Genomic DNA, 144179 nt, shown 5'->3' on the forward strand with positions numbered 1-144179 from the left:
TTTCTCTGGTAGCTAACACAGAATTCTACAAACAATAAGCATGGAACAAATGTATGTTGAATTCAACAAAGATTTGATGACTATCTGCTTGGACTTAAGTTCTGTGGGGGAACATATATCAGTCAAGAAAACAGATCTTTTATCTTGTGTCCATCTTCTATATTAATCACTGTAAATACAAAATCAAAAGTTAAATAGTCCATGTTCTTAAACTTCATTCTAAAATGAAACACAATATTTATGGATAAATATATCTAGTATGTATACCTACATATATGGAGAATGCATATGTATGTAGAAGTCAGGTAGTAAAATTGATTGTCTTGATTTTATCTTCCCACTGGACTTTGATGACTTTGGAAGAGAGATTGAGGTTGATGACTTTGTACAACTCTACCTATATCCATTTCATGTATGAGTCAAGACACGCCATGGCCAGAGATGCAGTGGATGACCTGGCTCAATCTCTTAAGCACTCCACCAGCTCCTAGCTGTCTTTATGTCTATCCGAACAAATTGTTCTCATCCACCTATTCCACAGAGAGAAATCTTCACATGTTTGAAGTCAATAGCATCTGGTTTACTGATAGGTTTGAAGCCTGATGGTTACTCTAATCTAGTTTAGCCCTTGCACCAGAGGCACCAGTCCTCCTTGACTCCCTATACACTCCACTAAATACAATACTGTAAATGTGGTCTGACTTGCATGGAGTACCTACTTATTCCTGAAAGCTAGAAGGCCTCTCTTAATACAGTAAGCATGGGAAACAGAATACATTTATGGAGTCAGGAAAACACAGAGCAAAAGAACACAAAGTACTTTAAAATGGTAAAGGATATGTCAAACCCAGATTACAAATGCTAATAATACCTGATAAGTATCAGGAAAGCATTTCCTCTGAGTTATACTGTCAACAGGATTTGCTGTTCTGGAATTGTAGGCTAATTTTATCTCACCTTTTCCAGGGGTCTATGAAATATAATGTAGGATTCAAACAACTATTTTTTTCTGAAGAATGTTTTTGACTGACACTCAGAATGCCTACCATACAGCTAACTAGTTGAAATCATTCTAATAGGAAAAAAAGAGGGAGTAATTTTATTTGTTGTGAAATGTTCCTGTTTCAATCATTTCACCTCTTACAAAGTTTTCACATTAGATTTTTCAGTTACTATGTTAAAGTGCTAGCTAGCTAAGTTCACATTTCCTCCTATTTGAAAATATTTTGAGATACACACACACACACACACACACATATATATTTAGAGAGAGATAAATATTTTAAAATCAGATACTTTCATTTCTGTTCTTTGCATTTATTCTTTTCACTAACCTGTCCTTCTCTACTTATTTGCCCCAAATTCTCCTTCCTTCCCAAATACATTTTAAATTCTCACTCCCATTATTTACAACCTTCTGGTCTAATGGCAGGTTGAGTGAGTCTTCAGTCAGTGGAAAACCAGTCAACAGCTGCTGTATTAGTGTCTCTTCTCTAAACAGCTGTATAAACATATGAGTAGAATTACTGAATTGGGAAAAACATATCTAAAAACATCTGTGACAGTCTTGGTAGATAAACTTATTTAGAGAACACACATGTCTGCATATCAAAAATAGTGTGCAGAAAAGACAGAAGGAATGACAGGGAAGGATGGATGAGAGTGTATGGAAAAAAGAAGAAAAGAAAAACATATTGTAAAGTTATAGCATAGTGATGCATCTGGAGTTTTGATTAGAAAATAAGAATGATTTGAAACTTGGTGACTGAATCAATCCTATTTATACCTTTCCCTTGTCTGCCTGCAACAAGAAAATCAATTTTGACTGATTTTGACAAACCTCTTCTAAGTTCAACAGCTTGTGACTTCAAAATAAAAAAAAGTTAAAACCTCTCTCCAAGTAACTAATCATTTTTCTGACATATAAATCATAACCTATTGACGTAGAGATTCCCTGAACTAGCAAATGAATATATCTTAATGAACTATTTTATTTTGGATTATTATCACTTAAAATGAAACAGAAAATCTTTGTTTTTCATTTAAGGACTTACAAATGAGCATTTCTTTTTTGAATCACAAGACAGGGACCAATGACAAAAGAGAATTATTGAGTGTTTGAAAAACAATTAGTAAAATGAACTGTCAAATATCAATAGGGTCTAATTTCATTTTGAATGACATTATTTTTTAAGAAGGGGAGCAGAGTTGGAAGTTTGATCAGAGCAATTGTAGAGCTGCCCTTTCTGCTTTCAGGTAAGCCTTGTGAACCTTATTCAGTGTTAAGGGACCTTGACTCTTTGATGTCCTTATTGAGTGGGAAGAGTCAATGATTCAGTGGCTTTAGCAAAAGGAAATGATTGTCTCTAAGTTCCTTTTCTTTCAACCTTCCAAATATCATCTTTTCTTATGAATTAAGGTGGGGAAAGATTCTTGTTCTCTATCTGCTTATTCTTACATCCTGGCCACCCTTGGACTATGGATACTTTGTAGCAAAAGTCCTTGTCTTGTCTAGGTAATTAAGATTTTAGAATACCTCTTCTGTGTTTTTTCCTTCCTAATAAGATGAATATGCCCAGACTTGGAGGCCATCATTTAAGATCATAAGGGCATCAAGAGAGCAAGGAGAGTTCCTAGCAATTATTTCAAGGCTCTTGGAGCAGATAACTAACAAAGAGATGAAGAGCCCAAACCCTGGCCTGGTTTGCCAGAGGACATCTACTTTCTGGATAGTGCTAAACCCAGCTGAAATATAAAGTGCCTATTAGATAAGGTTTAAATATTAACCTCTTGAGAGAGTTGTTCATCCTTCCTTTTCAAACAAAACCAATAACATCATATTGTGATGTCTTAACTTATAAGTGAATTTGATTCAAATAAAGTAGAGTTGCACAAACGTCATGCTCTCTCTTCCTGGGTCATTGAAGTCCAGTGGCAAGATAAAAGTTAAGGTGACTGGAATGATCTGGGGCAAAATAGATGATCTTGGACATTAAAGGTCTATAAACAGAAAAGGACTCAGCAAACCCTCACACCAGTGATACTAGTCCTCTCTGAATAACCATACATAGCCCTCCCAGGAAAGTATAATTACAGTTACAAGTTAAGTTACTTAATCTTGGTTTGTGCATTTATAAATGTTTTGTGTTCAACTTTAATTTTTCTTGAAGGAAATAAATACCTTGTTTTTATTGTGTTTTGAGAATAGTCCTATTCTTCTCTAGATCATACCAAAATCTAATCCATCTGCCTAGGCATTACGGTACAGGAATTAATGAACCGAACAGTTTAAGAAAATAAATCTAAACCCCCTTTTAGGGAAATCAAACTCCTCTAGCACTGAACCAAATCAAGATCACAGTTATAGATCATAGCAGAAGTGCCCCTTAGTAGAGAAGGGATAGAGGTGAGTGTTTAGTCTCCTGGGTAGAGGAACAATTATTGTTTATAACTCCATTTATTGTACCTTTATAGAAGAATATTCCATAGGAGAGTGATATTAATGGCACAAAGAGATCAAAAAGGATGAGGACTGAAGAAAAAGTCATTGGATTTGGTGATTTGGAGATAACAGGTGACCTCTGAGAAAGTAGCTTCATTAGCATTGTGGGTGTGGGCTAGATCACAAAGTCTTAAGAGAGAGACAGAGACAGAGACAAAGAAGAGAGACAAGAAAAAGATAGAAAAATAGGAAAAGGAGGGAAGAAGACTGGGGTGGGGAGAGAGAGACAGACAGAGAGAGAAAGAGACAGAGACAGAGGGACAGAGAGAGACAGAAACAGAGAGACACAAAGAAAGGTAGAGAAAGAGAGAGACAGAGAGACAGAGGGACAGAAAGAAACAGAGACAGGAGACAGAGGTAGAGAGAGAAAGAGAGAGGAGGGGGAAGACAATGTGTATAGACAAATTTTTGAAGAAGCTTAGCTATGGAGGAAGACATGAGTGATGCAGTTTCACAGAGAACTTTTGAATGACTTACAAAATGATTTACAAATTGCTTAGACTTACATGGGACATGTACAAAAAGCTGGAAATAGAGATATATAATCACAGATGGATATAGGATAGTTCAAACTTGTATAAATAGAAACAGAAAGACTAAAGTTCAGATTAAGATGAGACTTGTAAGAATACTAGGGTAAGCAAAACTATTTGAGGACAGAAAAAGAGTAAAGAAGACACTTAAAGGTGATGGGGAAAAAAAACCTAATTATAAAAGTCTTCCCTTCCTTTTTTACACCTGCCTTTTCTAGTAAGGAAAGTGAACTTCAGATAGGAAAATATAGGATAAATGTGATTGAAATCAAAGCTAATAATTGGTGAAATGATAGCAAGAAGTCATCTAACTTATGTGCAAAGAATTCCTGAATTGTAAGAATGAAAAGATATCTAATTTGATTGTTGCACTACTGACTATACTTTTTATATATTATAGCGAACAGGAGAAATTCTAGATAGATAAATATCTTTTCTTTTACAATAAGTCTCAACCATATTCTTTTAATTCTGATGACTTCCTCTATTAATTATTTTCTTTTTATCTTTTGGATAACTTGTCTGCATATTTGTTTGACTGTTGTCTCCTCCATTAGATGGTGATCTCCTTTGGGTCAGGAACTATCTTTTCCCATTTTTTGTATTCTCAGTGGTTATCAGTGTATGGTTATTTTAAAATAATTTTAGTTGATTTTTTATAATTTTTTAAAATAATGATTATTGTTTGACTTTTTTGGGAAATTTTTGGGAAATTGTCTCTGCAAGCTATCCATTGGTGAAATTGATGTCAAGTCTTGACAAAGCTCTAGCATAAATTGTTAAATGGATAGGTCCTGAATACTTATAAAAGGAAGCAATAATGATTTAATTAACTAAAGAATTTAAGAGCTCAAGAATATAATGGAGGACATGGCTAGATAGTAGTATATGTGAAAGACTTTGGGGTTTCATTCAACTGCAAGCACAAGCTACAGATGTATCTGCTTGTCTTTTTTTGTAGCATGAACATAATCATGGCTTTTTAAAGGTTATGCTAGAAGAGCAAGCTCTGTCAAATGGAAAGGACTGAGTAGCGGCTCATGAATAGTGAGGTGATACAGTGAAAACAGTGCTGGAGTTAAAGTCAGGAAAGCCTGAGTTCAAATTCAGATACTTACTAGATATAGCCTGATCCTGGGCAAGTTCCTCAATCACTGTCTGCCTCAGTTTTCTCATTTGTAAAATGGGGAAGAGAATGGTACCTATATCCCTAGAGTTTTTGTAAAGATAAAATGTGTTTTTTACAAATTACCTTGCAAAACTTAAACCATTATATAAACAGTGTCAATTTTTATTAGTCATTATTAATATTTATGATGATAATTATGATGATGATGATAATGATGATAGCAGCTAGGTGGTAAAAATGGATAGAGCTTGCACAAATCTGGCCTCAAACACTTACTAGCTGTGTGATCCTGGGCAAGTTACTTAACCTTGTTTGCTTCAGTTCTTCATCTGTTAAATGAGCAGGAGAAAGAAATGGCAAACCACTTCAATATCTTTGCCAAGAAAACCTCAAGATGGGGTCATGAGGAATCATACATGACTGAAACAATTCAAGACAACAGCAGCAGTAGCAGAGGTAACAACAGTAGCAACAAATAAGGAGTTTTCATTCTATTGGGAGAGAAACAACATGTAAAAAGAATGTTAAAATACTTTCCAAAGTAATTTCCAGGATGCACATAGCAACAAAATAAGCTAAGAGAGGTGAGGTAAGAATCAAGATAGACTTTTTGGCAGGAGTGAAAGCTGGTGTAGGTCTCAAATGAGGTAATCTCTGAGCTTTGAAAATTGTATTTTGATAATTGTATTCCAATGTAATTGGTTTAATTTGTAATCCTGTGTATTTTCTACATTTAAAAACATTATCCTGAGAACAGTCCATAGGCTTTGTCAGTTTGTCAGAGGAGCCCAGGGCATAGAAAAAGGTTAAGAGAAAGATTGCGAGGACACTAGAAGACTTGAAGGGGAACATGACAAATCTTTTCAGATATTTAAAGGGCTTTCCATTTGCAAGAAGCATTAACCTTTAAGAATTGGAAATAGAAAGGATGTCCATCAATTGGAAAAATGGTAAACATTTGTGATGTATGATTGTGATGGAATATTTCTGTGATATAAGAAATGACAAGCAGGATGATTTCAGAAAAACATGGAAAGACTTACATGAACTAATGGTGAGTGAAGTGAACGAAAGCTAAGATAACATTGTACCTCATAATAGGGATACCATACCAGGAAGAACTGTGGATGTCTTAAGTATTCTTAGCAATCTCAAATGACTAATGATAAAGGCATACTATCTGCCTCTAGAGAAAGAACTGACATTGTCTGAATAGACTGAAACTTGATATTTTTACCTTTCTTTCATTCTTTTTTTATAATATAGAAATGCTTTACATGATTGCACATATATAACCAATATCTCATTACTTACCATCTTGGGGGGGGGCATGGACTAGAATTTGGAAGTCAAAACTTTAAAAAAGTGTTAAAATTGTTTTAAATCTAATTTGGGTGAAAATAAAAAAAAATACACATATAAGAAGCATTATTCTTATTCTTCATAGATTCAAAGATAAATCTAAAATAGGACCAAGAGGTATAAATTAGAGGGAGAAAGATTCTATGTCACCTTAAATAAGAACTTGCTAACCATTAGAACTGTCTAATAGTAAAAAAAAAAAAAACAAGTTGTCCTAAGAGTATTAAGTTCCATATCACAAAAAGTCCTCAAGCAGTGAGGGTTGTTTGTTAGGATGATTCATGCAATGGTCTGGGGATTAGACTGAAAGACCTCTAAGGTCCTTTACAATGCCAAGATTCTTTCCCCTTATATTCAAAAAACTTCCTTTGGACATTCCAGTCATTGTATTTGTAACTTGGAATTCTGCTACTAAACTTAGTGAGCTATCCGATGAAGGCATTCTCTCAAGATCAGGGGTGGGGGCTTAAATCAAAAGACGTGTGACACCCTTAAAATACCTTTGTTCTTTTGTGACCCAGAAAGCTTTGGCACAATACTTTCTCCCCACGCCCCACACACACATGCACACAGAGCCCAGCTTGGTATTTTTTGACAATCCCTAGCAAGGAGTAGAGATCTCTAAGAAATGAAATACAGGGATGGGATAGGAAAGGATGGTCTTAGGAAAGTATTGGGTTCATTGTGTGATTCAGAATAATTTTCTTTGATGTGTTGTATAATCACAAAACATAAACCACTTTTAATTCCAAATATATTTCAGTCTCCTTGCCTCTGAGTCCCCTTTGACCATCAGGCCTCAAATGGTCCCTCTTTTCATCTTAATCTCTTGAAATCATTTGCTTCTTTCAAGACTCAGCACAGTGGCTGCTTCTAAAAGGAAATCTTTGTGATCAATCCAATTGTTGAATGTTTCTGCTCACATTTTGGGGTGTATATATTATATATATATATATATATATATATATATATATATATATATATATATATATATATACATATATATCTGGGTAAATGTATACTCCAGGAAAATGTAAACCCTTTTTAAAAAAATTTATTTATTTTTCCAATTTTATGCAAAGATAGTTTCCAATAATCATTTTTGTAAGATTTTGAGTTTCACATTTTTCTCCCTTTTTCCTCTTCCCTCCCCCTTTCCCCTGACTGAAAACAATTTAATACAGGTAATACATGTATAACAATGTTAAATGTGTATCCATACTAATCATGTTGTGAAAGAATCAAATAAAAAAGGGGAAAAACCATGAGAGGGTAAAAGAACCATAAAACATAAAACAAATTTGAAATATTGAAAATAGTAAGGTTTGGTTTGCAATCAGACTCCCTAGTTCCTTCTCTGGATGTGGATGTTATTTTCCATCACAAATCCTTTAGAATTGTGTTTGATTATTATACTGCTGAGTTGAGCAAGTCCATCATAGCTGATCTTCACATGAAGTTGCTGTGTGTGTGTGTGTGTGTGTGTGTGTGTGTGTGTGTGTGTGTGTGTACAATGTTCTTCTGGTTTTATTCATTTCACTCCATATCAATTCATGCAAGTCTTTCCAGGCTTTCCAAAAATCCCATCCTTCACGCTTTCTTAGAAAACAACAGTAGTCCATCACATTCATATATCACAATGTGTTTAACCATTCCCCAATTGATGGAAATCCCTTCAGTTTCCAATTCTTTGCCACTAAGAAAAGAGTTATGAACATTTTTGTGAATTTGGGGTTTTTTTTTTTACCCTTTTTTGTGATCTCTCTGGGATATAGACCTAATAGAGGTATTCTAGATCAAAGAGCATGTGCAGTTTTTTTTTTGTCCTTTGGGTAGAGTTCCAAATTACAGGAAAATGTAAACTTCTTGAGTGAAAGGACTTTTTAACTAATAATAATAATAGCTAGAATTTTGAAGTACAGATTTAGAAAGTACACAAGTATTATCTCATTTGACATTCACAATAAGGTTGTGATGTAGATGCCATTATTATTCATATTTTATAAACGAAGACACAGACTAAAAAAAGGTAAGTGACTTGTCCAGAATTACACAGCTAGGAAGTATCTGAAACAAGATGTGGACTCAAATCTTCCTGAGTTTTATACTTTGTTTTTCCAATTAAATTTGAAAAAACATTTATTAAGTGCTTATCTTCTTTATTCTGGTTTCTGATGATGCAAACACAACATTTAAACTGTCTTGTCCTTAAGGATCTCATATTACTCAGGTGAGGAAATAAAAGTTATTTTGAGACACAATGAGCATTGACAAGAATGTATATCAGGGAAGGGATCCTAAAACCTTTGAAGAAAGTTTGTCATTCTTGGAGCTGGCAGAGGTGAAGAGAAATAGCATTTTAGACCCTTGTATATGGAGATGAAATGTTATCTATGGAGAACAACTAGCAGGTCACTTGAGTGGAACAGAAATTGCACAAAAGGGAGTAATGTGAAATATGCAAAGGTTTGGGACCCATTTCTGGACAGTTTTATGTGCTCAGTCAAGGATTCTTTTACATTTTGTCATAGAAATACACTGAATTTTTTTTAAATAGGAAAGGGCTATGATCAGATCTGTGTTTTATAAATTTCAACTTGACTTCTTTTTAGAAGATAGATTTGGGAAAGGGGAGGATTTTAAAAAGAGATTGTTATAATAATGCAATAATAATCCAAATGAGGGACTCTGAGCTCCTTAAGTATGGTTCTATGAATGGAAAGAATGGCACAAATGTGAGAGGTAGAACGGAGTAAATTTGTGAAGGTAGAATTGAACAGACTTGGTATGGAGGATAAGGGATAAGGGAGAGTGAAGAATTGGGGTTGGTCCTGAGGTTCTGATAACTGGATAAATGATAGTATTTTTGACAGAAAAGAGGAAGAATAGTGGAAGGATGAGGTTTTTTTGGGGGGGGAATATAATGTTTTATTTTATATATGTTGTGTTTGAAACACTAATGGGATATTTAGATGGGGTTATACAGCAGGTAACTGGAAATATAGAAAATATATTGAGCCAAACATGTAGACTTGGGAGGCATCTACACAGGAAGTTAATAAAACTCATAGATGCTTTGCAAAAACTGAAAATCCAGCAAAAGAGACTGAGAAGGACTGGTTAGACAGGTAAGAGATCTAGAAGAGAATTATTGTCTTGAAAATCTAAAGAAGAGAGATTATGCAGGAAGAATAGATAATCAAGAGTGGCAAATAGTTCAGAGAGGTCTAGAAGGATGTAGTGATAAAAAAAGTCATTGAATTTATTAGGTAAAGTTATGAACACTAGGAAAAAACATTCTTTTATTTTAGAGAGATTGAACAGAAAGCCAGATTACAAAAAATACAGAAGAGATTAAGAGGTGAAGGCACGGAATTTAGATTACTGTTGTTAGAAGTTTTGCCGGAAAGGTGAAAAGCTATCTAGATAGTTGCATGTTTTACTCCCTAGTACAGTGTGGCAGATGCTAAAAAAAGATTATTAAGTTAAATTGACTGAAATGAATTATGAAAACATATTATAAAGTAAAATATAAATCATTCTGGGTTTATCTGTGACAGTATTCCTCTTTGTGGATATAGATGAATAAGAATGAACTGAACCTATTTTAAGATACTACTATGTTTCATAATAGGGACTATATAGCCCATTAAGAACATGAAATCCTAGGATCATAGTGATGAATGGGGAAGCTGCAAATTAGTAGTAAAAAAGTATTTAAACTTGAGATTCCAATAATATTTGCTTACACAAATCAGACAGACACATTCGTGTAATGAAAGATGCGCAAAGTTGCTGCTGACAGTAGCTTCATAGCTAAAATAGATCTCCACTAATTGTTAATAATACTACTTTCAATATGATTAATATATAGCATTTAAGAATTAATTGATTAATTGAAGATTAATTATTGAAAGATTTTAATTTCTTTCCCTATGATTTAATATGTGTACTGTTAATAGAAGGTCAGTTTAGTGGCAAACATGGTAAGTTTAAGGGCACATTTATGAGGGACATTTTCTGACATTATTTTAATATAACTTACATATCTTTAATACTAGAGAATTCTTCATGATGTATTAGGTATTTTCTTAGTTCCAAGTTGCAAGTATAGCATTGTAGTCTTAAAGCCTCTATTACATTATTATATATAACTTCATGAGGATTTGATGGAGAAACAAGCTAAAATTAATCAGTCAGCAAAAACCCTTAGCATGGATGGGCAGAGTCAAGATGGTGGAGGGAAGACAGCATTTCCCAGTAACTCCTCCCCAAAACTCCAAAAGCCAACAAATTTTGACTCTAGCCAAAATTTAGATGGGGCAGAACCTACAGAAAGACTGAGTGATACATTTTCCCAGTCCAAGATAGCATAGAAGTTCCTTGGCAAAGGTGTGTTTCATCAGGACCGGGGGGTTGGGAAAAAACTGTAGCTGCAGTGCAGCCCAGATCAACCCAACCCAGCCCAGAGATCACCAGCAATAGCTTCAAGGGGCGGTGAGAGAACTCTGCTACACCAGAATAAGTGTGGAATGAGGAGCACAGGCCACAGAATCTGCAATGAGAATCTGAAGAAAGCAGCCTGCATCCCCAGAGATGGTAAGGGGTCAGGGAAGACTGCAGAAATTTCGCTGCACTTCCTCAGGGTAGGACTCTGCTGTTAACCTACACTCAGATCCAGGCTGCATTTTGGGCATCCATACTAAGTAGCCAAGCTGGATCCTTCCTTATAGCTCCAGGGCAGAGGGAAGTGAGGTAATCATCTATATATCAAAGCACAGACAAGAGAGCATAAAACTGGGGGGCAGCTAGGTGTCGTAGTGGATAAAGCACCGGCCCTGGAGTCAGGAGTACCTGGGTTCAAATCCGGTCTCAGACACTTAATAATTACCTAGCTGTGTGGCCTTGGGCAAGCCACTTTACCCCCATTTGCCTTGCAAAATCCTAAAAAAAAAGAGAGCATAAAACTTTGGAGGAATAAAAATCCCAATGGGGTGCCCCCCCAACCCCAAAAGCCTTGAAAGTGCTGTCTTGGTCTGAGGAAATGAGTAAACAACAGAAAAAGAAGAATCTGATCACAGAGAATTACTTTTAGTCCTATGGAAGATCAAAACACATACTAAGATGACCACAAAATCAAAACTTCCATATCTAAAACCTCCAAGAGAAATAGAAAATGGGCTCAGACTATGGATGAGCTCAAAAAAGTCTTTGAAAAGCAATTAAGGGGGATGGCTTGGTGCCTCAGTGGATAGAGCACCAGCCGTGGAGTCAGGAGTACTTGAGTTCAAATCCAGCTTCAGACACTTAGTAATTGCCTAGCTGTGTGGCCTTGGGAAAGCCACTTAACCCCATCTGCCTTGCAAAGGAAAAGGGGGAGGACTTAGGAAAGCAATTAAGGGAGATGGAGGAAAAATTGGGAGGAAAAATGAGAGTGATGCAGAAAAATCATGAAAAAACAAATCAAAAGCTTGCTGAAAGATATACAAAACATACTGAAGAAAATAATATATTAAAAACCACTTTAGGCCTAATGGAATAAAGCAAAACAAAAAGGCAAATAAGGAGAAGAATGCCTTAAAAAGCAGTATTGGCCAGCTATAAAAGGAGATAAAAAAGCTCTCTGAATAAAATAACTCTTACAAATGCAGAATGGAACTAAAGGAAGCTTTTGACTTTGCAAGAAATCAGCAAGAAATAAAAGCCAAAATTAGAAGAAAATGTGAAATATCTCGTTGGAAAAACAACTGTCCCCAAAAAACAGATCCAGAAAAAAATAATTTAAAAATTATTGGGCTATCTGAAAGCAATGATCAGGAGAAGAGCCTAGGCTTCATTTTTCAAGAAATAATACAGCAAAGTTGCCCTGAAATCCTAGAAGCAGAGCGTAAAATAAAAATTGATGGAATTCACCAATCACCACCTGAAAGAGATCCCAAAAGAAAAACTTCCATGAATATTATAACAAAATTCCAAAACTCCCAAATCAAAGAGAAAATTCTAAAAAGCTGTCAGAAACAAACAATTCAACTACCAAGGCTCCATAGTTAGGATTACACAGGATCTGGCAGTATCTACATTAAGGGCTCGTAGGGATTAGAATATGATATTCTGGAAGGCAAAAGATCTTGGTTTACAACCGAGAATCAACTACCCAGCAAAACTGAACATCCTTTTCCAGGGGAAAAGTTGGACTTTTAATGAAACAGGGGACTTTCAAACTTTCCTATTGAAACAACCAGAGCTGAACAGAAAGTTTGATCTCCAAGTACAAGACTGGTGAACCATAGAGGAGGTTGGAAGAGAAGGACTAACTATGAGGAACTTAATGTTATTGAACTGTTTGTATTCCTGCATGGGAAGAAGGTATTGTTAACTCATATGAACTTTCTCATTTATAAGAGCTGTAAGAAGAAGCATATATAAACAGGACATAGGAAGGAGTTGAATATTATGGTATAATATAGTAAAAAAGATGGAGTCAATAGGTGATAAAGGAAAGTACTGGCAGTAAGGAAAAAGAGATGAAGAAGAAGCTAAGAAATTTCACTTAAGAGTCAAGTAAAAGCTTTTTCAATGGAGTGGAAAGGGAGAAAGCAAGGGGGAATGAGTGAGCCTTCATTCTCATCAGAAATGGCTCAGAGAGGAAATAACATACACACTTAATAGGGTGAGGAAATCTATATTACCCTAGAGAAAAATGAGAAGAAAGGGATGGGATAAGAGGGAATGGGGGGAATAGGTGATAGAAGAGCGGGAAGATCAAGGGAGAGGTAGTCAGATTCAACACACTTTTGGACAGGACCAGGATGAAAGGAGAGAGAGAATAGAATAAATGACAGTGAGGGAGAAATAGAGTGGAGGTACAGCTAGGAATAGCATCTGTGGGAAAAATATTGAAGCAATTTCTCTTTTGGACTTATGATAAAGCAACTCACCCCAAAGACAGAGCCATTGGAAGCAGAACACAGACTGAAATACATTTTTTTCTCTCTCTCTATTCTTGATGTTTCTCATCTTCTTGGAGGGGGAGGGGGGTTTATGTTTACTCTTAAAACACTTTCAATTTACATCAATGTATAGCATGGAAACAATGTAAAGACTATCAGCTTTCTGTGGGGGGAGGAAAGGGAGGGTGGGGGAAAATTGTAAAATTCAAAACCTTACAAAAATGATAGGTACATATTACTATTGTAATATAATTGGAAGACAAATATAATGTAAAAATATAGCTAAATAGTTATATAGGAGGAATAAAATAAGTATCAGAAAAATAAAAAAAAAACCTTAGTGTGTACCAAACACATTGCTTTCTGCTGATGACACAAAAAAGGATTTTAAAAAAGCAGTCCTTGACTTCCCAGAGCAATTATTCTCCTGGAGAATTTATTGAGAATTCTAAACTATTTAATGTTACTCATTAAAAATGAGGAAATGTAGCTGATTTGCAGATTACAAGCCTACCCATTGCAATTGCATTGAAAACGATTAGGATAGAATAAACAAGGGAAGTTTGGAGGAAAAAAAGTGATCAGAATGGGAAGAGAGACCCAAGGATAGGAGAGATATGTGAGTGCCCTAGGCAAGCTTTGAAAACTGTGTCCTTTTTTTCCTCACTACAGAGCAAAGGTGCAAGAAAACAGAATTATACAACTAAGGGGAGTATAGTGAGTAAAGAAGGTGTAATCACTGAATATAATATTGTTAAATGTGCTGATTTTTATGATGTAATCTGTTTTTAATCATTAAGAGAAGATAGTAATATATGGAAGCAGCTGCGATCTTCTTGCTTTGTGACTATCTTTCTTTACTTGGAAATAAATTACATTTCTTCCCATTTTCGTTACTTCCATATACCTCCTTTTCTTGCTCTCTTATAATCATTTTCTCCTTTTCCTGAGTTCTAGGTACTAGTATATTCAGTTCATACAATCCCCACATGTAACATGTGCAGACAGTCTGTAACTGGTTTTCCTGAGTTACCTGAAAGGCAAAGAGGAGATTGAGATATAGTAATGCTTAAGTGAGAGGTACATTAATGTAAAGAGGTATAGGGCAAATGAATGTGAGCTAGCATATATCTATCTATCTATCTATCTATCTATCTATCTATCTATCTATCTATAGATAGATATTTGCCTCTTTGTATTTCTTCTTTCCAGCTTTAGATAAAGGAGTTTTGGAGACAGCTATTGTCTTGTGTGCTATGATAAGTCAGAATGATGAGCTACCAGAAATGGGGGTTCAGGAGTTCATACAGTCCATCCCAGATTTTGTGGTCATCCATCCTTAGTCCTGTAAGGACAACCTTCAGAACTTTGTTAGAAAGTAGAACTTTGAGGAGAGATGGTGTCTATGTTGCATGTGGAGTAAACTTGATGGGAGTGATGTTTAAAACCAGTTTGAGCCCACTCTCCCTGGGGATTGAAGAGGCTTAGAGGAGACTGTGCCCTGACATGTTGGAGAAAATGTTTTTAATTTTTGTCCTTCCCATATCTCTGAAATAAATAGCCTGTTATAATGGATGTTAATCAGTTAAATGGAACTGGAGTGCTAATCACTAGTAAGTGACAGTGGGGAAAACATATAACAATGGAGGCAAGATACCCAAGACCTTGAGGTGGTTCTAAATCTCTCATTCTTGCTAGATGGTGCAATGAATAGAGCACAGGCCTTGGAACCAGGAGGGCAGGAGTTTGAATCCAGTCTCTGACACTTATTAGCTGTGCGGTCTTGGCCAAGTTACTTAATTCTGATTACCTAGCATCCAGGGTCATCTCCAGTCATCTTCATTCATATCTGGTCACTGAACCTAGATGACTAGGAGAAAATGACTCAAATCCAGTTCATGTACTTGTCATGGCATTACTTCTGTGATGTCATGGTCTTCTTCAAAAATGAAGGAACAACCTTATTATTATTATTATTATTATTATTATTATTATTATTATTATTATTATTATTATAGCACCAACTGAAAGGTTCAGCTATCCTAGCTTTGGGAAACTCACATGTTAAATGTTCATATGGCATGGAAAAGCAAGTCTAGAGTTTGGACATTTTCTTTGTTTTTTTTAGGTTTTTGCTAGGCAATGGGGTTAAGTGGCTTGCCCAAGACCACACAGCTAGGCAATTATTAAGTGTCTGAGACTGGATTTGAACCCAGGTACTCCTGACTCCAGGGCTGGTGCTTTATCCACTACACTACCTAGCCGCCCTGAGTTTGGACATTTTCAAGATGTGTGAGTGGCTAAAAGGTCATACTAGTTGATCCCTGACATTTCTTCTAATTTTAAACAGTTATTCTAACTTTCTTTTGTCTTCTTTTCTCATTAGAAGACAAGCTCTGTGAGGGCAGGACAGGGACACTCTTACTTGCTTGTATTTTTAAGCCCATAACTTAGCATAGTGCTGATCCTAAAGCAAACAGTTTCCAATTGCTCTATATCTCAAAGTGGTTTACCATTTTGGTGTGACTTTTACAAATCTTTTCAAAAAAGGAAATTTAATAATTGGGCTCAATGATAACAACAATAAAAAATTATAATATATTTTTGTGGAACCTTATGAAATTGTTCATGCATCTAATATTTTCATTTAAGCAACTTTCATGACATTTTATTTTAGGAAATTTTTAAAAACCTGATTACAATTCCATGTCTAATATTGGAATGCAAACTATGGAAGATAATATTCTTTTTTGAGATCCCAGATTCAGAATTTTTTTTAAAAAAGTCTGTATAATAGATTTGTAGATAGAAAAGTCATAACCTTATTTTTATTTATCATGGAATCTGGGCCAGAATTCAAACAATAAACCCCAAGGAGAGATCATCACTGTTTCAGACTATTTCATTTCTTTTAAGAGAGTATGTGATGTTATTTCTATAAGATTCTCTCACAGTCTGCCCTGTTCTCAGTTGGATCCTAATGACATATGCTAGTAATGGCTTTAAAAAATCCCTTAAACACAATCATACGTATCTACTGCCCAATCAGTCTCATTAATTTTTATAGGACCACAAGAGCAGAGAAATCCCCAGTGTACATAGTAAAAGTGTTTCTGAGAGATAGGCAGGAAGGAAAATCTTTTATTTTTCAAAATAGCATGAAAAATAAGATTTGATTTATATAACTGCAATGGAAAGAATGCTCTCTGAATTCATAGGATGTTGGTTTAAATTCTGCCTCTCATGATTACTACCTTCATGACCTTGGGGGAGTCACTTAATCTTAGTGGATCCCAGATTCCTAGATGCCTTCTGAGGTCTATCAGCTTTAAACCATGATTCTGTCAACATGAAAATCTTCATCAATGCGTTCCCATTTCAATACCTTTTCATATGTACAGAAGACCCAGTCTGTGAGGGTAATGTCAGAGGTCTGAAAGATCCAACGAACTTGTAAAAGTTTGAGTCTGGGTTATGAGTTGGATCCAAAACTATAATTAGTCATCTCTGTATTTCAGACAAACATCACAGACTGTGCCTGAACCCTCATTTCATAAATGAGGGGAGAGAGAATGGGAGGATTGGACATTGCTATGTGAGAAGAGCCAGAGTCCCCAGAACACCATGAAGCAACCTCTGGGGAAGCTCTCTCCACTCCACATCAAGTGGGCCATGTGGTAGAGTCCCATTTTAATTGATTTTTCTTGATAGCTTTGTGTTAAGACCAAATGGAAAGAAACTACTTATATCAAAACCTGATTGGGGATAAAAGCTTTGTCTTCACTATAACTTTCCGTTTTCCCCAACCCCTCACCCTTGAAGTGACTGTACTTTTCTCTCATACTTTTCTTGAGTTCTTGATGAATCAAGTCAATTTTACAGTATCCTTTATCCTCATAATTCTTGCCTCTTTGTCTTTTCACTGATCACACTGCCAAATCCTGTCCCCAAATTATGACTACTCATATATAACATTTGCTCTTATTCATATAAGAATAAATTATATTCATATAAGAAAAAATCATGAAAATGAAATTCTGGAGTCCACTAGGAATATGTTTTATCTAGTCTCAATTGATCTTTCCCTGTAGAAAGGCAAGCATTCTATTCTTTCCTAACCAATTCACAGTTGTATTATACAGTATTTTATCTCTCTTCAAACTTCCCATGTTACCTTCTCCTTTAACTTTTTATGGTAAGTCTCACACTTCATAATAAACTATAATAAACTGCTATTATTTATTGTGATCATTTTCCTTTCTGCTCCTCATTTCATGTCACTCAGACATCTTCCCTATATTAGTGGGCATATACTGTAACCTGCTCCACCTCTGCCATCTCTACTTGGGCTACAACTTCCCCATTAGTGATTTGGTCTCTGCCCCCTGGGCATTTTGTTTCTGATAGAAGAGTTTTGGTCTTAACTTGCCAGGACCAGGTTGCCCTGACAGCTCCAACTGATGGCAACAAGTGCATATATCCAATCGCCAATCCCCACTCCCTTCTAACTTTCCTTTATGTCTTCTTTTCTCATTAGAAGACAAGCTCTTTGAGGGCAGAACAGGGACACTCTTACTTGCTTGTAGTTTTAAGCCCATAACTTAGCACAGTGCTGATCCTAAAGAAAACATTTTCCAATTGTTCTATCTCTCATGAATTACTTTTTTTTTACACAAAGTAATAAGCTATCATAGTATAACCACACAATTTTAGAGCTAAGAGAATTAAAAGATACTTAAACATATGAGTTATTTTTCTTAATTAATTGGGAAAGTTTTAGGGAGAAGGAGAAAATAATGCAGAGTATTGCCCTGGAATCACTGTTAAACATTTTTATTGTGCAGAATTGTAGCCTTTTACAGTACATGCAGGATAAAAAAGTGTAAAATATATATCAGTAAGCATATAGTATTGTAAATGTCTTGGATCAGCAGTCCATTTTTAATAGGTACTATAGATCTATGTGAAACAGATATTTCTTAGGATAAACAGTTTATACATTGAATCAATAAGGCTATTTCCAAAGTGATTTGCATCATATGAAGATAAAATATTTTATGTTAACATTCTTGACATGATGTGTTTTTATACTGCAAAATATCTAAAATAGTACACTTTCAATTATGTACATAGTAAAAAAAGTAAAACTCTATCCATGCCAGTGTCTGTTTTAAATGTTAAAAAAGTTAATAGGTTGGTAATTTATGTGCCAGAAAAAAAATGGAAGCTGCATTTGGTCAAGCAGGTTTCCAATATATATGGGGGGAGGGAACTCAACCACTGTAAGCACAAATAACTCAAAAGGCAAAAGCATTCTATTAGCACTAGGAACAAAGCTTTCCATGGTACCAGGCAGCTTTCTGTATAATTCAGGTTAATGGAGAGATTCCTCAGTTTGAGTTCAGAAGGAGCTGAACTTATTCCAGCAAAATTACCTTGATGCCTCCCCCCCCCCTTTCCCCCTCCTCACCCTCTGCCAAAAGCTTTTTGCCAACCCTTAAGAGACTTGTCTCTAAACACAGTAATGTTTGGATATAGGCAAAAGCTCCTGGGGCAGGGGTGAGTAGGGGTATCACAGCATAACAACGTGTTGCACATGCTTTATTTTGAAGGGGTCACATTTTGCAACACTTAACAGTCTCACATAATAGTTTCCATTAAGACATCACTTCCTGATGCCTATGGATTAGCTAAAAGAGCAGAGGACAATGTCGACCTGCTAAATCACCCTTGTGATGAATTAGTTTGGACTCAGCAAAGCGTGAATATTCCTGAAAATAAACTGTGAGCTAAACAGCATGCTGACCTTGCTTGGCTGGTAAGAGACTCTAAAAGCTGGTTTTAGCCACTGACAGCTCAGAGTGGACCTGGTCCCAGTCATCCACCTTGATTTTCTTCCTAGGACTGACCCTGACTTAACTTAATAGGAACAATTGCAGAGAGACTGCAGGAGAATAGCGCCGACATTACCTTAGGCACATGCTGTAGCTCAGAGTTAGAAACAGTCTAGGAGAACAAGGTAATGTGATTTTTCTCACTTTGATCTTCACTGAAGCTGCTGACCTTCTAATAAAAGCTGACAAATGGGCAGCATTCAAGAGGGAGATTATGAAGGAAAAAAACAGGAAGGCACTTCATATGTCTTTTTTATGAGGATAATAAACATTAAGGCACAGGAAATACATAGGTCAAAATTTCAAAATCAGTATGGCATTAGTTGGGTAGCATGAACGTAGGAGATTAGTCAATTCTTGTCACCTCCATCTCTGTCTGTTGGTAGACAAAATCAGACCATTTAAGTGAACAGCTGCAGTCCACTGACAGACAGTGGACAATGGAAATAAAAGAACATTTATTAAAGACCTGCTAACATACCCTGTATATTCTGCAGTAGTAATTTAAAACTCTGCCCACAATACAATGATCAACATTCTAGCGTGGGAAAGTATTTTATTTTATTTTTTTTATTTTGTATTTCTTCATTATATTAATGTCAATTTTTCTTACAAGATTGAACACTCCTATCAGTTCGTTTCTTAGTGGAATGATAATGCATGCATATAGAATGGGAAAAGTTTAGGAGATTAGAACTGGTTTAATTAATGCAGAGTGCGCAAGAAGTATAAAAAAATCTCCAAGATGGTATTAAGAATAAAAACTGAGCAAGTAATTCTTTGTTTTGGGTCAAGATACTAACAACTTGCTGTTGTACAAGCAACTTGAAACTTGAAATTGGCACCATGAAAATGAAAACCAGAAAGAATCAGGTGGAATTTTTTGCTTGAAATGTCATTTATATTTCCTTTTGTACAGAGATCCGGATCTTGCTGAAGATTTTGCCGATAGCCTCAAAGAGTGGGTCACAGAAGGTGTGGATGCAGATTGAATAGATCCGGCCAATACACTGGATCTCAATCAGGTAGCTCTTGATGCATGGCACAACTGCCCAAATGTGCAGGAAGGAAAGAATGGCAAAGTAAATGCCCCAGATGAGTGCCATTGGTATGCCGAAGAGTGTAGTGAGCAAGCGATAAAACCAGTATTTTGTCACAGTGAAGGTGGTAAAACTTGTCTTCCAGATCCCATCAAAGCTGTGTGTTCCTTCTGGTTCTGCTATCACATCTTCAAAATCAATCTAAAATGAAGGGAGAAAATAGTAAGTTAAATGAAATGCCAGAAAGAAAAGACCCATAGCATTTATAATCAATCTTCAGTGTTTATTCTGCATAGCATCTTTACCCAGTTCCTTAAAGTCCTTTTCCCCAACAATTATCTCCCTTCCCTTCTTTGAATTTAAATTTCTCCTCCTTCTAAGAAGAGCTCCAAGGTCTCCACTGAATTCCCAGAGGTCTATGATACAGAAATATTTAGGAACACTTGACTGCATATGTTGCTGCTTCCTCAGTATTCTTTTAAACTTGAAAAAAATGTCACTTCTCAAATTTCTGAGTTATGTTTTCATTGAATGATATTATTTGCTCTTTCCTGAATGGTGAAAATTTAATTTATAAAATAAAAATGTTTTTATGTAAAATGACTGAAATAGATTAATTGTAATTTGATTTTAAAGGAGGCATTTATGTAGACCCAGATTTAGTAATATTTATTAACAAATATATTTTATAATTTCATTATTGGATTGGGCATTGGATTTGGCATCAGAGCTTCAAATCAATAAAGACTTATTACGTTTTCTATGTGTCATAATGAATAAGTACAATAATCCTTCTGGACTTAGTTTTCTGAACTACAAGTTGGATTCTATGATTCCTAAGTCTGTTTTTAGATCTAAATTCCCATGAACTTGTGAATGGATTAAATTAAATTTGATTTAAAAATTGTTAAATATTTATTATGTATAAGTTACCATATAAGATGGTGAGAATATAAAGACAAAATATAATAAACGTGTTCCTCAAGGAATTTACAATCTACTGAAAGCGGTTAAGAAGTAGACTCATTTAACAATAATCTAAGGCAGAATATGACAATTGCAAAAGGAAGACTGCCTTGCACTTGAAGATTACTTCCATTTGGGAATAAGAGGGAAGCTTTCATAAGAAAGGAACCACTTAAACTGGGTTCTTTATTGACTGTTACTGATGTGGAATGGAATTCACTCTAGGAAATATCAATAAGGTAAACGAATCAATCAATCATTTGATAAAACAATTGATTTAAACCATATACTATGCTCAGCATAGCGGATACAAAAAGAGACAAAAGATAATCTCAGCCCTCAAAATATTTACAATCTAATGGAGAAGAGTGAACAGGAAAATATTGTAGTGGGGAGGCAGGCACCTTGGGGACGTTGGAAACCAATGAGTGATTTAATCTGGCTATAAATATATTATGTAAAAAATAAATCATTAGTGAGTTAGAACTAGAAAGGATAGATAATGGAGGGCCCTGAGTGTCAGAATAAAAAATTTGCACTTTATTTGGTAAACCATGGGGAGTCAAGAAGATTTTATTTTATTTTATTTTTTAACAAAAAAGCAGTGTGATAAGGGCAACAGATTAGAACATTGAGTGAGTAGCAGAGGAAGTCTTCAAGCAGTCTCTAAGGAGAAATTTATGTTTCAGACAAGGGTTAGAGTAGATGACTTCTGATATTCCTTCCAACTCACAGATGTTACTATTTTAGACATCGGAAAATATGAATAAAGAATGGTCCCCCTCACTTAAGTTTTTTTTTAAAAAAGCTTTTTTTTCTTTTATAGAATAACAGAAAGAATGCTGTGGTTTCAGTCAGTAGATAAGGGTATGGATTCTACTCTGCCACCTATTACCCATGTGATCAGACTTCATGAAGTCCCTGTTCCCTTATTTCACCTTTTGGGAGTTACTTTTCTCTTCTGTAATGTGGGTGAGTTGAAGTTGATCTTTGAATTCCCTGTCAGTTCTATTAACCCATGAACTGTTTTGGGTTCTGATAGCCAAAGAATGCATCATCTTTTAGACAAATTTTAGTACTTTGTACTTAACTAGGTTGATTATTGGATGGGAGACATTGAAACCATATTCAAAGCCCTTCCAAGTGTGTCAACCTACTAGAACTGTCATGACATCAGGGTAGGACTTTTCTGGAGCTACAATCTGAATAAGTAACTTAAGGTCTTCCATATGCTTCAAATATTCAAAAAGAAAATATAAGCATTCTTCATAATCAGCAAGCATTTAGTAAACTCTTACTAGATTCCAGAGATTCAGAAAAAGGTAAAAATACAATCCTTGACTTGAAGATAAGATACTTCTCTTAGAGAAGATTATATTAAAAACTATGTTTATCATGCCATGAGTAAACTTATGCAATAAAATTAATGCTATTCTTCCATCAAAGGAGCCTATATATTTCTTCCAATAGTTCCATTGGTTTAAAGATTTGCTGAATTCCCCCTTTAGAAACTGTCCAACAAATCAATCAGACCAAGTCAATCTGAATTCTTTGTTAAATTTCACATTTGCTCAAAAAAGAGTATGACCTTGTTTAGTCACCCACTGGTATATTGGATCTAAATAATGACTGAATTTTCCACAAAAATCTACTTCACCAACAAAAGATGAATAGGTATCACTTTTGAGAATATTACTAATTATGAGCTGTAGGATCTGAAAGAAATAGCTCCATCTTCCCTCAAAAAAAAAGAGAACAAATATGTCTTGCGAATGGGAGCATCTTTGGGAATAATTGCTTAAACTCCCAAGGGGCCTATGAAGTATAACATTCATGCAGATGCTTAAATTCTTCTTTAAAGTCAACTAAAACGAGCTCTTTGAACTCTTCCTCTGAACTTTAAATATACTTTATGTTTTCCTTTCTTTAATATCTTTATCTCAGAGGAAATTATAATCTTCCTCCTACTAATTCTGTCACCTCTGTCTTTCTTTCCCTAAAAGGGAGAAAAAGCTACAACCCTGCCCCCAAACTTTGTTCTACTCAGCTTATATCTTTCTTAATGCAAGATTCTTTGAGACTTCAGAGATATTTCAGTGTGAAACTATTAAAAATGACCTTTTCATCTTATGAACATGATACTTATGTACAGTTAGGATTTTTTTTAGGTTTTTGCAAGGCAAACGGGGTTAAGTGGCTTGCCCAAGGCCACACAGCTAGGTAATTATTAAGTGTCTGAGACCGGATTTGAACCCAGGTACTCCTGACTCCAGGGCTGGTGCTTTATCCACTACGCCACCTAGCCACCCCCTTACAATCAGGATTATGAAAAAACATGAGTTTTAGAAATGGTTTCCCCAAAGTACACAGGTATTTGAAAGGTATTCAGGGAATCTGTGCCTTATCTTGTACTCTTCCATTAGCAGCAATTCTCATTTAGGACATCTCTCTAATTTAGCACAGGCACAGACACAGGATTCATGCTTCAGCACTGTGGTTAAAGAACTGGGAGCCTGTCATAAATCTCTGTGCATTATTCCTCACCTGGACATAGGGCTAAACTGATGTAAAATTATGAAAGCTTTGGTTCCCTTCACTCCCTTAAAAACCCCAATATTGCATCGATGGTATATTTTTATATTATTCATTGACCTTCAAGGTTCCATTTCCTATAGCATCTTCTTCAGGTATGGTCTTGTTATCTAGAACCATTTAGACTTATTTTATCCCCTTCACTTTCAAACAGACAATTTTCCCTATGTCCCTTGCACAACTCCACTCATTATTTTTTTAGCAAAGCAATGGGGTTAATTGACTTGTCCAAGAGCTCACACAACTAGGTAATTATTTAGTGTCTGAGGTCAAATGTGAACTCAGGTCCTCCTGATGACTCCAGGACCAGTGTTCTATCCACCACACCACCTGGCTGCCCCTGACTGCACTCCTTATTATAAGATGTCTAGCTAATTTAATTAACTGAATTCCGATGGTGTACTGGGAGATGGGAAAAATTATAAACCCACCCAAGCACATGTTTATGGGTATAACTAATGGTCAAATGGTGCCTATGCCTGTAATTTCTTGAGTATAAGGAACTCCCACTGATGGAAACAGGCAAATTATTTGTATCTTATAGTCTCAGACCATTTGTGTCTGTCTATGGTCACAGAGCTAGTAGAGATGAGAACTGAATCCAGGTGTACCTCAAAACCTTGACCTCTATCCACAATCCTAAAATGTCCTCTGTCTCTTTAAGATATCATTCTTATTTTTCAGGGAACTTCCCAATAAAATACTCTAACTCGAAAAGTGATATCAAAATGGTGGGAATTTCAGTTAGACTATGGAGGAGATATTTGGGGCAACGGAAGATTTTCTAGTATCCCTTTTTGGTACAGATGGCCTTACTGGAATGTTTCTCTGCTCATCTGTATCATAAATGGGGCATCTCATTTTCATTTGCTAAGAGACTGACCATCACACATGCCACTTAGTAACTTGGCATAGGAACAGCTACGTAGGAGGTTATGCTGCCCTTTAGTGGAATGCCTTCATTTTCAGTACTATAATTTACAGAACACAATGCCTCACTGCAAGAATCAATCTACAGTTCTATGAGATCAAAGGAATGAATGTACTCTGATGACATTTCTTTGTCTTTAGAAATGCTTTATATGGAATAAACAGTTTATATTTCTGGTCTTTATAAATGCTGTTGAATATCTTTTGTGTAACATACTGGCTCATGATACTACAATTCAGATGCACATGTTACCAAAATCTAGCAGTGGACGTCAAAGAAAGTAATCTATCTTAGTATGTTTTGATAATATTTGGTCAATGTAGCCAATCTCAGAAGTTTGCATCCAGTTAAATAAATACAACTGAAGGTAATAGTTTTAAAATGGTTTACATAAGAACAGGCATGAAAAAAAAACAATATTAGCCCATTTTTCATTGTCTCAGTATCCGGATACTTAATTTCGGAATAAGGAATGTTCAGGAAGGAAACTATAAGTACAGTTGGGGATTTCATTGGGGACTTAGATCTCCACATTTCATCTCTATGGGAAAGATTCTTTTCCAAATGTAGGTGGTAAAATGTGAAGAGTTACAGGACATGGTCCAATAATTTCTATTTCTACTTCTGTATAAAGAGAACATCTCTGACAGTTTCTATAATAGATGTGCCTCTCACCATCTGGGAATTTCATGTGAATTAACTCTGTTAAATTTTAAAACTCAGGGAGTTTCTTCCTCCTACATAGAATGCTTCTGGACCACCTCCCAACACTTCCACCCTAACCACTGTTTATATTTCAAATTAATGTGAATATTACAGTTAACATTACATATTAGGAAGCTACACCTGCAGCAAAATAAATCATTTACTCTGCTATGGACCTAAATAGAAATTATTTTATTGTCCATTATTTTGGACTATCTATGCTATTGCTTTTCAAATGAGTTAGTTTTTATATCCATGGAAAATAATATAAACATGCAAATGACTAGTATGTAATTCAATGATAATATGCTGGCATTTGTGATTCTACAGTAACTCATTTTCTAATCATGTCTTTTAGTATCTTTTCCCTGTTGTATCAGAGCTAGTATGATTTCATATGATGATGATGATGATGATGATGATGAAAGAAACACTCCAAAGGCAGTGTTTCATAGTCGATAGAATATGGGGAGGCTAGGTTGCTCAGTGGATAGAGCACCAACCCTGGAGTCAGGAGTACCTGAATTCAAATTTAGCCCCAGACACTTAATAATTACCTAGCTGTGTGGCCTTAACCCCGTTTGCCTTGCAAAAACCTAAAATCAAAGCCAAAAAACCCCATAGTAGATAGAATACTGTACTTGGAATCAGGAAGATCTGAATTCAGATCCTAACTTTGATACTTTATAATTCTGGGTAATTCATTTAACTTGTATATGTCTCTGCCAGTTTTGAATAGTTTATCTACTAAGTAAAAAACAGATTGCAATTTGTGTCGATATTAGGAATTCTGTGGGAGCTCTCACCTTAGGTAATAACAGATATTTTGTAAAAAATATCAAACAGCAATAGATATGCTGACTTATTTTTAACTATTCTAATCACAGAATAGCCAAGTCTGGCACAAGAGAACTCTAATCTGTAATGTAAAAAAGGTCTAAAAGTTTACACATATGCTAGTCTTATTAGGGTATTTTGAGTCCATTCATAAGAGTACTTGAGCCAATTATAATCTTCCTTCCAAATTTCATTGAAACTATCTTCTATATATGGAATTCTCTTTGAATTCACTGTAAGGCATGTTTATTGTATGTGTGAGAAGTGAAGAAAGATAGTGAGGAGGGCATGGGAGAAATAAATAAATAAATGGAAGAATGAATACATACATACATAAATAAGGGAAGGGGAGAGGGAGAAGGAGAGGAGAGAGATAGGAAGAGAGAAAAAGAGAGGAGAGGAAGAGGAAAGGATGCATAGAGGAGGGAAAAATTAAATGTTATCAGAACCCAATAACACTGCTCTAATTCTCACTTGACTGGACTGACAGTATCAGAAGCACAGGTAATTTTTCATCACTGAGAATGAATAAAGAAGAAAAAAAACCTCTGTAACCATTTTGTTTGCTGTGAATGTCTGCATATAACTGCAATAACTCATGGGCAGATTTTAGTGGGAAAAAAGGACATGATATAAAATGCTTATAAAGGATGAGATCTAGGATGAGTGTTGGCAATTGGTACCACTATTCTCTAGTCTAAGCTGAAAACTGCATAGTTTTCCTGGTTGATCCATTTGCTGTTTCAGTTGTTCAGAGACCCTACTGAGCTTTTCTTGGCAAAGAAACTGAAGTTGTTTGTTTCAGTGGGTAAAGGCGAATGGAAGTTATGTGACTTGCCCAGGGTCACACAGCTAGTGAAGTCTGAGGCCAGATGTGAACTCAGGTCTTCCTGAGTGCAGACCCAGCATTGTATTCACTGAGCCATCTAGTTGCCTCTAATACATAGCTTAGACGGATCCAATTAGAGAAGTGCATATGCAAGAAGGTTGGAGTAGTTTCCCAAACCTCAGTTCATTAACTACTGCTGACAAAATGCTGAGTAGTGTTGGACACATTTATTAATAAATGTTTATTGATTGATTTGTACTCTCACTGAGAGTACTACTAATAGGGCCAATCCACATCACAATTAATAAGTGATATAAGCCTTTATAGAATACAACTGCTCTCTGTATGATGTCTTTCTTTGCTGCCCTCATCCTTACCATGCTTTAGACCAGGGGCAGGAATATCTGACCAATGGATCATTTGATCTGGTGTTATCATGGAATCTGTAGGTGGGACTCAAAATTCAATAAATCTAGGAACTTTTTAGGTATGAATTAATTAAATTTTTTTGATCAAATATAGTGGGTGAATGATATTATAAATATTCAAATAAATATCCATATAGAAATGCCAGTTTTGGTAGGAAAAAAAGATTCCTCACCCCTACCTTAGATATTAACATTGGTTGCCCAGGCCTTTTCACTACACATATCCACTCAGGTCTCTTCTTCCTAGAATGTCTCATGTATTGGATCTCTATTTTCTCATTCCTCATGATCAAACTTTACCTTTCCTATACTGTATCCCCTAAAATCTGTATGGTGAGTTCTAGATATTAACTAATTTGATGAACTAATGGAAACTAATGTGATACATTAATCTAAAATAATTTGAGCCTTATTATTTTACCCTCAACTTCCAATTTACATTTCACAAGATTTCTAAGAGAAAGATTAGAAGGTAGGCTGGTCTAATGCTTGGTTGGAGTCAAAGAATCCCAGCTTCAAAAACCTTTCCTTCACTCTTACTACCTGAATAACTATCAGCAGGTATTTGAATCTTTCTATAAACTCTAAATAAGGAGGTTCACCTGATCACCTCTAAGGTCCCTTTCAACTCTAAAACTGTGGATGAAAAATCTTTATAAATCTTTAAGACCTATAAGAATTATTTTTATTGCTATCAATGTGATGCTCTTCTAAAAAATTACAATCTCTCCTCACTCTATACATATATACATAGATCATATATGTCTTTAATACACAAAAACATGAGAGTATATACAAGCATGTAAGTATAGTTATAAATGAATATCCTCACATTTTATTTTATTCTTTGAATGTCATATTTTTGTAATTATATGCAAAGTTAATTTTCAACATTCATATTTTTTTTTAAATTTTTGAATTTTTTTTTCTACTTTCCTCCCTTCTCTTCTCATGACAGCAGGTAATCTGATAGAGGTTATGCATATACATTCTTGTTTAACATAGTTCTATATTAATCATGTTGTAAAAGAAGACTAAAGGGACTAAAATAAACTGAGAAAAAGTAAAAGAAATGTTTAAAAGTGAAAAATAGTGTGCTTTGGCCACTATTTCAGACTCCATGGATGTGGATGGCATTTTCCATCTGAAGACTTTTAGAATTTTCCTTAATTACTGTACTACTGAGAGGAGTAAAGTCCATCAGAGTTGATCATCTTCCAATGTTGCTGTTAATGTGTACAATATTCTCCTGGATTTGCTCATTTCATTCAGCATCAGTTCATGGGAGTCTTTCCACATCCTCCTATTTTAAAAGGAATTTTTTTTTTGTGCCTATGTTTTAACTCACAGGAATGAGCAATAGGAATTTCTGGCTCTTTGGCAGGGACCTTTTGATACCCTTCAAACTACATCTTGTGTATGACTGCCTACTCTGTTTACTAAGGAGGCTGAGTGTGGACTCTGGCAAGTAGAATTAGCTCATTGCTGGTGAGTAGAACAGCAATAGACCCCATCACCTGTGGGCACACAATGGTCAAAAATACAAAAGCTACTGAAGCCCCAATGGCCTGTATGTCTTAATTGGATATTGCCTCATGATAGTGTGACACCAACTGAAAGTGAATGCTGATTGTTTTCTAGGTTTTAGTTCTCAGGCTTTGACTTTTCTTGCTACAAAAGGAGTGGAAAAATGGATTACTCTTGTACGCTAATACCTTTAAGATTGAAATCATTTTTATCTTCTTATTAGAGGCATGGTCTTCATTCTCAGGTTTCAGGCCTTTTTCAAGTTTTCAAAAATATTCTCAATGGTATAGCTATTTTGACTATTTTTATTTCTCAGAGCCAAGACAGATAGAACTGGGTTTTTGTTGTTGTTGTTTTAAAAAAGGTGATCTAGGACCATAAACTTCAAGCCTAGTTAGTTCCAGATGACAAGATAGCAAGCCTTTTTTTAACCCAAAAGAGAGTAGCTTATTTTATCCCACTGTGATTATCATAAAAAATCATTTATTGAATAGTCCAATGGGCTTGTCTATATACAAAGTCTATTCCTTTAGCTACTGCCCTCCCTCCTTTCTCCTAGGCATCTGGTGTCAATTTGGTGACACTTAATGCTGATGAGTGTCATCAAATTGATAAGATGATACAAAGAGTGGTCACCAGGATAAAAATAGGATAGATAGGGGTCAGATTTTCTATAATGGACTAATGGAGAGAAAATAATAGCTGAGAGAAAAGAAACCAGCCTGGAAGCTATGTTGGGGAGGCAGGGCACAACTTTGTCTAACTGTCAGGTCCATAAATTCGTGTGTGTGCCCATGCACATATACAATAACCATCTTATGCATAAGTATAGAATGTCTCTAGACCTTCATCAAATAGAAAAATACTCAGGGATGAGTTTCATTTGCATCATTTTTTTATTTGTCTAAAACTTTTTCTTTTTCTTTCTACAAAGCATCAGCAAGCCTGTAAGGTCTGGCTGAAGCCAGAGATCTCTTTCACTATAGTCTGTGTTTACACCAGGGAATTTGTTATTCTGAAACCTGCTGGGTGTGTCACGAAACAGATAGGAAGAATTATAGTACTAATGCAAATAAAAGCTCTTTCATTTCTAACAAGGATGGAAGAAAAGGAAATGTCTTCAATGTTTCAGGGTAGAGGTTGGTCAGCATATTCATTTGTTTGGTCCAAAGCTTTTAAACACTCCCAACTTCTGTTTGCTGTCTACAATGCACTTCCTGACTGCAAAAGGTCTTTATTTCCTACCATTCACTTCAGTAAAGATAGAGTTGCTAAGAGTTTTAGCCTTACTTCATTGCTTGAATATGTTCCTCTCCCTTGCTTTGGGACTGTTTATTAAACAAATAATAAATGAATGAAATAAATCTCTACAGGTTTGAACATAGCTTGGCATGTGAGGGAAATGATAGCACTTACATTCTTGTGAGGTCTGTAGAAAGATAACTGCTACTTCTGAAACCAAACTAAGGAAGAAAGAGTACAATATTGCTTGATACTTCTTAAAAATTACCAGAGACTTGAGCAGGATTTTTTTAAGGGGGGGAAAAACACTGTAATGTGTGTTTTGCCCTAAAAGCCTCTGTGTGTGTGTGTGTGTGTGTGTGTGTGTGTGTGTGTGTGTGTGTGTGTGTGTGTGTGTGTAAGACCTCCTTCTGCTAGGCACACACAGGAGACAGTCCCTAGACCACTGTTGTGGAGGAGCAAGGGAAGAAATAACCCAAGAGAAGTGAAAATTTTCTAAGTATCATTAGCATTCTATAAATTCAGTGTTCTGGGTCTTAGTCTCAGTTGACTCATCCTGGTTATAGTTGTAATAATTACTCAAAAGACATAGTCTATATGCTCTATTTTGTTAGATTAGAGCATAGAAAAGTATATCCAACTCAAAAGTAACAGATATAGATATTTTTCAAATTATAAAATTATGAATTTTATATTTATAAAACTATAAATTATCAAATAAAAATTATAAATTATAAAGCTAGAGGTTCAGACATGTTTGCAAGCTAGAATGAAGTTTTACTAATTATTTATCTGGGCAGCACCTTTATTTTGCATTCAAATAGCATTAAGAGAAGATGCAAAAGAGGAAATGAGGAAATACAAAAGAGGGCTAGAGGATTGTTATTGAGAATGGATAAGGTTTATAGAAGAAAAGATGAAGCAAATCAGTGTCAACTGTCCTTTTGAATCAAAATTAGAAAAGGATAAATACTTCCTTAACATTCCTGCTTAAAGGAGGAAGGAAGGAAGGAAATAATTTGAGTGACTTATTGCATTTTGTTGAATTTGGATGTTTTTCCTCTACATATAATTGTTTAATTAAGCCCATCATTCTAAACAACTTCTTACTGGGGAATCCCCTTATTTTGTTATTAGTTGAATTGTGCTTTTCCACAATCTGACATTTTTAGTCACTTTTAACAAAAACTCATCTTTTGGTCTATATACTTCAGCTGTGGGTTATTTGACTGTTAAGACACTCTTCTCAAATGCAAGTTCAAAACATGCGAATGTCACACTTCTGTGTTTATAATTTCTGTTCTCTTACCCCAAGTATATTCACTGTGGGACAGAGCTGGTTGGGAGAACTCATGGTAAACATAAGAATTCATAGAATCACAGATAAAATATTATTTCATGGAATCCACCTCATAAGTTTCATATTCATTTCTTTCCAGGTCCTTGACCAATCAAGGGAAGCAGCCAATTGTGTTTTTTACTTTATTTCAAAAACATAGTCAATATCCTTCCTAAAATGATGATGTTCAGATTACTAGGTGGTGTAGTGGATGGAACACAGGAGTTAGGAGATCTGAGTTCAAATCTGGTATCACACACTTAATAATTACTTACAAGTCACCAAACCCTACTACCTTGCAAAAACAAAACCACAAAACCAAAACAAAACTAAAATGATGAGGTTCCTTACTTCTGGAATCTGGAACACAGAGAGAGAGAGTCCTGAATGGCAGACTTGGCAAAAAAAAACCCCAGAAAGAAACAGACTCTTGAGGACAGGAAAAGGGGAAAATCTGACTCAAAGTAACCCTGATGAAAAAGTAGGGGGTGCATCAGTATTGCTGCTTACTAACTGCAACTCTGAGTCATCTGATCCTATTGCTTACAGATGGGTTATAAAATGAAGAAAGGTCATACTGGTTGGATCTCTTTGACAACTGTCAGTATTCAGAGGAGTCTGAGCATGTGTTGTTCAACTGGACTTTTAAAGAAGATCATTGTTTTAAGTGAAGCCTTAAGAGATTGCCCTCTTCAGTTTTGAAGGAATAAGATCTTTCATTTGGTTATAAAGGAATGGAATAGAAATGTTGGAACCAAATTTGGAACAGAAACTCTGCTCCATCTTAAAAAGCAAACAGTCAGTTTGGAGGCAAGAGCAGTAAAAAAGAAAACCACATAACTTTGAACTCAGATTTGGGCAAAAGATCAAGAGGGGAAATGAGCTTCAATTATTTACTCTTGTACAGTACCAAGTGTTTATTCACAGTATATTTGCAGTTTTAAAGTCACCATATAATCTATTAATGACTGAGTGTGTTGACTGATAATTTTATGAAATCTTATGGTTTGAACATGAAAAGTCTATCTCTGAAGGCATTATGATTTATTGCTGGGAGTGGGCAAGGGATATAGAAGAAAAGATAAAGCAAATCAATGCCAACTTGCTTTCAAATGAAAATTAAGGGAGAACTAAGCCTGTATAATGATCATTATATCAACACCAATGAAAATTATTAAATTCAATTCTCCAAACATCTCCCCCCCTGAAGATTATACAGTTAATATAGCCTTGAGTATTTCCTAGAGACCAATATAAATAGGATGACAGAATCTTAAAACTGGAAGGAACTGTAGTGATCATCTATTCTAATCTCCTAGTTTTACAACTAAGGAAATTGAGACCCATAGAGGTTAAATGATTTGCCCAAGGCCACTGAGCTATTAAGAGGCAGATCCTGAACTAAAACCCAAGAGACCACCCAGTCCAATAATCTTTCCATTGTGATACATTACCTCTTGGTACATGATTCGCCTCACTGCTAACTCAAATTAAATGTGACTAAAACAAAGCAGCTCATCCTTCCCTTTGATTCCTTCCCTATATCCAATTGTTCTGGAGAGGGAAACATAATCATATCACAGACTTCCCAAACAAGAAATCTGGAAATCATTTTCAATTTTTCCCAGTCCTCTATTCCAAATAGACAATATATTACCAAATCAACTAATCCATCAGTTAATCAAAAAGAAGGCCTCCAATGTGACAGGCATTTTTATAGCATCTTTGTTTTTGCCACCTTCTAAATGTGCCTTCATCATTACTACAATGATTTTAATCTAACTCTTATTGACTTCTCACCCAGATAATTACAGTCAATTGGTCAATAGATTTTCTGTTTATAGGAGTCACTTCCTGCTACTCTGAAGTTACTATCAACAAATCTTTGAGAGCCTCTCTTTTTTTGTCTCTTCTTTCTGTCTTCTCCATTTCTTCCAAGTAAACTCATTTTGACAACATCTTTATGCAATTATCTCTTATTCTTACTCCATTGTCTGAAGTTGTACCTTAAACCTGGAACATCACTCTGGAATTCATGGCCCTTACAGCTCACGGTGATTCAGGATATTTGTTCCATTAGTGACTGTTGCACAACTAAGAGGCTACTCAGTTATGCATATTGCCCATTCCATCCTGGTTAGGCTTCCTATTAAGGGCTTTAAATACTGGCACAGTGTATAGTAAAAAAGATTCTCATTTGCAAAAACACACACACAAAAAACCCAAAACAAAACCTTGCAGAGAATATTTCTTCTTGGGGTTCTAATAGTTTGCCCATCTCCCTCTTAAGAAGACAAGAGAAAAGAAGATGTACAAAAGGGAAAGGTAGCAGAATAAGACTGAATAGATATTATAGGATATGTATATTATTTTTTAAAATGCCTTGACTTCAAAGTTAAAAACTTTTATTGTCATCACAGCAAAGGAATATTTTTGTCATATTTAGAATACAAATTACAAATGTCATTCTCCAGAAAATGGTCTTCCCAATAGTCTTAGCAAAGAAATATTGAACCAGATCATACACTTTTTCCCAACCAAATCACAGATATGTAGGTTAAATTTTACTTGAGGATCTAAAATCACAAAATAAAATCACTATTCCTAACTTGTGTGATACTACAATGGGGGTTTATGAAAGCTGCAAGACTGGATGAATTTTCTATGTGTAGGAGGTTGTAGATGGGAAAGCTTGCCATAAAAACATTTTATGCTGACCTTTTGAGTACTTACAATATGTGCATTTTGCACAGAATTCAACTTCTTCATGTTTGTGACTTATACTCTCAGTCCCTGTTCAACAGAGATTTTTTTTTACAAATTATATTCTATCTCAAGAAAGAACTAATTTCAGAACCTCACAAAAAGTATTGAATGAATTCTATTTTAATAAACCTCTTTTTAAAAGTGAAATGATACTTGCTTTGAGGTGGTCATTAGGACTCATTCAATATTTTGTTGTGAGGTTCTGAAGAAGTTTTATAGAGATAGAGGCTTGCCTAAAGAGATTTCAACTGACAGATAATCGAGGTCTTTTCTTGGCAAATTGTATCTGAGTTTAAAGATACTTATAGCTGGAAAGTTCTAAATTAAGCCTTATCCTTATAGAAAAGGCCTTGGCTCTTCAGTGCAAAAGACGGGTTAAAATCTAATCTCAGACACATAATTGCTATGTAACTCCAAGTGAGTCTCTTAACATACATGTGCCTCAATTTCCTCAACAATGATGGAGTTAGACTAGATAGCTTCTAATGTCCAATGCCATTCTAAATTATAATACAATTATCCGTTTATTTTATATGGAGATGAATTACACTTAGGCAGTTCCATCTTCTTAATTTGTGTAATAACCCTTTAGTAATAACTGGTTTCAAAATGATGGCATTATAATTTTAGAACTGGGTGGGACCTTAGAAGTCATATTATGCAGATTGCTCATTTTATAGATGAGGACACTGAGAGCCTGAGGGGTCAAGTGAGAGGCTCCAAAGTCACACAAGTAACAAGTAGCAGTCTAGGCTCAACAAAATGCTTCCATGGCTCCAATCTTTATTTTAAATCCCTTGGTATTTTCCATGGCTTGTCACATGAACTGTCAGGCATAAACAGTGGACACTTTAAAAATAAATATCAGTTTGTGAACATTATTATTAACATGTGCAACATATCAATAAGTCCTGCATATTTCTAGGTACACACACAAATAAATAGTTATTATTTCATATAATCCAAAACCAAATTAATTCATTATACTAAATATTCTCTATTTATTTACCATTTTTTTCCTGTCTTTGGAGAGGCAACGTGAAAGCAGAAAGAGAATTGGTCAGAAAGTCAGAGTCAGAAAATGGCTTGGGTTCAAATGACACATAGTGTCTGTGTACCTCTGGGCAAGTCACTTAAGCTTTCAGAGTGCTTAGAAACCTTCCATGACAGAAAAGGTACAGATCAGCATTGACAGAGGAACTTCCTTTAACAGAATTTTAGTTCCTCTAATTTGGAATGTTCATAATGTATTGACATTCATCATAAAATGTAAAAACCAGAATAGCACCAGTGCTCTAGTGAGATTGGTCAATACCAAGTAAACAAATCTCGAACAGACCTCCTTTGAAACATTTGAGTCATATTTTGGTTTTTAAAGAAGCAACATTGGTTTTTGAATGAACAATTACTAAGCTACTATTAGTGATATTTAAAAGATCATAGAAAATAGTAAAGAAATTGAAGGACTGGAGAAGAGTTAATGACCCCAAAGAGAAGAGAACAAGCATATAATAGATCAGTGATCTTTACTTCAAATCCTGGGAAATTTTTAGAACAGATCATTAAAAATAACTAACATTTAATACAGTATGTTCTGTATGTCAGACACTGTGATAATCACTTTGCAATTATCTCATTTGATCCTCATAACTCTGGGGAGTAGGTGCTATTAGTATCAACTTCATTTTACAGATGAGGAAACTGAGTCATTTAGGAGTTAAATGATTTGCCTAAGGCAACTTGACTGATAAGTCTTTGAAGCTGGATTTGAACTCAGGTCTTCCTGGCTCCAGGCCAGAGTCTCTATATACTGTATCCACCTAGCTGCACCACTAAAGAAACTGTCAGTGAATAACTAGAAAAAGGAAGTTTGAATTACTTGGCTAACTTTGTTTCATTTTTTGATAGGATTAATGAACTGATAGATAAGGATAATGTTGTGGTTATAGTTTACCTGGGTGTTAGTAAAATATCTGATAAAATGAACAGAATTATTCTTGTGGAAACAATTGTTGTTATTCTTGTTTGTTCAGTCATGTCTGATTCATCATGATCCCAGGGACCATAGCACAAGAAGTCCTTCTATCTTCCATTATCTCTTAGAGTTACGTTCATGTTCATTGCTCCCATGACTATCTATCCATCTTATTTACTCTTTCCCTCTTCTTTTGCTTTCAATCTTCCCCAGACATCAGGGTCTTTTCCATTGATTCCCATCTTCTTATTGTGTAGCCAAAGTATTTAAGCTTCGGTTTCACTGTTTGACCTTCCAGTGAATAATCTGAGTTAATTTCTTTAAATATTGACTGATTTAATCTCCTTGATGTCCAAGGGACTCTCAAAAGTCCTCTCTAACACCACAATTTGAAATCATTGATTTCTGTGCTTAGCTTTTCTCACAACACAATTCTCACAGCCATATACTGCAACTGGAAAAACCATTGTTGAAACTAATAATAGTCTATATGAATTTTCAATTGGTTGAATAACTAGACTCAGAGTAGTTGTTATAATGTTTTAGTGTCAACTAAAGCCTAGTTAGACTTTAGTAGTTATATAGTGATCACATTTCAAAATGAAAGGAGTACAATTGACTCTGTGCTATCAAATAGGCCTGGATGAGGCAGAAGTGAGAATGGAGAGTCCTAAGGAGACCTATCATTCAGGGTAGGTGCAACCAAGGGGAGATCTTAGTGATCTGTGCTTGGTGTAGTGCTATTTATTCTTTTTTATCAATGATAATAAAAGCATAGATGTCATGATCATAAAATTATGCAGAAGACACAAAGGTTGGAGAGAATCTTAACACATTATTGTTGAGTCAGGACCTAAAAATGTCTCAATGGAATTAAAATTGTACAGAACCTGATGGGATGAAATCCAACAGGAATTAAATAAAAGTCTTAAATTTGGACTCAAGAAATCAATTTCATACATGGAGGATTTGAAGGTGATGGTGGTAGAAAATTATTATACAGTAGTTAGTTCAAAGAGGATTCAGGTATTTTAAGGAGTTACAAGCTCAGTATGAATCAACTATATGATACAGCAGTCAAAAAAAAGCTAATGTAATCTTGAGTTGCATTAGAGGCATAGTTCCTATGAATAAAGACAGTCCTTGTGTATTCTGCCCTGGTCAGCCAATATACTTTAGTATATGGAAGTTGATAATCTGGAGAACATGCAGAAGTAACGAGAATGAAAAATGGCCTTGAATTCATGTTATATAAAAGAATGTTTAGCCTGGAGAAGAAAACAATACAAGAGAACATGAGGTAAACCGGGTTAAGTGACTTGCCCAGAGTCACATAGCTAGTAAATGACTGAGACCAGATCTGAACTCAAAAGGATGTCTTACATACTTCAAGTTGGGCACTCTGGCTTGATGTTTGATAGGTTGCAGTGAGGAATCATAAGGATCATTGAAGCATAAATTAAAATGACATGGGGGCATATTGAACTCAACCTCATCAATTTATGTATGAGAGAAACCAAGGCACACAGATAGAAATAGAAATTCAGATCTTTCTGACTCCAAGGTCAATTCTTTCTCTCCTCACTATTATATTTGTTCAATCAGCAATGATGGAAAGAGGTAAATTTTAGCTTGATTTCAGGAAAAAAACAGTAATAATAACACTGTTCAAATGTGGAATGGGTGCATCAAATTTGTGAGTGTCCCCTGCAGTTTCAAATGTGGACTGGGTGCATCAAATCTGTGAGTTTCCCTGCAGGTATGGATTAGATAATTGCTGGAGTCCTTTGGAATTTTCAGTTCTCTGTGTTTCTCTGAACTGTGGATTGTTTATTATCAACCACTAATAAATAAAATATTAGTTTTATTTTAATTATCTAGAGATATTAAAAACTGATGAAGGGAAAAGTAGATATTATGATGGAACAAAATGTTCATATAAACTTTCAGGGTGAAACTGTGATATCTCATGATATCAAAGATTTTAGTAACAATATATCGAGCACATTTCCAAATGGAAGGAATACAACTGATTCTAAACTACTCAGTAAAATAGATTTAGAGAATTAAAACCTAGATATGGCCAAAATAAGCATGAAAGCTTCGGTTGAGACCTATATCATTCAGGGGCTGGATCAGGGCCTTTGGGTCTGTAATCCAAACCTCTTTTAGTTCCTAATATATATATATATAAATTAACTTTTCTCATTTTAAACATTTAAACAGTTTAAACATTTTAAATAAGGAATTAAATTAATTCCTATAATTTTGATTTGAATATAAGAAGGAGGAATATCAACTAGGAAAAATATGAAGAGTGAAAATGAGAACAGACATATCTTGAATAATAACATGATTTGAGGGCAAAGAATTAAGGACTAGAATACACTGAGATGAATACCATTATTACTAATTAATAATAATAAATATCCAAGGTAATTCAACTAAACTGTATAGGAACTAGGCCATTATCACAGACTGATTTGATGACGATAATCATCAATAGATTACACTGACACAGAAAAATTTGACAGAAACATTTAGATAGATGTTGTAAGACCCAGTGTTTATAATCTACAAGTTACATAAAATTAAAAAAAATTTTGAATATATAAAGATGTAGCAGAGGAGATCAAAATCATGTGGGAATAGAATGAGGTGCCTATCATCCTTATGTTCCTGTCTGTCATTGGTATTGGGTTTCACTGAGCCTACAAGAGATGAAGTTATATTCTCGTACTTTTTTCCCCAACTACCAAAAATTGTTTTTTATGTTAGTCTATAGAACATTAAATATAAAAGGAGATTCATCTCAGGATTACTTTGCTCTGAATCCGATTGATAAAGACAAGATAGCAATGACTTCCATTTACATGGTAATTTAAGAATTTCAAACTTCTGTTTATATACTGTCTCACTAAATCCTCACAAATATGATTAGTGTTATTATTATCTATATTTTCTAGATAAAGAAAGAGACTTGGGGATTTAAGTGACTATGCCAAGTCACATTCTCTCTTCAAGATAAAGCTAAGAATAATCTGTTATCACCTAAAGAATGTGTGAACTTTGCAGTGACCTTAAGAATAAGACCATGTTTTAATGCCACCCTAAAGAACTATCTTTGATTATGAATCACAAAAAAACACTGGAAAAAGGCACAATATTTTTTTTTGGTTTTTGATTTTTTTGTAAGGCAATGGGGTTATGCAACTTGCCCAAGGTCACACTTATTAAGTGTCTGACTCTGGATTTGAACTCAGTCCTCCTGATTCCAGGGCTGGTGCTCTATCCACTGCCCCTGGAACAATACTTATTAACTTGAATATATGGAGAAGGGAAGAGAAGTTTTGTTCATACAACTCTTGGCTAGTCCTGCTTGCTTATTAAATTGTTTCAGTTTCAGTTTGTCTGATGCTTTGCAGCAACCCATTTGGGGTTTTCTTGGCAAAGATATTAGAGTGGTTTTCCATTTTCTTCTCCAGCTTATCTTACTGATGAGGAACTGAGGCATATAGGGTTAAGTGACTTGTTTAGGGTCAAACAGCTACCAGATTTGAACTCAAGAAAATAAGTCTTCCTTTCTTCAAGTTGGACATTCTTTCCACTGCTCCATCTATTGATCCTTTGTCTACTCACATGTTCAGTAAAGAACATTCTATAACTTCAATACACTTAAGGCAACAAGCAGAGAGCAGTACTCCTCTAACCCCTAGAAGTGGTTTGACAATATTGACATCATCAAAATTTCCCCTCTTTCTTTGGTGGTCAAACCCTGCTGGTCATATTTTCTGGAAAAGCTAAAATTATATTACTTACTATATTGTAAATGCCTTGACTAGACCTTTGTGGTCTATCTTCGCCATCTTGAGTTTCAAAAAATAGATTCATTAGGACTAAAATTCATTTCCTCTAAATAAATATGATTTGTTTTATCTTTGTTTAGATGAGTGAACTTTTTTCTCTCTTATTTCTGCAATTAAAAAATGTTGTCATTATGAAGAAACCCAACAATACCACCTTAGTTAGATCATCAAAAAGTAAACCTCTTCTCAAAAAAATTTAACTATTAAAAATTATTTCATTGTCAAACAAGGATTGGGGGTGGCTAGGTGGAGCAGTGGATAGAGCACCAGCCCTGGAGTCAGGAGTACCTGAGTTCAAATCTGACCTCAAACACTTAATAATTACCTAACTGTTTGGTCTTGGGCAAGCCACTTATCCCCCATTGCCTTGCAAAAATAAAAAATCCTAAAAAAAGCCCAAACAAGGATTAAAATATATATGATTTTTCCTTTTTCATTTTAGTACCTGAGAAACAAATACAAGTAAAGTAAGTCATTAGGTATCTTAGTTTTTTTAGCTAAATACATTTATTCCTTATTTATAAACTGGTTTCTAATAGATAGCAATGTAGAAGACATCCAATACCCCAAGACATGAGTGAAATTCACCAAAAGCAATTCATTCCCATGACATTCATTTCCTCCTTCACATTATTACTAATAATATGGAAAAAGAAAACAATGACCTATGATTTATAGAACACTAAAGTTGTTCTTTTGAAAGATTAATGATGCCTTTCAAATTGTGCTAGTGGGTTTGTCCATTACTGCTGGCATTCAAGCTTGAGAACATGCACAATTTCTGGGTGTCAAATGCCAGAAAAACCAATCTATGTATTAAAGCAAGGCTTTTTTTGGTCACTTTCCTTTGCAGGGAAAGAATATAATGAGTGGAGTTGGCCAGTTGTCTCAAAATAGGAAATGTTACAACTCCTATTCAAGATCCCCCAAAATGTGAGTGATGCAAAATGCATAGTGAGTATGCTAGGTTGGCAAAATATAGGTGGAAAGAGACCAAGAACTCTCCTGAGGAGAGTATTGGATCAGTGGTGCTACAGAATGAGACAGCCCTGGGATCTAAGCATTATAATCCTTGTATGTTGCAAAAAAAAAGAAAAGAAAAGAAAAGAAAAATAGCTGATCTTTGCTATCTTAAAGGAAGAGACAAGGAAGAATAAAGGCAAAATGCTGATCTAAATGACATCAAACCTGACACTCATTTTTTTCCATTTTTGTAAGTTTTACTTAAAAAGAAAATTTGGGATGTGAAAGATAACATTTTTGTCAGTATTTATCTTACATGAGAAAAATTGGCTAATTTTCCCTTTTCCAGTTATGTCAAACACCTGTGAATACTCACTTTCCCAGATTTACTGCTGGTCTGCAACTGCTTTGAAACATTTCCCCCCACTCTAGATTTCTAGATTTTTTTAACATGAACTTTCACTGAGATAATTTAGATTTCACCACATTTACTCAGGTTTTTAAAAGTAAAAGAAATAGGGGGCAGCTAGGTGGCACAGTGGATAGAACACTGGCCCTGGAGTCAGGAGTACCTGAATTCACTTAATAATTGCCTAGCTGTGTGACCTTAAGTAAGTCATTTAACCCCATTGCCTGAAATTAAAAAAAGTAAAAGAAATAAAATTGCTTCATGTGCACTGACACATTTCTGACACAATTATCACAGTAAAAGACATTTTAGTTTCTTCCAATTTGATAAATGTCCTTATTTTAGATAGCATACAACTAGAGGGATGAGAGAAGCCAAGGCTGTCCCTTTAGGGACATATATTTCCTTTCTTGTTAAGCAATTAGCAATGAGGGACATTTTTTTCTGGGTACAATAGTGGCATGTCCAAAACATTGATATAGTTCCTGTGGGAGACAGGAAATATGTGTTCTGTGCAGGTGCAAATTTGTTCTACCAGTTAATTCCCTAAGTATTTTCATAGAACACGAATCATGCAGATTTCCTTTAAGACAAAATGAAAAACATTTCCCCCACCCTAAACAATGGTTTGTGTAAAACCACGCCACTTTATGTTTCCTGAGCTAGCTGAATAATAGTTAAAATTGTTTATATACCTTTTAGTCTTTTACTAACTGAAAGACAAAAATCTTAAAGAAATGCCAACTTGATTTGAATATATACTGCTCATTGAAATAATTTTTTAGAGGAAAATACACTAAAATCAATAATATTTTTAAATGACCATATAATGGAAATTCGTTTAACATAATTGTTCATGTATAATTTATATCAGATTACTCACTGCCAAGGGGAAGTGGAGAGAAGAGAGGAAAGGAGAAATATGCAGATCTCAAAATCTAACAAAGATGAATAATAAAAACTGTCTTTCTCATATGATTAGAAAAAAATTTAAAAAAAAGAAAGTTTTAAAAGTACTTGAATTTTAAAAAATGAGCATATAAGCAAATTTACTGAATCTTTTTGACATTTATTTCAATTCAAATACAAATTTTATTCATTTTTTTGCAAGGCAATGGGGTTAAGTGGCTTGCCCAAGGCCACACAGCTAGGTAATTATTAAGTGTCTGAGGCTGGATTTGAACTCAGGTAGTCCTGATTCCAGGGCCAGTGCTGTATCCACTGCGCCACCTAGCTGCCCCCAAATTTTATTCATTTTTACCATTACTGCTTTCTTCCTCTTTAACACTTTTTTTTTGTTATTCCCTTACAAAGAGTATAATGAAAGGCTCACCCTGGTTGAGGTTTTAGGGAAAAACCTATATTCCAACCAGAATGATATACGTCTATATTATTAACCCCATTTAACAAAAAAGATTTGGAACCAGGTGAAAATTAAAACATGGGAATTCCCCACATCTAGTTCTATGTGTCTTCATAATCTCTAAAGATAGACTAAAAAAGTCTGAGATAAAACAAGGGGACAACAATGGTCATGGGTGCTAAACAATTCATTTATCCTGAGCAGAACCAATCAGAGAAGATCTGACTGTTGGCAGCTTTCCAAACTCAGGCCTAAGAAAAATCTGAGGTATATCTTAACTTAATGTAAACCCTCTTCTTTGTAATATATTTATGATATATTCCTGCTACTTGGTTCTGAGCAAGTTAAAAATAAACTATTTTTACTAATTTCCAAGTTCGTTTCCATGGCCAAAAATGAGTGAACTTCCTCTCTATAAAATACTATAATCCACTTAGTATAATATTATAAATGCTACTAGGTATCATCTTTTTCCATATCACATAATGATGTGGCTGGTGGATCAAAAGCTGACTGTAGAAAGCCAGGAAGTCCTGAGTTCAAGAGTCACTTCAGACTCATAATGATATTGGCTATGTGACCCCGGGCAAATAAATAGGTTGTCCTCTTGGCACTACTCTTGCAGCTCCCTAAGACTATAAATTACCAGGATGATGCCAATGTGCTTTTGCAGATTTGCCTATATCAAAGTTGCCATAGTTTATTCCCTCTCCCTTTATCCTTTTCATCTGTGATATCCTAGAGAAGCAAATATTTTACCTAGAAATAAGACCTATCATTTTTACTTTTTCTTAATGGAAAGAGCTCTGCAAATAAAGTCAAAAGATCCACATTCACATATAGGATTCTGACACTTTAATAACTGTGTGATCTTTGGCAAATCTTCCCCATTTCTGAACCTGATTTTTCTGTAACTATGAAATATGGTAAAAATGGTTACTCTGTATTTTTCATAAGATAATGGTGAAAAATGGACTTTGTCAAAAGTATAAATATGTTATACTATTAGAAAGGAAAGCACTACTCTCCCTAGATAGTGCAATCCATCTCCTGCTCTTTGCCTGTTATGCAGACCCTTCTGGAATCTCTAGTTTCCTTTAGAGGTGTTAAGGGAAGACTAGCCATTTTCAGGGCTGCTGTATGGTCCTCTTTGATGTCCTCCTGATTCATCTGTGTCTCACCTTTGATTCCAAGAATTGTAGCATACACAACAGTCATATTCCAGTACACCATCTGATCAGATAAGTTAAAACAGGCTAAGGGTGACCAACAATCCTCAAACCTATAGGCAAGTTAGGGGAATGAAAACCCCAAGCATGTGAAGAATGGAATGAATGAATGAGATCAATTTGTTCCAATGTTCATGAAGATATCTGAAGTAGGTGCTGTGGAGCTTACAGCTTAATCAGATATTAAAGATGCTAAGGCATCTTGGGCTATTGGTAGTCATCTTGAATTTTTGACATGCCATTGGATTTTGATGACCCAGGAAGAAAGAGTGAGGCTGATGACTTTGCATAACCCTGCCTCTTGTAAATCCACTTCATACACAAGTCAAGATATAACCCATGTTGTCATTGGTCCTTTGCAAAAATGAAGGATGAGCAACAAAAACAACAATAGCTGCCTTCAAGGCTCAGCTCAAGTACTAATTTCTATATAAGACTTATTTGAACAGTTGCTAGTGCTTTCCTTTCCCATTGAAATTACTTTGTGCTAACCTTGTATCCACTTTATATCCACTTTCATTCATTGGATCATAGATTTAGAGCTCAAAGAGACTTGAGAGATCATCTTTCAACCTCCAAAGTTCAACTAACTCCTTTTACAGATACCAAGGATTAGAGACTGAAAGTCACCAAGATGAGTTACAGGCTTGGATTTGAACAGTGGGCTTCTGGTTCCATATCTAGCTCTCATTTCACTGACTCTCATTTCTCTCTCTCTCTCTCTCTCTCTCTCTCTCCCTCTCTCTCTCTCCCCCCCCTCTCTCTCTCTCTCTCTCTCTCTCTCTCTATATATATATATATATATATATATATATATATATATATATATATGTATGTTTTTTTCCTTCAAATAGTATGCAATCTCCTTGAGATTGTTTTTTTTTGGTATTCCTAGTACAATGCCTGACTCATGGTATACTTAAAATATTTATTGAATGAATTAAAGATTTTCAATGGGGAAAAATCTCTAAAATAGGGGCATAAGGACTTTATTACTTTGCAACCAATCAATCATTTAACATTTTGCACTTATTATGTTCCAGGAACTATGTAATTTGTCTGTTGAATAAGTCAACTTATTTGAAAGTTCTGTCTTAAATTTGTTATCTATGAAAGATTTTCCTCAAAACTAAATATGAGGAAGTCATCTACAAAAGAAAAAATTAAACAAATTGAGGTTTCATCAGTTTTTAGATAAGTTGGGAACAGAACATGGAGTTCTTCCTCCTTAATAAACTAATCACCAAGGAACATTTTCTTATCTTTCAGAAGTCATGCTGCAAAAGAAAATAATTAATAAAAATACAGCTAAGTTAGATTACTCAGAAAGATTTGGTAGATTACTAGAATCATAAAACAGCAGGGTTTAAATTATAGAAATTAAGAGTCAACACAAATTTTTAAATTATTTTAGCATTTTTGATAAGTTTGTTCAGGGTAAAGGGCCATCTGCATCTTTTATAATAAAAGCAATAGTTAGAACACTTTACAAAAATGATCTTATTTTATCCACACAACAACCCCAGGAGATAGGTGTTACTATCTCAATTTTTACAGATTAACAAACAGGGGCAGAGAGAGGTGAAATGATTTGTCCAGGATCACCTAGCTAGCAAGTGTCTGAGGCTCTGTGTCAACTGCTCTTCCTAACTCCTGGTTCATCACTCTATCCGCTGTGCTATATAGATATGTTATTTTTTTTTCTTTTTACCCACTCCCCCCCCCCAAAAAAAAAACCCATCAAAAGTTTCACCCTTAAGAGATTCATGGAAAATACATTTGAATTAACTTTTGATCTCCCAATGTGGATATTCCCTTCAATAATGACTTGCCCAGGGTCACACAGCTAGTTAGTATCTGAGCTCACAGTCTTTCAATGTCTAGGACTATGGATGGTATCCATGGACAGAATCGATTAATACTGTTGTTCCATCATCCATAACTCTGGATGCCATACTCAAGTTCTTTTGATGCACAAAATGGTCAATTAACCTGCACTCTCACTTCATCATCAGACTATCTTGATGTAAGAAACCCATAGTGTTCCATTCCCTAAATGGTTTAAAGATACAATACACAGTACAGTCATATTTCTGTCTTTATATAAAGGAATAAATTATTATGAATACCTCTCAAATGATAGAAATTAGAAACTAAAAAATTTCTCATTTATAAAATCAGGGAGTCTAAGGATGTGAGTTCTTTCAGCTCCACGCTTTCTATGATATGTTACATCCGTTGCTATCACTACATTGTAGAATTCTACTTTGATTTAAGTTTATGGTACCATGAAATCTTGGTCTTAATGGATTCCCTGGGACTAGACTGTCTTTATCAACCAAAAAAAACACAATGCAAGTTATTTGTATTTTATGTGCAGGTATAGGTTACATCATTAGTGAAAAAGTGAGAACTATTCTAGGAAGTTTAAGTCAATTTGAACTGACTTTGGAAAGCTGATTGTTAAATTTTTAGCGTGGTTGTTTTCACTTCAGAAATCTGTAAATCTACAAATTGGGGCTTGATTTATTGTTTTGTAGATTATCTAGATATAAGAGAGCATTAGAAGAAATATCGATAATGCACATTAAACTTAAAAATGTGTCAGACCTAATTTTTTTTGCAAGGCAATCAGGGTTACATGATCAATATCAAGTGTCTGAGGTCAAATTGGAACTCAGGTCCATTTTACTCCAGCTCTGGTGCCCTATCCACCACACCACCTAGCTTCCCCCAGACATAATTTTTTTTTTCAGAGAGCCAGTTGTTAAACAGTTATTATCACACCACTGTACTGTGCATACTAGGTAGGGATCAAAATTTTTCTAATATGGGTTGATTTGTTTGATTTCCCTGCTTTCAAGTTAATCACTTTCTGCAAGAAGCATTCCCTATTCCTCTTAATACTAGTGCCTTTTCTCTGATTATTATTTTATATATTTTTTCTGCACAAATTGTCTATTTGTCTCTTCCATTAAACTGTGAGCTCTTTGAGATATTTATATTTCAATATATAACACATAGTAGTCATTATTCAGTCATTTCAATTGTATCCAATGCTTCATGACCCTATTTGAGATTTTCCTTGGCAAAGATACTGGAATAGTTTGTTATTTGCTTCTGTCATTTTACAGATGAGGGAACTGAGGCAAACAGTTAAGTGACTTGCCCAGGGTCACACAACTAATTAGTATCTGAGGCTGGTTTTGAACTCAGAAAGATGAGTCTTTTTTGACTCCAGGTCCTGTACTCTATCCATTGCACCACCTAGCTACCCTTCTAGTACACAATAGGTTATTAATAAATGCTTGTAGGCTTGTTAACTATATGTGTGTGTGTATATTGTTAGATAGATATTTTGAGATTGAATTCCTTCTCTTTTTTGATTACATGTTAAACCATCAGTAAATTTACACTGTCAAAAAGAACACTAATATTCTGATGTTATATCCTCATTATAAACAGGCAAGAGTGTGTGTGTAGAGATAAAAAGCTGACCTTGACATCAGAAAGACTAGTTTTTTAATCCCATCTGTGATTTCTCTTTTCTCAGTGATTCTAGGCAAGTTCTCTAAGACTGAAACTTGATAACTGATCCATATTGCTACAGGGAGTTAGGAAATCCCTATAGGAGGAAGGGGAAAGGAAGAAGAATAAGCATTTGTGAGGTGCCTACTATGTGCACACTCTGTACTTGGAGTTTTTACAAATATGATCTCATTTCATCCTCAGAACAAATAGAGGAAATAGAAAAACAGAGGCTAAGTAACTTGGGAGGTAGGGGTCATTTCCCCCCCCTCTATTGTATAGATGAGAAAACTGAAGCAAACTGAGATTAAGTGACTTGTTCAGGGTTACACAGCTAATAAGAGTCTGATCTTCAATCTGAACTAAAGATTCAGTGACCTATCCACCAAACCATCTAGTTAGCTACATCAAAGATCAGAGGTTTGGATGAAGAAAGAAAACATCCAGAATTGTCAGAATTAGGAATGATTTATTTGTTTTGAATAAGCTGAAGATATATTTAAATGTTGCTTTTTGCTTTTTTTTTTTCAAGGAAAACGGGGTTAAGTGGCCTGCCCAAGGCCACACAGCTAGGTAATTATTAAGTGTCTGAGACCGGATTTGAACCCAGGTACTCCTGACTCCAGGGCCAGTGCTTTATCTACTATGCCACCTAGCCACCCCTTTTTTGCTTTTCTCTTAAATAAAATTTAGCTTATATCTATGTGATAGAAATTTTAGTGCAAAATGTGTTTTTCACACAATTAAGAGTTTTTGTTGTTTTTCAGTTATGCTCAAATCTTTGTGACCTCATTTGGAGTTTTTTGGGCAGATAATGAAGTAATTTGCCATTTCCTTCACTAACTCATTTTACAGATGAGAAAATTGAGAGAAATAGGGTTAAGTTTCTTATCTGGAGTCATAGAGCAAGTGTCTGAGCTCAGATTTGAATCTTCCTGACTTCAAGTTGGGCACTCTAGCCATTGTCCCACTTAGCTGCCCCCTTCCTCAGTTAAGAGTGTTATAAAGTAAAACTAATATTGTAGGTGTCCTTATTTAGAAAGCATTTTCATGTCTAGGATCACCTCAATTGTATCCCTATCACAGCTTAATTTAGGTGCAACAGAACATGCTAGTTCTAGTCCCTTCAGGGAGGCTTCACATAATGAAGTGCTAAGTCACCTTGGGATCATATCCAAAACTGTAAGAAACTTAGATAAACTGTCTGCAAGTATAAAACTACACAGGAGGTCTGTGTAAAGTCAGTTTCAAAAAAGAGTAACCTCAGATGGTGGATAATGCCTATCAACCAGGCAGAACAATGACTAGATATTTCAGGCAAGATTTGGATTTTACTCCCATCCTTCACCTCACCCTGCTATTCTCCTTTCCCTCTTCCACCTCCCAAACCCTCACCCCCTGCCCAGTGCTGAAGGTTCTGAATCTTTGCTATTATATATATATATATATATATATATATATATATATATATATGTATAATTTGACATATCACAAAAGAAATAGCTATGTACCATGGAGAATGGATTTTTTTGGTTTTAAAAAATTTCATTTATTAAAAGCAATATTTATTATAATCTCTTTTACCTAGAAGTAAAATAACACCCTAAGTGACTGCCCTCAAATCCTCAAATCTAAGGAGGACCCTGTAGACTATCCAAACATTTTGCAGCATTTAATTGGGGAAAAGTATAAAAAAGACTAAAAAATATGTACAATGTTAGGGTTTAGGAGGAAGAAGTAGACAGTACCTTTCAAGATTATCCAGTCATTCATTTATTTTACAAGTTAAAATACTCAGAGATTGAATAACTTATCTAGGATCATGAAGATAAGCAGCAAAGAAATAAGATTTAAAGTTCCTATTCTCTTATTCCAGACCCAATTATATCTTTCTACCACCTATTACTGTTACATTAGTTTAAAAAGATGATTTTTTTTAGCCTCATTCTTTTCTTAGAAGATTGTCTAGAAAAGAAGACCTCTCTAGTAGAAACCTGGGAGATAATGAATAAGAGCAACAAATTTCTTCAATTTAGTATGGCAGTTTGAGAAATGGTTTATAGAAAAATGATAGATCTTGATCATAGTTCTTTGTTAAAATCTAACATCCCATTATTGATTGTTGATGATTATGTGATATGTGACATGATTATTTTATGGTAATGATCTTTCTTCTCAAACTTTTTCTTTTAAAAATGGGTATTTATGCTATTTCCCTTTATCAGTCAATAAGTAAATGTTTATTGAATTTTAGAGTTGGCAGAGTTAAGAAAAGCAGCTGGTCTAGTTCTCAACCTTCAGGTAGATAAGGTTATATGATGTTCTCACTTTTTGCCACAAAACATTTCTGGAAACAACATCATAAAGTGGATTATGAAGTAGATTGTCTCTTCTTAGGGTTGATATAATTAAGAGTGATTCCTGACCAAGCATCTTGAAACAAGTAAATATTAGATATAATCAAAGATAGATGATAGTTAAGATTTATAAAGTACTTTAAGGTTTGGAAAATTCTTTATAATTATTATCTAATTTCATCCTAATAACAAAACTTGAAAACAAAAGTTAAAATCACCCCCCTTTTACAGAGGAAGAAACTGACACTGACAGGTTTAATGACTCAATATAGCAAATAAGTTTCTGAGACTGTATTTGAACTCAGCTCTTCCTGACACCAGGTTCAGTGCTTTATTCACAATTCTATTTGGTTGTCTATATTAGCAAATTATGTATACACATATACCGTGCACAACTAAAATAGGACATTTGTATCTTAATTCCTATTAATTCCCAGTACACTTTCACTAAATAGAAGCAGTCACAATGTAGTATCACCTACTTTTTTTTGAATTGAACCTCTGATTTTTTGGCCTAGACCTGATCAATGTAGAAAGCTCCTGGAGGACCTCCCTGTGCCAATGTATACTAGTACCTTCTTTGCAATTTATACTGAATTAGAGAGTTGTCTACGGTCATGGAGAAGTTAAATTACATGATTATAGTCACAGAGCTAGCATATAGCTAAGGGAGGATTTGAACTTAGGTCTTTCTGACCTGAAATTCATACCAAGCAACCTGATGTTGAGAAATAAAGTTTTAGTTAAAAAAAAAAACAGACATTCAATATTAGGGTACCCTTATCCCACCCTCTTGGGGAACATATATCCTTTGACATTTTCTCATGAAGGACTAGACTAAAATAGTGTGTTTTTATTGAATGAGTTAGGGGTATAAAAGCAGGTAGTTTGTGATCCAACAGTTGAGATTTCTATGGCTGCTGGGAAATACTACAGCTGTTCATACTCCAAATTCCCACTTTCAAATGTTAACTCCCCCACTCTTGTCTTTCTAATCCTATGTGTTTAAAAGAACAAACTTATGACTTTAGAATAATGCTTGTTATAGTAAAGAAAAAGCATCATTCTTTAGCAGAGGGTCCATTATCATGGCATTGGTAGTCATGGTATGCTAGTCATTCATCAAGAATTTATCAAGCACCTATTATGGGGTGTTTGATACAAAATAATTCCTGTATTCCAGAAATTCACAGTTTCTATTGCAAACAGTTTCTAGTATTGGAAAACTTTGCAAGTAGATATTTCTGAAAATTTACAAAGTTCAGGAAAAATGAAAAAAAATTAGCAGGTATATATGATGCAAAGAGACTCAAGGCACATGGCTACCTTAAAGAATAAGACAAGGACAAAAATATGATGAGAAAAGTACAAAAGATATTTCGTGAAAGAATGACCACTTCAAAGCTTGACAAAATCACTGCCTAGAGCTAAAATGGGAAGGTTATAATTAAGAATGGGAAGATTAATTAAATATTTTAAAATTCAATAAGATGATTTTGGAATGAGTGGTTTTAAATTTTAATGAAGAATAAATGAAACTTTTGCTCAACCAGAACAAGTCTGATCAGTCATGTTAATTCAGGTCTAATTCCATATTAATTGTTCAATAATTTCAGACTACATCAATGAGTTGGAAGCAAAGCATTGGGTTTTTAATAGTTAGCCTCTATATAGTGATTTAACATTCAGCATGGTTGAGATTTTTAGTGGAAAAAAAGTATTTTCTATTTATCTAAGATACTTTAACCAGTATATCTAATCATCCTATCAGTGAGGTGTGAATAGCATGGTCTAATCATTAATCTGCAACTATTATTACATAATTGATTGCTAGCAAGGTTTCATAACCAAAAGACTTGATTCCATGAATAATTATAATTCAAACTGTTATAATAAATCATATTATTAAGTTCATTCTACCCACACAGTTCTGATCATGTAGATTTTTGATCATGTAACCTAATTGTGAAAAATTTATATGCCCCTATACCAAATGATTTTTTTCCCCTACAAGTTTTAAATTCCATGATTCTCTGATTCCGTTCCCATTGCAAGTTTTAATTGGGTACTATCATTTCATACCTCAATTATACTAGAATTTTCTAATTCATCTATCTAGGCCTCAATGACCTCCAATCCATTTTTTGTAGTCTTAGCAAATTAATCTGAAAATACCATTTTCATTTTGTCCCTTCTATACTAAAAAATCTTCCATAGCTAACCAAATCTTAAATATGTTTCCAACATGCAAGAGGACTAGAATCTATCTTATATGAGGATCAGTTTAAGGAACTGTGAATGTTTAATTGGAGAAGGTTGGACTCAAAGAGTGTAATAATTTGCTTCAACTATTCAAAGGGCTGTTAGATAGAAGGCTTAGCTTTGTGCAGCTCTATTCTAGGATGTAGGACTGTAAGCAATGACTGGATATTGCAGAGAGATAGAAACCATAGAATAGAAAATGTTCCTAACAATTGATGCTCCCAAGGTAGAATGAACTTCTTCCAGATAGCGTGACCTATAGTATGCTGATAAATGCTTAGCAACTGATTCTTAGGGATAGGAGAGATGTGGGAATGGTGCACTTTTAAGGTTAATCTGTATAATTTATATTTCCTCTATTACTTTCTTAAGTTTATCTAATGAACATAAGAATAATTATGATTGTTGCATTTGCCAATTTCTGAGATGGAAAATGTTCGCACTGAAAATTTAACAAGAGGCTCTAAGGAGCTGCGTGAGCTGGTCAGAACTGATCTACCATACCCCTGGTTCCCCCCTCACCAGAAATCTTCAAAGAAAGACTTTAAAAAAGATTATTTATTATTGATATTGCACTAGGGATTCTTATTTGGGTATGGTATGAGTTAGAAATACTTGGGCATGGTGGCACACTCCTGCAATTTCAGTTATTGGAGAGGCTGATGTTCTTGGATCTCTTAAATTCAACAATTCTGTGCAGCCATGGGCTATAATAATCCAATGTTTATTAGTAGGTTTAGAATCACTATTAAGGAACCAAGTGCCAGGTTACCTAAGGAGGGAGGAAAATGCCTTGGGTCAGAAATATGGATAGTGGGATTAGACCCATGAATAGTTTCTGTATTTCTAAACTGGGTAAAATGAGGAGACACAATCTTTTTCTTTCTTTCTTTTTTTTTAAAGGTTTTTGCAAGGCAATGGGATTAAGTGGTTTGCCTAAGGCCACACAGCTAGGTAATGATTAAGTGTCTGAGCCGGATTTGAACTCAGGTACTCTTGACTCCAGGGTCAGTACTTATCCACTGTGCCACCTAGCCACCCCAATAGGCACAATCTTTAAAGAAAAACAAAGATAGAAAAGAAAAAAAGAAAATCTCTAATAAATTTCAAACACTGAAATTCTGTGCCATATTTACAAGCTTACCTTTCATTATCCCCCCTATAAGAACTCTCTTTTGAAATAGCAAGTAGCTATGACATAAAGGAAAGAAAACTAGATTTGTTAGAAAAAGGGTCTCCCAAGTTCATTTCAACAATAACAAAACATGAACTAAATTTGAATCCTTCTTCACCTGTGTCCAATATTGACAATATAATACTGTATTAAAAAAGCTATTATATGAATATATATGAAAGTATGTGCCTATTACATATAATCTACATAAAGCATTTCATAGACTTTAAAAGGATGTATCAAATATTCCATCTAAACTCTTTGCTGGCCCATTATTAAGTTTAAAAAATTGCATATACTAAAAATATAGGGAATGATATTTTTATGATGCATCTTCTCATATGGACAACTGAACGTTTGAATAAAAAATAAATAGTAGTCTTAGCTACCTATCTATTAAACAAATATTAGAATACTTTCCAGACTTGAATACGAATTCGTATAAGAAGAGGTAATGCATGGGCAGCTAGGTGGTGCAGTCGATAGAGCACCGGCCTTGGAGTCAGGAGTACCTGGGTTCAAATTAGAGCTTAGACACTTAATAATTACCTAGCCGTGTGGCCTTGGGTAAGCCACTTAACCCCGCTGCCTTGAAAAATCTTAAAAAAAAAAAAGAGGTAATGCATATATTTTTAAAGGATTTTGCAAGGCAAATGGGGTTAAGTGGCTTGCCCAAGGCCACACGGCTAGGTAATTATTAAGTGTCTGAGTCCGGATTTGAACCCAGGTACTCCTGACTCCAGGGCCAGTGCTTTATCTGCTGTGCCACCTAGACACCTCAAACTATTTTTACAATGCTAAGATTTTTTTTTTTTTAGGTTTTTTCAAGGTAGTGGGGTTAAGTGGCTTGCCCAAGGCCACATGGCTAGGTAATTATTAAGTGTCTGAGCCCGGATTTGAACCCAGGTACTCCTGACTCCAGGGCCAGTGCTTTATCCACTGCGCTATCTAGCTGTCCCAATGCATATTTTTTCAAGAATTGACATTGTGTTTTCAGAAAAACAGCAGTTACCGTTGCAGATTCTCTTTAGGCAATGGATTGAATTCAATAATTTTTGGACTAGGAGACATAAAAACATACAAAAACTTATTCCAACAATATCATTGTAACTGAATACTGTCACAAAATTTAAATTAATTAGACACTGCCACTGTTTATCTTATTTGCTCCCCTAGAGTCACTACTAACTTATGAATAACACAAATAAGATACAAAGTTGGAGTGTCCTGGCAAATATTTGACACTCTGGGGGGTGGGGAGTACACATAGTACATTTTATATGTAATCTACATTAATAATTTTCCCATCATTTTAAGTAGAGAAATCAATAATACATGTCTTAATTTGTAGCATTTACCCAGTTGACAAGCTGTAAATGCTCCCTTTGAAAATTTAACTGTCAGCTCTTGTAAGTTGGTACCCCTTGGCTCTAGAAAATTCCTGCTGAATCTGAAAAGGACCCAGCTTTTCAAATAAGTTTCTCCTAAAGTCATTTAGTGAATTGACTACTGATATCTGAGGAACAACCATATTGTGTGATTCAGATATGTTCACAATAAAGTTATCAATTCTTCTATAGCCTAACCATAACAAATTACCTGATGAGAGTGGTAGCCATCCTTGATCAGCACCACATGTTTAGGAATTAATTACTTTTGAACATTTTATACCTGGGTAAATTTCTCTTTGGAGTCATCACACCCTACCAAATTAATAGAAACTTGGAAATAGACACATCTTCAAAAGAATTCACTGAAACAAAAGCTAATATGTGAATGAATTCTGGCTTATGCTTTTCTATGTTTCAAGTTAGGAGATAAGCATTTCCACACACTCCATTATTATTCCAAGTAGCAAATTTGAAACATACTTTACCACATATGCAAGTCAAAAATGTAGATCAAAGTTTTTTTTAAAAATCTGTGGAAAAACCTACAGACTAAAGAATCTTTCTAAATCTTGATCTTCAGTGATGGGTTGGCTTCTAACATTTCTGTGGTACATCTATGGAATAATCACACTTTTCACTTACTGGAATGAGAATGGGCTACTTTTCTGCCTACTGAATGATGAATGAATTACACAGAGGTAGCATGAGCTATATAGTGAGGGGCTCACTTCACAGGCATTCCAGGATAGATAATTCATGGACATTCCTTGAGCTAAGGAGTGAAGGGAGGGAAAGATAAAATGGTTTCTTGGTCAATAACTCCAATTTCCATCTTTTAAAATCAAGGGGTTTCTCATACAGTTCTATCATAATTGGCCCAGGTTTAATTTCATTCATTTTCATCAAAGCAAAACCCATGGTGTTGGTTATATTTTTCTTTGGTTTACAACATTTGAATCCATAGAAAACAGCTACATTAGTGATTACAATCTTATCAGTGTTGAGAACACACATGCTTTGGCACTTGGGGGCAATTGGAATGCTTTGCTTTTGGTTAATTTTTCAATATATTTCTGAAGTTCAATGTTCACATTAAAGAGAAAATTATCTATATATCTATATCTATATCTATATCTATATCTATATCTATATCTATATCTATATCTATGTCTATCTATATCTATCATCATCTATATCATCTATATCTATATCTATATCTAATCTGTATCTGTGTCTGTGTCTGTGTCTGTATCTGTATCTATATCATTTATATATCTCTCTATCTCTATCTATCTATATCTATCTATCTATCTATCTCTCTATATATCTATATCTATATCTATATCTATATCTATATCTATATCTATATCTATATCTATATCTATATCTATCTATCTATATATATATATCTATATATATATATATATATATATATATATCCTGTCTTTGCATGTTGGCTCCCACATTACACAATAAGTATTTTGAGATGAGGGTTTTTGTTTATATCTTCAGTGTTCAGCCTAGAGCCTGGCATATTGCAAGCATTTAATAAATACTTATTGGCTATCTCTGGAGATAGTCCATTTTATTGGATTATGAGAACAACTAGTTCTTAAATTCTAGGCCAGCTTGGATAAATTGATGGTTTAAAAGACTATTCTTGGTGCAGTGCAGAGAGAGCTGTATTTGGAGGCAGGAAGACCTGGGGTTAAACTCTTATTAACTGTATGTTTCTGGGTATATTGATTAATCACCATGTGCTTCAAGCAACTCCCTAGGATTTACTGCAGAATTCCAGATAAGGGCTGTTGCTTAGAAGATAAAGAAGATAAAGACTCCCCACTACCATGAAATCACATATCCATTTCATTTTCTAGTACATATAAAAAAATCTGAGGTCAGTTTGGGTGGTCAAATAGAAGGAGGTCTCTGGTGTCCACAATATCACAGATATTTTCCATATTTGAGAGCATATAAAATATTTGAACTAGTCATGTGAAGGCTAGAAAAGTGTCACCTGCCAAAATTTCATGTTGTTTTTACATTCCTTTAATTAGCAGAAACTTGACATAGCAATTTGATTTTCCTTTACTTTTTTGGATAATCTCATCTGAAATTTCATGATTATAATATCTGATGAACAAACATAATTTCTCAGTTATTAAAAGAAGCCAAGAACTCAGGTTGTATGATATTGAGTGTTTATTATGTGTATATATATATATATATACATATATATATATATATATATATATATATATGTAACTGGGACCTTGGACTGCGAACTTAGAAACAGATTAGAAAATTAATTTCTTTTAAAAAATATTTGACACAAGGGCTTCTGATTTTTCTTGTGTTTTCTATATATCTTAGCTTTGACTGTGAAGGAATACTTGGTACAAATTTAGTAACTGTGTAACTTTTCTCATTTAAATCAAAACTGTTTCCTCTGTTTCTCATCAGCCAGAGTTATCTTTTAAATGTGATATGAGAATCTTCTGGATGTAGGACTGCTTCTCTCTTCTCTGTTAAGTCATTTACCTTTCACAATAGACTTATTAGACCTGTTTCAATCTATTTTCATTATTTGATATGTTTCCATTCCACCTATTTCCGTTTTTAAAATGAGGTTGAACGATTACATGGATTTCTCAGTTGTTATAAGGCTAAGAGATGAGATGCAAGAGAAACTCAATTTCTAGTGTTAAGGTAACAGTAAAGAGATAATTCTAGCCTTCCATGATCAAGTTTAAATTCTTGTCCCCCCCCCCAATTTTTTTTTAGGTTGTTTTTTTTTTTTTGCGAGGCAAGTGGGGTTAAGTGGCTTGCCCAAGGCCACACAGCTAGGTAATTATTAAGTGTCTGAGACTGGATTTGAACCCAGGTACTCCTGACTCCAAGGCGGGTGCTTTATCCACTACACCACCTAGCCACCTAGCCACTCCCCCCCCCAATTTTTAAAAGAATCACTCTTTCTTAGCTCTAAGACCCTATCATTGGGAGGCTTGACTACTTGTCAGAGGTACCGAAGAAGGAATTTGTGCTGTAAGCAATTAAGTGATCTTAAAATTTCGTCTATCTTTGACACTTAAAAAAAAGGCAGATTCTGGACCAACTATGAGGAGTTGCTTTGGAAGTATTTAAATTTCTATATGCACACACTTTAGTTTCTATTTACCTCCCTGAAGTCGTAGGAGGATCTGACAAAGGAATATGATAGTAGATTATTTGTTTACTTTGTTTTGCTCAGTTATACCAGCAAGAAGGTAGGACTTAGGACTTGAGGCTGGTAGGGCCACACATTTAACACTTGTTTTTAATTTATTTGGTCTGAGGATCCATAATAATTGCCCTTTGGAGTTCTGTTTTGTAAACTTCAATTTCCTCCAAAGACCGTTATGTTTTTTTTCCATCTATGTTAAGTCTCTTTTCCCAGTGGGATCTTTCTTTCTCTATTTAGTCATGCTGTGTGTGGAGACCCAAATTCCATACAGCCTGGGAGCTCTGACTCATCCTCAGAAAGTTTGGTTGCTCCAGGGACTTCTACTAACAGTGCAAATGAACAGAAAAAATAACCAGTGAAGTACCTCCTTTCTGAATTATTTTCTGCCAGTACTCTACCTAGCAACTAACTTTCTTATCAAAAGCCAAATAAGGGAGGAACGCACTTTATCCTCCTCTTCAGAATGATTTGTGATAAATGGGTTTACCTTCTCTTAATATATTCAGAATTTAGAAGTTCTAATTTTCAGATTATTGTGATTTGCTTTTAAAAAAAATATTCCATATTCTGGCCTCCCAGGAAAATCTTTAAAAGCTTCCAATGACTATTTCCCTATTGCAGACATGCCAAGGGAGTTAAGTCCCAATATGCTCATTTTCCTCACATGTACAGAATAAAATGTTCCACTTTTAAAATATGCTATTCATAAATATGAAGAGTTACTGAAATCTCACACCTTTCATCTCCTGTCTTTGTGTAACAAGCCCTGGATTGCTTGAAATGGTTTCATTTTAATCAGGTTTACAGTCATAGGACAGTATCCTTAGATTCTAATATCTCGAGCCAAGAGTCCTCCTTGGTCTTCTGAGTCCCAGAAAAGTAAGCCCTTTGCTAAAGATGGGTAATAGCCATGATTTCTCAGTCCATATGGGTCCCAGTAATACATTCTTCTGACCAGATTTGCTAAAGTTGTTAGTTTGCAAAAATAGTAATAAAAATGCTCACCATCAAAAAAAGTTTTGACAGCTCATTGGCTTTAAACTAATATTCTACAAGCCACATGCAGGATTCATTTTGACCCATGTGATCCTGGGGCAGATTGACCTAAGAAATCATAAATGAAAGTTGTGATAAGCAGCAAACTAGCTGGCAATTGACTAAGACTCAAGGCTGTTTAGATTTTTTTGCACACAAGGTTTTTGCACATTCTGTTTAATTAGAAACTCATTCAGAACTTGGCATTTCACTTGAATACTCCCTCTTGTTGGTCCAAAGCACTTTCATTGACTCTGATATTTTCAAGAGAAACATTTTAAGATATATTTAAATTCAAGATCCTGTCAATAGGTAAATAAATGTCTTACAAAAGTGCTCTAAGAGAACCCCATGCTCAAGTTCAGATCATTCAGCAGAGCTTTTAAAGGCATCAGAGTAGGTCCACGCAGCAAGACTTGCCTTAGCTAAAAGCAGGCTGCCTATCAGATTCTGGGTAGTTAGTAACTCTGGGAAAAAGGAGACTTAAATGGAAGTAACAGGAGTTAGGGTTAGGCTGAAATCACCTGGCAGAGAAACGTCATTTCCCTAGTAGAGGGGGGTAAAGATCATTTTTTTTTGCTTTTTCCTTGAGCATATTTCTCCTATCGTAGCCTAAACCGAGTGAGGAGGTGGGAATATGATGCCTTGGCTAGTGCCCTCATCTGTCAGTGCGATGCTGAGAGAGAGCTGCCAGCAAGCCCAGAGCCAGGTCCTCTCCTCTTCAGGTCACCTTTCCTCCCTCCCTCCCTCCCCTTTTATGCCAAAGAGTTGATCCTTGTCTTCCCCCCGGTCCAGCCCAGTCCTTACCTTGACCACGTCGTCATTGAGATGCTTGGGGTCTCGGTTGACCAGGTCGATCTCCTTGGTGTGCGCATCGTACATTTGCTTCTCGTTCATTTCGTCGGCCATGGTTTTATTGTTGGGTTTGTAGATGTTGCCCTGTTCCCGAACCGGCGCCGAGTAGAGAAGCCCCTGGGGAGGGGTTGATGGTAGGGACAGGGAGGGGGGTGGGAAGGAAATAAAAAAAACAACAGGAGGACAAAAGTCAACTTGAAATTGGGAAAGACCTCAGACCTAAAGAAGAGAGGATTGTTGCCGTTATTATTGTTATTTTTATTTTCCCAGGCGGCAGCAGCAGCTGCAGCAAGGGCTGCGACTTGCTCAGAGCAAAGTAAACTTCACAGGGAGACTGGCTTTTTAAAAGGATAGAAAAGAGGACACCACACCCCTCGGTACCAGGCAGAGAAGTCCGACTCCTACTCCCGCCGCCAGGGGTCATCTGCAAACACAGCCCAGCAGCCAGTTCCCTAATCTCTCCAAGGGATCCCCCCAACACCCCCATTTTCCTCCCCCGCCTTCACAGAATTCAGCGCCCTGGGTCTGGTTCCAAGAACTTCGGCAACCTTGGAACCTTGGGTTCAGCTCTCTCTCTCTCTCTCTCTCTCTCTCTCTCTCTCTCTCTCTCTCTCTCTCTCTCTCTCTCTCTCTCCCCCCATGTGAGGGTTCCTCACCTTTCCTGAATTCCCTTACCTGCTTCTGTCGCCTCCCCCTCCTTCCCAGTCTATCACACCTGTAGATTCCCACCCTGAACTTGGCTTTCCCCGGGAGAGTCGAGTTACTTAGGACTCTTCTTTCCAGATCCCCAGCAAACACAGCCGATGCGTGCCCGCCTCTGGGATGCCACCTCGGCTCTGTCCTTCCTGGGGTAGTCCTAAACGTTCCTCTCACCCTGGCCTTTTGGGAGTCCCCGAATCTCGAGAACGGGGTCCGCCTCAGGCTCTTCCTCCCCACCCCTCACCCGTCTCCCCTAAATTTCAATCGCCTCTCCCCCATTTAACCACAGCGTCTCGCCTGTCCCCTTCTGCTTGCTCTTAGAGGCGCTGCAGCCACTGACTTTGAGGATAATTTTGTGGTCGTGCTTGTTCTGCATAAAGACAGGTGGGGGGTCCGGCGTGATTAGCTGGGGAGGGTGACCTGGGGAGCGTCTCCCCCTTGGAAACTCCATTCCTAAGGAGTTTTTGAGAGGGATCAAGGACTTGGGGAAGAGCAAGCATAGCGTGCGCCGACGCCCCACTTAAGCTTTTCCAGACGCCCAGACTTGGGTCGCAGCTCGCTTGCCCAGGGCTGTGGGCTAAGGGAGTTCCAGCCACCGCTGCCCCTCCCTGCCCACCACGTTCCCAGCATCTCCAGCCACTCAAGCCTCCCGCCCAGAGCCATCAGCGGGGCAGCTGGTTCGCTGGTTGCAGAATAAAGGGGGGGGAGGGAGGGGGTAAGAAGGGGGGGAAGCCTCCAAGGAGGTGGATCTCTGTTCCCGCAGACTCAAAGTTGGGGAACCCCCAAAGCTACCCACTTCATGTCTCTCCCCTCCCCCAAGTCACTTAGGATCTCCCTAAGAAAACGACCCTCTCCCCGCAAACAACGAGCCTAGCAAACATTCAGTTTTGGCTATTACTCCATTCCTCCCCAACAGGCGCCTGCTCCTTAGCAGTGGCTAAGTGACAAGAGCCCTCAGAGGTCAAGAGGGGGAAAGGGTAAAAGAAAAGAGGCTGGAGAGCTCCTGGGAGCTGGTGGAGAGAGCCCAAAGGGGCGCTCCGAGGGAGGGAGATAGGGCAGGAGAGCACCTTCTGCCCGGGGTGGGGCTAGAAGAAACTCCCCGGAGGTGAAGCAAATCCTACCTCGGAGTCTATGTATTTGCCACTAGACATTCTGCCTTGGATTTGACGAAGGTTCTGGTGGAGCTTTCCCTGGGTTATAATTTAAGGGAGCTGAGGAAGGAAGATCCTGTATTGTGGGAAGGGAAAAAAAAGAAAAAAAAATCTCGGTGGGGGTGGGGGGGTGGGGTAGACTTGGGAGGGGAGGTAGCTGTGAGTGAGAGAGCTGGCTGCAGGCCAGGGGTTTGTTCTGCTTGCTTTTGGCCAGGATGACAGCAGTGCTGGGTCTAGGCACATCCCCAAAGCCTGGGAGCAGCGGGGAGGGCCCGAGGAGGGGAGGGGGGAGAGAAGGAGCCAGCGAGCTGCCTTACCCACGTTCTACCGAGGCAGATACTTTAAACCCGGGGCAACATTTTCCCAGCCGTGCAGCCACCGGCGCAATCCAAGAGAGCCTGCTTGAAAAACAAGAATATTTTCCTGGTGCATCACACCAGCAGGAGGGTGTGAAGTGGAACAATTGAGTGTAGGGATTCCCAAGCGTGAAGGCCTGCGGCCGGGCAGAAGGCTCTAAGTGTGACCTTGACTATTTCCCGGGGTCAAGATGTAAGCTCCCCCCCGACCTTCAGCCCCCAACCCCGTATCTCTCCTCCCCCAGGAAAAGGCGTTGTTTAATAGCTTCGCTGGGGAGAGGTGGTGAAGAATGGGTGGAAAATTTTAGTTGCATCTCCTAAACTAAAGCAAAGGATCGGGGTGTTAGAGAGTGTGTGTAAGCTTTGGGTGACACTCGTTTACATAGATTTAGCCGAGGCTGGAAACTTGGGAACTCTGTGCTTTACAGCAGGACCCTATCACCATGGCTCATTTCAACGTAATGCAAATGTTTAGCTGTTCTTTACTTTTTCATTGCCGATTTTCTCTAAAAGAAGGGAGAAACATGGCAACCAGTTATGCCATGTTTCTCAAGATATTACAGTCTTCGTCAACACTCAAATAGCATTAAAATAAAATCTGTGATTTGGGAAGGATTTGGGAAGAGGAATGGTTAAGACTTAGGGCCTGGATCCTGCTTTACTGCTTTAGGGAATTTTCTATTGAGGAAAAAAACTCCAACACCATCACTGCCAGTTTATAATCTAAGACAGTGATCTAGAAAAACAGGGAGAGCATAAGTGACTTGACCAGGATCCTGCAGCCAGAAAGAGGCGGAGGCTCTCGGCTACTTATTAAATAAAATATATTCCCTATGCATGTGTCTGTCTATTTTCATAATTTACTTATCTATTTTTTTTTTTTTTCAAAGCAATGGGGTTAGGTAACTTGCCCAAAGGCACATAGCTAGGTAATTATTATGTGTCTCAGATCAGATTTGAATTCAGGTTCTCCTGACTCCAGGGCAGGTGCTCTATCTACTGTGCCATCTAGTTGCTCCATATTTCCCTAATTTATTAAGTGATGGAAAATTATTTTGGTATTTTATAAGAAATGAAATATTGGTGTCCCCCCAAATTCAGGCTATTTTTTTTTCTTAAGACCCTTAAGCAGCAAACAACTGAGGGTTATATAACCAATCAAGAACTAAACTACATGAGCTAGAAATAAATGCAAGGGAAACTAAGAGTGATATATTTAACTGAAAGAAAAAAATTCAGTGGATACTACCTAGAAAAAGGCATATGCAATTCAGTTCAGTTTAATATTATAAAATAAAAAGGAAGAATCTAGAATGACCATACATGCATAGAATACTGGATTTGGAGTCAAATGACTTGAATTTGAATTATGCTCACGATACTGTTTGACAAAGCAAGTTACTTAACTTTTCATTGACCAAGGCAATTGTTTAGGACTTTAGTAAGTTTTAGATGGGCTGTCCGCAGGGACTGCTTTACTGATGAAGTCCCTTAGAATGTGTGCTGAACACTTTAACTAGATACTGTGAGAATTTAGATAGATATAATATATATATATATATACACTGCCCAAAGGTAATTTATAATCTATTTGGAAAGATAAGGATACTACTATACATGAAATAAGGAGTGGATAATAGAAGATGATATGGAATGGGAATAGTATATTTTATGACAAAGTAATGTGAGAAACAAAGGAACTAGCCAAAGGGAATCCTTCCATCACTATCTCAGGAAAACAAGAAGTCAATTGGGTATATGATATTGGGAAAAATTTCATGGAAAATGCTATTAGAAGGAGGTGTTACTTGAGCTAGGCTGCATAATCTCTTATATGACCCTAATTTCTCTAAATTCTGTGCTATATTAATTTTACCCTTGTACCTTGTATTTTTTCTGTATGGACAAATTGTGTGTTTTTCATAAACATGTATAAGTTTCTGAAAAGAAATCATGTCTAGTTCATCGAAATGTTTAACATTCATTATAAACAATATAAATGTATAGTTATCTAGTTTTTATAGTATTTCCTAAATTATTGTCAGTACCAAGAGTACCATTCCTTCAAACATACTTTCTAAAAAATAGTGCTATGTTCAATGGAAAAATGTTGAAACCATTTTCCATCTATTGTTCCCCAAACTTCAGCTGTGATGAGTAATCTTGGTTATAAAAAGTCAACAGGAACATGAAATGAGCCTGTTCCTGCATTCCAACAAAGGAACTCTGCTTTCTGGGAGGGCCTCTTAGTGAATGCTTAACTAGTTCAAAATTGAAGAATAATAATCTGGCTGGGGAAGCCCAAGCAAAAGTCTCACAAATAGCCAAGTCATAAAATCATAATAATGATAAGTGAAATGCTGTCTATGCCAAATGAATTATAAATGAGCAGAAAAAAATATTGAACCCTTATTAGCATGCCTCAACAAGTTGAAAGTGATTATAAATTTTAGAAGACAATCCTTATAATCAAAAATTTTGCTACATAATTCTGATCTTTTAGGGGAAAAGAGGCTATGACAAAGAATGTTTGTGACTGTTAGTATGACCATGTTTGATGAATTATTAAAGTTACAGAGTCATGATAATTCTTCTTTCTTGAAAATCTACAAGGATAACTTTTGATTACTGAATAACAAAAGATGGCAACCAATTTGTAAAGGAAATCCAACTGCCTTTTTAATAAGCCATATTGCTATAGATCAGGGATCAGAGATCACAGGATTTTAGAACGGAAAAGTGTTTTACAAATTATCTAATCTTGATGATTAGAGGACCTGAAGTAAATATTCCCTCTTCTAAAAATGCAAATGGGCATTTTCTTGACTACTTATAATGTTAGTGAATTGTCCCAGCTTCCAAGAAGTTAAGGAACACAAGGTCACAACCACTAAGTGTCAGAGATAGAATTTCTTTCTGATCTTTGAAGCAAACCCAATAGTCCTCTTTTAAAAAAAAAAACATTTGTATCTATAAATGACTATAAAAGGGATGAGCAATTTTGAGTATATATATATATATATATATATATATATATATATATGCTAAATTTGGTTATGGAGTTTGCTTTTAAGTATTGGAACCTGGCTGATTTAGGTGAAGTTGTTTGGTACCTCTATCTTTGGTAGCCATTCAGTTTTCCCCAGCAACATTTTTAACCCTAGATCTTTCTTATCTCCCTCCAATCTTACCCTACTTATATAGTATTCCTCTCTGACTTAGTTGGGATCAATTAAAGCTTGCCAAAATGTTAACCTAAAATGAAAGTGTTAGCTGAGAGTTTAAATCATGCCTACACCCAGAAATATTTGCATTTTAAAGGAGATAATTGAGGAAAGATTTCAGGGAAGTGTGATTTGGACCTACTACTTCAATGACAAGAAGTCAGAGCCATGGAAAGTATTTCCCTGACCAATCCCCTTCTGTGGTTTTAGCAGGGCTACTTAATTCTATTGTGTCTCTGTGAGGTGGGGTTGGCTCCCACTATCCACATCTTCTAATCACAAAGGAGAAGTGCTAATCCTATCTCCCTCTCCCCATCTTGCCACACACATTCTCAATCAACCCTTTCAGGGAGTGGTTGCAAATTTGTACATTAAAGTCTTGGCATACACCTATAAAAGTTTGTTGGATTACAAAATAATAACATATTTGTATAATGATTTAAGGTCTTCAAAACACTTTTTTCATGATATACTGATAGTATTATTAAACTCATTTCATAGCTGAAGAAACTGTGGCTCTGAGAAGTTAGAAGCTATGAGAAAGGGAAACTGGAGTATTGGCTTGGGAGTCATAAAGACATGGGTTCATATCTTACCTCTGACACAAGTTTTATGAGTATGGTCAAACCATTTAAACTCTTTGAGTCTCAGTTTCATCACCAATAAGATAAGGGCCTTGGAATAGATGGCCTCTTAAAGATTTCCTGGCCCTAAGTCTATGATCTTGTCTATGATTCTCTGAATTAATTACTCATAGTCAACACCTAGTGGATTAACATCTGAAATGGCATCCAAACCCAAGATACTGAGATCTTAGCATTCTTTCCACTCTGCTGTACTGATTCTTTGAAGACAAATAAAATCTATTTCTGAGATAAATTCCAGAACTACATTAGGATTGAACTGTCCTCTGAACTTCTAAAAATGAAGATCATTCAAAATTACTATATATGAAAAGGAACAGGCCAAAAAACATAGGCTGGATAAGGGTAGATGTGCACAACAATCGAGATCCGGAATTCTTAAAGTGAATAGACTAGTTGGAGTTGTCAGACTGGTTCCTCATGTCTCTTCTACCTTTAAGAAATCAACTTTAGCTAATGTATTCACACTGTTAAAAACTCAGCTTTCTGATGTTTCTCATTGATTTCTGTTGTTTTCAGTTTTCTTAACCAGTTCTTTTCACTCTTCCCACTCTGGTTTCCATTTCCAACACTTCACCAAAACTCTTACTAATCTCTGTCTTTTAGCCTTTTCTTCAGCGATTCTTGTGACATATTCCAGGGTCCTACTGAATTCTTTATCCTTGTCCATCAATCATTCTTTCCTCTTACTTTACCTGTCACATGTATGAAAATGAATATATCAACCACCTTCCAAGCATCCTTCCAAATTGTTCTACTAGAATATCTGCTTGATTATTTTACTTTCACCTCAATCTCAGGACAACGAAGCCTAAATTGTTCATATGGCACTTGAAATCCTTCTGTTACACATGCCTATATTCTAGGATAAGTAACCATAATCCTCCCAGCATGCAATTTCTGAGTCATCTCTTACAATCAATTCATTAAACTACCTTTCCCATTTTCAAATTGGAGTCATATCCTTCCAAGTCTTCTCCCACAGCACCATTACATCTCTCCCCCCTTCTTTTCAGTTATTACAACTGTCTTGCTTTCAAAACTGAACTTCTATTACCATTTTCTCTTTCTCAGGAGTCTTCTGATCATTCCAAAATGCTATAGTGAAATGATCTTTCTGATTTGTTGACATCAGGAAGGTGATGCCATCACTTGCAAGTAAATTGGATAAAAGTACAAAGTCATCATCTTCATTTTCTCCTTCGGAGTCATCTGGGTCCATCCAGGATCAAGATATAGATCAGGACGTCTGGAAGCTTTCTAACTTGAATATTGATAAGTACTAGTTTCTTTAAAAATTCCCAGTGACCCTTTACTTCTTAATGATCAAAACATTGTTTATTAGCTGAATAGTATAGGAGAAAGGGAAAATAAATAATAATTTTTCTGGTCCTCAGTTTCTTTATTTGCAAATTATAAGTCAGTAAGAGGACAGGACTGAATTGTTGGTTCTCAGGAAAGATGCATTTTTGAAAGAATTTTTGAAGCAAGTCATAACAGCTATCCAAAAACCAAAAACCAAAACAAAATCAATAAAACAATAGACTGAGTAACAACATAGGACCAACAACATACTTGACTGATTTTCTTTTCTTTATTGAATTTACATAATTTAAAACAAAAATTTGATGGCCTATTTTAGTTCTGTATAGAAAAAAGGACAGACTGTATATAAGAGCACTTAGCATGGCACATAAGAGGCACTTTATAGAAATTTATTGATTGTTCAACTGATCAGATGGAAAACATTATTGGATATTAATGACTCCAGGACATTAGAGCTTTTCAATTTTCCAAATTTTAAGTAGTTTCTAACACACATCCTTTTAATTCCATTTTTATTCCATCTATAGTAATCTTCTCTTGGTGGACTTTTTCCTCAACCCATTAAATTGTCAACTCATAAATTCTCATAAATAGGTGTTTAGCAAAAAAAAAAAACTAAGCAAAGCTTTAAATAAATTGAAAAACATCTGTATGAAAGACCATTATATGAGACCTTAAAGGTTATGGTCTTAGAATTCAAAGATAATTGAAAGGTCATTCCTTTGTATTAATGCACATCTACCTTAAATTATTTAAGACAAATAACTTAATGTGTTTCTAAAAGCCTTTAAGAGAGAAGGCACCATCTTCTCTTAGAAACCTGGTACAATCTTAACCAACCAGAAGTAAATTTTCCATATTGGTAAGGGTTAATTCTTTAAATGTTGTAATTTCAAATTTTAAATGACTTCTGAGAGAATTCTCATTAAAACCTGCCTGAATATGATGAATATGACTGAATATATTTTCTTAACTACCTTCTTAATACATACTTTCTTAACTAAATTATATCAAACATGATTAAACTTTCTCTTAATCTTCAGTCATCATTATGTACATCAAATTATTGTATACATTTAACTTTATATAGACTGTGTTACTTAACTGTCCTTTATATAATATAGTATATATCTATATAATGCTAGTTCTAAAGTCAGGAACACTCCTATTCCTGGGTTCAAATCTGGCCTCATATATTTGCTAGCTAACCTCTCTTCCTCAGTTTCCTTAATTATAAATAATCTGGAAAAGGAAATGGCAAAGCACTCCAATATTTTTTGCTAAGAAAATCACTAAAGGTGTCATGAAGCATCAGACATGACTATTGAACAACACATATAGCTAATGATGCTGTATAGTATTATGATATATTACTTAGCAGTTGTTGCAGATGTTATCAGACAGCATTCAATGAATAAGGAATTAAGTAGTTACTCTGACAATTGAACCTTGCTTGATTGAAAAACTTACACATGTCAACTGACTTTTTGAATTATTTGTTTCTTTTTCACAAAAGTGAAGTAAAGCAATTGTAAGACCTTCTGAATTTGGAACATGACTTCTTTTTAGCAAAGTAAGTTAGTGAATTAAGGGTGAAGAAATCTTTTTCCAAACAAATTTGTCATGCTCTTGAAAACATCTTCACCAATGTCATAAATGTCACTATTTGTGAATTCTGCCTCACCAACACAATAGAGTTAAGGCATCTCAATAATCCACCAGTACTGTGGTTCCCTATCTTCTGGTTCACTGGTACTAAATTGTTGATAGGGTGCAGAGTAGTATCTTTCACCTTTTCAAAAATTTGTACTAAGGTGTTTAAAGCATGGATCATCAATTCTACATCTTAAAGTGGAAGAAAAAGATAGAACTTTTTTAGACATAAAACTAGACCACATATTTCTCAAAGTTCTCTTCAGTATCTGACCTTGAAAAAGGTACAGAAACATACACAATAAAATTTTTATCATTATGAGTCAAAATTTTGTGATTGATATATCTTTCTCTTGATTTCCAGGAGCCAGTTTAAAAAATATACATTACAGCTTACTTCCATCTCTACTCATTTATAGTAATTTACTTTCAGTGTGTTTATTCTCAACTCATTTTTTTTTTAGTTTTTGCAAGGAAATGGGTTTAAGTGATTTGTTCAAGGTCACACAGTTAGGTAAATATTAAGTGCCTGAGGATGGATTTGAACTTAGTTCTCCTGACTCCAGGACTGGTACTCTATCCACTGCACCATCTAGCTTCCCCTCAACTCATTAAAAAAATCCTTCTAAAAATAGGTGAGTTGGTAAAAGAAAGCAATAAAAACTAAAATGAAACTCAAAGCTCAGTAATTTTAAAATTTATTGAAAGCTTTCTGTATATGATTCTCTTATTAGACTTTGAGACCAATGAGACTAAAATTTTATATCCTTAAAATTACCTTGATTCATAAGTTGAATCAGTGACATAAACAACATTGTGATATAGGAAAATGAGAAAAGTATTTTGAATGTGAAACTAAAATATTCTGTTTCTGAATATTATATTTATTACCTAGCTACTTAGCCCTGTGTAGTCTCAATTTCCTTGAATGTGGAAGTGACAGTTTACCAAATGTATTCAAAGATAATAGAATTAGTCCAGATGTGAGTAAGATATCCAATTTATTTGTACCTGCATAAATTAGATTTTTCTACTGAAAGTTCTAAGTACACATGTGATAATGAAAGTGTGATATATTACAACTATGAAATTTGATTTTTGGAAACCTTCCACAGAAGGCTTCAGTCAACCACTCAACCAGTATTTATTAAGTGCCAAATGTCAACCCATCTTAACTCTGTTCAATATTTGATTCACTGGTATCTCTAGACCCAGGGGTATCCCTAGTTCTTCCATGTCTTTAGTTTCATCACTGTGGTAAAACTGTTCATGGCTGAAAAAGACAAAAGAAGCAATTATCTGACATCATCAGTTGCATACTCTTTATGTCTAGTCTTCTAGTTCTGTGTCTCTGAAATTCCAAAGTCCCTCTTCTGAAAATGCACAATTCAGCTGACTGTATTGTTTATAAAAAACTTCATCTCTCATCTCTGAGAACTACTCATATGCAACCAAGACAAAGAACTCTAATTTCAACAGTTGCTTTGTGTGTTGATTCTTTTGTAGTCAGAGATATCAGACTCTACAAAGAGTCTGTCTAGCCTTTGCTATGTCTGCTTCATATTGCCCAGCTAGGAATTACTAAAAGCATCTAATGCCACCACTCAATACCTTTCCCCTTCTTCTCTCCACTCTTTGTTTTACATACCTTTTCTCTACATTTATATTTATCTTACTTTTCTATGCTTCTGTAGTCCTTCATAGATATCCAGGCCAATCAAAACCTTTCTTTACTTTCACATGGTGAATCAGCTAATCATAGCGCAACAGAGATTTGTTCTTTGCTTCCAGTCTGTAATTATCTTTCTGCTATCACTATTTCTGGAGGCCTTAAGGTTCCAGAAAATGGAAATCTAAAAAAGTTCTATCATGTTGAATAAAGAATTTATTAACATGATTCTCACAGTAAAAAAAAAAAAAAATTCCCTGCTATTCATACAAGATAGATTTTTATAAGAGTAATTTTGAAATTTTTGAAATTTGTTTAATTTCATTATTTTTTTCACATAATCATAATGTTCTTAGAATGATATAATTTAATTTGCTTCTTTTTTTTAAATTAAATTAATTTATTTAGCATTTTATTTTTGCCCAGTTAGAGGTAAAAACAATTTTTATCATTTGTTTTTTAAAACTTTGAGTTTCAAATTCTCTCCCTTACTCCCACCTCCCCTGCCCCTTTGAGAAAGCAAAAAATTTGATATAGATCATAAATGTGTAGTCATGCAAAATATTTACATAATAGTCATGTTGCAAAAGAAAACACAGACTTATCCCTCCCCCCACCAAAGAAACCTCAGGAAATAAAGTAAAAATAGTATGCTTCAATCTGTATTTAGACACCATCAGGTCTTTCCCTGTGGATGGAGAGTGTTCTTCATCATATGTCCCTCAGAGCTGTCTTAGGTTGCCATATTGCTGAGAAGAACTAAGTCATTTACATCTGATCATCCTCCAATATTACTGTTACTTTTTACCTAGTCCATTTAATTTTGCATCAGCTCATGTAAGTCTTTCTAGGTTATTCTGAGTGCATTTGCTCTTTATTTCTGATAGCTGAATACTATTTCATCATAAACACATACCACAATTTGTTCAGTCATTCCCCAATTGATGACCATCTCCTTCATTTCCAATTCCTTATCACCAGAAAAGAGCTGGTATTAATATTCTTTTACATACAGTTCCTTTCCATCTTTCTTTTTTATCTCTTTTGGACTATAGATCTAGTAGTGGTATTGCTAGGTTACATGAATGGATTTATAGTCCTTTGGGTAGAGTTCCAAATTACTCTACAGAATGGCTGAATCATTTCACAACTCCTCCAAGAATACATTAATTTCTCATTTTCCTTACATTCCCTCCAACATTGCTCATTTCCCTTTTCTATTCTATTAGACAATATAATAGGTATAATTCAATACCTCAGAATAGTTTCAATTTGTATTTCTCCGATCAATAGTGAGTTAGGGGAGCAGCTAGGTGGTTCAGTGAATAGAGCACTGGCCCTGGAGTCAGGAGTACATGAGTTCAAATCCAGCCTCAGACACTTCATAATTACCTATCTGTGTGGCCTTGGGCAAGCCACTTAACCCCATTGCCTTGCAAAAAAAAAATAGTGAGTTAGAATATTTTTTTTAAATATGGCTATAGATAGCATTGATAACTTCAACCGGAAAACTATTCATATCTTTTGATCATTTATCAATTGAGAAATCTCTCTCATTTATATAAATTTGACTCAGTACACTAAGAAATAAGTCTTTATCAGAGAAACTTGCTTCATTTTTTTTTATTGTTAGCTATATTTCCCTTCATTCCATTCCCCTCCCCCTGTTTATTCTTTTCTCTCTCCTTTTACCCTGTTCCTCTCAAAATTGCTTCTGATTGGGCCCTCCACCAATCTGCCCTCCCTTCCAATCCCTCCTGTTTTCTCCCATCCTCTTGCCCTCATACTTTTCTGTAGGGTAAGATAGATTTCTAAAACCAATTTAGTGGGTATGTGGGCCAATTCTGATGAGAGTAAGGTTCACTTACTCCCCATCACTTCACCCTTCTTCCATTCTACTGCAAACACTTTATCTTGTGTCTATTATGTAAGATAATTTATTCCATTCAACCTCTCCCTTATTCTTTTTTCCAAGACATTTCTCTCTTACCCCTTAATTTTATTTCTTTAAAGATATCATCCCATCATATTCAAATCTCACCTGTAGGAATATAAACAATTTAGCATCATTAAATCCCTTAGGATTTTTCTTTCCTGTTTATTTTTCTAAGCTTCCCTTGAGTCCTAAATTTTCTGTTCAGCTCTGGTCTTTTCATCATGAAAGTTTGAAAGTTTCCTATTTCATTGAATATCCATCTTTCCCCTTAAAAGGATATGCTCAGTTTTGCTGGAATAGTTTCTTGGTTGTTATCCAAGCTCTTTTGCTTTCTGGAACATCATAGTTCAAGACTTAAGATCTGTCAATGAATAAACTGATAAATCTCGTGTTATCCTGACTGTTGCTCCATGACACTTGAATTGTTTCTTTTGGACTGCTTGCAATACTTTCTCCTTGACCTGAGAGCTCTGGAATTTGGCTATATTGTTCCTTGGAGTTTATATTTGGGGATAGTTTTAGGGGGTGATTGGTGGATTCTTTCAATTTATATTTTACCCTTTGTTTCTAGAATGTTGAGGCAGTTTTCCTTTGATAATTTCATGAAGATGGTATCTAGGCTCTTTTTCATCATGGCTTTCAGGTAATCCAATAAATTTTAAATTCTCTCTCTTGGATCTGTTTTCCAGGACAGTTGACTTTCCAATGTGGTATTTCACAATGTCTTCTAACTTGTCATTATTTTGGTTTTGTTTCTTGCTTTCTTATAAAGTAATTAACTTCCATTTGCTCAATTCTAATTTTTAAGGAATGATTTTTTTGGTGAATTACTGACCTCCTTTTCTATCTGGTCAATTTTACTTTTAAAGAAGTTTTTTCCTTCAATGAATCTTTGTGCCTCTTTTCCTACTTTGTCAATTTTGCTTTTTAAGGAAGTCATCTCCACATTAACTTTTTGGACCTCTTTTTCCATTTGGCCTAATTTGGTTTTTATAGTGTCACTTTCTTCAGTATTTTTTGTGTCTCCTTCACCAAGCTACTGACTTGGTTTTCATGTTTTTCCTGCATCTCTCTCATTTATCTTCCCAATATTTCCTCTATCTCTCTTACTTGATTTTCAAAATCCTTTTCAGCTCTTCCATGGTCTAAGATCAGTTCATATTTTTCTTGGAGGCTTTTTATGGAAGGGTTTTGACTTTATTATCTTCTTGTGTATGTGTGTTTTGATCTTCTTCACCTTAGTAGCTTTCTATAGTCAGATTTTTTGTTGTTGTTGCTGTTTGCTCATTTGCTCAATCTATGACTTGATTTTAACTCTTGGCTAAAGAACAGAACTGCTTCCAGTCCACTCTCCCAAGCTTCTAGGGTTTTGTGTAGCTATTTTCAGGAACCTGTAAGTTTTTATTTCTTTCAAGGTGATATGATCTAATATCTAAGATCTATTCTCCTGCTTGGGTTCTGGTTTATGAGTTACCACAAACAACTCTTTTCTGCCTTGGAACTGTGAGGAAGATTCCAGTTCCCCTGTGGCTCCAAGCCCTGGTGTGCTATGGCTCCTCCTTTCTCTAAACCTGTGGCCCAGGATTTCGACTCAGATTATAATATGGACAAAGTAAGAGTCCTGCCTCAAATGACAACAAAGAAACCTCTGTAATATACTTCTAACCAATTATTTGATACCATTGCCTTCTGTGGCCCGAGAATTCTGGAAGCAGCTTCTGTTGTTATTAAAGGTGTCTCCCAAGACCTACACTGGACTGTGCCCTACTCTACCCAGATGTGACAGCTCTTGTAAGTTGTCTTTGGTGTCTGTGGGCTGAGAGGACTGGAAATCCCCTCTGCTACCACTTATTCAATCACCCCACTGCCTGTTCCTGGTTTGCTAGGGGCAATTTAGATCAAAAAGTAGAGCAGGATATTGCATCGCTTCAAGCTACAAGATGGAAAATATTTTGATAGACTGAAGATGACTACATTTCCTGGTTAGGCCAAATCAGAAGTACAATAATTATTGAAAAATGTGCTCCAGGCCTTTCACAACTGTAAATCTTACAAGCAAGAGTAAACCCCACAAAGCTTTTACTGAGACATCAAAATCAATGCCATGCTTATCTTGTTTGTATATTTGATGTAGGGTCAGGCTGGTATACTGGAGCATTGTATTGGGCTTTGAGTAAGAAAGATGGGTTCCGAACTCCATCACAAACTCTTACTGGCTTTGTGATTTAACCTCAGTGGATCTCAGAGAACTTCCCAGGACTAATATATTTAGGTTTTAGACTGGTTTCAATTTGCAGCAATAGAGGGGAAGGCCTCCCTATTGATAAAAATAATAACTTTATTATATGTAATGTCTATTATGTGAGATCATGTATATATATATATATATATAAATAACATATTCAAAGGGATATTAAATATATTTTTTCTTTGTTGGAGATATAATTTTATCTTTACTCCTTCAGATAACAGAGAACAAAACCCTTCTATGTTTTATCAAGCTGTACTATTCTGTCCTTGTATTCCAGAAATCTTTCTTAATGTATGCAAATACATTTTCAATAATCCTATGAGAGCTATAGTATAGGAATTGCTGGTCCCTACTTTAGAACTGGGGACACCGAGACTGAGCATTGAGGTGAATTGCTCAAACAGATAATAAGTGGAAGAGCCTCAGACATGACTTCCAAACCCACTTCTATTTTCACTACAACATGTTGAATAAGCTAGGCAAACGTATTTTATTTTAAAGTATTTTTAAAAAACATTAAAGAATGAGTGAAAGTCAACATCTCATTTGCAGAAAAGAGCTAAACCAAAATCATTAGGAACATATTCAATCTCAGCCTTTCCTCATATTAATGCAGATGTTTGGGAGGAGTACTCCAGGAAAGGTGACCTTGTATTATAAACAACCCATCTTCCTTTAAGTCAGAGCTCAAATATTTAACAAAGAGAACTCTCTTTCCTCTGGCTCTGTTCCCTAAATGATAAACTGATTACCAGCTGACTTTAGCTGAAGGGAAATGAATTTCCACACAGTTCCCTTTAAGGCAATGAAACTCACTTATTTTACATAACACATATTTTATATTTTACATTTTTCTCCCAATTTACAGATCAAATTCATTTTAATTGTTTTCTGTAAAGAATTTTGGCTTCTTGTTACTGCCATTTCCTTTGTCAAATTTTTTAATGTTAGAATAGTCCATTACTTTAATAATAATAATGTTTGTCCTTCATTTTCAAAGACCACATCATCAGGGCGGTGATGCCATGACAAACATGTGAATTGGATTTGAGATGGGGGTGGGGCAGATGCTGTGTTAAATCACCAGCCTCACTTTCTCCTTCAGAATCACCTGGGTCCAGTGGTCATATATGAATCAGGACAACTGGATATGGCCCTGGATGTGGGGCAATCAGAGTTAAGTGACTTGTCCAAGAACACACAGCTAGTAAGTAGCAAGTGTCTGAGGTCAGATTTACACTCCCATCCTCCTGAATCCAAGACCAGTACTTTATCCACTGTATCACTTAGCTGCCCTATATGGTGCACTGGATAGAGTACCAGCCCTGGAGTAAGGAGGACATGAGTTCAAATCCATTAGTTACTATGAAAAGTAATAACACACTTTCTCCAGTGTTATAGCTAGAAATTTTTGTACCTGGAACAAAACAAACCATACTTGAGATATGAATATACCTTTTAATTTTTTAAAATTTATTATTTATTCATTTTCATATTCTTTTTAAATTTTGACTTCCAGATTCTTTCCCTCCCTTCCACCCCTCTCCACCTCCCGAGAAAGCAAGTAATATTATATTAAGTATAAATGTAAAATCTTGAAAAATGTATTTCCATATTATCCATATCACAATAAAACAAAAAATAAATGAAGAAAGCAAGAAAATTATACTTCAATTTGTATATCAATTTATCAATTTTTATTTCAATTCTTTCTCTGGAGGCAGATGGTATTTTTTTTTATCCCTAGTCCTTTGGAATTGTCTTAGTTCATTACATCTATCATACTTGTCACGTGTTTCACAGTTAATCATTATTGCAACATTGCTATTACATATGCATAATGATTTCCTGATTCTTCTCACTTAACTTTAAGTCAGTTCATATGTCTTGACATGTTTCTCTAAAACTGATCCCCTTGTCATTTCTTATGGCACAATAGTGCTTCATCACAATTATATGCTGAAACCTGTTCAACCATTGTCTAGTTGATGAGCATCCCCTCAATTTCCAATTCTTGGCCACCATGAAAAGAACAGTTATAGATAGTTTAGCACTTATATGTATTTTATCTTTTATTAGTAGTGGTATTATTGGATAAAAGCATATTCACAGTTTTATAACCATTTGGGCATAGTTCCAGATTGTTGCCTGAATGGTTGGAACAGTTTATTACTCCACCAGTAGTTTATTAATGTGCTCATTTTCCCCATCCTCTCTACTATTTGTCATTTTTGATGGGGAAATGCCATTTCATAAGGGTTTTGATTTGCTTTTCTTCATTCATTGATGATTTAAATCAATGTTTCCTGTTTTCTTCTTCTCAAAACAACTTGATAGACAACTTGATTTCTTCTTTTGAAAATTCCTGTTCATATGTTTTAACTATTTATCAATTGGGAAATGGTTCTTATTTTTATAAATTTGACCAAGTTCCATATATATAATGTGTGTGTGTATTTGAGAAATGAAGTCTTTATCAGAGAAACTTATAATATTTTTTGATATTACTTTATTGTCTATAGTCCTTTTTAGAAAAATGTAATTTTTCTTAGTATCTTTATTAATTCTGTTTTTGTTTTTGCTTTGTTTGAGATCACAATTGCCATCTTGTTTTCTTCACTTCAGCTAAAGCACAATCAAGTATTCCAGCCCCTCATTTTAACTGCATCTGTCTATATTTTTCAAGACTGTCTCTTGTACATAACATATTTTTGAATCCTAGTTTTTAATCTATTTTGCTATCTGCTTCTATTTTGTAGGTGAGCTCATGCCATTCACATTCATAAGTATTATTATTAACCATTATATGTGTTTCCCTCCATCCTTTTTTTCTTCTATTTATCATTCTCTCTCTCTCTCTCTCTCTCTCTCTCTCTCTCTCTTATCTGGTCCCTCCTAAGAGTTGTTTTTTGCTTCTGTCCAACATCTCCTTTAATCTACCCTCCTTTTATCATTCCTTTCCTTTATATACCATTCCTTTGACCCTCCTATTTCACTATTTGGTATGAAAGATATCTATGCCCAAATGAATGTGTATAAATATTTTTTCCTCTTTGAATAAATTCTGATGAGAGTCAAGCATTTCCTTTTGCACCATTTCCTCCCTCCACTATAAAAGTTCTTCCTTATGCACCTCTTTTCTGTGAGAAAATGTTCCCTTTTCTACTTTTCTGTCCCCCATTCTTTCTATGTATCTCTCTTTTTTTCCCTTTTACTTTTTTTTAGGGATTATCCCAACATAACTGATACCCAAGCAATCTTTCTATGATAATTTCTTCTAACTTTCCTAATAAAACTTTTAGGAGTTACAAGTACCATCTTCCTATATAGGAATGTAAACAATTTTACCTTATTCAGTCCTTTATTATTACTCTTTCATGTTTGCCTTTTTATGCTTCTCTTGAGTCTTGTGTTTGAATGTCAAGTTTTTCCATTCAACTTTGCTCTTTATATCAGGAATGCTTAGATGTCTTCTATTTCATTAAATATCATTTTTCTCTTGAAAGATTTTACTTAGTTTTGCTGGGTAGGCTATTCTTGGTTATAATCCCACCTCCTTTTCTTGCCAGAAAATCATATATCAAGTCTTCCAATCTTTTAACATGGAATTTGTTAAATTTTGTATAGTCATGACTGTAGTTTTGTGATATTATTCAAATAATTTCTTTTTGACAACCTGAAGCATTTTCACTCTTACTGGAGAGCTCTGATATTTGGCTATAATATTCCTGGGAGTTTTCATTTTGGGATCTCAAGATTTTCAGAAGATCATCAGTGGATTTTTTCAATTTCTATTTTACCTTCTGGATCTAGGATATCAAGATAACTTGATAATTTCTTGAAATATGATTCATAGACTTTTTCTTTGATCTTGGCTTTTAAACAATCTAATTTCCAGGGCACTTTTTTCTGATGAGATATTTCATATTTTCTTCTATTTTTCATTCTTTTGGTTTTACTTTTAGTATTTCTTGATGTCTCATGGATTCATTAACTTCCTTTTGCTCAATTCTAATTTTTAAGGAAAGATTTTCCTCAGTGAGCATTTGTATTTTTTCCACTTGGGTAATTCTTTTTTTAAAGAGTTCTTTTCTTTAGTGAAATTGTATCTCCTTTTTCCATTTGGTCTATTCTTTTTTTTGAAGAGTTCTTCAGTGATTTTTATTCCTTTTATCATTGGCAAATTCTGTTTTTTTAAAGTCATTTTAAGGTATTATTTTCCTCAGCATTTCTTGTATTTTTTTCCCACAATTTTTTCGCAATACTCCAATTTCTTTCCCTAAATTTTCCTCTATCACTCTTATCCTTTTCTTTAATTCTTTTGGGAATTCTTGCTGGTCTTAGGATCAATCAACATTTTTCTTTGAGTCTTTGCTTGTATTTTCCACATTATTGCTTTCTAAGTGTATGTCTTGGTTTTCCCTGGCATCTTAGTAACTTTTTATTGTTGAGTCCTTTTTTGTTGCTTTCTCATTTTCCCCATCTATTTCTTCACTTTGAATTTTATGTTAAAGTTGGACTATGCTCACTTGGGGATGGGGAGGTACCAACTTTACCAAATTTAAGGCTTTTTTGTGCTGTTGAGTTAGATCTGGAGGTCTACAAGATTTTGGTGTTTCCTGGGAGGCATATATTCACTAATCTCCTGATCTGTGCTCTGGTCTTTACCTAGCAAAGGTCCTGCTCTCCTTCAAGGACTAGTGCTACTCTATTAAGCTCTTTCTGATTAATCTTCTGTTCCCTTACTGTTTCAGGCCTGGATCACTTGCTCCTGCTGCTGCTGCCACCACTGTCACAACTGCTTCCAAGGTCTACCACTGGTTTTCCTGTCAAGTTCCTGTCCTGCCACCTACTCTGGTATAACAGATTTCTCTGTGGACCTCCAATACTGTCTTAAGATGGAAAAAATCTCCCTCTATCTCTCTGACCTTCTTTTGGTTCTGTTGTTATAAAAACTGATTTGAGGAATTATCTTAAAGTTTTTTGGAGGGGGAATTTTGGGAGAATTCAACTAGGTCCCAAACAGCATGCTACCATCTTCATGATTGAACTTTCTTCAGTTATACTTAACGATAGTGGTACCAACCTGTGATGGGTATATTTTCTTTTCTTTTATATCCCCTTATCCTGCACCAATCTCAACATCTTGTGAAGGTAAAACCATTCATGTATAAGGTAATTCCTCCTACTTTCTGAAAGTAAGGAGGATGGGCATATTTCAACTGGAACATTTATCATCAGTATCAGATTATCCTGGGTTAGTTGCACTGTCATAAATCACCTAATTGAAGCACCTTTAAACTTCAGCAGAAGGGTCCCATCCTTTACTATCATTTACCATAAATAATCAACCATCAATGCAAAGAGAAATAGATAAATGAATTACAAAAAGCATTTTAAATTCTTTATTACATACTTAGCAAAGCACTGCTACGCATTAACAATACAAATTGAAAAGTAACATATTACTTGCTTACCAGGAGCTCACATTCTAACTGGGGAATATGATATATATATATATATGATTTAAAATTTAAGACACATGGAAAGATACTATGACATTGTAGGGTACAATGGAAAAGAAAATGTTAATGCTTTTTCTTTAACAACATTGCCCTTGATAAAATCCATTAGTTTCTGATGTGGAAACATTTAACAGTGCCAAGTATATTTTTTTAGGTTTTTGCAAGGCAAATGGGGTTAAGTGACTTGCCCAAGGCCACACAGCTAGGTAATTATTAAGTGTCTGAGGTCAGATTTGAACTTATGTACTCCTGAATCCAGGGTGGTTCTCTATCCATTGTACCACCTAACTACCCCATGTGCCAAGTATTTTTGTGGTGAGTATTTTGCTTTCTGAATTTGCATTATCTATAGCTTTAGCAGCTGTAGTAGAAGTTGCTGGTCTGCATATCCACAGGAATTGCTTCCTAGGATAAAGGCTGTGAGTACAGTGCTGAAAATATTGCCTTTAATACTCTTGGGTTGTCCTGGGTTGAATCCACTGAGGTCTGAGTGGTTAAAGGATAATGGTCTTAGATGTGTTCCCAGTATTATAAATATTCAACCTTGGTGAAATGAAGGAGAATGATGAAGGTAAGGAAGAAAATTTAACTTTCTCCCTAAACCCACCATACTTTGACTCCTCAGAGCTCTGTGATTCCAAACACCATGGCCTCATTAAGTCAAGTGCTTAGCTTACAGCCTAGTCCATAGTAAATCCTTAATAAATTTCTATTTGTTCATTCATTCATTGAATGAACAGTTCACATGGACATATGATGTATCGTTGTCCCTCATCTCCTCCTCTCTCCATTAAAGATCCTTAGATAATGGTAGACAGTGTAGGAGGTAGAGAAGGATAGTAGGACCAAGATGTATGACAGCTGGTAGCATAGGATCATAAACATATATATATATATATATATATATATATATATATATATATATCATACATACACTCATATATCACACACACACACACACACATATATATAGCTTATGCTATTGAAACACTTCAAGTCCTTATAGTGGACTTTGAATCCATTCATATGAAGCAAAGCCCCATAACTTTTCTTAGTTATGATTCTACCTCCCCTTACATTCCCAAGTGACCTACAACTGTTTTTAGAATCCCATTAGTACATGCTGCATACAGTCATGGTTTTTGAACAAAGAGTTTACAGTTCTTGGAAGAAATTGATATTTCTTCATGTGACAAGTCTAACTCATTTCAGTGAGTTGCCTCTCCACCAACTACCTTCCTCTGGGTCCATCTGCAGCTCTTTCTATGTATAATTCTTAGGGAAAAAAATCAAGAGGAAACTAAAAAAAGGAGGCTTTTCCAAGCATCTGGAAAAGGCAAAAGTGATTCCAACAAATACCATTCTTCTACATCAAAATGAGAGGAAAAGAAATTAAACAAATAAAGTATAAAAAGAGACTTTACATCATTGGGAAAACAGTAGCTCTTCAGTGGTGATGGTCTACAGGGAAATCCCTACTCAACAAGGGGAAGCAGCATACTATTAAAGAAATATTTGCAAGCATACCAAGAAATGGAAGGGAGCTTCCTAAAGAGGGAATCCTGCATGTAAATCTGGCCAAAGAGTTTAAAGAGAACTGGCAGTTCTTTCCTTTTCTAAAATCTGAAGGTTTCTTGGAACATTGGCTGCAGAATTATAAAATGACCAAGTGCCAGTATGAGTCTTACTAAAGAGGGGCCAATGCTATATTAAACTCTCTTGATGACCCCACCCAGAAGTCAGATGTGTATGTACCAGAAAGTAACTAAGATTAATGATGAGATGAAAAATCTTGAACTGGATGCTTTGGATTGATCAAATTTACTTGTGAGTTTATCATCTTCTTTAAGCAAAAGAGTCATGGATATAGAAAATAAAATAATAGAGACTTTAGGAAAATATCTTAGAGATTAGTTGGTATAACTTCATTTCACAGGTAAAAGAGAGGCTAGGTGACTTTCCCTAAGTCATAAGATTGGTGATGAGGCGAAGAGGCCCCTTGGAGAAAGGGTACAGTTTCCGTAGTCAGAAGACCTGACAAAAAACTCCATCAGTGATGTGTGATAGATGATAGATTAGACCCCTATTTTATAGTAGTGAGTTCTTTATATTTTATAGTAGTAAGTTCTTTATATTAGACCCCAGAGCTGTTAACTGCAGATTGTAAATTTACTTGCTTAAACATGGGAAGTTAATCAGAGACCTCCACCCCTATTTTTGCCTTGTTTTGGTGACCAAATGTAGCATGACAGAGGTGACTCAATGACACAAAAAGTGCCCATTATTTTTGTTGCCCCTCCATCCCTCATCATCCCTCAATTTCCTAACATGGGGGGATGATCACAAGCATTCTGTCAATAAGGGAACCAATTGGAGTGAGTCTGGGAGCAGGTAGCAGCTTCACATCTAATTCAGAACTCTTTGCATTCTGACCCAGCAACCTTGGTTCAAGTTCGGATCTCCAGCAATGAGAAAATATTATTGGTTTAAAGTCTTTTTCTACATCAATAATTATATGAGCTTTGAATATGGACTACAATTGCCCCGGAGATTTGGGTACAAATTCCATCCCTGCAACTTGTTAACTAGGCAAATTCACCCCCAAATGGGAACTACTGTCAAGGATCAACTGATTTTGAAGACCAGGTCCCCCAAAATAGTATCACTCTTGTTGGGATTTGTGCAGTTGGCATGATGTGTGCCATCAGTATCTTGATGAAGGACTTGGCTGATAAACTTGCCCTAGTTGATGTCATAGAAGATAAGCTAAAGGGAGAGATGATAGATCTCCAACATGACAGCCTTTTTCTCAAAACATCAAAGATTGTTTCTGGCAAAGACTACAGTGTGACTGCAACTCAAAACCGGTTGTTGTTACTGCTGGGGCACATCAACAGGAAGGAGAAAATCGTCTTAACTTGGTCCAGTGAAATGTAAATACCTTTAAATTCATCATTTCCAATATTGTTAAATACATCCCTAGTTGCAAGTTGCTTATTGTTTCCAATTCAGTGGATATTTTGACATATGTGGCCTGGAAACTAAGTGACTTTCCTAAAAATGTGTTATTGGAAATGGTTGCAATCTGGATTCTTTACCTAATGGAGAGAGACTTGGTATCCATTCTTCAAGTTGTCAAGGATGGGTTCTTGGGGAACATGAAAACTCCAGTGTTCCTGAGTGGAGTGTCTCTAAAGAATATTTATCCTACTTTGGGAATTGATACTGATTCAGTAAATTGGAAGTTCACAAACAGGTAATTGACAGTGCTTATGAAATCATCAAGCTGAAGGGCTATACTTCTTGGGCCATTGGCTTGTCTGTGGAAGATCTGGAAGACAGCATTATGAAAAATCTTAGGAGAGTGCATACAATTTCCATCATCATGCTTAAGGGTCTATATGGCATTAATTAAGATGTCTTTCTTAGTGTCCCATGTGTCTTGGGGCAGAATGGTATTTCTGATGTGGTGAAGGTAGATCTGACTCCAGAGGAGGAGGCCCTTTTAAAGAAGAGTGCAGAAACTCTTTGGGGATTCCAGAAGGAGCTGCAATTTTAAAACGTTTTAATATACTTCCATTTTATTGTCTATAGAACATGACAGTGATTAAGGGACTGGTCAAATCCTTCCTTTGATTTAGTGATTGAACATCAGAAATGTAAAACTTATGAACACACACTAGACTCTTCCTAAAGTTAGAAACAGGGAATAATATAATGTGACTGTTTGTTAAACTCTGTTATTTGCATAGTGATCCTGGATCAAACTTGTACAGTCATAAAGTAGTTGCTGTGAAGCAGAACCACATGTTATGTAACTGCCTAGTTTCTCAAAGGTCCCTAACATTCCTGGACACAACACCATACATACTAATAAAATAGTAATAATTTATTGATGCATTTTATGCTCCCCTCCATTAGAGCTCTTAAGCATGAACCCATGTATCACCTTTCCAGAGGATCTGATTTTGTCTTCTTATATATACACTATTTCAATCATTGTAAATTTCCATGTTATATAGAAATCTATGTATACCCAATGATATAACCAGTTCAAGTATCATACTAACCTAAATACTGAATAAACAACAAGTAAATGAATAAAATAAGGGAACCAATTAGCTGGCCTACTGACCCATCAGTCCTTGTTTTGACATCTGTTTATCAGTTCAATTCATGTGGTTGCTTGTTAACTCTTTAGAACCTCCTGAAAGATCAAGATTGGTCTGTTAAGGTTTGCTCATTAGTTTATTTGACAACCAGTGAGATTCTTTGTTTTATGTAGATTCTCATGATGGATCAAGTACCACCATACAATGAGCCCTTGGGGAAGATCACTCAGTCTCTCTGGACTTCAGTTTCTTTATTTGTATTTGTATTTTATTTGTAAAATGAGATGATTGGACTATTTGACCTCTGAGGCTTTTCTAGTTTTAAATCCATGATATTATTTTTAGTACTTGGGTCTCTTGATTCCCTAATCCAATGCACCATATTTTCACTGCTATTCTTGAATATATTTATAGTAATTAACATAGTATATAGCAAATGAATCATCTAATCCATCATTCTGTCTATAGGTTGAATCATTTTCATCCATCTTGCTATATCCCTACCCTTCTCATTCTTTGAAAAAAAATCTTCACAAAAGAAGGCTCAACAGCCTACCCTGGTGCCATTTTCTGGCATCTCAAAATATATAATCTGAAAGTATTTCTCCTCCTGCCTATTGGTAACTAAATTTTCTCTGGCAGCAAGACAAAATTGATTTACTTTCATTTTCCGTTCTATCTCTTACCTCCATATCTTTATACTGGCTTTCCCCCATGAATGGAATGAACTTCCTTTTATCTCTGCCTCTTAGGATTCCTAGTTTCCTTCAACATTCAGTTGAATAGTCACTTGTTATGTGAAGCTTTGCCTGAATATTCTCATCTACTACTTCCCAGAAATGATCTTCCAGCTATATTATACATATCCATGTATGTACATGTGGTCTTCTCCAACTAGACTTCAAATTCAAAATGGCAGAAACTGCTCTTATATTGACTTTTAATTTCTATCTTTGTATCCCCAACACCTAGCAAAGTACTTGACAGATAGTTGGTAAGTAAGATGTGCTTATTGATCAAAAGCAAAAGAGATAGCAAACATTTAGATAAAATTTTAAAGTTAGCAAAATATTTTACATATGTGCTCTTACATGAACTTCACAACATTAGGTGAAATGTGTTATTATTATCTTCATTTCATAGATAAGGAAATAGACTGAGAATGGTTAAGAGGTCCATCAAAGTTATGTGACTTGCTGGTAGTAGTAGCAGTCAGGATTTGATGTCCTGGTACACTGTTCCAATATCATTTGACTTATTATCTGCTGAATAATATTTCCTTTATGCAAGAAAATTTTTGTTTATAACCTTCAGACTTCTCAAGAACAAAAGATCTTGTTGCCTGTAACATTTTCTACCAATCCAAGTCCTCAAAATTTTAATTTTTATTATTTTCCTCTAGTTAGATATATGAAAATAAAAACTTGTTAAAGCAGTTCAAAATACCCAATACTAAAGGGATTATTTGCTCTCGGGCTACCTATACCTCTCCATTTTTGTTTTGCCTTCTATTCTTTTCATTAATTTGTTTACATTGAGAGTTCCCTGCATCTTGCTTAAATTATTAGGTCCTAGGTAGAATGTAATATCTTTTATAAAAAAATTATTTATTTTCATCTGTGTGCACATGTATATTATTAACTTATAAAATTTCCTTCCTCCCTCCCTTTACCCTCCCCTTAGTGAAGAACACTCAGGTTAATATTGTACATATATATTTTGATAAACATGCTTACAAATTAGTAATTTTCAGTATGAGGAATTAGGATTAAGGGAAAGAGATACATAAGAGATAATTTTTATAAAGTGTTCATAAGATTCAGAAGGGTTGGGGTGTGTGTGTGTGTGTGTGTGTGTGTGTGTGTGTTGTTTTGTTTTGTTTTGTTTTGTTTTCCTCTGGATGGGAATAATATAGTCCATAATCAGTCAAATACAGTTGTCCTGGCTCTCTGGACTGTGGAGAGGAGATGCTTCCTTCAAGGTTGATCATCTCACAATGTTGTTGTTAATGTGTACATCTTTTTCTTGGTTCTACTCCGTTTGCTCAGAATCAGATCCTGTACATCATTTCTTGCTTCTCTAGAATTCAACCATTTATGGTTTCTTATAGAACAATAGTATTCCATAGTATTTGTGTACCATAACTTGTTTAGCCATTCCCCAATTTATGGACATCCCCTCAATTTCCAATTCTTTGCCACTACAAAAAGAGCTGCTATGAATACTTTGGAACATGTAGGACTTTTCCTTTTTTAATAAATTATTCTGGATATAGACCTAGAATTGTAATTTCTGGGTCAAAGAGTATGAACAGTTTTATTGCTCTTTGGCATAATTCCATATTGTTCACTAGAAAGGTTGGATCTGTTTACAACTCCACCAGCAATGCATCAATGTCCCAAACCTCCCACAACCTCTCCAAAATTGATCATTTTCCCATTTTTCTCAACTTGGCCAATCTAACAGGTGTGAGATGATAACTCGTTGTTTTAATTCACATTTCTCTAATCAATAATGATTTGGATCATTTTTTCATATGATTATATATACTTTAATTTCTTCATTTGGAAACTGTCTGTTCATATTCTTTGACCATTTATCAATTGAGGAATGAATTGTGACCTTATAAATTTGATACAATTCTCTATATATTTTAGAAATGAGACCTTTATCAGAACTCCTTGCTGTGAAAATTGTTTCTCTGCTTTCTGTCTTCCTTCTAATCTTGACTGCATTGTTTTATTAGTGCAAAAACTTTTTAATTTAAAATAGTCAGAATCACTCATTTTGCAGTTTAAAATGTGCTCTATTTTGTTTTATCATATAAGTTCATCCCATTTCCATATATCTGATAGAGTATTTCTTAGTCTGTTAACTTATCTATGGTATTGCTATTTATGTCTAAATCCTGTACCCATTTTGATCTTATTCTGGTATAGGGTGTGAGAAGTGGATCTATACCTAGTTTTTGCCATATTATTTTCCAGTTTTCCCAACAATTTTTTGTCAAATAGAGAGTTCTTATCCCAGAAGCTGATGTTTTTGGGTGTATCAAATAGAAGATTGTTATAGTCATTTACTGTGACTTCTTTTGAACTTATCCTAATCCACTGATCCATTACTATATTTCTTAACCAGTACCAGGCAGTTTTGATGACTGCTGCATTAGAGTATAGGTCTGGTATAGATCTGGTAGAGCTAAGTCAGCTTCTTTTACATTTTTTTTTCAGCAGTTCACTGACTATACTTGCCCTTTCGTTTCTCCAGATGAATTTTATTTCGATTTTTCCTAGCTTAGTAAAGTGGTTATTTGGTAGTTTTATTGGCATGGCACTGAAGAAGCAATTTAATTTGGTAAAATTGTCATTTTTATTATATTAGCTAGACCTAACAATGAGCATTTGAAATTTTCCTAATTATTTAGATCTGACTTTATTTGGGTGAGAAGTGCTTTATAATTGTGTTCATATAGGTTCTGGGGTTGCCTTAGGAGGCAGATTCCTATGTATTTAATGTCAACTATAGTTATTTTATTTTATTTTTAAAAATCATTATTTATTTTTATTTTTGTACAAATTATTTTTTTCTACATTACTAAAATCTTCTTGTTCAAGAGTAAATATAATACCCCCTCCCCCCAAAAAACTATAGATCCTCACAAGAAATCAAGTAAAGGAAAGAGAAAAAAAAATGTGCTTCAGTCTGTGTTCTGACATCACCAGCTCTATCTTGGGTAGATCACATACTTTATCGTAAGTTCATCAAAGAAGTTACTTCCATATTTTTCTACCTTTGCTGTTGCTGATTGCAACTCCCTCCATCCATACCTCCCCACTACCATATACTATATTTTTCTTTCTTTTCACTCTGTCCTCTTTCTAAAATGTGCTGTAGGATAGCTGAGTGGCACAGTGGACTGAGCAGTGACCCTGGGGATAAGAGGTCCTGAGCCTATATAACACCCCTGAGACCCAGCAACCTGGCCCATGGTCCTGGACAGGCCACCCAATCCCAGCTCCTTGCAAGAAGTAAAAAAGAAAAGTAAAAGAAAGTAAAAATAAAAGAAAGCAAAAAAGAAAAGTATACAAGATCCATAAACCACATCCCCCACTTCCCCATCCCCCTCTCCCCTTTACCCTAGATGTCTATATTCCATTGAGTGTATATGCTGTTTCCTCTCTGAGCCATTTCTGATGAGAGTGGAGGTTCCCTCATTCCCCCTCATCTTCCCCCCTCCCATATCATTGCAGTAGCTCATTGCAATACAAAAATAATCTTATTATATGAAATATCTTAGCCTATTCCACCTCTCCTTTCTCTTATTTCCAGTACAGTTCCCTTTTAGCCATTGACTCCATTTTTACAATATATTATATCTTCAAATTCAACTCTCTCCTGTGATTCATCCACATAAACTCCTTCTACCAGTTCTATTAAATGAGAAGTTTTATATGAGTATCATCAGTATCATTTTTCTATGTAGGAATGCATGTAGTTCAACATCATTAAGTCCCTCATATTTTACCCTTCTCCTCTGCTCTCTATGCTTCACCTGAGCCCTGTATTTGAAGGTCAAACTTTATGTTCAGCTCTGGTCATTTTAACAGGAACAATTGAAACCCCCCTAGTTCATTGAAAGTCCATCTTTTCTCCTGGAAGAGGATGTTCAGTTTTGCTGGGTAGTTGATTCTTGGTTGCATCCCAAGCTCTTTTATCTTCCAGAATATTATATTCCAAGTCCTACAAGATCTTAATGTAGTTGCTGCTAAGTCCTGTGTAATCCTGACTGCAGCTCCACTATATTTGATTTGCATTCTTCTGGCTGCTTATAATATTTTCTCTTTGATTTGGGAGTTCTGGTACTTGGCTATAATATTCCTGGGGGTTATTTTTCTTTGGATCTTTTTCCAGGGGAAATCCATGGATTCTCTCAATTTCTATTTTGCCCTGTGTCTCTAGGATATCTGGACAATTTTCCTGTAGGAATTCTTTTAAAATGAGGCCAAGATTCTTTTCCTGATCATGTCTTTCAGGGAGCCCAATAATTTTTAAATTATCTTTTCTAAATCTGTTTTCTAGATCAGTTGTTTTTTCAATGAGATGGTTCATGTTTTCTTCTAATTTTTCATTCTTTTGGTGTTGAAGTATTGTATCTTGATTTCTCATAAAGTCAACAACCTCCTTTATCTCCATTCTACATCTGAAGTATGTATTTTCCTCAGAGGACTTTCTTATCTATTTATCCATCTATCCAATTCTGCTATTTAAAGCATTCTTCTCCTCAATAACTTTTTGAACTGTTTTATCCATTTGAACTATGCTAGTTTTAACCTGTTATTTTCTTCAGCATTTTTTGGATCTCCTTGACTGAGCTGTTGACTTCTTTTTCTTGCTTTTTCTGCATCTCGCTCATCTTTTTTCCCAATTTTTCTTCTATCACTCTTACTTAAATTTCAAAATCTCTTTTGAGCTCTGTCATATCCAGAGCCCAATTTCTATTTTTTCCTGGAGTCTTTAGAGGCAGGAGTTTGTACTTCCTCATCTTCAGATTGAGTATTTTGATCCTTCTTGGGATAATAGCCAATGTATTTCTCAGTTTCTCTGTTTACTCATTTCTCCAGCCTGTGCCTGGTTTTGGGGTACTTCTTGAGCTTTGGGGTATTATTGGGTGATCCCCCCACAAGGATTTAGGTATGTGAAGCTCTGTCTTCCCTCCTGATCTGTGAATGACCACTCCCCTCTGCCACAGGGCTGAGATGGGGGTGGGGCTGTTCTATTGGGGACCTAGACTGTGGTCAGCATCTGAATGTGGTCAGAGCCCCAGAGTCCTGTTCCAAGTACATAGGACAGACCCCGGAAGTCTCTCTCCACTCCCCTACCTTTGGTGGGCTGAGCACTCAAGCCTCAGTTGCCATGGGGTTCCTGCTCTCAGTTCTGCCTGCTTCCATTTTCTGGATCTGGGCTCAGAGGCTGCCACTGTTCACTGAGTGCCCTGAGTGCTGGGCTTTATGAGCTTGCTCTGGCAGAGGTCCCCTCGGGTGATCCCCCAATTTGTTCCTGGTGCTACCCAGGGTGTAGGTCAGGAAACTGCCCCTGCTGCCGTGCACCATGGATCCCAGGTGTCCTGGGGCTGCTTCTAGGAGGCTGAAGTTTCTTCACTCTGGTGGGCCACCCCTCTAACCCTGTGGAGCAGAGCCTTTCCACTATTTTCCAGGTTACCTTGGTATGGAGAACTGCCTCACTGGATCTTTCTGTGGGTTCTGTCTCTTGAATATTTAGATAGTCATAATTTTAAGATTATTGAAATATTATGGAGAGAACGCCTAGGAGAAGCTCTTCTCCTGTTTCCATCTTGGCTCCCCCCTCCCCCCACTATAATTATTTTAAATGGAATTTCTCTTTCTATCTCTTGCTCTTGGGCTTTGTTGTTCATATATAGAAATGCTGATGATTTATGTGGGTTTATTTTATATCCTGCTACTTTGCTGAATTTGTTAAGTGTTTCAAGGAGTTTTTTTAGATTATTTTCTTGGGTTCTCCAGATATCATCTGTAAAGAGTGAAAGTTTTGTTTTCTTATTGCCAATTCTGATTCCTTCAATTTCTTTTTCTTCTCTTATTACTTCTACTAGCATTTCAAATATTATATTGATAGTAATAGTGATGGGGCAGCAAGGTAGTATAGTGGATAGAGCACTGGCCCTGTCCTCAGGTGTACTTGAGTTCAAATCCAACCTCAGACACTTAATAATTACCTAGCTGTGTGGCCTTGGGCAAGCCACTTAACCCCATTGCCTTGCAAAAAACCTAAAAAAGAGAAAGTAATGGTGATAATGGGCATTCTTCCTTCACCCCTGATTTTATCAGAAATGCTCCATGTTTATTCCCATTATATAAAATATTTGTTGATGGTTTTAGATAGATACCATTTATTGTTTTAAGGAAAGTTCCATTTATTCCTTAACTTTCTAATGTTAATAGGAATGGATGTTGTATTTTATCAATTTTCAGCATCTATATGATTTCTGTTGGTTTTGTTATTGATATCTTTAATTAGGTTGAATTTTTTCCTAATGTTGAACCATTCCTACTTACCTGGCATAAATCCTGCCTGATCATAGTGTATTATCCTAGAAATAAATTGCTGTAATCTCATTGCTAAAATTTTATTTAAGTTTTTTTGCATCAATATTCATTGGGGAGATTGGCCTATACTTTTCTTTGTTTTGGTTCTTCCTGGCTTAGGTATACGTACCATGTTGTTGTCATAAAAGGAGTTTGGCAGAACTCCTTCCTCTTATATTTTTAAAAATAGTTTATGTAGAATAGGAATTAATTGTTCCTTAAATGTTTGGTAGAACTCACTTGTAAATCCATCTGGATCTGGAGACTTTCTTGAATTTATTGACAGTTTCTTCAATTTCTTTTTTCTGAAATGGGGTTTGTACTTTTGTAAATATTTTGTAAATATTCATCCAACTTGTTGGCATACAGTTCAGCAAAGCAGCTACAAATCATCTCTTTAATTTCCTCATCATTGGTGGTTAGCTCACCCTTTTCATTTTTGAGAATGGTAATTTGGTTATCTTTCTTTTTTTAATCAGATTAACCAAAGCTTTGTCTATTTTTTTTTCATAAAACCAACTCTTAGTTTTATTTATGAGATTAATGGTTTTCTTTCTTTCAGTTTTATTAATCTCTCCCTTGATTTTCAGAATTTCTAATTTGTTATTTTATTGGGGATCTTTAATTTGTTCTTTTTATAGCTTTTTAGTTGCATGCTCAATTCATTAATCTCCTCTTTCTTTATTTTATTCATATAGGCATTTAGAGATAGAAAGTTTCCCCTTAAAACTACCTTGGCTGCATCCCATAAATTTTGGTATGATGTCTCATTATTATCATTTTCTTGGAAATAATTATTGATCATTTCTCTTGTTTGCTGTTTGATCCACCCATTATTTAAGATGAAGTTATTTAATTTACAATTAGTTCTTGGTTTATCTTTCCATGTAATTTTTATTCATCATGGTCTGAGAAGTGTGTATTTATTATTTCTGCCTTTCTGCATTTGATTATAAGGTTTTTGTGCCCTAGTACATGGTCAATTTTGGAGTAGCTGCAGTGTCCTGCCAAGAAAAAGGTTTGTTTTTTTCTATCCCCATTAAGTTTTCTCCAGAGGTCCATCTAAGATTTTAAAGATTTCATTCACCTTCTTAACATCGATCTTGTGTAGTTTGTGTTTAGAGTTATCTAGTTCTGAGAGAGGGAGATTGAGGTCTCCCATCATTAAAGTTTTGCTTTCTATGTCTCCTTATAATTCACTCAGCTTTTCCTCTATGAATTTGGATGCTATACCACTAGGTTCATACATATTTAGTAATAATATAGCTTCATTTCCAATGATGCCTTTTAAGTAGATGTAGTTTCCTTCCTTATCCCTTTTAATGAGATTGATTTTTGCTTTCACTTTATCTGAGATTAGGATCACTACTCCAGATTTTTTTACTTCAGCTAAGGCATAATATCTTTTGCTCCATCCCTTTACCTTTACCCTGTGTGTATCTGTCTGCTTCAAAAGTGTTTCTTGTAAACAAAATATTGTGGGATTCTCGTTTTTAATCCATTTTGCTCTCTGCTTCCATTTTATGGGACAGTTCATCCAATTTACATTTAAAGTTAAGATTACTAATTCTGTATTTCCTTCCATGCTATCTTTCTCCATTTATGTTTTTTCTCTTTCCTTTTCTCTTATTCCTCCTCACCAAAATTTTACTACTTTTCCCCTTTGAATTTTCTTTTAAAAATTTGACTTCCAGTTTATTTTCCCTTATACCTTGACCTTCCCTTTTATCAGTCCCTTCTTCCCTTATCTTTCCCTTTCCCAGTACCCTCTTTCCCTGTAGATTAGGGTAGATTTTTAAACTCAAGTAGCAATGTATCTTATTCCCTCTCTGGGCTAAATCTATTGAATAGAATTTACTCAGTATTCACATTCTCCCTTCTTTCCCTCTAAAGTTCTAAGTCTTTGTGCCTCTTCCCTTGGTTTTATTTATTGCCATAATACTATTAATCAGGTATCATAGATCACAGCTTGATTATTTGATTGCTTGATAAACTCATATTGTTATCAATGTATCATCACAGATTATTTGCTTGATTGCTTGATAAGTAGCATTGACCCAAATTGCATCAGATTTTAATTATAATCATTTTTAACCTTTCCCCCTTTTCAAGTATTTTTCAAGTATGGACAGTCCTCATCATGAATCAAATTATCATCCAAAGCCATATCATTTCTTGAACTATTTGTGACCCTCATGCTAGGTCTATTTTCTTTTCACACATTTTCCCTACCTCCCGCTGCCCCACCCAGGATCAGGGTACTTAACCCTTTGTTAAGTGAAATAAAGCCTATTTTCTTTCGCACTTCATCCCCCACCCAGTGTACTTTACTGCTTGTTAAATGAAGCAAGGGTTATTTTCTTTCTCACTTTACCCCATCCCCCTCACCCAGGGTATTTAACACCTTTTAAAGTGAGTCAAGGCCTATTCACTCACCCTTTATCCTCCCCCCACTCAGGGTACTTAATCCTTTAAGTGAAGCACAGGTTAAGTCAAACTCTGATCTAATTAACTTCAAGAATTTTAAAGTTCTCTAAGTCCTGGGAGGCTCTGAAAGTCTCACCTAAGAACTTTACATATGATTGTAAGGTACAGAGACAATAACTCAGGACCTCACAGTTTATGAAAACCTCATTTGACAAGATGCTAAGCATCATGTGATTAAAGTGAGTCAACGGATAATGAGACACTTAAGTTTAAATTAACACCCCTGCTTTTCATTAGGGCTTTTGGTCTCCAACATAGTGATTTCTTCTTGGATCTTTTCAATGGAGAGATAAGATCCAATTATACCCATATTCTTTAGGTTCATTCTCTTCAGTTATATTCTACTTTTTAATTATCCTAAGAGAAGTAAAGTTCTAAAGAATTAGAAGGGTCATATCTTCCCTTTTAGGATTGTGTACAATTTGATAATCTTGACCAACATTTGTTTGGTTTATTTTGTTTTTTCCTTCCTCTTTTCATTTACTTTTTTTTATGTATGAGTCATGTATTTTTTGAGTCATGAATTTGTGATTGAATTTTCTGTTCAGTTCTGGTCTTTGTGTCAGGAAATTCTGGAAGTCCTCTATTTCATTGAAATCCATCTTTTCCCCTGACAATGTATGCTGAATTTTGCATGGTAGTACATTCTGGGTTGTAATCCCAGGTCCTTTGCTTTCCAAAATATGCTATTTTAGGTCTTCCAATCCTTCAGTGTTGAGGCTCACAGGTCCTGCATGAGTCTGTTTCCTTTGCATTTTAATTGTTTTTCTTTTTGCTATTTACAATATTCTCTCCTTTATTTGAGAGTTCTGGAATTTGGCTATTATAGCCCTTGGAAAATTTATCCTGGGGTCTCTTTCTGGAGGAGTTCTGTGGATTATTTCAATGGTTATATTATCTTGTTCTAGTTGATTTGGACAATTTTCCCTTATAATTTCCTGTATGACATTTTCCAGGTTCTTCTTTTGATCCAGGTTTCCTCTTAGTCCAATGATTCATAGATTGTCTTTTCTGGATCTATTTTCATTTGTTTTCTCTCAAAGACACTTCACATTTTCTTCAATTTTTTTCAGCCTTTTTATTTTGTTTGATGAAATAGTGTAATCTTTCAGATTTATTGGTTTCTATTTGCTCAATTCTAATTTTTAGACTTTTATTTTCTTCCTTTAGCTTTTGTGTTTCCTTTTTCAGTTAGTTTTTTTAATTTTAAAAGAGTTGATATCTTTGGTCAACTTTTCATAATTTTCCTTTCATTTCTTTTTCCCGTTCTTCTTCTTCTTCTTCCTCTATTCTTTGGTTTTTTTAAATTCTTTTTTAAGCCCTTAAATGAGGTTTTGTATTTGAGTCCCATTTATAGACTATTTTGATACTTCCCCTGTGAGTGATTTTTCACTGTTTTCTTCTTCAGACATGTCATTGTTATCATCTTTGTCTGTAAAGTAGTTTTCTATAGTGAGCATTCTTCTAGCTTTTGTTGTTTTAGCTCTGCTTCTTGGGCAAAGGGGCTGGGGCTGGGGTCTGATCCCTGACTTGTCATTTGTCAAGATGTTTCCTATGCAGTCCATGTCTTTCCCTTGTATTAGGGACTGTTGTATGTGGGAGCATTGTAAACTATCACCACCTGGTGTCCATGAGTACCAGAGTCTTATTTTACTAAGTGCCACAGGAGTGGGAGTGGGTTAGGCACAGGGAAGGATATTTAAGCACTTGTATTCTGGCAAATAAAGGGAGTACTTGGAGACCTTGTTTTTCTTGTCTCCCGCCCCTCCAACATTCACCTGGGGAAGATTGAAGGAGTCCAGAAAGGGACTCAACATATGAGTTCGAACAGGGCCTCAACAAATGGGGATCCCTGAACAGGGACAAGAAGGTGGAATTATCTAAGTGAAGTCCAGAATAAGGGCACAGCAGATACAAATAAGAGAACCAGGCAACATCCCAGAGCAGAGGACTATGGAGAAAGTAACAGGTTGATTTGTTACTAGGGGACTGATTTTAATCAAGGAGGTATAAAGTGAAAAGATAAATGGTATTTAACATTGAGGAATCAGTGGGAAGTAGAGTCTCTGAGACAGTGTCCCAGGGGAAGGAGCTTCTTCCTCAAGTAGCAATCTGCTATCAAGCATCAGGGCCATTGAAAAGGATGTGGAGAACTGCTTGCTGTTCTTTTTGGCACCGGCTGTCTGTCTGACCATGCTGTGCACTCTGGGTATGACCCTGGCCCCTGGATCTGTGACTAGCTGCAGAGACCTTTTGTCATCACTGGTGCAGACCCTGATGTCTGACACAGATCTTGATGCCTCCGACAAATTTCACTCTCTGTGATGGTGTTGACTGCTGTTCACAGGATGCAACAACTCCAGATTGTACTGTCAACATAATTTCAAATATTTTCTCTCATTCTCTGCTGTTCCCACCCTCTGCAGAGGGAAGGGGGAGGGATAAGGGAAAGCTTTCTTTTTGCAACTTTGAAACTCAAATCCATGTCTCAAAAAGCTTATTTTAGAAATCAAGGGACCCCCCCCCCCCCATGTCTTTTTCCTGGTTTGGGGAGGAGGGGGTGTTGGGCAATGACTACATTTTTCAATAGGTTATTGATTGGGAAGCTTTTTGGTTAATTGGTTAAGAAAAAAGGGGAAGAAGATTTTTTCCTGGGATTGGGAAATTTGGATTTTGTCTTTCAAATGAAGTCTGTGGCTATGGCTTATATTTCTGTTGACCAGTCTTGATTGGTTATGTGTGTATGTGTGTATTTCAACATCCTTAGGGCATTTTACATCTCTCTACTGGCCTGGAGAGGTCGAGAATGCTTCTATATTTTGACATCTGGTACTGGCCAGGGTATCAATCTCAGTTTGGTAAATATGATACAAGAGAACTGCTTTCTGTGTTTGTGTTAGTGTCTGAACTCTGAAATAGTAAGGTAAAGTTAAATGTTACTCCTTTTAGTTTGAATTTTGAATTTGATTGCTTTGAAAGGATTTTTGTTGGCAAAAGAAAAAGCTTTGTAATATTTGTAAATTGGGGATAAAATGTATTTCAAGGAATTTGGGAATATTGGTTTTTATGATTGTTTATACTATGTTTGAAGTTTGTTTGCAAATTATGTGGCTTTCATTATGTAATATTTTTGTTTCCAAAAAAGACAAGAAGGGGAATATGTCAGGGACTATTGTGTATGGCATTGTAAACTATCATCACCTGGTGTCCTTGAGCACCAGAGCCTTATTTTACTAAGTGCCATGGGGCGTGGTAGTGGATTAGGTACTGGGAAGGATATTTAAGCACTTGTATTCTGGTGAATAAAGGGAGTACTTGGAGACTTTGGAGACCTTGGTGTTAAAGGGAGAAATTGTCTTCCTTGTCTCCAGCCCCTCCAACACTCACCTGGGTAAGACTGAGGGAATCCAGAAAGGGATGCAACATATGAGGCAGAGCAGGGACTCAACACCTTTGCAGTGAATTGTTTCCTCCTTTATGTCCATGTTCTGACTTAACAGTAGTTTATTCTTGATCCTTGGTGTTCTCAGGGTTCAGACTTTGAGATTGAGGTCCTCCCTGCTGGCTTGATATCTAGCTGCTGGGACCTCTGTAGTTGTTAAGCTGTTGGGACCTGGATTGCCCTGTGGCTAAAAGCCTCCTGCTTCACTGGTTTTCCTGCCCTTCTGCCTCATGGACTTTACTTTCCCTTTCTTCCCAAAGAGACAGACCTTCACTCAAGATCCTCCATGATGCCTATAGTTGAAAACTTATTTGAATCTTCTCTTTTTCTTTCTGGGTTCTGTAGGGTGAGTGTCAGAGTGGATGCTTCTTTTATCTTTGAAGGGAAAAGCTCCCAGAGCATGTTATCTTCTTGCTGCCATCTTGGCTCCACCCCAGAAGTCTGAGAATATAATATCTTTACGGAATTCTCCTTAAGGCTGACTAGCAAGAAAAATTTTAATAGTTTATGTCTTTTATACATAATAATGTCATGAATATTTTTTAAAATAACTGTACTACATGATTAAGTTACATTTTTGAAACTAAAGTCAATTGCTTTTGTGACAGGTAGATGTAATCTCTTTTACCCAAGGAGACTAATACAGCTATATAACTTGATTTTGGGAGTTCAGAATTGTAGGAGGGTTAAGAAGTCTCTTATCAGTGGTAAACTTTGGGGGTAAAAACTGAAGGATTAGTGGGGGTAGGAATTTCATGTTATAATAAGAAAAGAAAATGAAAGTATTATGTCTTTGCATAGGGTAATTAGAATAATATTCTGGGTAATGATTCAAAGTACTCTCTTCCTGGCATGTTATATTGTAGAGTGAAGTTACTTTGAGTTCTTGAATGTTATTCCAATGAAATAAAAACTTTTTTTCAGCTTTACAATTTGGGAAAGAGTTTGAGGATGGTCCTAGTGACAAACTGTATATGCTTAATCAGTGATTGAATGAGCATGGAGTTGATCACCAATATACTGGTCACATGGTAATTAATACTATGTGCTCTTGATAACCCATGGATAAGTTACTTCTGATTCTGTGACAGCAGCATTATGGTGGCAAAAAGGGTCATATTACTGTGTGCTAATGATTATAGCACTGTGTGGTTTTTAGATGATCTGTAAACTTTAATTTAATTCTTAGTATATGTGAATTCCTTATCCAATCCTAAAGGCAGTGGCAGTCAAAGTAAGAGTAGAAAAAAAAATCTCACATATTTCAATAACAATTCTTTCACTTGTTCTATCCTTTTCCCACCTGGCTATACTACATTGGAGTACCCTAGAAACTTCATCATCTATCAGATACTTGAAACTCATATCTCATTAATATCCTCTGCCCCTGGGATCCTTCCATTTATTGAAGAGGAGGGAAATAGATAGTTCCTCACAGAACAACCATTTAAAGAGAGTATTCAGATTTGGAACTATGCCCAAAGGGCAATAAAGCTGTGCATGACCTTTGATGCAGTAATACCACTACTAGGTTTATATCCTGATGAGATCATGAAAAAGGGGAAAAGACCCACATGTGCAAAAATATTTATAGCAGCTCTTTTTATAGTGGCAAAGAAGTGGAAATTGAGGGGATACCCATCAATTGGGGAATGATCGAAAAAAATTATGGTATGTGAGTGTGATGGACTACTCTTGTTCTATAAGAACTCCTGGGTAGGAAAACTTCAGAAAACCCTGGAAAGACTTGTATGAATTGATGCTAAGTGAAGTAAGCAGACCCAGGAGAACATTGTACATATTAACAACAAAATTGTAAGATGGTCAGTCATGTTAGACTCATCTAGATCCTCTCAGAAGTTCAGTGATCAAGGACAATCCTAAAAGCTTGTGATGGAAAATGCCATCCACATCTAGAGAAAAAATTTATGCACTCTGAATGCAGAGCAATGTATACTTTTATGTTTTTCCTTTTTTTCTCATGGTTTCCCCCCCACCCTTAGTTCTAATTCTTCTTTAAGAATATGACTAATGTAGAAATATCTAAATTTGAAGGTACATGTACAACCTATATCAGATTGTTCATTGCTATGGGGAGAAGGAAGGGAGGGGAGGGTAGTAAAAAATGTAAAACTCAAAAGCTTACAAAAAGATGAATATTGAAAACTATCTTTGCATGTAATGGAAAAAATAAGAATGAAATAATATGAAAAAATAAAGAAAATGCTCAGGCAAACTATCTCTTTATTTCTTACCTCTAAATTCCTCCTGGACTACCCATTATGACCCTGACCCCTCCCATTCCCCCAAATCCTTACACCATTTTACCAATTTCCTTTTGCATGTTGTCTTCCCTTCATTAGATTATAAACTCTTTGAGGGCAAAAATTATTTTTCTTCTTTCTTTCTTTCTTTTGTTTTTGGTGTTTTTTTCATATAAGTACTGTGAATAAGTATATATGTATTTCCAGTTATTATTACAGTACTGAAATATAGTGAGTAAATACTAACTGTTTATTATCTGACCAACTTGCCTTAGTGGATTGTTATCACTAATTTTAGTTTCTAGTCTCAAATGTACATCATAACTGCCTGGTAGAATCAATGTAGAATCCAGTCCAAGAACAGATACTACTCCTCCTTACCCTTCTGCCCCCTTTGCTGAACCAGCTAGCACACGATTTTAAGCATGACTCAGATGAGATGAAAGAAGAACATTCCTAAAGAAGACCTATTGCTCCTGTCTCTTCCTGATTCATTTTTGTTGGAGGAAAATATGTGTCCTTGGCTACGTGTTGTTTTCCCCTTCAGAGCTGGGTCTCTTCCTTTCTCTCATTATACTCCACCCCTACCTTTTCTTAGAATAATGACAAAATGACTTCTGCAGTTACACTGCAAACTAAGTGATATAACATAAGACTCAGAACTTGCAAAACACAGATAGGTATCCCTAGTCTATTTTTAGAGAATCCTTTAAATGTAATCTGATTTTCCTCTGACTTGCTACATAGGTTTTTGCTTTGTTAAAGCCTAGTTGTAACCATCAACATCCCAGATAGTCACTTTGATAACATACCCAGTGACACCAATCTGGCAAACTGTAGTTTGGTTTTGATTCTTTGCTACCATATCTTTAAGTACTAATTTTTGCATTGTCATACAACAAGTTCTCATTTGATCCTCATGACCACTCTGGTCAATTGGTACTATAATTATTCTCATCTCACAGTTGAGGAAGTCAAGGGAAGCAGAGGTTAAGTAACTCACTTTAGGTCACACAACTGTTAAGTATCTGAGGCTGGATTTGAACTTGGGTCTTTCTAACTCCAGGCCCAGCTGTCTCTATGAGGAGGAGTGAGGTTACCCAGTGTGCAACTGTTGGAGATAGAACTCTCAATACTTCATCTTGAGATTTTGAACTAGCTGAAGTGGGAGGAGATACTCCTTAGATAAGAATACTGCCACCCTTTTGCTTCATCTGGGTAGATAGTACTAGGTAGGGTAGAAAGTATGCCCATGCATGACCCTAAAATGGTGCTTTCAACTCCCCTAAATTTTTCAACACTGGAACAAAGGCCCATGGCTCCACCCTAGGTCTGGTTGCTACACACAATATGCTTATTTCTTCACTTTCTACTCAAGACTTAAACAATGTGCTCTTTTGAGTACAGAAGAGAAGTCAGCCCTCTTCCAGCTCCTTCCAAATTCTTCCACCTCTAGTGTGTTTACATTTCTGCCTTTGGCTGAGACAACAACCGGCAAAATTGTGAAATTAAATTAGGTAAAGATTATCTTTAGCAACTTTAATCAGAAAAATCACTCATCTACAGAACATAGTAAGTACATTTACTCTGTCTTTCTACCTCACAGAATTGTTTTCAAAATCAAATGAGTTAATGAATGGGAAAGCAATATGAAAAAAATGGCACAATCTTTTTAGGATTGTCAGCTAAGCACTTCATAAAGAATAAACCATTGTGTAGATTTAAACTATTATGATATAGTTCTCCCTACTTTCTTCCTTCTTCACCAATTTTTTCTAAATTCATGAAATTCTCAAAGTAGAATTTCATGTTAAAGGAAGATTTGGGATACGTAGAGATTAAAATTAGGCAATTAAAATTACATCCTAATCTATAGAGAAAAGGGAGGGTGATACAGTGAAAAGAGCTTGCTTTAGAGTTAGGAAACGTTGAATTCTAGTTTTGCTTTTGACATCTATATGACCTTAATCAAGTAATTTCATGTCTCTGTGTTCTAGGGAGCTAAATCTAAAAATTGCAAAGAAAGCACAAACCTATATTGGTAGATTGAATTCTTTATGACAATGAAATCATAACTTCAGTCTTTACCTTCTCTCTCTCTACTCTTAAGAAAAGTCCAGCATGAAAGAGGAAGAGTGGACAAAAAAAATACATCAATGAGATTAAGGACATGAAATTTTATTTTTTGAAAGAGATGACTCAACTATCATATGATTTAATTCAATGAAATGAAGATTTACTAAGGACTTACTACTATAGAGCACTGTGCCTCCATGTTGGGCATCTATGGAGATTAATGACAGGATCCTGCTTTAATGATATCTTATGGCTATAGTTTTATCTCCATGTGAAAGAGAAAATTACTTAATAAAAATAATGAACTCCTCATTGTATATTGATCAAATTTTTTCCCTTTCTTTCACAAAGTAATTTGGGTAAAAACTGTGATAAACATTCTCTGGAAACTTGTTATCTTGATAATTTTTTTTCCCTATATTGCTGAAGATTGTGAACTAAAAAACTTGAAGTTAAATGTGGGAATTCTCAAGGATATTTAATAATGGGAATTAGAAAGTAAAAGAGTTTGAGAAATAACAATTCCTTAGTGTAATTATATTTAGTAGAGGAATGTTCCTTAGGAGTATTGGACTTTCCTTCATTGAAAACTTTTAAAAATACATTTAAAAACAGGTTAAAAATTGATTATGCCATTGCTATACTTTACTCTCATAGGACCACAGATTTAGTGGTGAAAGAGAAAGAAGTTTTCAGTTACAGTCTCTTATTTATTGATGCATAAACTGAGGCTCAGAACTTAAGCTACTTGCTCAGTGTCATTTTGCTTTTTTTCTTAATGATTTTCCATATCTCGGGAAGAAGAAAATGGAGAAAATCATATTAGTTTGAATTAGAATACCTACTGAACATATCAAATTCAATCTATTATATAAAGTAAATAAAGGTAAAGTATAATTAGCATTCTAATTCCATTTTATAACATTCCAAGTATCTCTAAATCATTTTTAGATGTTATAAAGCTCTCAAAATTAAATTTGTAGCTTATGAACAAATTGGGAGAATACTATTTTTTTTTCTGTATATAGTTGAATTGTTTGAACTTATTTGTATGGGTATAAGCTTACTTTTCAAAAAAGATAATTTAACTGCATTGGAATTCGCTCAGTTTATTACTACCAAAGAAAACTGTATATAGGACTATATCATGAAAAGAAGCTACTTGGATTGTATTCTGTCCAATGTCAAGGGGCAAGAGCTCAAGCACATGGCTAACCATTTTTCTCCCTTGACTTTTTCAAGAAACCATCCACCATAGAACAAAATGTTTACTTCATGAAGGAATTGAAATGTGTTGAATTTTTGAGCTGAGCATTAATAGAAATCAATAACCATTCATTTAATGACATCAAATTTATATATACCAAATATATTGTAAGTTTTGTGAAATTAGATTCAATGCCACCCCTTTCATTTTGAAAAGAAACAGTTCCAAAGTTACCTACTGCATCTATATAGATTCATAAATATTTCCCCTTATTTTAGACATTATTTTCCAGCAAAAATTTCTGTTGATGACCTATTAATACAAATAAAATCACTCAACACATTTTTTGAGTTTTAAAAAGTTTATTATGGATTGCATAGTTGCCTTGACTCACATTAAAAAAATCAACCTCATTTCCCTAGAATACAGTACTTAACCAAAAAATTAAACTTCCAATAAACTATACTTTGGAAGTAATTAACACTTTTAGAAACAGGAATTGTGCTACTCCATCTGAAAATAAGGTTCCATTAGACCAAATCTAATTCTATGACATATTCTTATTGTGGTAAATATTAAAAGAAAGAGAAATTTGCCAAATAACTATCTGAAATAATAGAAAAGCATCATGATTTATAGTAATAAAATTAAATATCTCATTAAGGCAAATTTGAATATATTTACTTTTTTCCAATTAGATTATTTAATATTTCCAAAAATATTCTGAGACATATTCAGTTAGGATTACAGAATGAAGACTTTAAATATTCATGTATATATACATATATGTATACGAATGTTTATATGTGTATTGACTTTGAATTAGTTCCACATTCCAGTAGTGTAAGCCATTGCCCAACATATTTTAGATCTCTTCTGAAATAGATCATAAATATAGAACTGTAAGAGCTTTCAGAGGTCATTGAGTTCAATTCCCATATTTTACAGAGGTAAATACAGGGGCTAAGTAGTTTAAGTGACTTGCTTAGGATCAGACTGACCATCCTTTGTAATTTGAATTTCATTGTACATTCATGATTTCTATTCAGTTCTTCCTCACTCCAAGACTAAGGCTCCATTCACTGTGATACAGAGTATTTAGTATTGCCTTAAAAGTCAATTTAGGAGCCACATAATAAATGTAGTATCTTTTTGTTATATTTACCATTTGTTTTTAAACTCAAATAGTTTATGACTTCAGACTATTCTGAATACCTGTAATAGAGGGGGCTAGGTGGCGCAGTTGGGGCGGCTAGGTGGCACAGTGGATAAAGCACCGGCCCTGGAGTCAGGAGTGCCTGGGTTCAAATCTGGTTTCAGACACTTAATAATTACCTGGCCATGTGGCCTTGGGCAAGTCACTTAACCCCATTGCCTTGCAAAAAAAAACCCCTAAAAAAACCCTGAATACCTGTAATAGCCAAAATAATTCTCAAAGATAAATTTTTCTGTCATTATTGGTTATATTATTTTAAAACTTGTCTCTAGGTTTCCATTAGTCTAAGGAATCTTCAATATGGAAACACCCTTTCAACTAATAGTGATCAACAACTATCCTTCAACTTTAAAGTCTCAAACAGTTTCTCAAGAAACAGAAATTTAATGACTTGTCTAAGATCACACATTCAGACATCTGACATAGGCAAAACTTGATCTTAGATCTTTCTGACTTCAAGGTTAGCCCTCTATCACATTATGTTGCCTCACCTTAAGAAAGAGAAAGAAAAATACAAATACAAGATAATCCAGAAGTTTTACTTACGTTTTAAGTTGTTAAAGCTTAAAACTGCAATAAAATTCCTGGGATACCCAATAAAGTCTTAAAATGAGAAAAGGATACTGTCCTAAAGAAAAGACTAATGTAATGACCTCCTTTCATAGTTCCTCTTTTTTTTCTTTTAATGAGAAAATCATTCATATTACTATAGTAACATATGCCTCTGATATGCCTCTCATTTTGGAATGTATTTCCCCTTCAAACTTTAGCATCAAAGTTGAGTTATCTAGTTCCCAAGGAATAAGAAAAAAGGAATAAGCATTTATATAGCACCTACTACGTGCCAGAAACTATGCTAAGCACTTTACAAAAATTATCTCATTTGATCCTCACAACAGACCTGTGAGGTAGGCTGTTTATTATCCCCATTTTTCAGTTGAAGTAACTGATGCAGAGCAACCTGCTCAGAATCACAGAGTTAGTACATGTCAGAACTAGATTTGAACTCAGGTCTTCCTGACTCCAGACCCAGTCGTCTATTTACTGTGCTACCAAATGAGTCCTTGTTCAACATTGTATTACATTTCACAAACGACTCATGGTTGTAACTTGCTCATGTGCATATGAAGCTCAGCAGCACATACCTCAGTAAACAGTCTTCATGCACTGCAGTATATATGTGTCATTCTGGTCAAAGAAGACATGTAGCAATAGCTAAGTGCAGTAGAAACTGCTTTTTTTATCGTACATTTTCAGCAAAATAAAAAGTATGTCAAACAGCACCATAGGCTTTTAAATGAAAAATGAATTGGGAAATAGGAATGTCAAATATAATTTTAATGACTGAATATAAGAAAGAAAGCATTCTTAGCAACTGAATATAAGAGAAAGTATCATTTGGGCACAGATTATTTTAGATATATCATTCTAATGATAATCTTTAGGAAGGGTTTATTACAATCTGTATTTACTATAAGCATTATTCATAAAACATATATCAGGTTCTTTTTCCTATATTGTCCAATAGCAAAGTATTTTATGCCAAACTTTTACATTAAATTTTTAAAGAAAAATATATGCTTTACATAACCATTTCAGTGCAATCTCCCTAATCTAAATTTCTTTCTTTCCTTTTGTATGTATGATTCATATCTGGATGATTCCATTCAGCTTAATAATTCTAAAAGATTACAAATAACAATCAAAGTGCTTTATGGGAAACTGAAAGAGCAACATTTACATTAAGTACAAAATATACAATAAAATAGAACCTCTTCTTAAATAGGGCAGCAGGTTAAAGAGTAATCCCCCCAAGTTAGGTAACAACTTATTTTAAGGAACATAATTATAGGATCATTATGACAACTAAAAGGGGTAGTAGAGATCATCTAATTCAATTCTCATTTTTAGATGAGGAAATTGAGGCTCAGTGTGTTTCTCAAAGTTACTTGAGTAGCAAATAGCAGAGGCAAGTTTGACTCAGGTACTTGAAGTGTTCCACTCCATCACACCATGCTGTCTCTGATCCTTTTTATGCATATATTTTTCACATTTATATGTTTTTGTGTTATTGTAACATATATCACTTCCTTCTTGTGTACTGTGGTTTCTGTTATAATGTTTCTCTGACTGCCATTACTTTGGGAAATATATATTGCTCATAATTCAAATTAACAATTGCCATAAAATGTAAAGTCTGTTCTAAGACAAAATTATATTCCATTGAAAGTAAATGTTTCCAACCATTTATATTATTCTGGTATAAAATGCTGGATATGAACCACATGACTAGTAAATTGTGAAACTATTACCCAGGAAGAAATTAATTTCTTTTCTAAAGTCCAAAATACATTTGTTTCCCTTTAAAAAACAAAACAATTATCTTAAATAGAACAGTTTGGAAATGAACAGTAGTGCTTCTAAGTTACAGCAACATAAAGTATTGCAGTATATTAAGTTTCCAGCAGTAGGTTCCAATTATTCACTCAGGACCTAGTTTCAGACTGACTGATGAGAAGATTAGTCCCATGCTTTTACACACAGGAGCAATAAGAACATCTGTAATGCTCTTCCATACTGTCTGCACTGATGGTAGGACCATTAAACAGGTCTTTACAAAAGGCACCACAAACCTAGAATATAAGCAAATATTTAAGGCATATTAGTGTGGAAAAGGTTATCAAATATACCCAATGATTATTATGCATTCACAAACAGAACAGATAAGAATTCATATAAATCTTCACTATAATTTAAAAGAGAGTGTGATAAATTTGTCCCTTTAAAAGTTATATATATATATATATATATATATATATATATATATATATATATATATATATATATAGGTATTTCTATATCCATATCTATGGCTATATCAACCCTTATGTGTACTGGCAACAAAATGCAATAAAGCATGTTAGCTTTTAAAATTTTACTTTTTGAATAATGATTGTTGCTAATTATATTCAAGGACCTAAAAGGAAGAATTAGCACATTGCCTATATTATATTATACAACTGGATAGGTAATCTATTGAGTTATTCTACCAATAAAGGTGTTTATATGTTGAACACAAGCTACAGACAGAGAGTGAACTGACTCCAGGATAAAGTTGTGGAAGGAAATTGGGATGTATAGCATTTGTGAAATGATGTAATTCTTTAAAAGATCCTAAACAGTTGGCTATTACAAAAGTCCACTCTCTTAACACTAATATGCCCTGAATCATAGTATTCCATGGTCTTAGAAGCATAAAAAGTATGAATGACTTAAAGGTCAATGGAAAGACAGTTGGTGAGTACACAGCATGTTATTTTTTTAATATATATATATATATATATATATATATATATACACATATATATGGCAAGTACTATCAGAGATCTCATGGAAAAAATATGTTTCTAGAAAAGAAAATGAATTGGTCATTTAGCAAGAATAAGAGGCAATAGAGAGACAATTTAGATGGTACCAAGAAATGATCAGGGGGATGGGTTCAGAAAAGACTGGTGGAGATTCATTTGAACTGATGCAAAGTAAAGTGAGCAGAGCTAGGAAAACATTACACACAGTAACAGCAATATTGTAATAACAATAAACTGTTCAAGACAGACAGATCAAAACAATGATTCACAGCAATTCCAAAGGATTCATAATTGAAAAAAACAATACCTCCAAAGAGAATTGATTAACTCTGAGTTCAATTTGAAACTTTTTTTTTCCATTTCTTTTTCTTGCTCCCCCCCAACCTGGATATTATGGAAATATACTTTACATGACTTCATGGATAGATAGATAGAGAGATAGATAACATACATATAACATGGGTATCCTACTATTTGCCTTCTTGATGGATGAGGGAGTTGCTAGAGGGAGGGAGAGAATTTAAAACTTAAAATAACGACTTAAAATTCTTTCTGTCTCTCTCTTGCTGAAACATGACAAGTTACTTAGAAAGTACTTTGCCTTTGAATTGCCAGCATCGTGAAGTATCTTACATGTTACTGATTGATAATAGATAAATCCCAATTGTATAGGCAATGTCTTATAATAAAATATGTGAATGCTGTCCCTAGATCAGTGTGAACTGTTTTTTTATTATTTATTATTTATTCCTTATTTACATCAAAGACAGAAAAAAAGCAAAAGTTAATTGGAACATGACTAAAGAATTTACAGCAAGTAAAATTCAGCAAGACTCCTTGCAATTATTGTGCTCAATACATATTTGTTGAATTGAGTATACTATCTTGACATTAGGTATAATTCCACTTTGCACATGTAAAAATAACGACAATTATTATTATTATTATTATTATACTGACCTACCCTGAAGAGATTCAAGAAGCAATCATTCCAAATAGCTTAAAATGTTAATCCCTAAATATGCCTTAAGTTTTACATAAGTATTAAGCATTATTCTAGTATTAAATGACTATGTCATTAAAAAACTAGGTCATGCTTTAACTAATCTTATTATATGCTATTCATTTTTTCTAGTATTATTGCAATTACTTATTTTTCCAACTTTGGACTACTTTTAAAATAAGCTCTTAATTAGCCTTTATTTTGGTTGTCATGCTCCTTCAGTACATAAGTATTTCTGAACTTCTTGCTGTATTGCCATATTAATAGGTAGCATCTGTGAGCTATAGTGCTAATACTAAATGTGAGGTTTAGTCCATTGTATAGGAGAATGAGGCTGATTTATATATATATATATATATATATATATATATATATATATATATATAGTTCTATATGGGATAAAATAAATGAAAAACTTGTAGTTTTCTAAAAATTTATGAGTTTTATTTTTTGAATTATTCACTTTGCCTAACCCAAATTCAACCTGCTATCCACAAAAGGAGAAAACATTTTAGGCAATTACATGGGACAACTAATTACAGGGTAAGTCAGTACTATGTATTATGAATAAAAGACAATGTTGGGGACTCTTGACTTCTGTTCCCAGAACACTATTTTCTTATTGTGTGGTCTTGGGCAAATCATTTAAGTATTAAAAATATGAATGGGAAATACCAACACAGATCTGGTTATAATGCAAAGTATTTAGTTAGCACCAGGAAGATACTCTTTTCATCATTCACAAAGATTAGGCCTATTTCTCAATTCAATGCTATCTTCTGCTGGAGATCTTACCTAGTTCCTCGAGATTCTAGACTTTCCCTTTTAAGATCATTCTCCTATCTACTTTGGAAGTATTTTCTACATAACTAATTATTTACATGCTGTTTCCCTTGAGGGCATTGTCACTGTTTTAATATGTCCAGTCTAGTGACTGGTGTAATGCTAGTTGATTTGACTTGTCACATAGTAAAGACCCAAAATATAATTCTTGATTTCTATATCAATCAGTAGTGAAAATGATGTATACAACTACAAACTTGTAGCCTACAAGATAGATCAATCAGTTTCATAATTAAATTGTAAAATATGAACTTGACACTTCCCTCTTATCTAGGAACCCACCTCTGTCCATAGCATATATCTCTCCACCAAACTAAATGGAAGTTAAGTTCACAGAAAACAATTTTAACTTAATAGTTCATCAATAAAACCTAGAGTATACTCCGTATGAAGGCTTTTGTTTAAAGAATCTGTGCATGTGGTTTTATTTGGGAAAGCTATTATTAACTGATTTCGAATATCACACACTCAGTCTTTCCAAGATTTAAAATAAATTTAGTCTTCAACATTCAAATGGTTTTTCTCCAAGTGACCAAATAAACTAGGGTTCACTAAAAACTCTGCTTAAACTTATGAATTTTGGCAACCATTTTTGTCAAACAAGTACTAAACTTAGAATGCATAATGTGTTCTTGTCTAGACATGAAGTTGATGTTGCTATATGACTATTAGTAAATAGAGATTTGAGTTGACCAGAAATAGTGTTAAATTTTCAATAATCCAACCATCCTCTGCAAAATTTTAGTTTTCTTGTGGCCAATCCATTTGCAAAGTAGATTGTCTGAGTCTATTCTGTGGCATATCATCAAGAACAGCAAACTGACCCAGATGAATTGTGACCTTGACACAATTTTAATATATAAAAAGAAAAAAAAATTAATCGGTTAGTTGTACCTTGATTATAGGTTCCATTATTGCTTATCATTCCAGCTTGTGGATACCACAAGTATGATCTCATTACAAAGCAATTGCTTCTTTTATTAAAAAGAGCTATCTTTATTTCCTTTCCCAAGGTCTTCTTTAGTCTAGCTTTAAATGCTGGAGAACAGATAAGCATTGTGTGATGGTAATGTAAGTCATTAATAATGAAACCATTTTTTCTGAGTGTGAACTAACCTTTAAACTGTTTTTTTAAAAAAAATGACTCCCTTTACTTTCAATCACAGCTGCCTGATGACAGATGTATGATACAATTAAATATTAATGCCTCATGCACATAATTTGAAAAACAAACTATTTAAATAATATATTTACAAGGTTTATAACTGATAGGATGACTCATGAATAAAACAATATCCCTTTTGCAGGCTGACCAGGTGTAGAGAAACAACATTTGGCTAATTATATTCTTATTTATAACTTTCCACTATTTAACTTATTTCATCTCTATTACAAATGCTTTGCATAGTCTTTCTTCATTGTTATAAAATTATTGAAATTTATATTTTTAAAATGCTCCAAAGTAATATTTGTTCCCAATATTGTCCAAAAAGTAATAAATCTTATTATTAAAATGGATTAACTGACACAGAGATTAAAGGAATTGTACCTCAAGTGTTGACTTAGGTGAAGCTTTTTGCCTTTCCATTATTTTAACTAAGCAAATAAATTTGTGAGCTCATATATCAGACTTTCCAAAAAGTTTCCACCAGGTATGTTATTACTTGATAACCAGGAAAATTCATGTTTTTTCCTGAATCTAGTCCTTCATACAAGATTAGTTTTTATCACCATAGCTACTTTGGAGTCTTACAAAGTTAAATTCCCTAAAAAACAACTCTAGTAAACCAACTGAATATATTCTTTAAAGATTATTAAAATTCAGATTGTGTAGGAAAAGAAAGAGATAGGTTGACATTCTATCTAGCTGTAACACTTTAGCAACTGCTTTTGATATTTTGTGTCCCTGAATTCTGAACACACTGTAGCAGGTGGCATTACTATGCAATGACAAAGAATACAAAAAATATCTCAGAAAAATTCTCTAATTCTGGCAATATCTTGTAGGAGTGTTTGGAAATTGTATTGCTTTTTAGGGAAACACAAGCAATATGAATATTTAGCAAACCTTAACCTGAAAGGCCAAATTTCAGTTGCCACTTTAGGGTTTCCATTTCTTAACTTCAAACACCTTAAATTATCACACACACATGCAATGGGGTGGGTTCCAACATTTTTAACATTCATCATCTGTTTTGCTAATAGTGAAAAACAACATGGTAGTATTTATATTTAAAAAGCAAAGTGAAAAGGAGCAACAGCTTTGTGATCAGATCATACTTAGTATGTTAAACATATTGATGAGACTAGACCACCTCAGATGGAAGGGCTACTGCTTAGGTTACATTTTCTTGCTGCCAGTTTTAGACCATCAATCACTCCTAACCTCACAAGGCTGTTCTGAAAAAAAAAGGCCTTTGTACATCAGTGTTTTTCTGAAAATGCTTGAAATGTAAATGGAATACCTCTGAATTATTTTCCCTTGGAACAAAGCAGATACTAAGAAATATTTTCCCTCTAGATAAAATGAATTTTTCCCTCTTGCTGGTTAGTTTCTTAAAAAGGAGATTTAAAAAAAACACACTAAATTTATGAAAATAACATGAATGTGAATCAGGGTATTCACTCACTCTATTTATGTCCAATGGGCTACTATGTTCTTTTCTTTCTTTCTTACCCAGTTTTTTCCCTCTCTTTGTATTATCATGGTTGAAAAGTATTGAGGTTGGGGTGGAGAGACGTTCATTATTCTAGAGCTTGAATCATTTCTTGTCACAATAGTTGGGTCCTTGTCTAACAAAGTTTCTCTTCTTACTATGTTTATCTCTCCTTACTACAGTTACCCCAGAAAGCATTGGTTAGTTGAGTTCAGACACCTGGATATAATTCCTGTCACTCTTGTCACCCTGCGTATTTGGGGGGGGGTAGTGAATACTACAAGTCTACAAGTTCCACCACAGTTCTGTAAATTGGCCCAGCAGAGGCCTGTGGCAGGAAGATGGCTTCTGCCCACTCCACCTCCAGCCCCCGTCCAAAAAGTGCTGTCACACCCCCTTTCCAGTTCGGTATTGGTACTACAAATCACATCACCTAAAACAACTCTAAGATCCTGCTCAGAATTGGCAGTGCTCGTTTTCAACTACCAATTCACACTTTGAGACCAAACATGTTGCACTCTTTACTCAAGTTGGGCCCAAGGCGGTGGAGGAGGGCCAGGGAGGGTGGAGCGAGCAGGTGGGAAAGGGACTCCCCTAAGTTTTCAGCAAACAGCACCAAGGCAGAAAAGGTTCTCACCAGATGTGCAGGCAGCTAAGAGTTGCAAAGCAAATTCCTGCCACAAAGGCCATCGGGATAGCCAGGAGCACAGTTAGGACCTTGTAGATCAGGTACTTGCTGACTTCAAAGAGGGCATGGCTGCAGATCCAGACTTTGTCAAAACTGTGGGCGGATTCGGGCTCCGCAATCACATCCTCAAAGCCCAGCTGGGGAAACAAGAGACACCCGCATCAAATCCTTAGAAGCCCCTCATGCCGGCACAGGATGATGAGGTTGGGGGTGGGGTGGGGGTGGGGAGGGAGAGGAGGGAGACCTGGAGAGGAATAGCAAGATCACAACATAGTCCCCATCTTAGGATCGGAGTCCGGGTTTGACCACAAAAGTCTCTCTCTGTCTCTCTCTCTCTCTCTCTCTCTCTCTGTCTCTCTCTCTCTCTCTCTCTGTCTCTCTCTGTCTCTCTGTCTCTCTCTCTCTCTCTCTGTCTCTCTGTCTCTGTCTCTCTCTGTCGGAGAATGGGATGAGAACCACTAGTCACCACTTCTGCTCCGGGAAGGGACCACTTGTCTCCTCCCGCTGGACTTTCCCAGTGTCCTATCCATGCCCTGACGCTGTGGAGACTTTTTTGCAACTTGCACAGGAGCCAAAGCCCCGGCTCTCTCTTACTGTCTTCTCTCGCTCTCCCTCCCCATCCTCTGCCCCTTCCCCTTTCCTCCCTCAGCTTGCCACCTTCAGATGCGTGTTGAGGCCGCGGGGATCGCGATCCTGGACAGACTTCACGCATTTCTCGGGCTCCGGGTAGTCCGAACCGCTGTTGCGGCTGTAGGAATCCTCATCCATGTAGATCTGCGCGTCCGCCTTCTCGGTCTCCAGCCCCATTGCTGCGCTCCCTGCCGGGTCTGCCTCGGCTCCAGGGCGCTGCGGACCTCCGAGTTGCGGCCCCAGCCTTCGCTTGTCTTCCCCTCTCTTCTTCCAGCCAGCCTGGTCCCGAGCGGGCGGCGGCCGCTTCCCCCTCCTGGCTTCCCGCTGGGCTGTCCCAGGGCCCCGCCCTTCACCCGGGTGAGCCACTGGAGGAGGGACAGAGACAGACAGAGAGAGAGAGAAAGGAGAAAGGCCCGGGGTCCTCCGAAACCCCCACGGATGCCCCTCCACCTACCCAGAGCGACTCCTGGCTTTGCCCCTCCCTGCTTCCCGGACTGCACGCCCCGGAGTCGGTCCTCTAGGGGTCCCGGAGGGTGGGGTGGGGTAGGGTGTTCCTTTTTTTTTTCAGGGAGGGGAGGGAAAGCAACTATCCCTCAGGGTCAAATGCCGGGCTTTCAGAGAAAGGCCAAGTGACTCTTCATTCTACTCTTCCCGAGCCCAGGGACTGAGAAAAGTTATCTTTAAAGGTATCCAGAGCCTCTCAGAACTGGGTGTATCTGCCACTGAGAAATTCCCAGCTGCCAGTGACTTGTCTGGGGTCGGCTGACAGGTAGAAAGTTACAGGTACTTTCTGCCTGAGATATTCCAAAGATGGACCAGGCCTGACCTATGGGACTACAGCACTCAGGAGTCTTAAAGCTCCAAGGTGTGATTCCTGCCCTAGGGAGCATGCAGGAAGATGGTGGTAGTAGGCACTCCTCAGTTCTTCAAGACTTACAGTTTTTAAAATCCTTCCTTCCCCCTTGTTCTGAACCCTTGAAATGATTCCATCTTACAGTAAAATATAACCAAATTTGGAACCTTAGGTGGATCATTTATTTTTTTATTTTTTAGATTTTTCAAGGCAATAGGGTTAAGTGGCTTGCCCAAGGCCACACGGCTAGGTAATTATTAAGTGTCTGAGGTCGGATTTGAAACCAGGTGGGTGGATCATTTAAATAAGACTACTTGCAGAGTCATAGTGCATTAGACAGACTTGCCTATAGATAATGTCCTCTGGAAAGGTTCGTATCCTTTCCCATTCTAAGGTATCTTTTATTCTTTATTCTCTGTTTCCTATATTAACATTGCTTAAATTGGTTGTCATAAATTCAACCTAAATCAGCAAACATTTATTTAGCTCTGGTTATGATCAGGGCTCGGTACTAAACCTATGGTGATACAAAACCGCAAGTGGGTTCCTGCCCTCCAGAAGATGACATTTTACCGTCAGTAAACAAATAACTAAGGTAATACAAAGCTTTTTCTCCAAGTTGCTTTGGTTAAATGGAAATTAGTTAAGAGATGAAATGATGATTACTATATTTATTTGTTTCATTTATCATTGCATTAGGATTTCACACCTAGCAGAAAACCCTCAAATTTTAGACATCATGGAAATTGTGGAGGAAAAATTCTACTTAATCTGAAACGTTATTAACCTCATATTTCCTCAATATTTCAATTATTTCAATGATTCTTTCCCCTTAATATTTTAGTAAGTCTAAAGAGCTATCTATCCAAAAAGTTTCATAAACTCTTGGGCAACCCAAAGATGTTGATACTCATTGGATTTAGTTATAATGAACTTAGGATAACATATGTGAAAAGTACATTGATGAACCTGTTCTTGAAATCCTTACTTTGATAAAACCTGTAAGAATTTGCACCCTAATGACCTCACCCAATACCACCTTTATTCCAGAATACAGTGTAGAGGGTTGATCAAATGAGGTTCCTGATTAACTTAATGCATTTACAGGGTTCTATGCCTTTGACTAGGATTTGATGACATTTCCCAAAGAAGATTTTAGACAAGTTTATTGAACCATTTTGTATGTGTGGGTAGCCCCCCTCCCCTTTTCCTAACACAGGTGAAAGACAGAGAGGTGCAAGTAAACTTTGGTTCCTGGAAGGTACCAGTGCAATGGCACAGTACATACCATCCTTGCATTCCTTCAAATAATAGATTCACAGAATAAGAAATTGCAGTGGTTGGAGTCATTAATAGAGTATTGAGAGATCCTGAGTCAAGTCCCTGAACTCTGAATAAGGAGAGCTATTCCTGCATGGTCAGTGGCAAGGTCACACATGCTTTCAACCACATGATTGCTAGGGAGAGGGGAAACATGTGTTTGGATTCTGGAGGCTTGATTGTCTGAAAAAATTGTGACATAGTGGATTCTATGTAGGAAGACCTGGTTCCAGATTCTTTTGGCTCTGAAAGTCACTTAGCTTCTCTGAACTTTAATTTCTTCATCTGTAAAATGGGAAACACAATATCAGGTTTACAAAATCAGAATATGGAAAGTACTTTTCAAGACATAAACTATATAAATGTGAATAGATATTCTTAAGTCAGTCACTTAAACTGACATTGGTTGTCTACAATCAGTTGTTGGAAAACAAATTCCAGAAAAGATCCCTTAATCCTTTGTTAATTACAAAATAAATAAACCTGCAAAGAAGTTTAATACATTGAGTAATACATAAATGAAGAGACAGGAAAGTAGTAGTTGGCAGGTTTGTCTCATTTTTCACTCTTGTTTTTTTTTAATTGCTTTTTGCCCTTTCTATATACCAAGATCAATGTTATATGAGTAATGGTCTTTGAGTTTCTTCATTTGAGGCAATGTCATGATGACATTTAAGGTGCATTCTAGAGCTAGCATTTTATGGCTCCAAGTAACCATAAGCCCTACCTCAAACCCTCAACCTTAACCTTAACCCTAACTCTAAATCCTAACTCTAACCCTAAGCCCTAAATTCTAATAGGGTCTAGGTAGACAATGAAAATTTGTAAGAGGCAAATATTGTACATAAATTCATTGTTTAATGCCAACTTGAAAGTCTGTGGCAAGAGTCTTTGAACATCCCTTGTTCAGTTAACATGTCTAGCTTAGTTGAAAAAAATTTAAAAATTAAATTCATACAATATTTTGTTTTTCTTGAAAAGTCTTGTTTAGATAATATATTTTTCCCCTTATTTTGTAGATTAGGAATCAAGTTTGGAGAGGGTAAACAACTTTCACACCTTCACACAGTTAGTAATAAATAGAGCCAGGGAATGAAATGAGGTCCACCATTTCTAAATTCAACTTTCTTTCTCCTCAACTATACAATCCTGCTCTCCTTCTGAATATAGTGCACATTTTTGATGATTTGTAATAAAAGTATTAAAATTGTACAGGATAATTAAAATAAATAAAAAAGATTCTGTTCTTTGCTAAAAATTTAATTTATTACAACTTCCCCACTGAAGAATAAAAAAAAGAAATACACATATCCCCAGAATCTTCTAATTAAAAAGCCCATTCACTTTTTTATTTTCTTTTTTTTTTTAATTTGAGGCAATGGAATTAAGTGACTTGCCCAAGATCACACAGCTAGGAAATTATTAAGTGTCTGAAGTCAGATTTGAACTCAGGTACTCCTGACTTCAGCATGGGTGCTCTATCCACTGCACCACCTCACTGCCCCAAGCCCATTCACTTTTGAATAGTCAATAATACAATGGGCAAAAGGTTGTCACTGAGAAGAATTTGATTTATTTTCTTTTTTTTTTGGAAAATTATTTTATTTTTCTACATGTAAAAATAGTTTCAAACATTCATTTTTTTTGGTAAGATTTTGAGTTCCACATTTTTCTACCTCTTTCCCTTCTCTCTAACACTCCCCAGGACAGCTAGTAATCTAATATAGGTTATATATGTACAGTCAGGTTTAACATATTTCTTTCTCAGTCAAGTTGTGAAAGAAGAATCAGAACTAAAGGAAGAGAAAAAGAAACATGAGAAAAAGAAACAATCACATAAAACAAGTAATAAAAAGTGAAAGTATGCTTTGGTTTGCATTCAGACTCCATAGTTTTTTCTTAGAATTGTCCTTGATCACTTAACTGCAGAGGTGAACTAAGACATCTATAGTTAATCATCACCCAATGTTACTGAGAGTTTTTTAAGTTAAAAAAAATATGCTTCAATCTGTATTCAGACATCAGCTCTTTCTCTGGAGTTGGAAAGCTCTCTTATAAAGCCCTTTAGAATTACCTTAAATCACAGCAAAGTGATCTAAGTCACTCACAGTTGATTATTCTACAATAATATTGTTATTTTTGTATACAGTAATTTTTCACATTGCATCTGTTCAAGTAAAGCTTTCCAAGTTTTACTGAGGGCATCCTGCTCATCATTTCTTATAGCATAATAGTATTCCACCGCAATCACATACCACATATCATTTCCCAATTGATGGATATCTCCTCAATTTTCAATTCTTAGCCACAAGAAAAGAGCTGCTATAAATATCTTGCACATATAGGTTCTTTTCCATCCCATTTTTCATCTCTTCAGGAATACAGACCCAATAATAACATTGCTAGGTCAAAGGATATGCATAGTTTCATAGCTCTTTGGATAGAATTCCAAACTGCACTGCAGAATTATTGAATCATTTCACAATTCTTCCAACAGTGAACTGATGTCTCATTTTCCTTACATCCCTTCCAAAATTTGCCACTTTCTTTTTCTATCCTCTTAGCCAACTGATAGATATGTTAGTATGTCAAAATTATTCTAATTTGCATTCCTCCAATCAGTAGTGAGTTAGAATATTTTTTAACAATATGACCATAGATATTCATTTCTCTTGATCATTTATCAATTATGGAATGGTTCTTATTTTTCTTTTTATAAATTTGACTCAATTATTAATGTAAGAGAAATGAGACCTTTATAAGAGAAACTTGTTTCAACATCCCGCCCCACTGAATTGAATTTCCTTTCTTTCTATTATCTCCACCCCCATTTATTCTACTCACTCTCTCCTTTCACTCTGTGCCTCCTTAAAAGTGTTTTGTTTCTGACTACCCTCTCGCACAATCATCCCTCCCTTCTATCACCACCCCTTTCTCCCACCCTCTTGCCCTTGTAGGGTAATATAGATTTTTATACCCAGTTGAGTGTTTTTATTATTCCCTCTCTGAGCCACTTCTGATGAGAATGAAGGCTCACTCATTTCCCCTTTATCTCCCCCCTTCTTACTCTCCACTGCAAGACTTTTCTTGTCCCTTTTATGTGAAATAACTTACCTCATTTTCATTGCCCTTTTCCTTTCTCCAGTACATTCCTCGTTCATCTCTTAGCTCCATCTTTTTAATACCATATCCCTTCATATTCAACTCCAATCTGTGTGTTCCCTGTCTAAATATATATATAATTTCTAACTACCATAATGAATCAGAAAACTTGTAGGATTGATCAATATCATCTTTCCATACAGGAATACAAAGTTTTACATCATTAATTCCCTTATGATTTGTCTTCCCTATTTACCTTTTTATGCTTCACTTGAGTTTTATATTTGAAGATCAAATTTTCCATTCCACTTTGTTCTTTTCATCAGGAAAGTTCCTTATTTCCTTTAAAGTCCATCTTTTCCCCTGAAAGAATATGCTTAATTTTGCTGGGTAGTTGATTCTTGGCTGTAATTCAGACTCTTTTGCTTTCTGTGATCCTTTAATGTAGAAGTACCTAATATTATGTGATTCTGACTGTGACTCCATGGCTCTTGAATTGTTTCTTTGGGGTTGCTTGTAATAATTTTTTCCTTGATGTGGGAGCTCTGAAATTTTCCTATAAAATTCCTAGTTTTCATTTTGGGATCTTTCTTAAAGAGGTGATCAGTAGATTCTTTCAATTTCTGATTTACCTGCTGGTTAATAAAAATGGATCAGTTTTCTTTGATAATTTCTTGAAAGGTGATGTCTAGGCTCATTTTTTGATCATGGCTTTCAAGTAGTCCAATAATTTTTAAATGTTCTCTCCTAGATATAATTTCCAGGTCAGATGATTTGCTAATGAGATATTTCAAATTGACTTCTAGTTTTTCATTCTTTTGGTTTTGTTTTATTGTTTCTTGACTTCTCACAATTTTATATTTGCTCAATTTTATATTCTAAGAACTTATTTTCTTCATTGAGTTTTTGTACTTCCTTTACCATTTGATCAATTCTGCCTTTTAAGGCATTCTGATCATTGGCTTTTTGAGTCTCTTTTACCATTTGGCCTGATCTCATTTTAAGGTGTTATTTTTCTTCAGTACTTTTTTTTCATGTTTTCCCCATAATACTTTCCTTTCTCTTTCCAGTTTTTTCCTCTACTTTTCTTACTTGAATTTCAAAATCCTTTTTGAGCTCCTCCATGGTCTGAGACAATTCATATTTTTCTTGGAGGTTTTGGATGTAAGAGCTTTAACTTTGTTGTCTTCTGAGTTTATATTTTGATCTCTGTCACCATGGTAACTTTCTATGGTCAGATTTCATTTTTTGTTGTTATTTGCCAATTTTTCCAGTCTATAACTTTATTTTTAACTCTGTTAAGGTGGGCTCTGCTTCCAGGTGGAGAGCATACTGTTCCAAGCTCTTGGGCTTCTTTGCAGATATTTTCAGAGATATTTCTAAGTATCTGCAAGTTTTTAATTCTTCCAAGGTGGTACGATGTAACGAGAGGTTTTTACTACGTCCTGGTTTGTGCTCTGGTTTATGGGTGACTGCAAACACTTCTTTCTGAAATTGTGAGGAGGACCCCTGCTCCCCTGTAGCAACAAGCTCTGTTGTGACACTGCTCTTCCTCTTCTTGGGACTGTGACCCTGGACTAAGACTCAGATCAGATTATGGGCAAGACAACCTAGTCCTGCCTCAGTAATAGCAAAGAGGATCCCTGTAATCTCCTTCTGACACCCTTACCATCTATGGACTGAGAGCTCCAGAAACAGCAATTGCTGCTATTTCAGTGGCTTCTAAGTATTACTCCTAGTCTGTTGGGGTCTGGTCTGTGCTGTTTGAGTTCTTACTATACTGTGCTCCACTCTCTCCCTGGTGCAATAAACTTTTTCTCCTGTACTTCCAAGTTGTCCTTGTCACTCTTTGGGTTGAGAGGTCTGGAAATCACCACAGCTGTCACTGCCCCAGTCCCCTTGATTCCTGTTTCTGAATTATTGGGGCTGGTTTATGCTGGCAGGTCATGCTTCTCTCTTACTCCAGTGCAGCAGTCTCTTTTAACAGATCTTCAGTTATCTTGGGGCTGGAAAATTGTTTCTTTTTTGTTTTTGTATATGTTCTGCAATCTAGAATTTTTTTAGTTAATATTTAAGGTATTTTGAGTGGTTTTATTTTTAACTGTAAATGGCTTCAGCATCTTTATGGATGATCTTAGGATCCTGCACTATTCGAATCACTCTTTTCTGGATACCTCCAGTTTGTGTATTGTTTGCATTCCAGAACTAACTATAGTACTCCAGGAATAACCTGGTCAAGGCAGATTATCGCCTTTTAAGACACTCTTCTCTCTTTCTTGTTGTTCAATCCTGGTTCCAGTCTTTGTGAGCCCATTTGTGGTTTTCTTGGAAAAGAGATTACAGTAGTTTAGCCTTTCCTTCTCCAGATCATTTTACAGATGAGGAATTGAGTCAAATAGGGTTAAATGACTTGCCTAGGGTCATATAGATAATAAGTATTTGAGGCTAGATTTGAGCCCAGGAAGATGCAATGAATGGGGAAAATATTCCCATTCTACCTTTTCCTTCTTCATTCTTTCTCTTTCTTTCTTTTTTTGAGATAATCCCAACATAATTAACTCATACAATGCCATCTGTCATGATAATTTCACATTTTTTCATTTTCATTATTTTGATTTAACTTTATTGTTTCTTGATATTTCATTGAGTTATTAGTTTCTACTTGCACAATTCTGATTTTTAAGGACTATTTTTCTTCAGTGAGTTATTGTACCTCTTTTTTTCCCATTTGAACAATTCTTTTTAAGAATTTCTTTTTTTTGGCAATGAATTTTTATGCCTCTTTTACCATTAGGCCAATTCCATTTTAAGAGGTAATTTTCTTCAGTATTTTTTGTGCCTCTTATAAAATTGTTAATTCTTTTTTCACAATTTTCTTCTATCATTCTCATTTCTTCCATTTTTCCTTTACCATTCTTCTCTCTCTCTCTCTCTCTCTCTCTCTCTCTCTCTCTCTCTCTCTCTCTCTCTCTCTCTCTCTCCCTTACAGGTATTCTTATTGGGTTTAGATTCGATTAGCATTTTTCTTTGATGGGTTTTGCTTGTACCTATCTTTCTATTATTGTCTTTTGAGTTTATATCTTGGTCTTACCTGCCACTATACTAGCTTTTTATGGTCAAATTCTTTTTTGTTGTTGTTCTTTGTTCTTTCCTAACTATGTATTGACTTTGAATATTATGTTAAAATTGTACTTTGTTCACACTGGGGACAGAAAGACACTCTTTAATCTTTAGAATTTTTTTGTGATACTGTAGATCTGGGAGTTTGCAAGTTTTCAGTGCTCCCACAGTAATGGATTCTGAGGAGAAGTGGGGTCACTGCTCTATTGGTTTTGTGCTCTAGTCTTTATCTAGCTCTCCTGCAACAGCAAGTATTAGTATTCCTCTTGCCCTGAAACTATTTCCAGGTCCCCTACTCTCTTGTAATCACAAGTGTTAATGTTCCTTTCCCCCTTGGAACTGAAACCAGGACCTCTGATCCTTTTTGGTCCACCACCAGTATTCTTCTCTGCCCTGGAACGGTGACACAAAACTGTGTATAGACGCTAGAACTGCCAATCAGTGTCAACTGCCTATACCAGCATTGGATTTCCTGAAATCTCTTTTTCACCAGTATTTTGACCTTTTCTCTGGACTGAGTACTGCTGAAGCAACTGCTGTCTCAGCTGTCTCCAAAGTCCATAGGTACTGCTATTTGTGTGCACTGGGTCAGCTCCTATCTGATGTTACAAACCACTCCTGCAGATGTTCTAAGTTGCTTTAGGTTGTAATAATCATCCCTCTGACTTTTTGTTGGCTCTGCCACTCTAAAATTTGATTGAGGAGTTATTTTTAAGTTGTTTGGAGGGGAATGTTGGGGTAGCTGGATGACTGCCTCTAATTTGCCATCATGGCTCCATCACCCACTCCGCTATACATTTTCCCAGGATATTCTAAAATTGATCCGAATGCTGTCATCTCTTGTGCTGGAAAGTCCATTCTTAGGTCTCTGACATGTACTTAGATGGTCACATGGACAAGCATGGTTCTTCTCTACTTCAGTCTTTAATAATTAAGGGACATATAAAGATTAATTCTTTTATTTTCTTGCATAGATGTAGTCTCTTTAGCAGAAAGGTGAATGGTAAAAGGTAAAAGATAAACACACACACAAACACACACATACACACAAACACACACACAGAACCTGAATAGGTCTGTCAGATCTCTTTTATACATTATTAGAATCTGTCTTGTTAAATATCTAAATCAAGTCATCATCCTCTTGGGATAGCCTCATTTATTGAAACAGGTATATACTAGGAGGTATCTAGGGATAGTTCCATATTAATGAATTTAAACAGGAATAACCTCTTACTGGGTTAAGAGTTGAGTTTTTCCTCAACTAGGATGAGAAAAAATATAAACAATTAGAAATTGTTTTGATATCTTTGTCAGAGTCATACTTGTTTGAAATTTGCATTTCTTTTATTAGTGATTTAGAGAATGTTTTATATGGTTATTGATAATTTACCAATTTTATTTTGAAAATTGTTCATTCTATTTGATCACTTATCTGTTGAGAAATGGCTCAGCTTTTCCATGTTCATTACATAATAATACATATCAAGCAAGTTAAAACCCATGTTTAGTAGATTCATCCATGATGAAAATATTCCATAAACTAATAATGACAAATTAAATGATAATGATGCAATCAATATATGCCAAAAGAAAGAAATGTTGATGCTAAACAATATTTAACAAATGAACTTACAAGCAAATTTACAAATTTGGGTCAAAATTACAGTAATAAAAATTTCATTCACGTGCCAACAGTTGATAAATAACCAGTCAACAATATCCACCAAACCAAAAGTAATTAAATACTTAATACTCTTATTCAAGCAAAATTCAAATAAAAATTAGTAGTACTGAAGCAGGTACTTTGTAGAAATAACATGTATGAGTTAGAAGATAAGAGGAATCACTAACACAAGAATCTAAAACAAAAGATAAAATGAGACCAAAATGCTAAAAGGATTTAAAATATCACAAATGAAAACTGAAAAAATTGCAAACCAAAATTAAAAATAAGAAATTTAAAATAAAAATTATTAACTAAACATGAAAATATTTAAAAACATAAATATCTCAAAATTTGCATGTGTGTGTGTGTGTGTGTGTAGGGGTAGTTCCCTAAGAGTTGTATAGAAACTTCATAGTAATAATTTCATATAGAAGATAAAATATTTTTAAAGAGAAAAAAATTCCAAAGGGAGATAAAACTACTTTCATCACTTCACAAACTTGCTTAAATTAAACAAATCTAAAAATAACAAATCTGAAAAACATTTCAAGTTCAGAAAGATAGATTATACCACTAGGTATAATCTATCTACATTATGCCACTAGGGAGGAGCTTGAGTGAGCAAATTTAGTCAATAGTAGAAATGATGTCATAGTCTTCTACAAGAAGGAGGATAAAAATCAACTTCTGTGAGTAATAAGAGTGGGTCCCATTGCTGGAAAGTGTATATACATATATATATATATATATATATATATATATATATATACACGTATACAAATGTGATATACATTGCACATAAACAATGAATTGGGTCTAGAAATGAATAGGAGATCAGACTGACTTGCTTTATATAAATCTTTAAGTTCTTTCATCGATGATTCCAAACATCTTCTGGATATAAAGACCATCTTTTTTTTTAGGTTTTTGCAAGGCAAACGGGATTAAGTGTCTTGCCCAAGGCCACACAGCTAGGTAAATATTAAATGTCTGAGACCAGATTTGAACCCAAGTACTCCTGACTCCAGGGCTGGTGCTTTATCCACTACACCGCCTATCTGCCCCTAAAAGACCATCTTTTGATGCCAATATACTTTTTTGGATATTGTCGGGTCATGAGTTATGGGACACTATATTCTTTGAAGAATTCAAATGGAGTTCCTGTCAGAGTGAAATGGAAAGCTATATGGTGGGGATAAGCAGACTAACACAGTAAAAAGAACTACAGGGGCAGCTAGGTGACCCAGTGGATAGAGCACTGGCTCTGGAGTCAGGAGTACCTGAGTTCAAATCTGGCCTCAGACACTTAATAATTACCTAGTTGTGTGGCCTTGGGCAAGCCACTTAACCCCATTGCCTTGCAAAAAAAAAAAATAAGAACTACAGAGAAGTGTCCTAATGTTAAAAAAAAAATCGGCTGGTCATATGACAAGAGAGATCAAATGTACAGTTAGTGTGATTCGATTGGTATCTTGACAATGCCTTAAGAATTCCAGGAGGGTGCTCCATGTCTTGGGTGGAACTTCTATGTCAAATCTATAATAAGCTATATACTAGAGTTATACAGTTCTGTGCTGGCATGGATAGGCTGTAACATCAGGGAAAATATTTAACATTGTTCAAATTATTTGTGCATTGGAATATTAGAAACCTTCTGTGTGGCTCTACTGCTATACTCTTATATTGTAGATATGTTTTATGATTACAGCTACTTGAAAAGATGGTGTTTTGAGCATGAAGTATGAATTACTTGGCCATGAATGGCTTAAAATAAGAAGAACAACATACCCCCAGCCAGGGAAGAGTGACCTAAGAAAGGCTGTTGTTAGGATGTATTTGTTTTGTATCTTGCAAATCTAATGAAAAGAGTTTTATATTGAAAAGGGAGAATAATCTAAGAAGTTGCTTACAGAATATATACATATATATGTATACATATATAACCACCCAGGATAAAGGGTGGACTGATCACAAAACTCCCTGAGATTAGATGTGTGTATGTTAGTGTATAAGATATTTTATATATAATATATGCAAATATGCACATCATATATGTATATATGCAAATATAGACATCATATATGCATATATATAATAAATGATATACTTACTAGTATATATTAAAGACTATACTTTATATTATATACATATATGTATATTTATATACTATATACAATATATGTGTATACTATATATGTAAGTGGCAGGAAAGAAAAAGAGACACAGAGAGATAGAGAGCGAGAGAGCGAGAGACAGCGAGAGAGAGAGAGACATCAGAGATCTCTGGGAAGTGAGGAAATTAAGAGGAGATTACTCCTCCAAGGGGCACTTACAGGTTTTCACTCACAGGTAGAGATCACATAAGATTCTTGATGAGAATGAAGGGAGAGGTTGTAGACATCTCATGGCATCAGCAAAAGATTGGAGCTAGGGCTGATGTAGTCATCTTCATTTCCCTTCTGTAAAATTCCAGGAGCAGGAAGTTGGAGAGAAACAAGCCCTCAGAGAGGGGAAAATGTGTGTGCCTTGCTATATCCAAGATTGCTAACATTTATATTTTTCTTAAATTTATTCTGTTAAAGAATACATTAGTCAGGTATTATATTATCAACACAAGTCTACTCTGTCCTTATATTTTTGGGTGTTCCTTTGCTCAAGACAGTGGGAGCATCATAGGAGAGAGTGACCTATCCTAGAGCAGAGCCAGCCCAACCCCCAACCCATTTTTAGGGAATCATGTTCTCTAACTTGGGGCATAAACTCAAGTCATTTTATAACTACTCTTCAAACTAAAGAATCACTATGAATTTGGGCATAAATCTTCCTATTTACATGCACACACATACTTACACATATATAATAGGTAACATAGCTAATCATTTTCCAAATAAGTTCTTCTCTTCTGAACATCTTGTTTTTGGTGGACAGTAGTAATGAATACACCAGCTGTGCCTCTCATGTCTTTAGTTTCTCTATCAAAATTTTGTAATCTTGGCAATACTTTTTAGATTCCTTCTGGCCATATCATTTGTACCCAAGTGAGTAACAAGATGTGGGTATAAGTTATCTATTTTGACAAGTTCTGGGAAGTTCTCTTTCACATCCTGGATATAAGCCCTGGAAAGACAGTGACTTCTCTGTTGTTGTCAAGTTGACTGTTAGCTGTTGCAATATTAAGTAGAGGCATCAACCACCCACTACTATTCTTTTATTCCCTTGATGCATACTAAATGATCCCTCATTTGGCAACACCTGTGAGCCTATTTTATCATTCCTTTAATTCCTTGGAGGGCTAGCAGATGCTTGCTTCCTTCTCAGAGCATCTCCTCTTCAGAAGGAACCTCAGATTTTAGCCCCAGGTGTGTCTAATCCTTCCTCTCCTCCTTTTTGTGGCACTTTCCCACCCTTTTCCTTCCTGACATTGGCCAGGATTCACTGTTCTCTTCATATCCTTTTTCTTCTTGGTTTTCACACAGAAGTCTTTTAGTGTTGTTTGTGTAGTAAAAGCATTCTTCATTATTCCTGATAATCTGGAAAAGCATTCCTGGAACAACTTGAACTAGTTCATGGATATTTGCTTTATTTTCAGAGTCTGTTATCTATTTTTCTCTTTTCTTTTTTCACATTTCCCATTTTTATCAATCATCCATAATGAGCATTTAAAAAATAGTAAAATAAAAATTATCCATCATACATCAATTAATTTTAAAAACTGATAATTTTCCCATGAGTATTCAAAAAGAAATTTATTTCTTCTTCAAAGAAGAGACACATATTGAATCTGGTCCAATAAGAAGTCAAACTTTGGACCATATGATGAAATTTGACCAATGTCTGCTTGCTCCCTAAAATGGCTGATCAGATGCCAACAATAAAGCAGATAGTTTTGTGTTCTTTGCTTCAAGCAGAGACAACTTGAAGTGGAGGGAAGAACTCAAAATTTGGAATATGAGATCATAGTTTTATTAATTAGTCCCTGTCTGTTCTTATAAATGTCATTTCTATTCTAGTTTTCAGTTTTTTCATCTGTAAATCAGTTGAAGATGACCTCTAAAATTGCTTTGGTTTAGGATTCTGTTAAATATATTTTAGAACTGCTCTATATAATTCCTTACATATAGTTTTCTAGTTGTCATATTTTATTACAGCATTTTGCTTTATGAATCCCTTCTTGCCTTCTTGTAGAATACAATTTGAGAAATGCTGAATTATTTGATTGCAAGCACCTCAAAATCAAAATACTTGTCTTTGTTAATATTTTTCCCATGTCCAGTCCTCCTCTCTACCTCAGAGAATTATTTTTTCCTTCAAGACATTGCATAAACACCACCCAACTGCCAGTGCCCTCTCTTGCAACTACCTTGTATTTATTTCTATTTATTCTGCATATACTTGTATATGTCCTTGTTGTCTTTTCTCTTGAGAGTAAGAATTGTTTCATTCTTTGTATTTTCCCCTAAGCTCCTAGTACAATGTCTGTCACACAGTAAACACTTAGTGATTGGCAAACTATCAAATAACTATTTTACTGAGCTAGAAAAAAATAAGTAATAAAATTTATCTGGAGCAATAAAAGGTCAAGAATATCAAGGGAACTATTGGAAAAAATGTATAGGGAGGTGGCCTAACTTTAACAGATCTAAAATTATATTAAAAATCAGCACTCATCAAAATTGCCTGGTACTGGTTAAGAAATAAAATAATGGATCAATGGATTGAGATAGGTTCAAAAGAAACAGTAGTAAATAATCCAAAGACATTAGCTCCTGGGATAAGAACTCTTGATCATGCAAGAAATAGAGTATACACCATAAAATTGCAAAATGGATGTTTCTGACTATTTTTTTTTTTAGTTTTTGCAAGGCAATTGGGTTAAGTGGCTTGCACAAGTCCACACAGCTAGGTAATTACTAAGTGTCTGAGGCCAGATTTGAACTCAGGTACTCCTGACTCCAGGGCTGGTGCTCTATCTACTGTGCCACCTAGCCACCCTGTTTCTGACTATTTTAAATTAAAAAGTTTCTGTAGTAATAATCAATGCTGCCAAAATTAGAATGAAAACAGAAAGTTGGGAAACAATTTTCACAGCTAGGGGTTCTGATAAAGATTTCATCTCTAAAATATATGGAGAATTGCATCAAATTTACAAGGTTACAAGCCATTTCCCAATTAATAAATGGTCAAAGGATATGATCAGACAGCTTTCAAATGAAGAAATTAAAACCATATAGAATCATATGAAAAAATGTTCCAAATCATTACTGATTAGATAAATGAAAATTAAAACAACTATGAGGTTCTATTTCACACCTATCAGATTGGCTAAGATGACAAAAAGGGAAAACAATCAATGTTGGAGAAATTGTGGGAGCATTGGGACATTAATTCATCGTTGATGGAGTTGTGAATTGATCCAGCCATTCTGGAGAGCAATATGGGACAATGGTCAAAGTGCAATAAAACTGTCCATACCCTTTGGCATAGCAACACCAATACTAGACCTATATCCAGAAGAAATCATAAAAAAATGGGAAAAGTCCTACATGTTTCAAAATATTCATAACATTTGTAGTGGCAAAGAATTGGAAATTGAGGGGATGCCCATCAATTTGGGAATGGCTGAACAAGTTATGGTATGTGAATGTTATGGAATACTATGGTTCTATAAGAAACCAGGAATGATCGGACTCTAGAGAAATATGGAAAAAATTACACGAACTTTTGGAAGAAACAAGAGAACATTGTACACATTAACAACAACATTGTGAGTTGATCAACTGCGATGGATGTAGCTCCTCTCAGCAGTTCAGAGAGCTCCAATAACCCTAGGAGACCAGCTGATGGATAATGGTATCCCCATCCAGAGGAAGAAAAACCAAATCAAACCAAAAAACCCTACAGAATCTGAATGAACACTATATTCACTTTAAATTTTTTCTCTAATTTTCTCTCCAAGTTCATGTTTTTTTCCTTTTCCCATTAATCCAAATTCCTCATATCTGAAATAACTGCTCTGTAAACATGTTAAACACAATTGTATATGTACAATATTCACCTGACTATTCATCAGTGAGGGGAGGGGTGGGGGTGGCAAAGGAAGGTGGAAAGAAATCATGTAACACAAAAATATACATATGCATGTAGATGAAAATTGAAAAACTTTCATAACATGTAATTAGAAAAATAAAATATCAATTGAAAAAATACTTAGTGATTGATTGACCAATCTTTTTTGTTTCATAGTAATTAGAACTAAGGGACATCCAGATCCTTTGTTTCAGTCCCTTCATTTTACAAATATAAACCAGATCATTCAGGTAGTAAATGGCAGTTAGGAGTAGAGCTTATGTCCTTTGACTCAAAATCTGGTGCTCTTTGCAGAGCATTATTTTGTTGTTATTTGTCTTTCATATTCAAAGAGGATTAATGACATCATGATGTCGGGATTGAGGTATAGTGTACTCCACTGTGACTGATCAGTCCAAAACAAACTGAGAAGGCTTTATGACAGGTCAGGCATAAATAGTCTGTTTGAACAAATGGAACAGAGATGTTGGATTTGAGCAGCTCATGTTTCATTTAAGCTACTGAGATTCTACTTTGCTTATGGAGTACTATGCCTTCTTTGATGCAGGCATGCCATGCTAGGTAGTTCTTTACAGTGTCTCTCATGTCTCCCAATCAATACTAAAATTCTCCAGAGAGAACTTGAGAGTGTCCTTATACTGTTTCTTCTGATCTAAATGTGAGGGTTCATTTTAATGAGCACTTACATAGAGGTCAGAAGAAAGGACAGCATCCCATATAGATTAGTTGAATGAATGATTGAGTCATGGTGATAGTTACTTTTTTTTTGCATGGTATGCACAAAACAAGCTAAATAGTGCATTCCCTTCTTTTAGAATTTATTATTTCCATTATATGATCAGAATATAGATTCTTAATTAGAACAGATCTTGATAATTTTATTGATGGTGAAACTGAGACCTAGAGGAGGTAAGTAACTTGTCCAAGGCTGCAGAGTAAGAACTGGTCTTCAAACTTGGGACTCCTGATCCCAAATTCAGTATTCTTCTCATTATTATAGTCTTCCAGATAACCAGATACACACACACACACACACACACACACACACACACACACACACACACACACACACACCAGGACTTGTCAATGAGAGAAAAGTAACCTAATAAGTAAGCTTTCATTACAAGCACCTAGCTTTGTAAGTGTCTGCAAAACTGGAAATTAGCATTCAGCTGCTGAATGAGTACATTATTTCTCCCATTCTCCATTTCTTGATGTGGTTCAATTAGAAATGCAGAATATCAATGCATTTGCCTTCAGAATAAAGACTTTAACAATAATAATAGTAACCCAAAATTGCAGAGTCATGATTGGTAATTGGAGCCTTCAGATAAATGTTTGCTACTAAACTTATTTTAAAATCAACTTCCCTGTGTGAAGAACTGTTAGCTAGTCATGGGAGCCTGAATGGAAGTTTTGTGAAAATTTTTCCCCTCTATATCCCTTGTTTTTTGTTCACATTGTGTGTAGAATAGACTTTGCATCAGTGAACTAAGACATTTATGGTTTTATAGTAGCTTGTTGTGATGGATGCCAGCTTAAATCTTTGCTTCCTTTAAATAGTACAGCCTCTGGCCAAGAAACTCTTTTTACATACACAACCCCCCCTATTTTTGGCAAAGAAAATCAACACCCATTTCTGTTGTCTGGACACAGAGCTTATGTGTTTTAAAACATTTTGCTATTGGCAATAATCAGACTGATCTTTTTGAAAGTTCATGATCAGTTCTTACGGTATAGTCACTTCCATCCTCATTTAAAACAATGGAGAACACAGTTGTAGATTTATTTTATCCTGTTTTCCATGAGGAAATGATTTCTCTGTTTTATCTCTTGAGACTCTCATTGATTTCTAAACTATTTTGTTGTTTAACAAGACATGGACCTAGGATGTTCATATTTCATCCTTCTGAAACACAAAATAGGTGTTTATTAAATCTTTGTGGACATTAACTTTTCAAGATAAATTTGAGAAGTAGGACTTCCCCCCAGGTTGAAATGGATATTTTCTTTTTTTTTGCCAAGCTGAGCATAGAAGTGAAGTCAATTGTATTTTGTATATTAGGAGATATTTAATATAAGTTAATCATTTTGCTGTAAGGAAACTAAGGTCCACCAAAATTAAGTGACTTGGTTAAGTCCCAAAACATGGCTAGAAACTGGGTCTTCTGATTTTTGTCTATTGCTCTTTCCACTAAACCACATTATAGAGCATAGAATCACAGTTTTGGAATTGGAAGGTATCTAAGAAGACATCGGGTCCAATTCTTTAATTTTACAAATGAAGAAACCAAAACAGAGAAACAGGTTATATTTATTTGCCCAAGATCACATAACTAGTGTGTGTGTGAGGTAGGATTAAACCCATATCTTCCACTTATAGTGCTGTAATCCAAATTGTTTCTTTCCCCTAAATAAGTATAGGGATAAAATTTTCAAATATCAGTTAAAAAATATTCTGAATCTAACAAACAGCAGATTAAATGAGTTTTTCAAGTGCATTATGGAACAGAAAGAGAGACCTCTTAATGAAACTCCAAATCTACTAAGCACAGCTTGCTTTTCTTTTAGGTATATAATAAATTCATCATGTTACTTTCAAATTTGACCAGCTTATTGGTGATTCCTTCTGGCCTTCTATTTTCTTCTTGTTTTTTTCTTTGGAATACTATTCCTTCAACTACTTCTTTTTTCCTTATTCCCCCATTGCCAACACCAATTTAAAAAGGGTACAACAAAGTGTACATACATTACAAAACTAGAAATTCAGGTACTATCCACACAGGTACAATCCATTTTACTTATTGTGTAGTACTTTAAGTACACATGTAATTTTGGATTATATTGTTTTCTATACTGATTTTTATAAATATTTCTTTTCTTGTACTATTATGAATATAGTCATGAACTATTTTCTTAAACAAAAATATAACTTTCCTTCATTAAAAAAGGATCAAAGGGTGGAGATGTTTGTCCAAGCTTTCAGCCCAACCTCATATTTCCAATAGGAGAGCAAGTAAAAAATAAAAATTCCCCTGGGATTCTGAGAGCACTACCAGGTGGTCTACCAGATGATCTCCTGAGCCATCTCCAGTATTTGAGAGAGTCAATTGTTAGGTAAGAGTAAGCAGATGGTGAGACTAGGGGAGTAGCCAAAGGGTAGGGCAAAAGCATTTTTAAAGTTATTTTTCTCCCATCAATAAATATCTGGAGAAAAAATAATCCAGTTTCCTGGTAGTTTACTTAAAGAACATTTATCTATTTCTGTTCTGTTATTGTGAAGACACTGAGCCAGATTCCCTGGGCGCATAAGGGAATGCCTAAGAGTAAATTAGGCACGTTGGGAAACTATGTTAACTCTTTCAAGGCCCTGAAACTTATTTTAACTAAGCTAATTGTCATAGGACTAACAGTCCTTTTTCCTGCCAATTTCTAGTTGACTCCAGGGTTACATATCTAGAATAACTGGAGGATTGGATTCGAAGGTGTGTAACTAGAGAAGTGGCAATATTAGGTATTTGGAATATAAACAGGCATTGGTATTCTTGAGTGTCTGAATGAGGTAGCTCTAATCAGATAAATGACTCAATTCAAAAGTAAACTTGGGGTATGTTTGCATTATCTGGAAAAGAGAACCAGTTCTGCAGAACATTCAGATCATTCTTCAAATGCTAACCTTAACACACACACACACACACACACACACACACACACACATACATGAATCTTATCATTGAAATATGCAGTTCCTTCCATACATCTATATTTTTATATCTTATAATTAATATCTAGCATTTTAAGGTATGCAGAGTGCTTTACAAATATCATCTCATTTTACCTTCACAACAATCTTGGTAAATAGGTGCTTTTATTATATCTGTTTTACAAATGGAGAAATTGAGCAAGACAGAGGTTAAATGACTAGAACAGGTTCTTACAATTATTAAGAATATGAGTCTGGATTTGAACTCAGGTTTGACTCACTCCAGATGCTATGCTACCTCTCCTCTATATCTAGGGTAGAAGATTCCTTTTAAAATGATTTGGTAGAAAGATTCTGCACATACTTTTGCATGTTTAATTTTATTTAACTTTATTATATAACCTCTACTTAAAATTCTGTTCTACCTGTTTTCTTCCTAATGTTGCTTTGAAGAACTTATTTTGGAGAAAAGCTCCAACTAGCTCTTATTCTTGAGCTGTTAGTAGACTTACAGTTAATGAAAATAAGTTTTTATAGTAAAATACCGTGGTGCTGGAAAAAAAAATACCCATGACTTTATTTGGAAATAGGGGAATTTGTAGAATGCTGCTGTAAAGGGCACACCACTCAAATTACTTAGTTTTGAAGACTCTTACTTTGTAAGCAAAGTATTTTCTGAAGGAGTAGAGCACAAATAGCCAAACATTTAGGCTCAAAATAGAATGGTTATTTTGTTAGTTTGCAACAGCTAGCCCCACTTCATGATGTATATGTTATTCTAAGTTTTTTTATTCAAATGCATCCATGGAAACAAGAAATGGCAAAAAGTTTTATTTTATGAAATTATCTACTCTTAGAAGATTCAAGGTTAGATTTTAGTCCAGTTAGAGGATGAAGGTTTAGTTGTGAGAAAAATTATGAGAAGTTTTTGGGACCCTTAGAGGTCTACTCAGAAAGGCCATGGTTTTTCCATAATAGCATTTCCCCCTTCCCCCACTTGCATGTTCTTGTGGATAATTTTTCCATATTTGTAAAAACCTGTTTCCATGGAAATCTTTGTAACAATATTTTTTGGAGGCGGGGGTTATATAAAAAATAGTATATAAAGATGGAAAGCACATAAGTTGTTTGTGTGAATGCCCATATTATTGTATGGGCATTGTTTGTATGCCCATTATATAAATGCCCATTATAGTACTAGCATACACATGGTGATTGGCTCTTTGGTTTATTGGGTTGCTATTCATTTGGAGATAGTTCAGGTTTGGTTCCAGATGACCACAGTAAAGAGAGTATCACAATAAAACAAGTCACACAAATTTTTTGGTTTCCCAGTGTATGTAAAAGTTATGTTTACAGTATATTATAGTCTATTGAGTGTAGAATAGTATTATTTCTGAAAATATAATGTACAGACCTTGATTAAAAATATTTTGTTAAAAAATGCGAACTGTCTTCTAAGCTTTCAGGGAGTTGTAATCTTTTTGCTAGTGGTGGGTCTTCTCTCAAAGTTTACATTCTGTTTAAAATGGCACTTTACTAACTTGTTTGATTCAGGGTTATAGCAAATCTTTGTAAAAAATGCAATAACTCTGAAGTACAATAAAAGGAAATGCAATAAAAAGAAAGAGATAGGCTTGAATTATGCCTGCTAAAGAAATAGGACCTTAACTTTTCTCTGTGAAACTGTTGACTAAAATCCTCAATTTGTTCTGTAGTGAGACAGACTACCACATCTCCTAGTGGAGAAACCTATCTATACAAAAGTAGAGCTTATGGCCTAAAATGATGGGATCACTCTTTTATACTTCTGCACAAATGATGCTGGGGACAAGGAGAAGGACTGCTTTTTAATACTTGTCATTAAGGAGACAGGATTGGCTTTTGCCTTTCTCTATTCTATTACATGAGGGTTTGGAATTCATCTAATAATCCTCTAAATTCATGGTGTTTTAAAAAAGGAATATTTGTAATCTTATAAATGGGATAGCTAGGGAAATAAGACTGTATCTCCTATTTCCTGAAATATAGAGAAGACAAGACTGAGATGTTTCAGCTATTAGTATGGTCCCTGACTTTGTGGTTCAATAGTAACCAAAAGCCTCTTGGGGAGGAGTTAAATTGAAATATTTTAGTATTTCTATTAAATTGTATATACCTTTTGACCCAGTGATTTTGCTATTACATCCATACTCCAAGAATGAAGAAAAAAGATCCATATGTACAAAATTGTTTATAGTAGTTCTTTTTTGTAGTAGTAAAGAATTATAGATGAGGGGATGCCCATCAATTAAGGAATGGCTGAACAAGTTATTCATATTTATGAATGTGATGGAATACTCTTGTGCTGCACAAAAAGATGGAGATGGTTTCAGAAAAAAAAACCCAAACCCAAAATAAACCCTGGAAGAATTGTATGAACTGATGCATATGAAATGAGCAGAAGCAGGAGAATAATTTATATAATAAAAACAATATTGTAAAGATAATTAACTTTAAAAGACTTAAGGAACTCTGATTAACATTATGACAACCATAATTCCAACGGAATCATATTTTTAATTATTTTTATTTTATTATTATTATTTTTTAAGGTTTTTTGCAAGGCAATGGGGTTAAGTGGCTTGCCCAAGGCTACATAGCTAGGTAATTATTAAGTGTCTGAGGCCGAATTTGAACTCAGGTACTCCTGTCTCCAGGGCCAGTGCTCTATCCACTAAGCCACCTAGCAGCCCCAAAGGACTCATAATGAAACAAATTACATACTTCTAGATAGAGTACTGGTTGAAGAAGCTGAAGCAAGCATTCTTCCCTCCCTTTCCCTTCCCTAACCTTCCTTAACCTTTCCTCTCTCTTTTTGAACATGGTTAATGTGGAAATTTATTTTCCTGTACTACAACTATTTATAATGGGTTTTGTTTTTCTTACCCTTTCAGTAAGTCAGGAATGGGGAGGAAGGAGGGAGAGAATTTAAAACAAAATAAAAATAGAATTCAATTCTAAAAAAGAAAACATTTTATCTTTTGCTAATCCTTAGATTTAAAAATGACCACATAGAACTAGGGTTATAGTTTGTGGTACGCTGCATGTATTTCTTTGAATCTTGATAATTGTATCAGTTCTCTTCTTGTTCCAGTATTCTCTGTGGTCATACTCTTTTCTGTACACTCATTACTAAAAGTGAGTTTGAGAGAGAGCTATAATTTACTGAAGGCGTCATCCATCAAGACTTCTAGGACTTCAGTCCACATGATTCCCTCCTTGAAGAGTCCAAAAGGCATCACTAAGTGTTTTGCTTTTAGTTCCTTCTTTTATCTGATGATGATCACATTTTATGGTCACATATTTTATCCCAGAGGTATTTAAACAGAATTTAGAATACAGGAGAATGTTGTTGCTTCCCAAATTCTCAAATGTTTAGTTTTATATTTCAAAGGAGAATTTAATCTGATACAAGGACAGAAGGTAACTTGTGGAGCCAGGGTGGCCCTACTGAATTTGGAGTTTCAGGATTTGTGTCCAAATTCTCAGTTGTGCCATTTGTCACCTGTGTGATCAGCCTCTGTTTTTTCATCTACAAAATGAGAGGACCAGTTCAAGTTTTCTAACTTTAAATTTTTAATATTACGAATTTCAATGTGAAAGATTTCCTGCTTTGTATTCTGCTTTAAATAGGTGTTCATCTTATCAAAAAGTCCAAAATGAACAAATGGACAAAAGTTCAGAAGCTAAAATTCTCTATCTAATATGAAAGATGATTTGACCTGACTCCGCCAGACTTTTAAACCAAGTCTCCTCCTGGGCTGCTGAGCCTGGAACTTCCTGTAGGACCTGGAGCAACCTGTCGCAGTTGCCCATGCCTCTGCAAGGCCCACACCCTGTTCTCATTGATAATTTCTTACTGGAGTCTCCATTTATATAGGGGTGCATACCAAAGGTCTTTTCTAACTGACCAACTACTTGGCTGCAAAACTTTGTCCCTACTCACTCCCTATTTCAATCTTCCTTGTGTGAATTAATTCCCATTACAATGTAGCTCTTTTAAATGAATACTGTCTTTTTGTTTCTATTGGTATGTCCTTACTCCCTTCTTCCCTTCCTCCCTCCCTCTCACCCACATTTCTTCCTCCCCTCCCTCCTTTCTTCCTTCCTTCCATCCCCCTTTCCTTCCTTCCCTCCTTTCCTTTCTTCCTTCCTTCCCTCCTTTCCTTCCTTCCTTCCTTCCTTCCTTCCTTCCTTCCTTCCTTCCTTCCTTCCTTCCTTCCTTCCTTCCTTCCTTCCTTCCTTTCCTTTCTTTCCTTCCTTCCTATCCCTCACTTCCTCTCTTTTCCCCCTCCCTCCTTCCCTTCTCTCTATGTAGTTTGCATGTATATATGTACTAGGTGAGCCACTTATCTAGAATGATGAACTTGGGCTAAAGATCTGAATTCAAGCTTTGCCTCTGAAGGTTACAAATATATGACTGAATCAATTAAACTCTTTGAGCTTCAGCCAACTCTAATAGTGTGTTATACATGGCTTTTAATCAGTTTGTTTCTCTTTGTCTATTTCTCTCTCACACACATACACACAAGTTTATCCATAAATCCATTAAACTAAGGGAAAAAATAACTTCTATCTTTTATAACTGTTCTTTAGGCTGTTTTGAAAATGACATTCCCTTTTAAATCTCTCCTAGAGATATTTAATCTGATTTTACTCTTGAACAACTTTGAGCAGTTAGGATGTGAACATAGTGTGAATTGCCTTGGGTCTTATATCTCCTAGGATTGGCTCTGACATCTTAAGATGGTAGAGTCAAGGTTAGTCATGATGATTATGTTCTCATAGAGATTTGTCCTGCAATATTTGGAACTTTGTGGAGCATGTTATAATGATAAGATAGTGGTAAGATTTGTGCCACTTGGGTCTTTTCTGCATAGATAGATATTTTCTGATATTTCTTTAGAAGAGAATATGCTAGGGCTATGTCTATAGTAAGAAGGCACAGTTAATTTTTGTTTTTACATGGTGGAAAATAATACAAAGGAGGAAAAAGAAAACATTGTAATATACTTTGTTAGTAGAACAGGGTGATTTTAGGAGTGGAGGCAGAAGAAGAGACATAAGGTGGTGCTTTGTGCAGTGGGTGGGAGTTGACCTTGGGAACCTCCCTGAAGCACCCGAGTTACAGGGAAACAGCTGAAATGAGTATCAACTGATTGTATTGGCACAGCTTGTAGGATATTTAAGTGAGCCAGATAATGAAAATGCTGCTGATGTATTACTATTTTTTTCCTTCTTAGAAGTTTATTCACACTGTATGACTTAAAAAAGATTAATTTATTTGTTTTTACATGCACTTATGATCTGCTTTCTCCACTAATCTGCCTTTTTAAAGCAAAAATTGAAAATTCAAAAAAAACCCCTTTATCATGAGCACTATATTATCTAGTAAAACAAATTCCCACATTGGCCATGCCTGAAATTGTATGTTTCTCTCTGCAATTTAAGTTCATCATTTCTCTGTTAGCAAGTGAGTAGTGTTTCATCTTTAATCCTTTGGACTAGTGATTTATCATGGCATTGACATCTGATGTTTTGGTATTATATTCCTGCAATAAATATAAAAGTGTGAAAAAATTTTAGCAAAACTAAGAGACACATTGATCAAGTCTGACAGCCTGAACAACATTCTGTATCCATATTTCTCCACTTGGAAAGAAAGAAGGTAAATTTTCTCCACTTCAGCTATTGCTCTCTACCCACCATCCTCCACCTTGCAACTTCAGCTCCTGCCCAGGGCTCTTTAGTGGTCAGTTTACTGTATTTGAGGGCCACTATATCTACCACAATGGCACTAGATGAATGAGTCTCATATACTCCCAACTCCTTACTTGCTCTCTTGCTCTAAGATTAGTAATCAAAACAACAGTACCATTCCTGGGAAGGATATGTCAATTAATTTCTTTTGACTCTACTCACCAACCCTGTTCTTTCCAGACCAAAACACTCTTCTTGCCATTCATCTCATATATATGAGACTGAATAGAAACACATTGTGTAGGATCTGGAAAGAGTGAATAGTCACTGAAGGAGAGAACAGTACAAGTAGTAGGAATATAAAGATTATAATGGGGAGAAGCCAAGATGGTGGCATGAGAACAGGCTTTCCCAGGAGCTCTCTTCCAAAATATTTCAAAAACCTTAAAAATATGACTCTAAATTTTTGAGAGACAGAACCCACAGTGAGGCAATTTTCCAGCCCAAGGTAACTAAAAAGATACTGGAAAGGTTCTGTTTCATGGGGCTGGAGGGGGTGGTAACTCAGTCAAGATCCCTGGGCAGCAGCAAAGGAGCTCCAACCTTCAGGGAATAGCTCATGGGGCTCTTGGGTCCCTGGGGGCACAGGCTTCTGGTGGAAGAAGCTGTTTCCTGACCTACTAACTCAGGTAACACCAATCACCGATTGGAAGATCAGTGGGGGAGCCTCTGTCAGAGTGAATGGGGAGCCAGTGTGGCCCTGAGCACTGGTGGGGTCCTCAGTGCAACCCAGATCCCAGGAAATGGAAGCAGGTCCACAAAGACACCCACCAGGGAGCCACCTTGTAGCTGTTCCCAGAGCACTCAGCCCATTGAAGGTAAGGGGGTGGGAGACTGAGAGGTCTCTCCTCTGTCTCTGGGACAGGACTCTGGTTCTTTGTCCATATCCAGAACCTGGTCACAATCTGGTCCCCCATACTGTCATAGTGTAGCAGGGGCCCTCTTCATAGCTCCAGGGCAGAGGGGTATGTTTGTGGTCATCCACAGACCAGAGCACAGGAGAGGAGTCAGAGCATTTCATAAGGCCTTGAAGGAACTCAAAAACTTTGGAAGCACCCCAAAACTAGGGCATAGGCTGGGGAAATGAGTAAATAGGAAAAAAGGAATCTGACACAGACAATTGCTTTGGTCCCATGGAGGATCAAAATACAATCAAAAGATGAAAAAGTCCAAACTTCTGTATCTATAACGTTTAAGAAAAATAGGAATTGGGCTCAGACTATGGAAGAGCTCAGAAAAGATTTTGAAAATCAAGCAAGGGAGGTAGAGGAAAAATTGGGAAGAAAATGAGGGAGATGTAGGAAAAACATGAAGACTAAGTCAGCAGCTTAGTGAAGGAGATATAAAAATAAATGTTAACAACCAGTTTAGATCAAATGGAAATAATCAGTATACAAAGGTAATGAGGAGAAGAATACCTTAAAAAGCAAAACTAATCAGATGGAAAAGGAGATAAGAAAGCTCTCTGAAGGAAACAACTCCTTCAAATGTAGAATGGAACTAAAGGAAGCTGATGACTGTGAGGAATCAAGAAACAACAAATCAAAGCTAAAAGAAAGGAAAACCAGAAGAAAATGTGAAATACCTCATTGAAAAAAAAAACTGTCCTGGAAAACAGATCCACACTAGACAATTTAAAAATTATTACCTGAAAGTCATGAACATGAAAAGAACCTTGACTTCATCTTTAAAGAATTTCTACAGGAAAATTGCCCTGATATTCTAGAAGCAGAGGACAAAATAGAAATTGAGAGACACCACCGATTTCCCCCCTGAAAGAGATTCAAAAAAAAATCCCAAACCCTAGGAATATTATAGCCCAATTGCAGAACTACCAAGTCAAAGAGAAAATATTACAAGCAGCCAGAAGTAACAATTCAAATATTGTATAGCTAAGTCAGGATTACACAGGACTTAGCAGCATCCACATTAAGGGCTCATAGGACTTGGAATATGAGCTTGGAATGCAACTGAGAATCAATTACCCATCAAAACTGAACATCCTCTTTCAAGGGAAAAAGATAGATATTCAATGAAACTGGAGAATTTCAAATGTCTTGTTGAAATAGTCAGAGCTGAACAGAAAGTTTGATCTTAAAGTACAAGACAAAGGTAAAACATAGAATGGGTAGATGAGAAGGGGAAATTATGAGGAATTTAATGATGATGAACTGCTTATATTCCTGCATAAGGTGATACTGATAATATTCACATCAACCTTCTCATTTAATACAGCAGTTAGAAGGAGCATATATAGACAAGGCACAGGAGGGAGCTGAATATTAAGGTATAATATATTGTAAAAATTGAGTCAGTAAATGAAAAGGGAATGTACTGGGAGAACGGGAAAGAAGAGGTGGAATGGGCTAAAATATTTCATGTAAAAAGAGTCAAGAAAAAGATTTTGCAATGGAGTGGAATGGGGGAGAGGCGAGGGGGAATGAGGGAGCCTATATATTCCTGTCAGAAATGGTTCAGAGAGGAAATAACATACATACTCAATAGGGTATAGAAATCTAAAGGGGAAAAAGAGAGAAAGGGGATGGGAGAAAGGTGACGGGGGAGGGAGGGGGGATGTAGGTGATAGAGAAGCGGGTAGATCATGGGAGAGGGTAGTCAGATTATCACTTTTTTTTCACTTTTTTGCAAAGTGGTGGGATTAGATGGCCTTCTCTGGACCATGCGGCTAGGTGGTTGCTGGGTATCTGGGGTGGGATGTGGGCTTGGGGCCTCCTGGACCCAGGTCTGGTGCTCTCTCAGCTATACTTTTGAAGAGGGACAGAGTGAAATGAGAGAGAAAATATAAATGTTAGTGGGGAGGAATGGATGGAGGGAATTACAATCAGCAACAGTAATTTTGGAAAAATATGGAATTGCTTCTCTGATGGACTCATGATAAAGAATGCAATCCACCCCAGAGACAGAGCTAATGATATCTGAATACAGATTGAAGCATATTTTTTCTCTTTCTTTCACCTTATTTCTCATGAGGTTTTCTATTTTTGTGGGGGGAGGGAGGATTATGTTTACTCTTACAAGAATATTTTTGTAATGTGTAAATAAATAAATGTGTAAATTAAAAAAAAAGGATAAGGAACAGGTGGGAGCCCTAGAAGTTTGTGTTTTGACATATAGTAGGGCAGCTAGGTGCCACAGTAGATAGAATGGTAGGACTGGAGTCAGGAAGATTCAACTTTCTGAGTTCAAAACTGACTTCAGACACTTGCTAGCTATGGGACCCTGGGCAGGTCACTTAACCCTGGTTGCCTCAGATTCCTCATGTAAAAATGAGCTGGAAAAGGAAATGGTAAACTACTCCAGTATGCTAATGGGATACAGAAAGTGAGAGTATATCTGCATGCATGGAGTTCTAGCATATTTGTTATGTTATATATATTTCTATTTAATATTTGTTATGTCTGAAATCTGAGCTCCTTAGGCACACAAGAATTAATATGAAAATGAACACATGAAGCAGATAGTTGTCTTATGTTCTGAGCCCTGGTATCCTTAGCAATTCCAGAAATACTAGTACTGGGGCTCAATGACTGGCAATTAATGGGATATTTTTCTTATTATTTGTCTGAATCAACAAGTTTTTGAACTCTAGTTTGTTAGAGAAGAATGAATTACTAGAATTTGTAGAGGATGGATGGAGAGAGATGGTGATGATAGTGCTTCTATTGGTGTTCAGTGTTGTAAAATGTCTATCTAGATCACCAGGTAAGAGTCATAGCTCTGCTGGGGTTGTCACTTCTACCCTTCTATCCTCTTTCTCAAATTTCCATTGGATTTAGGTTAGAGAAATGGAGAGTATGGACCTGAAGATCATCAAGGTTTTCTATAAAATAATGACATTTGAAACTCATAAGCACTTCCCCATTATTATGGCATTTAGGAGTATATATGGACAGAAGACCCAGGTATAAGTTAAATGTGAAGGGATGATATCTAAAAAAATAAAATTAAGGAATGAAAAAGAGAAATGTACTGGAAGAAAGGGAAAGGAAGAGATAGAATGGGTAAATTATCTCACATATAAGAGTCAACAAAAAACTTTTAGATTAGAGAGGTAGAGGAGAGAAGTGAGGGAGAGTGAGTGAACCTTACTTTCTTTAGAATTGGCTATAAAAGGGAATAATATACAAAGTCTATTGGGTATAAAAAAATCTATCTTATCCTATAGGTAAGAAGGAGGGATAGGAGAAAGGGTGTGTGTGTGTGTGTGTGTGTGTGTGTGTGTGTGTGTGTGTGTGTGTGCAAAATAATGGAGGGCAGATTGGAAGAGGAAGTAGTCAGAAGCAAGATACTTTTGAGGTGAGAAAAAGTGAAAATAGAGAGGATAGAATAAACAGGATGGGGGAATATGAAGAAGAGAAATACAGTTAGCAGTAATAACTGAACAAAATTTCTCTGATAAAGTCCTCATTTCCCAAACATCTAGAGAAATGAGTCCAATTTATAAAAATTAGAGCCAGTCTTCAATTGATAAATGATCAAAAGATATGAACAGTTTTCAAATGAAGTAATCAAAAATATCAATAGCCAAATGAAAAAATGCTCTAAGTCACTATTGATTGGAGAAATGCAAAATAAAACAATTCTAAGTATCTACCTCATATCTATTAGACCAGCTAATAGTATAGAAAAGGAAAATGATAAAAGTTGAAGGGGATGTGGGGAAAATGAGACATTAATGAACACTGTTGGTGGAGTTATGAATTGATTCAATCATTCTTTTAGAGGAATTTGGAACTATACTCAAAGGGC

General features: G+C 35.5%; 2 protein-coding genes and 1 pseudogene across 3 annotated transcripts; 1 reads left to right on the top strand and 2 right to left on the bottom strand.

Annotated features, from left to right (window-relative positions):
* Positions 1 to 18298: 18298 nt before the first annotated feature.
* On the bottom strand, positions 18299 to 62461 carry CAV1 (caveolin 1). Of its 2 annotated transcripts, none has more exons than XM_074193856.1 (3): positions 62370 to 62461; positions 60155 to 60319; positions 18299 to 20611 (listed from the first exon to the last, which is right to left on the bottom strand). In XM_074193856.1, exons 2-3 carry the CDS (start codon positions 60254 to 60256, stop codon positions 20270 to 20272), a joined length of 444 nt encoding a protein of 147 aa, XP_074049957.1. In that variant the 5' UTR covers positions 60257 to 60319; positions 62370 to 62461; the 3' UTR covers positions 18299 to 20269. The 2 variants fall into 2 exon arrangements, with proteins under 2 accessions (XP_074049957.1, XP_074049956.1); XM_074193855.1 differs by lacking the exon at positions 62370 to 62461 and adding an exon at positions 62023 to 62128.
* Positions 62462 to 83241: 20780 nt separating this feature from the next.
* On the top strand, positions 83242 to 84195 carry LOC141493030 (L-lactate dehydrogenase A chain pseudogene; annotated as a pseudogene).
* Positions 84196 to 103690: 19495 nt separating this feature from the next.
* Positions 103691 to 114209, bottom strand: CAV2 (caveolin 2). The gene is made up of 3 exons (XM_074193857.1): positions 113781 to 114209; positions 113073 to 113260; positions 103691 to 107197 (listed from the first exon to the last, which is right to left on the bottom strand). The coding sequence occupies exons 1-3, from the start codon at positions 113928 to 113930 to the stop codon at positions 107047 to 107049; spliced, it is 489 nt and encodes a 162-aa protein (XP_074049958.1). The 5' UTR covers positions 113931 to 114209; the 3' UTR covers positions 103691 to 107046.
* Positions 114210 to 144179: the final 29970 nt, after the last annotated feature.

Source organism: Macrotis lagotis, chromosome 7, assembly GCF_037893015.1.
Source record: "Macrotis lagotis isolate mMagLag1 chromosome 7, bilby.v1.9.chrom.fasta, whole genome shotgun sequence".
In the NCBI taxonomy this organism is placed as follows: domain Eukaryota; kingdom Metazoa; phylum Chordata; class Mammalia; order Peramelemorphia; family Peramelidae; genus Macrotis; species Macrotis lagotis.

Bases quoted from the DNA above. Each gene is read 5' to 3' on its own strand.
- CAV1 (XM_074193855.1), bottom strand. From the start codon at position 62,052: ATGTCTAGTGGCAAATACATAGACTCCGAG. The intron at 60,320-62,022 runs GTAGGATTTGCT...ACCCCTCCCCAG, and splicing joins GCAAATACATAGACTCCGAG to GGGCTTCTCTACTCGGCGCC. The intron at 20,612-60,154 runs GTAAGGACTGGG...CCTTCATTTTAG, and splicing joins TCAATGACGACGTGGTCAAG to ATTGATTTTGAAGATGTGAT.
- CAV2 (XM_074193857.1), bottom strand. From the start codon at position 113,930: ATGGGGCTGGAGACCGAGAAGGCGGACGCGCAGATCTACATGGATGAG. The intron at 113,261-113,780 runs GTGGCAAGCTGA...TTGTTTCCCCAG, and splicing joins GCCTCAACACGCATCTGAAG to CTGGGCTTTGAGGATGTGAT. The intron at 107,198-113,072 runs GTGAGAACCTTT...CTTATATTCTAG, and splicing joins CTTAGCTGCCTGCACATCTG to GTTTGTGGTGCCTTTTGTAA.